Source organism: Meles meles, chromosome 18 (assembly GCF_922984935.1).
Source record: "Meles meles chromosome 18, mMelMel3.1 paternal haplotype, whole genome shotgun sequence".
Lineage (NCBI taxonomy): Eukaryota > Metazoa > Chordata > Mammalia > Carnivora > Mustelidae > Meles > Meles meles.
In genome coordinates this window covers 39298801-39419171 of record NC_060083.1, presented here as the reverse complement: position 1 = coordinate 39419171, position 120371 = coordinate 39298801, and the positions used below count along the sequence as shown (strand labels likewise).

Here is a 120371-nt window from a genome sequence, read left to right as displayed (position 1 = left end):
CAGCAGATACTGGGTGTGACACTGTGAGCCCAATGCTGAATCAGCAGAAAGGGGACCTCAGGGAATTCAGGGACACGGACATGAACCAAATCATCAATTACACCTGGAATGTGCGCTAGGAGGTGTGAACTGGCTATCGTAAGAGCAAGGACCTGGACCCTGACCTAGACTGCGGAGTCCACTGAGGCTGGGGGTGGGTGAGGGTCGCCTGTGTGTCACACCCCAGCAGCGCCAAGATCACGGGAGAGCGCCTAGCCTGCTCTCCCTCATGCCTCTTCAGTCTGAAAGCAGACTGTCCCTAATGCTCATCATCTCTCCAAGTACAGGCCACCAACACTGCTGTGTGTCCAGCTCTGGGCCAGCTCGCTCGCTCCCTCTGCCTTCACACACAGCGCTGTGTCCCCAGGCCCGGGGAGCCCCGCTGTGCCACCGTGACAGCCCCCGGGGGCCGCACTCCCCCGCCTCACAGCTCTGCACACCAGACCCAGATGTTCTCATGCCTCGTCCTCCCAGACACAGCCCCAGACAGCTGCACAGCTGGCCGGCTGGCCTGTGGGACAGAGGGCCTACCGATAGTCCTGGGAAGGAGGGCAAAGAGGGACACCTCAGGCAAACAGAGCCAACTCCCTGAGCCAAAGCACACACCGGTCAGAAGCCTGAGCAAGCAGGCTTTGTGTGTTGGTGTGTGTGTTGGGGGTGGGAGGAGATGTTTAACCCCTTCTGTCCCAGCATGGCCACAAGGAGTCCCCCACGAATTCATCTCTGCCATTCTCTTGCCTCCGGCTAGATGTCCCTACTCCTTAACTGTCCTGGCAGACTCTTGGGGCTGGACAAGGAGAGTCTTTCCTTGCTCTCCAGCAAGCAAGCTCACTCATTCACTCCTGTTTACAGAAACAAAGCACAGTTCTGATCCCCCAAGGAGCCAGGGTCTGGAAGTTCTTTCTGTTGTCTGACCTTGCTCCCACGCCACCGGGGTCACAGCTGTCCATCCGCTACAGCAGCTGCTGGCCGCCCCCCCTCTCATCTCTAATTCCCCTCAGCCTCCAACCAGAGAGCTGGAGATGGGTCCAGGGACAGGAAGACCAGAATCAGCGGGGGCCGGATCTGGAGGAGGCCCCAGGGGCAGCACACCCCAAGGGCGCTGCTTTGATCTGGGGGCAGCACAGCACAGTGGGGGAAACCTGGGCTCCCACTGCAGCCCCCCAGACTGCTGGCGGCGTGTCCCTGGACAGGCGGCCAAGGTCTCTGCTACCATGTCACCGTGACTGCTCCACCAGCCTCCTCCGCAATCCTTCCCACAACAGCAGTGCCTGGCTTTTGCCAGGCAGAGAGATAGCCCAAACCATCTCGAATTCACACTTGTGGGGCCGAGACGGACCCTGATCGTGTAAGCAACCAGCAAACAAGATCATCCCAGACCGTGATAGGTGATAGGAAGGAACTCAGAAGGTGGCGAGCAGAGTTCTGGGTGGATGGGTGGGAGGCAGCATGGGGTGGGCTGGGTGTTTAGAGGCTGTTGACCCCTCTCTCCAAGTCTGTGTCCTGGTGTTCGGACAGAGATTTGCAGGCCAGCAGGCCCCAGGCCCTGTGTCTGAGACTTTCAGGTCCTGAGGGATACCCAGAGAGACACAGGTTACAGGGGCCCAGGGTGAGCAGGGTGACGAGTGAGGCTTGGGAACCGACTTTGGGGTTGGGATGATGGAGTTCCTGTGAGGTCGGGTGTGAGAGGCTCTGAGTGCCAGGCAAGGAGTCGGGATGCTCCTAGGGGCAGTGGGGAGCCATGGAAGGTTTAGGTCCAGAAGAGACTATTTCAGGTGCGGGTCTTGGAAGGACCACTCTGGCTGCAGTAAGAAGAGAATGAAAGGGCTGCTCTCTCCCACCCCAAGGGGGCAGGGGGAACCAGGGAGCCCAGGCAGGGGCCACGTCTGTGTGTTTAGGAGGAATCAGTAACCCCTGGAGACTTCCTGGACTGGCAAGGGGAGCCCCAGAAGCCAGACTGGGACTCAGCTCACACTGTTCCCTTCATCACCTCTCAGTTAGAGTCTGCAGGGTGGGGGTTGTTGGTGCAGACACAGCTTGAACAAGTCGGGGATGAGGATCCTGCGGAGATCCCGGCCGGTGTGGGAGACACACATCACACAAACCACACAGGGAAGGATGATTTAACGCATTTTTTTTTTTTAAAGATTTTATTTATTTGACAGAGAGAGATCACAAGTAGGCAGAGAGGCAGGCAGAGAGAGGGGGGGGAAGCAGACTCCTCGCTGAGCAGAAAGCCCGATATGGGGCTTGATCCTAGGACCCTGAGATCATGACCTGAGCTGAAGGCAGAGGCTTAACCCACTGAGCCACCCAGGTGCCCAGACTTAACGCATTATTAAAGGAAAGTGGGATGGACTGTCTGCTCTAGACCTGGGCTCCTTGAGGGCAGGGGCTGTGTCTCCCCTTCACCCTAGAGATCTCTGAGGTCAGGGCAGTGAGTCTGGAGGCGCCCTACAAGGGGGTCTGCCTCCTGCCAGGGCTGGGGTTGGTCCAGCCATTGGGCACCCATCCACTCCCCACTCCTCCCAAGAGGCCAAGGCACCGAAAAGAGAGGGGAGCAGGTTGTGTCCTGCCATTTCCTGGATGGAGTCTGCGGCTGGCTGGGGTGGCAGGGCCCAAACCCCCACCTACCTCAGGGACACCTCTGGGGTGTGACCAGGCCTGGGGACAGTCAGCTGCCCCCAGAGTCTCCCCCGGGATTCAGCCCTACTGCCCCCTGCCCTCCCCCCTGCTGTAAGCTCACTCAGCTGTTGATTTCAGGCGGGGAGCACGCCATGGGGCACTGGGCTGAGACCACAGGTCCACACTCACTGTCTGGAGCGGCCTGAGGGCAGGAGCAGGGTTGGAAGAAGACGGAGGAGAGTTTGCTAGAACATGGAGGGTCTAGGAACAAGTTCTGGGAGACACGGCCTCTAGCCTCTCCCCTCAATTCCTATGGGCCCAGAAGGCCCTTTCTGTCCTATTGGCCTGCTTTCCCATGCTGCGATGGGCTTAGGAGGGTCACTGCAGTCCCTTCTGGCCCTCCGGTCCCCCCCCCTTTTTTTTTTTTTTTACAAAAGTGACAATACATCTTGGAAAACGTCAAGTTCAGGAAACCTCATGTGAGAGCCCCACGACGCCAAATGAGAGGAAGGGCTCCGGCATAAGAGATCGGAGGCTGATACTGTAAAGAACTTCAGGAAAGGAAGGTATAGTACGGGTCCGCAGACAGGCCCTGTGTCACTGCTTCTCAGGGCGACACCTGGCTGAATAGCAGGAGGGACCTATGGCCAAGGCAACATGGGGGGAGGGGAGGATGCCTCCAGGCAGGACTGGGTCCTGGTCAGCCTGGATTCCCTTCCTGGCATGCCCCTCCCCCACGGCAAGGGTTAGGATTGGGGGGGACCCTCCCACTCTCATCTGGTGGACCATACATGGCTTCCATCTTCAGGGCCCCCAGTGGAAGGGAAGAGAACTGCCCCGGGGAGATAGGACCCAGGAGTCAGATGGCCACAAACCCCAGACTCTGGAGACAGCTGGATCCCCAACTGTGTGTGAACCTGAAGCTGGATGTGGGAGGCCGAGATGGCAGCGGGCCCAGCAGTGAGTGCAGTACAGGGGCCAGGACCCCGTGCCTCTCGCTGCCGCCCACCCCGCTTGTCTCTAGGCATGTACAGGGGTGTAAGGGAAGGGGGATGGGTGGAGGCCCGCTGCAGGCTGTGCACACCTGTGGGCCGACGTCCGGGTACCGTGCTCAGGCCTGGGGGACGGGAGTGCCCCAGTGAATTATTCTAGGTGCTGGAGCAGGCTCCCCACGGAGACTCTGCTGGGCGTCTGGGTGCAGGTGTGTGCACTGTGCATGTTAGGATGTGGGCCCCTGGTGAGGTGGGGAGCCTGGGCCCACTGAACCATGAGGTTGGGCTGACTGGTCTGCATGCCCTCCCGGGCCTGGGGTCCCCTGCACAGAAGGGGGGATGTCAGAGGGCTGTGTGACGCCTCTTCAGCTCCATCTCTCTGTGCTCTAAGCTTCAGAGCAAGCCCCGGGGCCCTGGTCGCCCACCTCCAGGCCTTCTGTCTGCCCTTGATCCCTGTCCTGGCGCCCAGCAACTGTGTCTGACCATCGGATGCCGTCTGGGCCAGCTGTCACTGTGACATCCATTCTCCTCGGAGGGCTGGGAGCGCCCACCCAGCTCCCAAGTCCCCTCCCTCCCACCTTTCCCCCTTCCCCCTTCCCACAGCACTCCCACAGCTGGGCATCAGGCTGGGGGCACCTGGGAGCCTCTCCTGGCCACAGAGTCTCTGGGGTTCTGAGCCTTAATCCCTGAGCTGGGAGAGACCAAGTGACAAAGAGCTCTGCTCCCAGCACCCCCAGAACCCCACTTCCCACTGCCCCTGCCCTAAGGACCCCCTGGGCCTCAGCACAGGCAGGAAACAAATCTGATCATTTGCATATCACTTACATCTGATTTACATGTGCCTCCTGGTTAGTCATTTCTAAGCAACCCGGGCTTCTGATCTCTGGGGAGGCTGAGCCTTCTCTAGGGGCTTCCTTCTCTCCACCCTCTCCCCCCATGCAGAAGCGGCCTAAGGGAGAGTCACACACACACCCATAGCCCCAGTATACCTGACACACGTGAATAAGTGCACAACACACACAACTGAGCTTCACCGAGCGGCCGGGGCCTGCGCTGTGGGCTGGCCGCCAGACCCCCAAATGGACAAGGCTGCCAGGCGTCCTCACGGGAGGCAGCACTCATCAAGCGGCTATTTTTAGGGGTGCCTGGGTGGCTCAGTGGGTTAAGCCTCTGCCTTGGCTCAGTTCATGCATCCCGGTTCTCTGATCAGCAGGGAGCCTGCTTCCCCCTCTCTCTCTGCCTGCCTCTCTGCCTACTTGTGATCTCTCTCTCCCTCTCTGTCTGTCAAATAAATACATAAAATCTTTAAAAAAAAAAAAAGCGACTATCTTTAGTCACTTTCCCACCAGTGAGTCCCCAGGCCATTGCCATCAGGACCCTAGTCCTGCAGCTGGAACCTTGTCCCCCACCCCCACCCCCGCCCCCAAGCTATAGCTCTGCCTGAACTTTCTGGCTTAACGGGGGCTGCCCCTCCCACCCGGCCCATACTTTTGCCCTAGTAACCCTCACCATGGCCTCCTTGGGTGGTTTTGCCTTGGGACCGGAGTCACCCTGCTCCCCACCAAGAACATCTCCCTGCCCTCCTCCACCATAAATATGCCTCTGTGCCTCTGCTCCTGCTGTTCCTTCTCCCCAGATGTGTTTCCCTCCCAACAGCACACGCCCATGCATCTTTTAAGTTCCCCCTCAAATGTCACCTCCTGGGTGAATCAGGCAGAAGTCACCACTCCTCTCCCCACAGCTCCAGAGGCTGAGCAGAGAGGGCTGGAAAGACAGGGTTGGCCTGGGCTTATCTGTATGGGGGCGGTAGAGGGCTTCGGGGCCTGCGATCTTCCATTTGTAAGAAGGGGCTTGCAGACTGCGTGGGGAGCACTTGGGTCTGATTTAAATTTTGCTTATTTTAGGGGGAAGAGCTTGTGTACCAGAGTCAGACAACGCTGCTTCCACCCCCTCTGCTGTGAGCCTTGGGCGAGTGTCCCGGACTCCGGCCTTGGTTTCCTAATCTGTAACATGGGCTCACCACGGGGTATTTTGAGGATCAAACAAGAGCTTGAACATGTAGGGTCTGAATTCTCATTTCATCAAATAGTATAGACTAATTTACCTCCAAAGATTTCTTTTTAAAGATTTTATTTATTTATTTGAGGGGGAGAGAGAGAGAGAGAGAGTCAGAGAGCGAGCATGAGCGTGGGGAGGGGTGGAGGGAGAAGGACAAATGGACTTCCTGCTGACAGCCGGGCTCGATCCCAGGACCCCAGAGATCATGATGGGAGCCAAGGTCAGACACTTAACTGACTGAGTCACCCAGGCACCCCTGGCTCTAAGGATCTCTGCTTACTTCTCTGTCCCACTGGACTGGAAGTTCCTTCCAAGCGAAGGATCTGTCTCTGTCTAAAGAAATGAGGATAAGTGCGCCTGGGTGGCTCAGTGGGTTAAAGCCTCTGCCTTCGGCTCAGGTTGTGATCCCAGGCTCCTGGGATCGAGCCCCACATCGGGCTCTCTGCTCCGCGGGGAGCCTGCTTCCTCCTCTCTCTCTGCCTGCCTCTCTGCCTACTTGTGATTTCTATCTGTCAAATAAATTAAAAAAAGAAAAAAAGAAATGAGGATAATACCAGGACCAGCTTTGTGCCCTTACAGTGACGGTCCAATGAGTTTACCCGGGTACTACTCACTCTCTGCTCTGATGGTTATCACTACATATTCTACCTTGTGTGGCTGAAGATACTGTGACCCCTACTTTACAGGTGGGGAAAGTGAGGCCAAGTGCATAAGGCTGTCCTTGCTCAGATTTGAGGCTTCACCCCGGTGCCCTCCTGTCGCCCCATCGCCGAGACAGTTCCAGGCAAACTGATGGAGCGCCCAGCCCAGGACTTGCCGATACAGCTTCTCCACACACGCCACATCCTTCACTGTGTCTCTAAGGCACACGGGCAGGAGGAGCTCCATCTGGACTCAGGGACCAAGGACAGTGTAGGACGGGAGCTGCCCCTTGGTCTGGTTCCCAGAGCCAGCTGAGGTTCAGCTGCATCCTGAGAACTCCACGTGGAGAGGGGGACACAGGAGAGGGCCTTGGGGTGTGGGGTCTTTGTCCACACTGGCCCAGGGTGCTGATGGGTTAGCTCCTCCCCACACGTTCTTTTGGCCTCCCAGTCCCAAGCCGAGCGCCTGGCAGGAGAGACACTCTCCACTCCACGTGTCATATGGCTGGGGCTCCTCCCGGGAAGTTTGCCCTGGAATGTGTTTTCCTGAAGCCCCACCAGCCAGGCTTCACTCACACCACCGGACTACGACAGACCCTGGACCCACAGCTTAATAGGGGCCCCTGTCCTGCGGGGGAGTGATCCTGGGGACCGCAGAGGGCCAAGGAGGCAGGGTCACGTGGGTTTCCCTTTTGGCAGCTGGGCAACGGCTAAGCCAGAGAGTGATTTCTCTACATCACACATCAAGTCTGGGCTTGCTCTGCCCCCGGAATCAGTGGGAGCCCCCTTTCCTTAACCCACAGGCAGTGGGAGTCCTCCATGTTCTGCTGGGGACGTGGTCTACCTATGTGCCAGCTCGGCTCCAGGGAGAGTAGCAGGGATGGCCAGAATCCCAGGGGGGACAAATGAGGCATCTGAGAGGCCGCACCACTTCCTCTGATCCTGGGACAACGCACGTCCAAGAAGCCCGCTGGGTCTGGTTTGGCAGAGCCAATAAGGCCTTAAATAGGGAAGGAGAAACTTTCCTGGGACAAGATGAAGCGAGACACAGCAGTGAGAGGCCTGCAGCTCAGGGCTGATCCTGCCCACAGATGTAGGGGCTGGGGCCCAGCCAGCTCTGGACTGGAGGGTGTGGGGCGGGGAGACCTCCAGGAAGGGAGAGGAGACGCAGGGATTAGATGCAGGGGCATGGAAGGAATGACTTCTTGAGCCCTTCAGCCTCCAGATCCAGCCTGCCCTCTGCGGCCCAGGCCGAGAGAACCGGAACCCGAGTCCTGTGGACACTGGCGTGATCAGGGGAGCAGAGACAAGGATCCATGGATGGGGAGGCTGTAGATGCCTGGGCACACCCAGGACCTCAGTCTGCAGCGAGGCTCTGGGTTGCACGAAGCTGGCTAGGTGCGGCGGCGCCGCAGCGCCCTCTGTTGGCCAGAGGCGGGAGCTGCCCGTTCCGAGCTCTGCCTTGGGTGGGGGGATCAGGGCTGCTGCCGGCTGGGCCCCATGACGCCAGTTCTCTGAGTCCCAGGAGTCAGCGCCATTGATGACGCCATCCAAGCTGGGAGAACCCTGGTGACTCCTGTGTCAACCCCTATGTTAATGTTGAAAAAAACTGAAGGTAAGAGAGGGGAGATGACTAGCCCCCACAGGGGCTTGGGCCAGGGAGTAGACTCTGGGACTAGCTGTGTCCCAGGGGGTAGTGCTGAGGGATGGCCCCGGATCCCCAAGTCACCCTCACCATGCTCCCCAGCAACCACCCCAAATCAACTCACCTCCAGCTGACTCTAGTCACGCCTCCCAGTTCCTCCTCTGCCTCCCACCCCTTCCACTCAGACCCTCCCTATAACAATTCTAGAAATTTCCATGTCTCCCCCAACCCCTCTTCTGCCACCGTACCCTCCATCCTCTTCAGCTCACCCCAATCCCCAACCTCAGGAGACTCCCTGTGCCCCCGCCTCCAACACACCAAACAATTTCCCACGTGAAGCCTTCAACTTTTTTCTTATGTTTCTCCAGGAAATGAAAGCTTTAATTTATTTCCTTTCTTTTTTTCTATTAACTTTATTGGATTTTCTTTTTAATTAGAAGCCACAGTACTACATGTTCTTTGTAACAGCTTAAATAAACCAGAGGGATCTAGAGAAAACTTTGATAATCTCCTCTCTCCCTTTCCAGCCCCACACCTCTGAGGTCACCAACGTGGTTGAAAGAGTGCTGTCTTTGTTTCTCTAAGGCCATTCGCTCAACAAGTAGGAAGGAGTGAGACCCACCACAGTCCGCTGCCTGCCCTGTGCGAAGCCTGGCCTCCTGGGGCAAATCAGACAGTGATCAGGATGTCCACTGCCCTCTCGGGGCTTTACATTCCAGTGGGGGAGGGGAGGCAACAGAGAGGGAGTGAGGGTCTTCCAAATGATGATGAACTTTCTGGGGGCAATGGCGGCGTGATGCCTGGGGGTGATGGCTTCGGGGACAGGCACCAAGCTGCAGTTAGAAGTGGGTTCTGCTGGAGGAAGGGCTCTCTGAGGAGTACATTACCAGTGGATCCCCACTGGAGGGCGCTGGAGGCCACTGTGAGGGGTTTGAATGTTATTCTAAGGTCACCAGAAAGCCAAGGTCCGCAGGACAGGGTTGCGCAGGGATCAGAGAAAGCTGTCCCTGTTTTCTGGGGAGGGAAAGGGAAATAGCAAAGTGCAACAGCATGGGGGGTTGGACAGGTTTCTTGGGGGGGAACAGTGGTGGGAGACGTGGCAGCTCCATTGCAGGAAAGCTTCAAGAAGGAAATGCTGCCTGAGCTGGGGAAGCCGCCACAGGGAGCAGGTGTTTGCAGAGCATCCGAGAACCGGAGGTCAGGCGGAGCGAGCAGTGTGCATAAAGGCATCAGGCCAGACAAAGCCTAGCGTGTCTGGGGAGCTGTAGGTGGTTCCAAGGCCCCAGCAAGAGGGCGAGGGTAGGGAAGGAAAGGGAGAGAGCCGTTGGCCAGGTAAGCGTACTGGATAGACCGCCCTTCTCTACGCAATGCGTTGGATTACGCCCGACACCTTTTCCATGTCCACGTTCCACCTGTGTTAGCATATACTTCATGCTTGTCTTTAAGTTAGCTATTTCTTTTCCCTAAAATTAAATTCATTTTCTAGGGGCATTTTGTATGACTCCCATAAATGGGAAAACAGTATCCCTTGCTATCAGTAAAGGAAAATAGAAGAAAAGCTGGAAAAGAAACACTTCTGGGGCACCTGGGTGGCTCAGTCATTAAGCGTCTGCCTTCGGCTAGGACCATGATCCCAAGGTCCTGGCATCCAGCCCCGTGTCAGGCTCCCTACTCTGCGGGAAACCTGCTTCTCCCTCTCCCACTCCCCCTGCTTGTGTTCCCTCTCTCACTGTCTCTCCCTCTGTCAAACAAATAAAATCTTAAAAAAAAAAAAAGAAAGAAACACTTCTATCAAAATTAGAAGTGTTCATCTGTGCTATTTAAAAAAGGCATCTCCTAACCAACACAACAAACACCTCACTTCAGGACGCTCTGGAAGCCAGACCACGGGGTTCAAATCCGAAGACTCTTAAGAGTCTTCGCCGTGGGGCGCCTGGGTGGCTCAGTGGGTTAAGCCGCTGCCTTCGGCTCAGGTCATGATCTCAGGGTCCTGGGATTGAGTCCCGCATCGGGCTCTCTGCTCAGCAGGGAGCCTGCTTCCCTCTCTCTCTCTCTCTGCCTGCCTCTCTATCTACCTGTGATCTCTCTCTGTCAAATAAATAAATAAAATCTTTAAAAAAAAAAAGAGTCTTCGCCGTGGATCCTTGAGAAAGTCATTTTGTCTCTCGAATCCTGTTTTCTCTTCTGCCAAATGTGACAGTAAGAGAAACTATCCCTTTGGGTTGTGCGGTTCAATGCGAGAACTTGGATCATGTTTAGGGAGGGTTCTTGGTCTGGCTTGGCTAGTTTGGGGCTACAGCCAAACTTCCAAGGATTTGAAACAGGACAGGTACACCAGCTCGTTAGCATCTGGGAAATCAGTCTCTCTCTGGGTAGGGAAGGGTCAGTGGGGATAGACCATTCCAGGGCTGCCCTGGCCCTGGTGAGCCACGGGGGAGCCATGAAGCCTGCAGCGCAGTGGAGAAAATTCTATTGGATCCTGGGGGGAGAGGCTCAAGGTAAGACTGGCAGGTCTAATGAGTAGGAGGCTGGGGCCCTTCGTGGAGTGGGGAATACCGGAGGCCCCATATCTGCCAGTCAGCACGTGGGGTGTGGTTTTGCACTCCCTGAGCTGGCATCGTCTGTGAAATCCTGGAGGTGGCTGACTTCAGGCCTGGCATTCAAGACTGAGGAGGTTATTATGCCTTTGGGCTGAGGTCAGGCCCTCCTGGCCTGCGAGAGCCAGGAGCAGGCTGGTGCTGAGTTGGCAGGAAGTGGGTGTGGGCAGCTACACCCCCCTGGTTGTCCAGGACAGAACAGGGGTCAGAAAAACATCTCCAGGGGACATCCTTCCTGCTGGCTCTCCAAGTCTGCTGCTGGTCCTTAGGCCTCCACCGCTGCAGACTGAGGCCACTTTCAGGCTGTGGCCGTTCCTAGGCTCTGTCCCCACCCCAGCCCCATGCACTGTCCCCACACCACTCCCACTGAAATCTGGGGGCACCAGAGGGGAACCGTGATGACCCCAAATGATGTGGAGGGAGAAAACTAGGGAAGCCTTCCTCTGAACTCTCTGGTGTCAGGTCAGGCTCCTACCCCAATCCCCCTCACTCCCCCCACCCCGGCCCCATCTCTGATTTAGTTTACATGGAAGACCCCAGAGTCCATCTCTCTAACAGAAACCCAGGCCTATGCTGCCCCCAGGAAGCTCTTCTACATTCTCGATCCTTCTGACAGTGCCTGCACCCCCAACACCGGTCCACCAGCTCCCACCCAAGAGCTTCTCAGCTGGGACTCCTTGCAGGGCGGAGGTCGCGGTTGTCCCTCCCTCTGCCGCCAGGCGTCACCACAGGCCTGGAAATGGAAGGAGCAGCCCGGCATGTCCGGACGCCCTGACGACAACTGGCCGGTGAGGGGCAGATGAGCCCCAGCAGCCGTTTCGGGTGGAGAGTTGGGGGGCGGGAAGCTCCCCGACCTCCGGAAGTGACTGCCACTTGGCGCTCTGGCCCCATTGTCTGTGGGGGTGTCCAGAGGGGCGCGCACCCCTGTATTCCAGCCCGTGTGGCCGGGACTCAGGAGGCAAATCCCGACTAGGGCTGCGGGAGAACGTGCGGGTGCCCTGGGGTGCCCTGCCTCTTCGCCCACCCCGCGCCCCTTCCGTGAAAAGGAAGCGGGAACTTCTCACTGCAGGTGTTATATTGACCCGTTTCGTAAATTCAAAACCCAAGGCTCATTTCCGGGCACCAAGTCATACGAAGCCCCTGTCCCCCTGGCAGTTGAGGCGACCTCCCCCACGGAACTGCCCCTCCCCCGCGCCCCGCGCCCCAGCTCCGGGCGTTTGAAAATCCGTGGCCGAACGAATAACTGAGAGCGCAGGTACCAGCCAGCATTTATTGAGCACTTACTATGCGCCAGACGTTGTCCTCAACAACCTCTTACATGGATAGTGTTACTGTCCCCACGAGGGAACTGAAGCACAGACTGGTGAAGTCATTTGCCCAAACACGAGCGGTCCCAGGGCTGGGACCCCCGCCATCTGGCCGCAGACCGCGGTGCGTAATAAAGCCTCTGAGGAGCACTCGCCATGGGTTGTTTTGAGGGGTCTTAAGCGGGGCCCCGGCGGGCGGGGAGGTGTGCGCACCAGCAGGGCCGGGGTGGGAGGGGTCCGGCCGGGGGGCCCTGCGGGCGGAGGTCCTCGCCTTCCTCGGGAGCTTCAAGTGCCCACCAGGTGGCGCGCTGACCCCACGCGTCTCCGCAGCGCCACGCCACGCCCGCGCAATCTCTCCATCGCCCCCTGCGGGAGCTGGTGTTGACCACAGCGACCCGGGTCCGGCCGACAGGTGGCGGACAGGTGACCTGGTGCCAGGTGTCGGCTCCCTGCCAGGTGTCCTGCAGTTTAGCGGCCCAGCTCGGGCCTTGTTTTCTCCCCCTTGCTCCTCACCTTTGAAGATACTGAGATTTAACAGCAAGGAACATAGCCAGATGCCTTTTTTTTTTTTTAAGTGCTTCTCTGTTTACAAAGCCCTCTCCACTAGCTCAGTTCTGACCAGAGCAGGGGGGCGGTACTATGAGCCCAGTAGAGAGCCAGATGCTCTCACACTCAGCAGTCTCCACCCCACGAGATGGGCACTAGGATCCCCCTTAACAGGGAGGCTGAGGCCCAAAGAAGTGGAGAGATTCACCCAAGATCACCCCAGCAGCCAATCTCAGAGATGTGCCCTGATCCAGCCCTGCTGGATTCCATGTGTTCATCTTCACCCCTATCGGAGAGCACATGTGGGAGCCTTGACAGCAAGGGGAAGGTCCCTTTTGGCTGGTGACATCCTGTGAGAGGCAGGGGCGCAGATGAAATGATGGCTCAAAGCTTGAAGCATGCAGGCTTGGAATGTGAGTGGGCACCTTCCCTCAGAGCTCTCAGGCCAGGGGGTCTCCTACCTGCTTCTCTGGCTCCTTTGCCCCTCCCCTGTCCCCGTGCCCCCCACGCCCCCCCCACTCCTTCCTCCATGACCGTGCCAGGCCGGCCCCTGGCACCCACATTTTAGACACTTGCTCCGCTCTGTTCTGTGCAAGCTCCTCCCAGTCTCACCTCTGATGATGCTCCAGGCTCCCACACTTCCCAGTCTGGTCCCTCTAGGGGGTCCTGCCCTCTTCCCCCAACCAGTCCCTGCCCCTGAGCACCCCATAGCACAGGATACTCCCCCTGTCGAGGATGGGACTTCCTCTCCTCCAGCGAACCTGATCTTAGTCCCGTCCTTCAGACCAGAAAGCGGGGGGTCATCTTTCCCTCCTCAACCCCATGTCCTGAAGTCCAACTCTTCTCCATCGCACCCCTTAAACATCTTTCAAGGCCATCATGTCCATCCCATACCCCTGCCCTACATCAGCTCACCTCCCAGCCTCCAGTTTACCTCCCCCCAAATCTACCCTTCACACTGCTGTCAGAGCGATCTTTCCAGCGACTGTTCTGAGTGCAGATCTGACCCCTGTTTAAAACTCTTTATCAACCCAAACCACCTGAATCACAGGAAGAAACCCAAGACCTTTTTTTTTTTAAAGATTTTATTTATTTATTTGACAGAGAGAGATCACAAGTAGACAGAGAGGCAGGCAGAGAGAGAGAGAGGGAAGCAGGCTCGCTGCTGAGCAGAGAGCCCGATGTGGGACTCGATCCCAGGACCCTGAGATCATGACCTGAGCTGAAGGCAGCGGCTTAACCCACTGAGCCACCCAGGTGCCCCCAAGACCTTTCTTTAACAGGACCCCTAAAGCCCTGGGCCATCCAGCCCCACCGGCCCGGCTGGCTCTCTTCTTCCCTCTCCCCTCCTGGGCTACATTTTGGGGGCGCTGGACTCTTCCTCCTCCCGGGGGTCCCAGCACACCCTGTTCCCTCTGCTGGGAAGCCCCCTCTCCCGCTGTGGGGCAGCCCAGGCCTCCTGGCCGCTGGATCCCAGCTACACCGGCAGCTCTCACAGCCCCCCGGCCCCTCTTGAGCCTCCCACTCGCTCAGAACCTGCTGTCCTGCCCTCACACCGCTTGCCACCGCTTAGAGCTTGTGCCTCTGTGTGCTCAACTGGTTCGTCTCTGCCTCTGTCAGAGCCCAAATTCTGCGTGCCCATAAGGACCGCCGATCACAGCTGTACCCCCACACCCAGCCCAGGGCCCGACATAAAAGTCGAGGCCCAATGCCTATTTGTGGAACAAATCATCCTTTCATCTTGGCCTCTCAGAACCCCACTCCCATTGCTCTCATGTCTGGCCTTTGCAGTTGCTTCCTCTTCCGGAAAGGTTCCTTCCTTCCCCTCCCACCTGGGCCGATCCTCATATCACAGGACCAATTTCTCGGCCAGGAGTCCTTGGCCCCCTCATTTGAATTAGGATTTCCCTCTGGGCTCCCTGAGTCCCCTGTACATAGCGCCCCATGACAACACTGTCACCTTGCAAATGGCCGGGTAAATATGAGCGATTGTTGCCGGCCATGATCTGCGACTGTCTCCCCACCCTGCCCCCAGACCTCTTGGCTCCAGCTGGCTCAGGGGCATCCACTCTCTGCCTTTCAAAGCATCAGGAACCCCATTTCCCATCCATTCGATACGCACTGATCAGGGACAGCCTGTGCTGTTTGCTTTCCGGCAGCAACGGGGGGTGGGCAGGAGGAGGAAAGAGAGGCAGACATGATCCTGCCCTGGGAGAGGCAGAAGCAGGTGCAAACGGAGGAGCTAAGTCAATGCCAGCGGCACCCGGTGTGCTCGCGGAGGCACCAAGGAGGCTGGGGGCCGGGGTGGGGGAGGGCTCTTGCACTGAGTTCTGCCCCTTCACTGAGCAGCTGCCCTCTGCCCCCCCCAGCATGGTAGGGGAGGAGCCATGGGGACATGGAGAGGTTAGCCATGCTGGCCACCCTCCCCTGGGAGCAGCTAGAGGGACCAAGGTGGGGTACAGCTAGCTACCAGAGGGATCTCAGCCCAACCCGGCGGTCACTTTTCTGTCTCTCTGTGGCCGGGCTGCTCGTCCTCCCCTGTTTCCTGACACTCCCCACACACCAGGGTTTATCAGAGTGAAGTTCAGAGGCAACCTTCATTGATGTCACCTGGGATGGGCGGGGGTGGGGGTGCAGGGGCTTATGGTATTGGGCTCCAGGTCTCTTGAAAAGCTCCCTGGGGTGGGATCCTGGAATCTGCATGTGTTGTAAGAACCCCACTCCACTTGGCACACTCAGTTGTGAGAGCCCCACCGCAGCCCTGGCTTCCAGGACCAGCCTGCCTGCCCTCCTTGCCCTGGCGTCCAGTTCCTCGCTGGGGTCCTTTGGGGGCTGCTCTTCCTCTGCCCATCCCTTTAATGCCAGGGTGCCCAGGGCTCCCCCATCCAAGCCCCTCGCTCCCTTTGTATATCCACCCCTCCTTCACCCCAGGCTAGACTTTATGCCGCCCTTGGATGGCCAGCAGTATCCAGATTTGACCTGACCAAAGCTGACCCCATCATCCTTTCCCCAGAACCCACATTCCTCCCCCCACCCCGCCTTTGGTGCTCACCTCAGCAAGCGTCCTGCCTTGTTGCCCACACCAGAAACTTGGGGATCATACTCAACTCCTTTCCTCCTTTCCTCTCTCATCCCAGCAACAACCACCTCCTGATTATTCACCTCCTAAAGATGTTCTTGGCATCCCCCCTCTTTCCCCAGACCCTTACCTCTGTCCCCTAACTGGTTCCTGCCCCTTCCCTCCCTCTAGTCTCTCCTCTTTCCAGTGTGTTCCCCAAAGGCTTTCCAAAATGCAATGTGACTAGAATCACCAGCCCCCTCAAAACCCTTCAAAGGTCCCAGCCCATGACCCAACACATGAGAGCCTCTCGTTCCAGCCTCTTCTCCCCACCTCACTCCTCTCTGTGCTCCAGAGAGAGCTCATGACTTCTGCTTCCAGCCTCCTACCTCTGACCAGTCAGTGCCCTCTGCCAGGAAGGGGCCTTGCTGGGCTGACTCTTCCTCACATCCTCGGCATCACCTCCTCCAGGAGGCCATCCTTGATTCTCCTGGACCCTGCCCGCACTGTACCTGGTGCATCCATAATGCCTGTTACAGGGATCCTGCTGTTCCACTCGCCACACTGAATTATAATCATTGATTTCCATGTCTCAGATGCACACCAGCCAGTGAGAGACTTGAGGGCAGGGAGGGTGGGTGTCCCATTTGTCTGTGTATCCCAGACCCTGGCCTCGAACCTGGCACTGAGGACAGGCTCAGCTAGTGCTCGAGAGATGAATGCAGAGGGGGGAACTCGAAGGAAGTGAGAGCCGGAAATGGCCAAGAGGGCAGGGAGGGCAAGCCTGGCAGGAGGCACAGCCAGAGCAAATGTGTGGGAAGTAGAAAAGCGAGAACTTCCCTTTATTGCACTCCCACGACTGCCTGCCAGCCATTGTGCCTGAGCTTTGTTTGCACATTTTGTCTCTTTTAGTTCTTGCAACAACAGATCAGGAAACTGGCATCAGAGAACCAAAGCAACCTGCCCAAGGTCACACAGCCGAGCCTGGAGAGGAATCCAGGAATTGTCTGGCCTGAAAACCTGTGCTCGTTCCCCTGAGCCACACTGCTCTCCTGGGGCTAGGACCTTCTGGGGATGGACAGGGAGTGGGCCCCACTACGCCTCTGCCTGGCTGAACGCTGGAACCAGCTGCCTACGCTCAGGCGCTCAGGCCGACAGCTTCTCCCTCCCAGCTGGACCGGAGGCTCAGAGGCCAGACCAGGATTTATCTGCTCCTTCTTCCCCTGACTTTGGGGGTCATTGATGGACATGCACACACACACAAACACACAGACCCCATCAGGGAAGGGCTGCTGCATCGTGGTACTGCCCAGGGTGCCTGGGGGAATGTAGGGGGCTCTGTGATGCTGTCTGGGTTCTGCAGAATCTGTCTCCCTCATCGCACTTGGCCCAGGCTGATATTAAGATTCATCTGCATTCCCCGCGCACCCGCCTGGCAGATGGTGGGGGAGGAGGCTGGGTGCGTGCTGGGGGCTGCAGCCAGAGACCAAGCTGGGCCTGGAGGGCCACAGAGCACAGTGCCCACCCGGCATGCTCTCTGGGCCCCGGCCCAAGCTGGGGCCCACTCCAGCTGCTGGGGTACCTCCTCACCCTCCCAGCCTCTAAGGGGTGCTAGGACTTGACCTTTGCTTTTCCTAAGGACTTTAAAGGGGTCCTGGAATTCCAGCAAGGAAATATGGGTTATGAGTGGAATGATGGAGGATGGGATGCACCTTTGGGGATTTCAGATCAGGATCCTACTCTTCCTCCTTGCCCTGGAGGTTGGCAGAGAGGTCAGAGAGGATGAAGGACCCCGTTGGGATAGGAGCACCATGTCCCAGCCTGGTTACCCCCTGAGTTACAGGGAGGGGAAGTAGTGAAGATTGATGGCACAGCTCCCAGGGAGACCTTGCCCGCCTGTCTTCAGCTTCTTGGGAGGCTTACCTCTAACCCCAGCCCCAGAATTCCGACTGGCCCCTAGTGACCTTTTCAGCCCAGGACCCTGGACGAAAGTTTCCTGTCACAATGATTGGACAGGGCGTGCAGGAGTGGGGGTGGTTATCCGAGGCCCTCTGAGTAAAGCAGAAGAGGAAAAAACTGACATTGTGACGAGGGAGTAGAAGCTAGACATCTAGAAGAACTTCCTCAGCACAGAAACAAGTCCTGCAGAAACAAAGTGACTTTCAGCTATGGGGATAGGTTCCTCGTTATTGGCGTTCTTTATCGGCTGTAGGAATGGGTTTGGAAAAAATAACCTTTCCCAAGTCCAGGTCTCCTGGGACTCGGGGAGAACAGCTGATTTCCATTGCCCGCTGCAGAGAAACGGGCGCCTTGCCAGAGGGATGGAAAGGGTAGGGTCCTCATCCCAGGGCCAACATCCTCTCCTCCCCTGGCCGAGAGTTCCTCCGCCCCCGCGTCCTGTCCCCTTCGTCCTAGGTCCCCGGGCTGCGGGCCGGCAGGGGAGGAGTTAACTCCGGAGGTACCGGCTGGGCTCACCGTACCTGCCGCCGCCGCCGCCGCCGCCGCCGCCGCCGCCGGTGGGAGGGACGAGGACGCGGGAGCCGCCTGGGCGCCAGGAGCGCTCCAGTCTGGCAGGGTGCTGCGCCGGGAGCGGGCGGCGGGGCTCCGCGCGGCTAGGGGCTTCCGCCAGGGGGCGCGCCGCGACGGGGCGGGAGGGGCCGTCTGGTCTGGGGAATTAGCGCCAGGGACGGGCGCGCGCGCGGGTCCCCAGCACATCTGGGCGAGAGCGGCGCCGCTGGACCGAGGGGGGCGCCTAGCGCAGATCTGGAGCGGCAGAGGCACCGCGCGGCTGGGGCCCTTCGAGGCGTTTGGGGCGCACATCTGGGACCTCGAGAAGGGGCCGCGCCTCGCACAGCTGGGCCGGGGGAGGGGGGCGGCGGCCGCACAGCTGGACCGGAGGGGGCGGGGTCGGTCCCGGGCGCCCGGCAGAGGGGAGGGCCGCGAACCGCCGGGGACTGGAGCATGGGACGGCGCGCCTGAAGGAGCAGGGGCGAGGCAGGGGCCTGGGAGCCCGGCAGCAACAGAGGAGAGCGAGGGGCCCGAGAGCAAAGGAGGAAAATGCAACTGACTCGCTGCTGCTTCGTGTTCCTAGTGCAGGGAAGCCTCTATCTGGTGAGTGGCCCGCGGGGAGCTGCGCGGAGGGGCGGGGGCCCGGAGGACGGGGGAGAGCCCGGAAACTTTCTCCCTTCCCCACGACATCCCCGGGATGGAGGGGGAAGCCCGGAGGCCGGGGGAGAGGGCGGGTCCGAGGACCGAGACTGGCCCGCAAGGGTTAATAGGGGCGGAGAGAGGGTGCGCGGCTGGCCCACCCACTTGGCCGCCGGCGGCGGGAGGTGCGACCAGCACGAGGGAAAAGGCCAGCAGCGGGGCGCCAAGGGTTCCTCGACCCGGTTCCGGCGCCCCGGGACGCGCGGAAGGGGTATGGGGGTGGGCGGCGGAGCTGACCACCTGCCAGGTCTGGGGCCCTTGGCTCTTCTCTGACCTCAGGGACCCCGAGGGCCCGGGACCTGGGTCCCCCGGCGCGCAGAGCCTGTCCAGGCAGGGGGCGGCCCCCCGCGGCGCCCGCTCTAGCCTTCCCTCCCGCTCCCTCCCTCCCCGCCTGTTGTTTTCCTCTCCTTTCCCGGCTGCGCGCAGCCCGAGCCCCACAGGACCTGGGCAGGCGGCTCCCGCCCCGGGCGCCCGCGGCAGCTGAGCGGAGCGCCCCAGAGCCCGCTCCCCGAGCGCTCGCTCGCCGCGTCTCTGCCGCCCGGGACACCCGGGAGTCCCACCCCGGCCCCCCGGCCCCAGTCCTTCCGTAGGGAAGCCTCGGCCCCACATCAGGACCTGCCCGTTTCCTCAAAACAATAACACCCCCCCCCCCCCGCCACCTCCCCTTTGCCACAGTGTGGAAGCACCCTTTCCTTCTATCCGCACCTGCGGCCCTTCTCCCCACCCTCCAGCCACTGAGCGACGAACCCCCGGGAGCCAAGTAACACGGGGCTGCAGCCTGGGGCCCTCCTGGCTGTCCCTCTGCCCTACCCCTGGGGCCTAGCGGGTAGGGTCATTTGGCACACCTCTGCGGGCATAGCTGAGGCCAGAACGGGGGAGGGGTGGAGGGAGGGGGAGCATGGAGACCCCGGGGTCCCTTTGGAGCCCTCCAGAGGCCAGCCCTCGGGCCTCCCTCATCCTCATCCCAGGGGCCACCCTTGAAACCCAAACACTGCCCAGCTGTGAGCTGGAGCCCCTAGCGCTGGAAAGACAGACACGCAGGGCGAGTACTCTAGAAGCTGAGTAAGCACACTCCCACTGCCGCCCTTAGGAGACCTCTCTACTCCCTGATGCCCTCCTGAGCCACTGGGTGACCGAGCTGGGTTACACTGCCCAGCTGGCCCGCCCCACAGCCCCTCCAGGAGGCCTTCCCAGGTGCTGCCTGTTGCCGTAGCCGATCCGGCATTGGCTGGCCAAGGCTTAGCAGTTTGGCACAAGACTTCCAGTGGGCCTGGGCTTGGGAAGAACCTCCATAAACGACCCTATCTGGTCCGTAAGGCCAGGAGGGAGCCGTGGAATGAAAGGGCTGACCCTGTGTGATTCAGCCTTGTAGGGATGTCACCTTTCAATCCTGGTGTCCTCATCTGTAGAATGGGCATAAGAACTCCTGCCTCGGGGAGCAATAGGGCCCCGGCACGTCCTCATGGGTGATCCCCTGAGTTTTTGACTGTCCATATCTTGGCCTTCCTGGCTGTGGAGTTCACTCTAGGGCTCCTACTAGTCCTCCTGTCCAAACTTAAACTGCATTTGTACATGACTGGAAATGTCACTGCTTTCTTACTCTGTTGTCTGTTGGGTCTCAGCCTCAGAGGACAAAATATCCTAGGGTTTAAGGGTAGCGATGTCTCATCCGACAGAAAAGGACATGCCAAAAAGCAGGGGCTGCGCCTCTCCTGCCAAGCCGGGGTCTCTCCCAGTGTAGGGGTGGAGCTTTCCTATTCAACTCGGGGCTCCTTCAGGGCAGTGGCTATGCTTTCCCATCACCTTGTGAATTTCTCAGAGGCAGGGAATTTCCTCTGTGAAATTGTGACCTTATAACCAACCTCTCCTGTAAGACCGGGGGCACCGGCAGCACAAGGCTACGCCTCTGACAGGTGAGGACTCTCCCAGGATCAGGAGCTGGGCCTCCCCCATCAGACTGGAAACTCCCTAGGGGCAGGGACTATGTCTTCTGGTCTGCTGGAGGGAATTCTTGATCATGCTTCCAGACTTAGAGTAGCCGCCAAAGGCAGGATGGTGGGAGGGACGGGGTGGGGGTGACCTGAATGTCAGCAGGGTTGCTGGGGCCGTGACACAAGGCAGAGTGCACACTCAACCCCTAGCGAAAGTGGGTGATGTGCAGGGGTCCCTCAACCTCAGGTCGGTGGAAGGGACAGGCTGTTGGTGGAGGACAGAGACCAGAACTCCTAGGTCCTCTGGGGACGGGGGTCTCACTCTCCTCCCAACTCCCTCCACAGGTCATCTGTGGCCTGGATGATGGCCCTCCTGGCTCAGAAGACCCTGAGCACGATGACCATGAGAGCCAGCCCCGGCCTCGGATGCCTCGGAAGCGGGGCCACATCTCACCTAAGTCCCGTCCCTTGGCCAACTCCACTCTGCTAGGGCTGCTGGCTCCGCCTGGGGAGGCATGGGGTGTCCTTGGGCAGCCCCCCAACCGCCCAAACCACAGCCCCCCACCTTCGGCCAAGGTGAAGAAAATCTTTGGCTGGGGTGACTTCTACTCCAACATCAAGACCGTGGCCCTGAACCTGCTCGTCACGGGGAAGATCGTGGACCACGGCAACGGGACCTTCAGCGTCCACTTTCGACACAATGCCACCGGCCAAGGCAACATCTCCATCAGCCTCGTGCCCCCCAGTAAAGCTGTAGAATTTCACCAGGAGCAACAGATCTTCATCGAAGCCAAGGCCTCCAAAATCTTCAACTGCCGAATGGAGTGGGAGAAGGTGGAACGGGGCCGCCGGACCTCGCTCTGCACCCACGACCCGGCCAAGACCTGCTCCCGAGACCACGCTCAGAGCTCCGCCACCTGGAGCTGCTCCCAGCCCTTCAAAGTCGTCTGTGTCTACATCGCCTTCTACAGCACAGACTACAGGCTGGTCCAGAAGGTGTGCCCGGATTACAACTACCACAGCGATACTCCCTATTACCCCTCGGGGTGACCCTGGGCAGGCCACAGAGGCCAGGCCAGGGCTGGAAGGACAGGCCTGCCCATGGAGGAGGCCATCTGGCTGGATACTGGGCAGGGAAGGGAAGGGACCTCAGGCAGGGGCGGGGGGTTGGAGAGGAGGAGATATCGAGTGGGGCCAGGCCCAGTCTCCAGTGGTGGCGGGGAAGGAGTCCCAAGCACTGGCCCAGCTTGAGGTTGCGGAGCGACTAGGACATGGGAGCGCTGGAGGAGGAGCGGGTTCTCTGGGCAGCCCCGCGGGGCTTCCCCACTGCACAGCAAGAAGATGCTGGGTCTGGGAGGCTTCTGGGGAAGGCAGACCAGTGTGGCCCCAGTATAGGGCTGGAGAGGAACCCAAAGCCTGGGCTCCCTCCTCGCTGTCCTAAGGAAGAGCAGCAACAAGGAGAGGGGCATTTCATCAGCATGGACACAAGTAGGCCACAAAGGATGGCAGAGATGGGGCAGCCTGTGAGCCAGCTCTGGGAGGGGAGCGGGGCAGGGGGGGCAGGAGGAACTCTCGTGCCCCACGGAGGGGACCCCCCAGCCCCGTAAACCCATGTCCTGGACTGTGTACTGAACTTGGCTTGAGGCTCAAGGGGTGACCCTTGAAGTCTTTTTGATGTCTTGACAAGTAGACCCTCTGTTCCCAGCCAGGCCATCCCTTTCCGAAATTCTCTCTCCTGCCACAGCTGTGTCCTCCCTCACTCCCGCCCCGCCTTGTGCTGACGGGACACCCATCCTTAAGCTGAGACAGAGGGTGATCGTGGTTCTCCCAACACCAAGGCCACAGATGGAAGCCCACCCTTGCGCTGTGTCCCTCTGCCCCCCCGCCCCCTGCCGGCTCCTCTGGGAGTGTCCTTGTCCAGCCCGCCGGCCTGGGGCTCCCCTGGATAGGGTCGGCACCTCCCCCTCTCGGCCCATGGGGCTGGGGGGTGCCAGACTGTCAAGGGCGTGCTGGACCTGTTCCATGGTGTCTGACTGTGGGTGGGGGAGGGGCGGGCGGGGTGTGGAATCACCTGATTGTCAATTTCTGTGTGCCGAGTCTTGTTCTGGAGCCGGGAATAAAGCTTTCCCAAGGCATTGGATTCTGAATTGTCCAGGGAGGGTAAGGGCCTGGGTGTCCCACCAACCAGCCAGCCTCGCTCAGAGGGCAGAGGGATGAGCCCTGGAGACCAGAGCTGGGGGGCTCTGCTGGAGCTGTTGCTCCCTGAGGGCTCAGAGCTTCCCTCTCCAGCCCCCTTTCTGGAGCTGTCGGGAAGGCTGGGCCAACAGCCCCTGGTGCTCCTGGGGGGCGGGGGTGGAGCCGCAAAGCCACTTGGGGAGGAAAAGCTAGTAGGCGGCATGGCCCCTTGTGCTCCTTGTCGTCTCCCTAGGTGGCCATCTGGGTGGGCTCGGGGTGGGGGGCCCCCTGCTCTCGCTCTGTCAGTATTTTGTGCCGTGGCCTTGGATAACTCCATGCTCCTCTCTGGGTCTCTTTTTCCTTCTCTGTGAAATGAGATGCTTGACCAACCCAGAGTTTCTCCCATGGGTGGGGGCATCCAGATCACGGAGAGTGGCGGGTAACACATGCATTTCTGGGCTCCGGGGTTTCCAATCCACTAGGTCCGGGCTGGGGTGTAAGGATGTGCCTTTCTGATGACAACGATGCTCCTGGCCCAGGGACCACAGTCTGAGGACCACTCGTATGGCCTCTCCTGTCCTCTATGGCTCTGGCTCCCTAACATGAACAGACCCCTCTGAGGCTCTCTCCCAACTGTGACTTCCAGCTCCTTCTCCTGGGGAAATCTCCTGGAAGGGCCCTTCCGGGGACTCGGGGTGTCAGGGGTTCAGTCTGATAACGTGCTGGGGCAGGAACAGGCCAGGTTGGGGGGAAATGGGGACAGAAGGAGACTTGCAGTCATTGCCCTGCCCCCGCCGAGAGGAGGGCCTTGGGATGGATGTCTGCCGGTGGCGTCTTGCCTGGGAGTCAGCTGGGCCCTTTGGGGCTCAGTGAGCAGAAGGCTGAGCCCCAAGTACCAAGATCGCAGTACCCCCTATGAGGCCATCCTAGGTCTGCTGGCTTGGGAGGGCAGCACTCAGGTCCCCTGGGCCCCTCCCAGCCGTGCAGCCAGAGCAAGGAACATCCTAGCATGTGGGGAAGGTGGTCCCACCACCCCCAGCCTGCCTCCCCTGCCCACCGGCACTCAGCACGGCCCGGGGCTCCTCTCACTGCAGAGCAGAGCTGGGCAAGGCCTTAGCAGCTATCTTGCTGTAAGAAGTGACCCAGAAAGGGCACGTGACTCAAGCTCACACTCCGGTTCCAGTGTTCCCCTCCACCATGACTCCTGAGGTCACCTCTCCCAAGCGGAGATTTGAGACATTCCCCTCCGTACCCCTCCCCGCGCTGGGCCATGGGGGCAGGTGCTCAGAATTCAGACAGGCCCAGGGGCTCAGGCTCTGTCCCGGGGCTGGGGTGGGGGGGGTCTGCTGGGATCTGGCGGACTCTATCACCTGCGGATGCCTTCCAGACTCGCCTCCTCCCACAGCCGTGTGGGCGCTGGAGGAAGAGAAGCAGGTCAGCGGCCCCGAGCCCTCCTCACCTGGTCTGTGGAACCAGCAGCAGGAAGCGGGGGACCCTCTGCCCCACCCGCTCCGGCTCCTCTTTTGTGGAGAGCCAGATGCTGCGGACAGCTGGAGGGCTGGCCCGCTTGGCACGCAGTCTGCTTGGGCAGGGGGTGCGTTCATTTCAATAACTTCATTTCAGCCTCGCACACAGTCCTCGGTCTCCTCCCTCCTTTCCCGCCTTCCCCGCTAACCTGGCTGCTCCTCTCTGCTAGGATCTTGCTAATAGGTTTTTCTCCTGAGCTGTAATTCTTTTGGAATAGACCTCTGGGCCCTGATACTCTGGCCACCACCAGATACTTCCTATGTCCCCATGGTCCTCATGAAGGTAAGGGGTCTGTCTAACTGTCTCTCATCACAAAGGCACAACCTCTGCTCCCCTTGGTGAGCGACGTCCATGACATCTTCCCAGGGGAGATGGACCCCCAGTCACTACCAGGTGCTCTCTGATCGTCTGATCTTGCCATTCAAACACAGGGGAGCAGACTACTCTGGAATGAACCTGTCTCCTCTCGCAGGAAGCAGCTCTAGGTCCTACTCCCACCCCAGCCCTTTGGCCTCCCCCACCACTGCCCTGCTGTGACAAGGCTTTTGGTCCGGTGGTCCAGTTCCCCCATCGGCTCAACCCCGCTAGGGAGCCACCCCGGGGCAGAGTCCTTTTCTCCTTCATCCGAGGGGAGCAAGGGTCATGGCCCACATCGTCCTAAGAGACTGAGGAACCAGGGTCTGTAACCCCGTGAGGCCAGTCTGTGCCTCCCTCGTCAGACTGACATCTCCCAAGGCAAGAACGGTACTATGGGCACGGGTGAGAGAGCTTGCTCTCAGAACCCCTGGAGGCTGCCTCTGCCCTTCGGCCTTGGGCACAGGTACTGTCTAGGCCTCCGTGTCCCCACCTGTGACGGGGTGAATCTTCCCAGCAGCCTGCGAAGCTAACAAGAGGGAATCCATGGCGGGTCAACGGGCGACAAAGCCGAGTCTTCCTCTGAATGAAGCTTGAGGCAAAAGCAAGTGGTGTCTAGGTCCCTCCTCTCTCCTCCTTCCCCCTCATTTTTCCTCCCTGGGATGAGCAAGCGGGAACTGAGTCACCCCCTTCGCCATCCTTGGCAGGGATGCCGGTGACCTTGCGTGTGGCAGTCTCCTGAGGCGAGGCCCATTGCTCAGAGCTTACGCGAGGTGGTGGGTGGATAGGGAAGGGGGGAGAGGGGGAGTGCGTGGACGTGGAGGCAGCTGAAGGTCAGAGGGTGACCGGGGACCTGGAATGTCAAGTTGGGTAGGTTTGTGGGGGGGGGTATGGGAGACACAGTGAACCAGTCACTCTGGGCTGGGAAGTGACTCAATACCATGGCTGGGAGTGGGAGAGAGAAGTGTTACTTCCGGAGACTCTGAGTCCCGTGGTGCCACAAGGAGAATCGGGGGCTGGGGTGACAGGCAAAGAGAGGACCCAACCGCCCTACCAGGAGGAGGCAAGCTTGAATGCAGGGGGGCCCCTGCCAGTTACACTGAAGTCCCGGAGTAGCAGCTGTCGCCATCCTGAAGGCACGAACGCCGGAGGAGACCCCGCACTCAGGAGGCGGTGGCTGGGCTCTGGTTCCACGGGACCCCTCTTTGCCGTCGGCCTGCCAAGCTCAAAAGCTGACCAGATAACCCAAGCGACAGATGCCTGCTTCAAAGCTCTCCAGTCCATCATCGCGAGGCCCATCTCCCGAACCACGGAGGCTGCCCCCGAATGGACAACACGTGTGCTTGCGGGAACTGGTGTCTGCGTCCCAACTGGCTGGGTGGCTTTGGGCAAAGGACGTCATCTGCCGGACCTCCTCAGGTGGAAACCTAGGGATCTATTTACATTGGAGCACTTCGGGGGAAATGAAACTACCTCCTCAACAAATGTTGCCTCTTCCTCGTCTGTTTTTGGACGCGGGTTATGTCTGCTTCAGCCTTGCTCCTGGTGTAGCTGGGGGCTGGAGGGAGGAGGAGGGAGGAGACCCAGCTTCCCAGCCTGGTTCTGCCCCGTAATGCAGGAGGCAGGGAATTGTTCCATGTTGTCCATTTCCCTTTCTTCCGAAGGAACGGGATCCTCAGGGTTAAGCTGGGCTTCTGCCTGCCTGAGATACATACTACATCTCTCTGCCTCACTTGCGCCTAGATGTGGTCATGTGACTGAGATCTGGCCAGTGACACGTAAGCCAAAGGGCTATTTGGCAACTTCTAGAAAGACAGTTGATAAGACACTTGAAAGACAGTTCTCACTGCCATCTTAGACCATGGGCATGAGAGTCACATCCTGGGAGTGGCAGAGCAATGAGCTGGGGGAAGTCTTGGTTCCCGAACGCCTCGTGAAATAGAAAATGGTGTGGACAGAAACACCATGCCAGCCCTAACCTGCCTCCCCCCTCAGACTTTACTGTGAGAGACAAATCAAATGTCTGTCTTATGTAAGCCGGGGTGCTTTGGGTCTCCATTTCCTACAGTTACATCTATCGCTACCTGCCCCCTTCCCTACCCACCCACCACCTCGCCATCAAACCAGGGGATGGGTTTGAGCGCTGCCCTACTGTGGACCTGGTTCCTCATCTGGAGAGATGAGAGGAGGATGCTCCCGTATCTTGCCACACATCAGAGAGGTTTTCCTAGGCCGGTGGGCAAGAACGAACTTGGGAAAGCTCTGGTCCTCCCCCTGGCTCCCTGACACCGGGGCACACAGCCTCCATTTTCGGAAGGGGAATGAGCTGCTGCAGCATGGCCGGGAGTCCCTGAGGGTTCCGAAGGATTCTCCACCCCATCTGAAAGGCCTCCAGTCCCCAAATTCAACCCCCACACGTCTGAGTCCCCATCCACATTCTGATGTTGGTGACACGCAATCCTCGTTAAGGGCCTGGCTGATCCCAGCCAGATGGGATCCTAATTTAATTAAAACCCTTTAATTACCTGCAACAACACAGCTTTGGAAGTCCGCGGCAGGAGGGGCCCTGTGTTGGGAGGGGAGAGGGCAGGGCAGAGAAATGCCTGCCCTTCCATCACTCCATAAAGGCTTTCGGGATGGTTCTTCACCCTGTGAACACAAACTGCAGGGAACAGACGGTGCAGCCCCTGCCTCTGGCTTGGTCTGCAGCCAAGCCAGGGAGCCGGGCCAAGCAGGCCCCGGGGAGTAGAGTGGCAGGCTCTAGAAACCGATGCTGTCAGGGTTGCTTTGGGGCTGGCGCCGGGATGGCCATAGGGTGCTGAAGCTCAGGTCTGAGCTGCCTGAGACCCTGGCCCTGCCCAGGGCACTCTGGGTAAGAGCAGGCATGCTTCTGATGCCTCTGGACTGGCCCGGCTTCAGAAACAGGGGTACCTCCACATCCGCCAAAGGAACTTGGGCACCGATAAGGTTGCTCACGGTGCTGGGCCTCAGCTGGCTCCTCCCTAGGAAGGCAGAAGGAAGGGACCCCGGCCAGGCCAGAGCCCACCAAGCCTTGGCAGGGGCAGATGCTGAAACCCAGGCTCTGTGAGCCTGGCTAGTCTTAAGCCTTGTGGACATCATACACTAATACCCATCTGTTCTCTCCCTTAGTGCTCATTCATTCAACAAATATTGTTTAATAAAGCCTCTGGAAGTTCCAGCAGGTCTCCACGGTGCCAGGAGATCCAAAAGAGGTTTCCGTCCACACTTGAGCCATGGCCTTCAAGGAAGCGTTTTATCGAGGCCAGCATGATGTCAGTGGTCGGAATGGGAGCAAGAAACCCCAAGGTGAAGGAGAAATGCAAGGGGCAAGATTCAGAGTCACCAGGCCCTGCCACTCCACACCCCAAAGGTTCTCCATCCAAAGCCAAGCTGGGGACACTCTACTTCGCTCTGTTGGACACACTCCCTGGGACCTAGAACTTTCTGCTTCCACCTGTCCCACCCCTCTCCCCTCTTCCTGCGCTCAGCCTTGCCCCGTGCTCCATCCCGTGTCCTCTGCTGCCCCCTGACCCCCACAGCTCTCCCTCTGAAGATCCTGCTCCTATCTCTGACTCAGGCTGTGCCCGCAGGGCTGACAACTTAGGGGCTGTAACCATAGGACACGTGGATTTCCCCTCTAGACTAATGAGACACTGGGCACAGGAGCTGTTGCTCCCTTGGAATGGAGACTCTGTTCCGTGCCACTGGCCCGCTGGCCTGGAGCTCCCCAGAGCCAGAGGCCCCTCCTCCGAGGCCCAAGCTAATGAACTCCCTGCACCCCGATGTCCTGCATACCGAACCTTCCCCGCCCAGGGATGACCACAGCTGGGGAGGGGAAGTGACGACAGGAGGGCAAGTCACTGTCCCCACCTGCCATGCCCGACTGCCTGGCTAGGAGAGAACCCCACCTCTCCACCCACTTGTCCCCGGGATTGTATGTTATCTTCTCTAGAAGGGTCTTCAGGGGCCCAGGTGAGCTCCAAGGGCACAGTGAGGGGCAGGGTCTCGACCTGAGTCACTGAGAGCCATGGGAAAAGCCAGGGCCCTCTGAATCCTGACCCAGTACACACTCTTTCCATTAAAACAGGCCTCCTCACCCCAGATCCCCTTCGCGGCTTAAGGTGGAGCCCAGAGAGCCAGGGCTCCCCTACCTTGAGGTCAAAGCAAGGCCATGCCCCAGCAACGATGTGTTTGAAGAGAGGTGGGTTGACGTCTTAGTTTCACGTGATCGTGACCTGGTCTCACCAGCCTTCCCTGGGCCACAGTTCTTTCTCCACCTGCTCACGTGGTTACTGTAAGGGACAAACCGACTGTGTGAACGGCGGCACCATGTCGGGGGAGGCCCACGGGCATGTAGCACCGCCTGGCCCTCTGCCCACCTGCTGGGGCCCAGGGGTGTTCCAGAGCCTCACAGGAAGGGGCAGAAAGCTGGTTTCTCTTTCTTTTTGAGGTAGGCTGTGTAGGGCAGAGGTTGCGAGCACAGATCCTGAAGCCAGACTGCCACTTCCTAACTGTAGACCTTGCAAGTTACTGAACATCTTTGTGTCTCGATGTCCCCATCTGTAAAATGGGGATGATCTTTACCTGTCAGAGGGCTGTTGTGAACTGGAACGTGTGTAGCCATTGGAACTGTGTTTGGTGCTGAGGCAGCCATCAGGTGAGTTGCTCTGAGGAGACCCACTCTATGGCCACCCCACCCCCACCCCAATTTGGCCAAGCCTGGGAGGGAGAGAGCGAGGGAGAACGGCCATGGACACACGCATTCTTCTCTGCAGGAAGAATGTGCAGGAGAAAACCCCACAGGGGAGGTCAGAAGTCTGTCATGTCTACAAAAGAAGATGCAAACAAAGGAAGCTACTTTTGTTTTCCTCGATTCTGGCTGAGAAACGGGGCCCTTGGTGGCATCACTACTGTTCCTTGGGCCCAGAAGCCCGCATCTGCGCTCTAGAAGCCTGGCGGAGCACTGGGTTTCCTCTGTGTCCCCCCGCCTGGGGCCTCTACTTATAAACGTAACAACAGGCTCAGAGAACGCAGGTGGCCACAGGGTCTTTATTTAGAAGCACAGAATCATAGAGCAGCTAGCCAAGCGTACCGAGGCAGCCTGCCCAGGGCCCCTCCTGCCTTACCTCGCCTTCCCCCCTACCTTGCCTGTCTTCGTCCCCTCCACCCGTCCCCTCCATCTGTCACCTCACCTTCACCCTAGGGATCGGTTTTCTCGTCAGCCTGAAGAGCCCATGGTCCCCTCGTTGCTACCCCTGAGAACTGGGCGTAGGAAGCACGCCCATCTCGGATGCTACCCCCGAGGCTGAGTCCCCCGGAGGACTGGGCCTTGTGTGACCCATTTCTTCCACATTTTGAGAAGGGCCGAGGGCGTGGGGTACACACACCACCTAGCCGGTAGATCTTGACTCACAGACGACCCCGGAACTTTACTGCTCTCGTGGGAGTCTCTCATAGGGGTAGGGACGAGAAGGGAAGAGACACGGGTCAATGGGCAGCATTTACACAAGGCAAGAACTGGGCTGGTTGGGGAAACAGGGCCTGGGTGCAGGATCCAGGAGCAGGGAAGGGTATACAAATGCCCCATTTACCAGTCTTGGCAGCACCAGGCCTGGGCCAGGAGGGGCTGCTTACTCAGGCTCGGCCATCTGCCTCAGCTCAGCGGAGATCAGCACTGGAAGGCTCGGTGTAGGCAGGCTTTTTTATTTTTTTAATGCGGCAGGATCAGGCTCAAGATGTCACTCCAGTGAGCAGGACTGGAGACAGGGGAGAGAAATGTCTAGGAAAACAGGGGAGAAATAAATGGAAGCTTCCATGCTCCAGGAGGAGCGAAGGACAGGGAGTAGAGAAGGAAGGTAAAAGGGAGCCCAAGACGAAACATGGCATGGAGAAGACGGTCTTGACATCATGCCTCTTTCCCCGGCAACTCAGAAGCCAGCAATAGCCGGAGAAACGGGGCTCCTGGGTCCCAAACTTACCACCGCCCCCTTCCCCAGTCCCCAGGCTCTCTTCTCACATCCGCAAGCCCAGGGGCTTCTGCCCCGCCTCCTACCTTCCTCTCTGGAATGCCTAATGTCAAGTGCTGCCCGCTCTCGGAGACTGTGACAGTGGTGATCCTACACGCACTGTCCCAGGTGACTGAAAGATCTGGCGCAGGCGGACGGCTTCCTGAGGCTTCTGTGGACTCCCCCTCCTCCACACACGCCAGCCCCCTAAGAGTCCGGAGCTCGCTCACAGGACACCAGGCTAGCCTCTTGACACAGTTGCTCTCCCACAGGTTAGTCTGCTCCAGAAGATTCCCCCGTGCTCCCAAAGGTGCCCATTTCGGCGTCTCATCGGAGATTTATATTCCATTCCAAGAAATCCTAAAAGCGAACGGACTCCAAAGGCTATTATATGGCGTAGGCTGGAACCAACGCGAATTACATGGTGATAACATTAGCAGTTTACCTTTCTTGTTCAATGGCAGTCACTGGATTAAGGACTTGACATGTATTTTCTCATTAATTTCCCAAGAGAACTCTATACAGGATGCCCATTTTACAGATGAGAAAATTAAGGCCTACGCAGGCAAGTACTTTGGCCGGGACCACGAGTGGTGGCGGGAGTGCAGAGCTCCCAGCAATTCTCAGCCATTGGCCTTATTCCCTACTTAACACCGGAACACATCCAAGTCAGGTGCAACCTTGCTCAACTTCCCATCCTCACCAAATGCGCCTGTGTTTGCAGGACTCTCCTCACACCTAGAGAGGGTGTGTCTCCTCTTCCTCCTTAAGCTTCCCAGCCCCCTGCGTGCTCCGAACCTCAGGGCATGGACCATCCCCTCTCTACTGAAGCCTTCCCATCAGCTTGAACCAAATAGGTTTTGTCCTGTGGGAAAGCCCACCTCGCTCTCATTTCCCTCCTACAGGCACTGCTCGAGTTTCTCCCCTTCACAGCCACACCTGAAGCCCGTGCCTATCCCTCACCTCCTCCCCACTCCTCACCTCCCCCTGCCCTGGGCCCTTCCCTGAATGACCCTGGCTAAGGTCACCAATGACTTCCATGTTGCTAGCTCCAATGGGCATTTTAAATCCTTGCTCTTATTTGACGGCATTGGACACTTTTAACTCTTTCGTATTGGTCCTCTTGAATATGATTTTCCTCCTATCTCTGGCCACTTCTTCGTGACTTATCTTCCTCCAACAGCCTTCAGAGCTAAGGGTTCCTTACAGTTTAGACCGGGGCCCCCTTCTCTCCTCACTCTGTATGCTTCCTTAGATCCAACACACCCAGAGCTTCAGTTCCACCTATAGACCAGTTCTCTCCAGTTTCCACCTCCCCTCTGAGTGCTAGGCTCATACATTCAAGAGCCCCCGTGATGCCTCCCTTGGATTTCTCACGGCATCTCATGATCAGCAAGTCAGATGAAATCAGTGATCGAATTTCCCTCCAGCCTGTTTATCTTCCCATCCGTCTCTTTTTGGGGGTCTCCTTCCTGGTGGCCTCTCTGTCCCTACTCTATCCAACCCATCATCAACTTCTGCCAAATCTGCCCCCTAAATTTCTCTCAAACGGATCTTCTTTTCAGCTGTGCTACAAGTTCTGAAGCAAGTTCTGTGATCTCTGGCCTTCCATCGTCCCCACTGCCGACATTAAGTTTTCTAAACTCTAGCCAGAGATCTTATTAAAATGAAATCTTGTCACCCTCTTCTGCCTACATCTCTCCAATGGTTTCCCACTGTTCTCAATTAAGTGCCTAAATCCTGCATGTGACCTAGGGAGGGGCTCCCAGCTCCCGCGTCTACATCGTTGGTCTGCCGGCCAGCCTGCCAGCCTTCCGGGTTCCTTGAGCGCTCCGAGCTCAGGAATTCACGCCATTTCTTCTGGGCAGAACGTGCCTCCCCCACCTCCCCAGGCTCACAGCCCTTCACCCTTCCGCTCTCACCTCAAAAGCTGCTTTTTAGGGAAGCCTTCTGGATCCCCCACATTAATTCCCTACTCACAGGCCCTCCCAGCGCCCCATACATTTCTTCCAGAGCACTCAGCGTGGACTGACATCCCGTATTTGTGAGATCATCAGGGACATTCTCTCATCATACTCGAAGCTCCATGGAGGCAGGGAGCAGTTAGCGGAACTCCCTGTTACCCCTAAAAGCTAGTGCAGTCCCTGGCACATTGTATATTGAATGTGTCAGTGAATAATTAGCAGAGAAAACCGAAAAGAATTCATTCTGGCAAGGCCACAGCGAGGCCCGGTTCTTAGACTTTGGTCGGAGTGGAAGGCCCTGGGGGTCTCCCAGTGGTATGCTGGCTAAACACTTGCGCTCCTTCGCTTTTCTCCGGATTCAGAGGTCGTGGGGGTAGGGAGGACCCTCGGTGATCACATCCCTGGAATGGCTAGCGATGCCACTGGATCCTGTGGTCAGGGGATATGCCTGTGTTTCCTTAGTGGTTCAGAAAAATACTCCTAGCCCTGATAAGAGATAGAGAGAAAATGTTTCTTTACCCAGGGAGATGAAAATGTGTGATAAGACTATTGGCTTCCGCATCAGTGTCAGTCTAACGCTAGATCTCTTAACGACACGGGTTTGAACTGCGCGGGTCCCCTCACGTGGGCATCTTTTTTGATATGGCGCGGTACTATAAATGCATTTTCTCTTCCTTATGATTTTCCTAATCATAGTCTTTTCTCGAGCTTACTTTATTGTACGAATACAGCATGTAATACGCACACCCGATATGTCCATCAACTGCTTATGTTCTTGGTAAGGTTTCTAGTCGACGGTGGGCTACTCATCATTAAGCTTTGGGCGAGTCAAAGTTATATGCAAATTCTTGACTCCACAGTGGGGGTTGGGGATACCCCTAACTTGTTCAAGGGTCAGCTGTAACTTCCTTTTACCATTAAACTAAGGATAAGGCATTTGCAAGTGCTGTGGGATAACAGGAAATAAGGAGGTGCACAGATGTTGGGAGGACAGATTTGAAACCACACCAGTGGTTCACGCTGGCTCTCTAAAGTCAAACTGTTACATTTTTAGAAAATTTGAGAGCTGGTTGTTAAACAGCCAATTAAAAACTGAATTATATTAATGTACGATGAACAGCAAAGGTAATAAATGCTCCAAATTCATCTCTCCCGAATTCTTTCTCATTCTACCATTGCCTATGTCTGCCAGGTCATCATGGCGGAAATACTAGGCAGTGGGGAGCTGCGTGCTTTCCTACTCTGCGCCCCTGTGACGTCACCTTTGAAGTCTGAACTGGGCCCGGTGGGAGTATTTACACCACGGAAACTGGCAAAGCTACCAATCACGCCGTACATTTTGGGGTACTGAATGTTATTTTTTGGTAGCTCAATGCTGAGCCAAACCACTGGCTCCTTAAAACATTTTAAAGGTCTCTAGTAAATGTGAGGCAAACTTTTACTTGGAAGATGGATAGGTTGAAGAAGTACAGAAACATATGTCTGTCTAAATTTAGGAAATCATTCTCAAAATTGTGTTAAGGCCTGAAGGTGATTGTTTTCTTCTTCAGTTTAAAGCTGTAATTATTCTACATACATTTTATTACAAATATCAGTTACTAAAGTGTAATTTTATGGAACAACCTGTACACCATGACTGCTAGACAAAAATAAACGTGTTGACTAAATTGAGGCATAAGTCCTTAAGAGTGGGCAGGAGAGATTCCTTTTCTCTCTCCCTGCCAAACTTCTGGAAAGTGTAGCTTCTACTCATTCTATATTTACTTACCTTCTCGTCAGTCTTGGCTTCTGCCTTCACCATTTGACAGAAACTGCTCTCAGGTAACCACCGACCTCAGGTAACCACTGACCTCCTTACTGCAAAATTTCTGTTCTTCTCTTCTATTCTCAATGTCATGACCTCTCTGCTTTGTTTCTGAGGGCCACGCCCCTGCCTCCTCCATTAGACTGAATTCGTAAGGCAGAAATCCCACCCTCCACCCCAACCCTACCCCACCATGATGTTTGGTCCCTTCTGGATGCTCTGCCATTGTTTGCTGAATCACCAGCCCAAGTTTAATCCCTGTGACCTTGAACATGTCTTCTCCCTCGGCTGGATGTCTATTTGCTCAGATATCAAAAGAAGGTGAACTGTGTGGGGTGCCCTTCTTTCCCTTTGGCTTGTCAAGAGCTCATCTTAAAGGGTCTTGAGAAAGCTACAACTCTCCCCATTCCAGTGGAGCCTTACGAGCAGGTGTGTGTCCACTCCACTGCCAGGCAAACTCTTGGATTTTCATTTTCTCTTTGGGCCTTGGGCCTAAGCCCCAAAGCTATTCCTTTGCCTTCTGTTGCTTCTGAGCTCAGAGCCAGGTTGAGTGACCTTGAGGAAGTTACGTTATCACCTTCCCAAGCTGTACGATTGGGATGAATGGGAACCGTGCAAGACAAGCTGGCAAGTGTTCAGAACTCCTGCGAGATCTGTAAACTGCGGGTCCTGATGCTATATTCCTTACTTGAGTTACGCGTATTTTATCTTCATAATATTTCCCCCCCCGGAGTTGATCCCCTTCAACTCTTTAATCATTTCTGTTGCTTGCGCTGAATTCCCTCAAGTCTAAAATTCTTTTTTTTCCTAGAGCTGCAGGAATCAGAACCAAACAGTATTCCAGATGCCACTTTCCACTCCAGCATTATGGGATTTACAGAGGGGGGAGCGATCATCTTGCTAATGGCTTAGCGGCATAAAGATCCCATCAGTCAACAACATTCAAGTTTCTGCTCTCATCTGGAGGTCAAAGCTTCTGGTTCTCCCAGCTCATTATCCCAGATACTGATCGTCCTACATTTGCTTTCTTGCTCGTTGCCTCCGTGAGGCGTCCACCTATTGGGTCAAAGGCCCCAATGTGGTACGGTCACCTCCGAAATTAAAAGGGGGAAAACACAGCCACCCTGTGCATGCACGTACGTAAAGAGCAGCCAGACGCTCCTCACCTGAATGTTAGATTAGTCAGCAAGCCATTAGAAATGAATCTAAATGATGTAGGGCAGAGTTCAGTGAAAAGTCATGAGATAAAGGAAACACACCGGGCCCAGGCTGATTAAAAAGATAATTGGTTGTGGAAAATAAGGTTGGGCTCCAGCCAAGAGTTTGTCTTTGACGAAGATAAACGGAAGGATCCGGTGCAGTCAGGTTGGGGGATTCAGCTGCTGTTCTTTTCTAGGAGTTGAGGAGCCAGAACAAAGCAACAGTCAGTTTCAAAGTGCAACGCCACGCCCCCTGTTTGTAGTTCGGCTCATAAACATACAAGCTGTTTCCTTTCATCTGCACAGGCTCACAAAATACGGAGAACCCACAATAGGTTTAAACCAGATTTATAATGGATGCGCAGAATGGGGAAGCCAGAGATCTTCTGGCGTAAGAAAGGATCTTGACGTTCTTGTGTTCTTGGCTAGAACTAAAAAAAAAGAAGATTCTCTTCTAAAGTTCGCAAGCCCAGCAGAGTAGCCGGTGAGAAGCCGCTCTTATCTGAACTGTTAAATCCCATAAAGGAGTAGGAGATGCCTAATGGCAACACAGAAAGGGCTCATCTCCACATGAGCAATGGGAAAATTTTCCAAGGATGACCAGATACGGGGGCCAACAACGTGGTGGGGGGTGCTAGAGACCAAAGCCAGATCATCTATTTGGACCTCAAACCGTAACTCTAAAGGTTCTGTGAAACTACTCGCCTGAAATATTGTTTTGATAAATAAGCTATATCCTTGTGGAATTGAAATCTCCAACTGTTCCACTGGCGCGGACATCTCTGCAGTGACAGCACATGCCCCAGATTGTGGAGTTAACTTGAATTAAATTTCAGATGTGGGGGGAGCTGAGGGAGGGAGTGGTGGCAGTGGGAGGTTTATGAACAGTATGCTGGGGCTCTGATGTTGTCATAACCAGATGGCTTCAACTGTATCATTTAAACAAACACGTCCACAAATAATGTAATAATGACAGGAGAAGCATCGAGCAGTTTCACCTGTACCTGAAATCCTAACAGCTTTGTACCCACACTGGAGATCCCCAAAATATTGGAAAATCCCCAGAGACCCTCCTCCTGATGAAGCTTGGTACCAGGACTGCTCCCCTCCCGAGGGCCTAGGCCCTGAAACCACCAGCCCCCAATGCACAGCTTTCTATGAATGAGGAGGAAAGCAAACCTGAAGGCAGGCTGATCCTCCTGGCCCCCTGAAAGAACAGGACAGCAGACGGATCTCTCTAGAGCTTTGCTTTCTAGAGCTTTCTCCCATAAGAAGGAAACTTTACCTCCGATTTTGGACCAAAACTTTTCAGAAATGGAACCTCCTTCCGCTACTTACGTAATCTTCTCAGGGTACTGTATATCAGGAGAACTGTCACTCGACAGTTGTGGGATCTGACTCATGTCACTTTGACTGCTTTGGGTTTCCACTTCTCTTCACTATAGAATGGGAAGGTGCTGTCTGTCACTTGGTTGTTGGGAAGTTTAAATGAAATACTGTTTGTGAAGGTTCGGTGAAAAACGAGAAGAGCTGAGCGAATGAGGCAATGCAGTGGCCCGGGAGGCCACAAGGGCAGAGGAGACTGTGTGCATGCTGGAACCCTGGACCAGTGTGCTGACCTGGAGAGCCAGGACGAGGTGGCACAGGACGGCAGCCACGATGTGGAACACCGGACACTTCCTCCCGGATGTGAGCTGTGGGAGGAAACTGACAAGTGCAATGGGATGGTTTCTAATAAGCGCATCCTGTGTGTGCCCGTGTCGACGGTTGACCACAGCTGGTCATTCTAGGACCTTGCGCAAGATGAATGAAAACTGGAAAATCTGCCAAGGCCAAAGTCACTGGAGAGAAATGGGAGATGGAATACGTTGAGTCTCCATCTAAGGTCAAATGTACACACCTTGGCCACATAGCCACTGCATTTTCCGGTGTGTCCCACTGTCCTGTCCTGTCCAACACTGCCGTGGAAAGGCAGAGGAGCCCCGGAGTGCCCCTGTGAGCCCACGAGGTATTTAGACATTAACTTTTCTGGAAACACATCAAGTCAGTGACAGAACCAGTCAGAGATAATGATTTCCCTTTATTTAATCTCCACATTCATGTCCCCTTGATCTTTTTATAGTTAGCTAGGAGAAGGGAGGTTGGGAGTTAGGTGTTAGAACACGTAGAGGGTAGAAGAGCCCACCCCCATTACTTGCCTTGGCAGAGGCAGGAGCCTGATCTCTCATTAGAATGTGGCCTGTGAGATACTCAAGGAGGACAAGACACTGGTAGACGCTGGGAGCTCCAAGAGGCAGCCCGGGGTGAGGGAGACGCAGTAAATCCCCATGGGTAGACATTTCTCATAGAATCTCTGCAAGCTGAAGGCTCAAACCAGGTCTCTGAAATCCCTTATGGAACTCAGACCCAAAAAGACAGCCAAGTGAGTGAAACAAAAGACCAGAAATACCACACAGTACAAAATAGTAATTATTTATATTTTCAAAAAGAAAACAATTAACATTTGGAAGTTCTCCCCTATAGGAAAGGGGTGAGTTGGAAGGAACAGGACTGGCTCCTACGCAGGCGGCAAGTCAGGTATGAACAGCTGAGCAATCTGGACTGGGATTTTTGTCACACAGCATTAATAATAAAATTTCCTTTTCTTTTCTCTTCTTTTTGTTCTGTTTTTGTTTTGCATTTTATTTTCTTAGAAAAGGGGGGGAGGGAGGAGAAATAAAATCAGAGAAAAATGCCAAAAAACATTTTCCACAATATCTAAAAACAGAGAACCAGAGTTCTTGTCAAGACAGTATGAATTCTGGATGCATTATTTTTTCCAGTTTTCAACACCGATAAAGATTTTTTGCAAAAGCCACCACATCAGAACACGCATCTTCCAGCTCAAATAACCTCCTTCCCCTCTCGCCTTCACTTGTCAATTCTCATAAAAGGATAAAAGGATGTATTCTGTTCTTGCAAACAATAAGTGCTAACAAGAGAGCTCTTCTGATACTTGTATGGTGGTGAGGAGTTGTCACAAATATCCAAGTTTTAGCACAGCTGGATGGACTAAAATTTCTCTCAACATAAATACTACTGGAATCCACAAATTGATTTTTGAGAAATTCTGCAAAAATCCTTTCTTCTTTCCTTTCCTTTTCCCTTCTCTTATAACTAAATGTCCTTTTTTTTTTTTTTTTTTTCCTTTTTGCTCCAGGCACCTGACGATCTGTTCTGCTCAGTCAGATGCAGACAGGTTTCTCCGAAGTACCACCGCTGGGACGTCCTCCGGGCCGGCGCCTAAACTGAATCCCCACAGTACCAAAGTCGGCCAGGCCAAAGGGAACACAGTGACGCAGCAACAGGGTTTTCATTAGGTTGAACAGCCCCAGGTCCCGGGCCCTTCCCACCCCCCGCTTCCCCCAAGTATTTAGTGCTGTTTTGAAAGTCTGGGGGCCGCGATGCAGTCTTCTGCCCCCACGACAGAGTAAGAGCTCCACAGATTGCGCTGTCTACCTGGTGGTCAGTGGCAGCAACGGTGGCTGCTGCTTCAGGAAAACACTCGGAGTCTTACGACAGGCAGGATCTTAGGACTGCTTCAGGCGCTTGCGTGGGGGTCCCAGAAAAGGGCACTGTGCTGAAGCCAGAGAGCGGTAGGCCTCAGCCACCAAGTGGGGATGCGACACCACCATTGACTTCCACCCGGAGGTCTCCAAGACATCCGAAGCATGACTAGGAGAGATGTGGAGAGATGGATTACCAAAGGTGCGAGGGAGGGCTGGGGTCCACGGCCCCCGGGGTAGTCTAACCTCCCAGAGTTCGCTGTAAAGAGTGCCAAACACTCGGGCAGAACCCTTCGCAGACAGAGCCCGTCACACAACGTGCAGACAGCTGCCCAGGCCGGGGCTGCTGCAGCTCGGAGAGCCTGGATTCGGAGCTCCCACCCTCTCAAATACAAAAGGCGAAATGTTCCTCAGGCCCTTCTCTCCATCACCGATGCTCTTCACATTCACTGGTGATGCTATGACAGAGAGAGAGCAAGGGCTCTCTTGTCCGGCAGCTCTGAGCTTCCATCTGGCTCTGCCATCATTCTGGTCCCCGACCACAGACCAGATCATGGCCACGGCTCTATTCGATCAGCCGGAGGGGACCATACCACCCCCTACCGAATGTTAACACCTGAAGAGCACCACGCGAGTGTCCAGCACGGAGCGAGCCGTCACTAGAAGGAACATATGGGAGTCTCTTCCCACCTGCCTTTGCTGCAATTGGTAAACTCCTTCAAAACAACCTTACAAACAACCTTACATCGAGGAAGTTGATTCCTCTTTGGGGGCATTTTCTGTCTTGAATAATGTTCACTCATCTACTTGGCAACCTTTTAAACCAGCCTCAGCCCAGAACTGCTGCTGTGAGGGCTTTTTAAGGCCTGCTTCTCCCCTTTGGGTTTTTCCCAACTTCTGTTCTCCACCAGGCAAGGGAGGAGAACATGCCCCACTGAGAATTACTGCAGAGAGTAGTATGGCCAGGTCATCTGTCATTTAGGATGACAAGACAAATCTGCTGGAAGGAACACTTCCTTTCCAAGCAGTATTTAACAGCCTTGACAACTGGTTATCCCTTCTCTTTTCCCCATTCCACAATCAGCTGTCAGACACGTTTTACTAACTTATACAAAACCCACCTCTGTTCTCCCGGAGACCTACATGTCCTCTACTAAGCCCAGGAATGGGAAGTGAAGGTGCTGCCATTCGGGGCACCCCACCTTTCCAGGCCAGCCCCTCATCACTTCATTGCTTCCCATCACCGCCAGAAGGAAAGCACCTCGCTCACCAATCGGGTTAGCCCCACAAGACAGAGCGAAACCATCTCCCGTCCAGTCAAGCTGAAGGGAAAGATGAAAACCCTCTACTTACTACAAGGGGCTAACGAAGCCATGTGCCTGTTTTACTCCCTAATTCAAAGTCCCTCTCCTTTCTCTTGCTAACCCGGCTCTCCTGAAAGGACAGCTTTGAAGGTGCCGACTCACTAGTTGATGAAATCCACTGCCTGAGTTTTCAACTGATCGGCGCTGTGGAGGTCAGCCAGGATGAGAATCTCTGCGGCGTTCTCCACGGAGAGGTTACTGCAGAGGGCGTCCTCGCACATGACCTTCAAGCGCTCCAGGGCGTACTGGAAGACACAAGCACTGCTGTGGTCAGGGCGGGGGTGCCTCTGGGCTGCGGCCACTGCAGCTGTGCTCCTCAGCGCGACCGTCGCGGAACGGGACTCCCGAGCAGAACTGCACAGCCCGTGACAAGGCTACTGAGCTACTGCAGTGATAAGGCACAAGCATGTCCCAAGGCTGAAAAGAAGACTGCTAAAATAACGTGCATGGCTGCCACTCAAGTTCTAAAATCCACTTGCTGGGAAAATGGCCATTAGGGAGTACACCCACATCCTCAAGGTCACCCTGCCCCAAGAGGGACTCGAGTGTTTCCTGGACCACCACCACCCACCCTCCCTTACGATGAGGCATAACCCGGCTTCAAGGCAACGGGACATGACCTTTTACATTCCTGCCCTCCTTTCAGAGCCAAACGGGGGGTGTGGGGGAGGAAGCACAGTCCTTTCTACTTAAGCAATGTCACCAGCCCGGCAGGTATGCCAACTGGCCCATCGGGCTGTGAAAAGGAGCCCCGGGGTGACTTTCACCAGCATCTCTGCCACTAGCTGGTCCTGAATGAGGGTCAACCAAAGGTCTCCTTTTCAAGAGAAAGGGATAAATGGAGTCCTCTTTCCTGGGGTTGAGGTTAAGATTCTCAGGGTAGGAACAAAGCAGCAGAGACCCTGGATCCAGTTTTGATCTTAAAACTTCCTATTTTCCAAGTAAAGGGTATAAATGTTCTAGAAATGAAGGTCTGGGTTAACACTGGGCATATCCGATCTAGCAGATTTGTTTTGATGCCACTGTAGTACATGGTCTCAAATATGAGATTATGAACTTACTGAGGAACTTCAGGAGTGAGGAGGAGAAGGAAGGTATAAAAGGAGTCACAAAATAAAACATCATTAATCAGTTCATAGGAGAACGCTCTGCTTTAAGGGTATCCACAGTCTCCGTACTGGTCCCACCTTCAGGACCTCAGAACGCAATGACACAATAACTACTTCAGGCTGAATCATGGCAATCAAACCAAGACAATTTTATTTTTATGAATTCTGGGTGAGGAGGCATGTCTGGGGGCACTGTGATCTCCTGCAGCAAAAAGAGAGTTTTATTGGTTTTGGTGCAGCTTTAATTTTTTACATTTGAGTAACTAGAAAACAGTTTCCATGGAAAACAGGAATGACACTAGACAAGCAAGAAATGAGGTTGCCGTTTTTGTTTTAAAAGGCTGGAAAAGGCTGAATACATGTTCGGTCTTTATACAGTGCTGCACAGAACATTCCTCTCACCCTTTCTCGATACATTCTTTTAAAAGGATTTTTACTGTGAATAGTTCTGATCCCTACTGCATAATTAGACAAAAGTAGCCATTCTTGTCCCTTGGGAGACAAAGTTTTTTTTCTTAATTATGCTTCTGAAAAACCTGCCTAATGGCTGTACTTACTCAGGAGATTGAAATTGTGTCTCCCAGGCCTGGCCGACGTGTTTTGTTTTGTTTTTGGTCTAATTACACGTGTCCCCAGGAGACTGGAAAAGCCCAGAAGAAGCTGTTTCAGCCTCTTGGGTAAATTTGAGATGTTTAGATCCTTCCATGAAAGATTTCTTATTCTGTTTTCCTGAAGCTCACAATGAGGTGTAAAGGTAAAAATGTTTTCAAGTAAGCTTGGAGCAAAGACTGTCTGCTAGGAAATTCTGAATGGAATTTGAAAATGTACCCTTCACTCACTTCTCATTCATAAATTTAAAGCACTGCTGCGATTCGACTACTTTATCTTTTAAAACTGTAAGTTCGCACACTATACTGAAGACACCAGCCACAGAATGCAAATTCAGGCCGACCCCCATGCTCTGCGTACTGATGGGGGCCACCCAGTATGTTCTCTGGCTGAGGAGCAGGAATGGAAACCCAGGAATGACACAGATGTCAAACCCTGGCTCTGAGAATATATACAGTTGAGCCTCAGTATTTCTGTCTGAAAAGTGGGCTTTCTGACCCTACTCCTCCCTACAGGAGGTAGACAATGAGGGGGCTAAGTACCTGGCATGTATAAACTTCACTGAAAATCAGAAGGCAGACGAGGCAGGATCATTATAAACGCGTGTTTACAAAAATCTGTGTCTTCTAGTTCTCCAGAGCTCACAGCAGATAGTTCCTTACTGCCCCCACTGAAAGCAAGACTCCTGTGGTCAGCACAGAGCCAGACTGGGAGCACAGGGAATGTTCACACTGCCTAACTGGATTCATAAAATCTTGAAAGGATATAGCTACTCCTCAATCCTTTCAAACCCAATCAATGAGGATTTACGTGCCTTGTCCTCTACAAACACTCCAAAAAGCTGACCAATAAATACAAAACTCCACTGTCAAAGCATGTACTTCCTCTGTCCTCGAGGTGCAGAGAAAGGTGGAAGGAGACTCTTCTCACGGGGAAATCCTGGGAAGGCCCTAGTGGCCTCAGGTCTGAGCCAGCTCTGCCCCGAATGGGTGCCGGAGCATCATACGGTAGGAAGAGGAGCAACACTTCCAGCAGGGAATGGTCCTTTACATGGGGTCTGCTGCTGGCCAGGTATAAACCCTTTTAAGAAACTTCCATAGGAAAAAGAGTTTGTGCTTCCTCAGACCACAGGGCCTTGGAGGACAGGAGGACAGGTCTTTCTGACCTATCTGCATAAAGAGAGTGAGTTTCCCCAGGTGTGTTTTTGGGGACACTAATTCCCAGAAGTGATTCTTGAGGAAAAGGATTTCAGGGTTGATTAAGCTAGAGAAATGCAGTCTATCATGTTTTTTAGAAAACTCACAGTGTACATTAACATACTAAAAAGATTCTGAGAAATCTTGCAGTTAAGACAGCCAACACACAAGAACCCCAATTTGACTCAGTGTTTCATTAACATTTCCCTCCAAACTTCTTTTGGGAATCATTGGCCTACTGTTTTTGATCCTTCCTCTGTTTCCGTGATCCTAAGGTCCATACTTTAATTTTCACACTTCAACGTTTCTCATATCGAAATGAAATGATCAACACATGCATTTACTGCAGTACTATTTCTTCGTTCCAAGAGCTACCACTTATCTTGTAATTCTGACTGTGGTATATTTCAATAGCTCCTTAGGTAAAAGTGAAAATGCTAACCACAACACTGGGTAAAAGACTATTCTCTTATTGACAAAGTTTAAAATAAAAGTTTATGCACTCGGGGCGTCTGGGTGGCTCAGTGGGTTAAAGCCTCTGCCTTTAGCTCAGGTCATGGTCCCAGGGTCCTGGGAACAAGCCCCGCATCGGGCTCTCTGCTCCGTGGGGAGCCTGCTTCCTCCCCTCTCTCTGCCTGCGTCTCTGCCTAGTTGTGATTTCTGTCAAATAAATAAAATATTAAAAAAAAAAAAGTTTATGCACTCAAGGGGAGGCGGGTGGGGGGAAGGGTGAAACAGGTGATGGAGATCAAGGAGTGCACTTGTCCCATCAGGAGCCACAGGATGTATGGGATTGTTCAATCACCATATTGTATACATGAAACTACTATAACACTATAGGTTAATTAACTAGAAGAAAAAGTTTAAAAAAATAAAATCTCTCACTATTTAGAAAGAAAAAGTTGATAAACTCAAGAACACTTTGTAAATTATAAAGTCAAATGTTAGTATTATCTGAATCTTTAATATCCCTGTGCTTACATGTGAGATGGGGAAGAGAAGGGAGGTGAACATCAAACTTACCCTTCTTTTCTGTAATTAGGGTGACCACAGAAGTTACTTTGACAGCAGGACACTTTGGAAAATAAAAACGGTGGTGCTATCAATTACTGCAACCCAGGACTGCCCTGGGCACACGGAGATACACGCTCGTCTTACCTACTGTGTAACACAGAGGCCCAGTCATGAAACTCACAAGGTCACAAACACTCCTCCTCTTGGGATTCCTTTTCTAGTCTTATCTCACCTTGTCAGCAGCTGCCAACAAATCATCAGCCATTTTGTCGAGGTTCGGAGCCTTCCCCGTGTAAATGAAGCACATCATTTCCTTAAAAACTTCAGGCTCCACATCATTGATTTCAACCCGATTCTATGCCAGAAAAACTGAAAATGAGAAACATTCCAACAGAACAAAATCCCTAAACAATTTTCATGATTTTAAGCTCTGGTGAGGGAAAGGCTTGTTACCATCTAAAAGCTGACATGGATGAGAATTCTCTCTGGGCCTATTTCATTAGAACAGCCTTTGCTCCCATCATATGCACCACCTTTATCTTCTCAAATGCAAGAGCAAGGCAACTGGTTCTTTGATTTTTGGGTGTTTCTTCGCCTGAGTAGAAACACACGTCTGGGTGGCTCAGTGGGTTAAAGCCTCTGCCTTTCGCTCGGGTCATGATCCCAGGGTCCTGGGATCGAGCCCCGCATCGGGCTCTCTGCTTGGCGGGGAGCCTGCTTCCTCCTCTCTCTCTCTCTCTCTGCCTGCCTCTCTGCCTACTTGTGATCTCTATCTGTCAAATAAATAAATAAAAAAAAAATCTTAAAAAAAAAAAAAAAAAAAAAAGAAACACACGTCTAAGAACCTCACACAAAACTCGATGATCTACCTGGGATGGAGTGAGTCTGTTTTACCTAGAATGCTTCCGGACCAGCTCTCCCTGCTCTCAGAAAGTGTTCAGAGAATGGTACTCCATTTTAATAACGCGACTGGAAAACACATCTGGTGTGAAACTGGGAAATCATCTGCATCTAGTCACCTAGCTAAAAAGACAGACCTTCATTCTGTCACATACCTTTTTGCTCTCCTCCATTTCATGTTCAAACATGGCACTAAAAACTGGAGACCGAGCTACAAAGTGAAAGGGAAACAGAGATAGATCAGGTTATCACACTGAAACCTCTTGGTTCTTCTGTTATGAAGAGGAGATCACCTTCTTTCTTGTCCTTTTGCTACAAGAAAGGGTCTTAGCCTCAAATTACATTGGAATAATAAAATCCCTCTCTTCTTACATTACATCAAGAAGTGAATAATATGACAGAGGGGAAAAAAGAAATCAGTACTTTCAAAATAATTTCTCAGGAGCTCCATTCCAACCATTCATATTGGAACGAAATTACTCAGACTGGAGGACAATGACCTCCTCTGGGCAGATTTGGGGATTCAAACGGAAGGTCCTTCATGGTCTAAGCAAGGCGTCCTAACACCCCAATTTTTGCCTAGAACAATGATACCAAATTCTCCAGTTCTAGGGACCAAACGGCAAGGAGGCCAAGAACAGGGCTCAGTGCACCATTAACTAGAGGAAGTACGTGCTTGTTGACAACGGGTGCTCTGTTCCTTCAGGCCACGCATTCGCAATAGAGATAACACCCCAAAGAGGCCAAAAAAAAATAAAATAAAATAAAAATCTAAGGTATGACAACCATCTGTGGTCCTTCAAAGCTCAACCCTTCCTGACAAAAACTTATTCCTTAGTATTTAATGTCTCCCATTAGGAATAATTTGATTTTTTTCCTCGGAGGACTGGGGATAATGAAAAAAGGTTGAGAAATGGTGTTCTAAGCCCACTGTGGTCTAATGAACACAGAAAAATAAGTCAACTTGATTTCAACCATGAAAGTAATAAAAGGCCTAAAACCCTCAAACTTTATCATGTTGTCGAATAAATCAGAAGTTTTGATGAAGGCAGAGACTACCAAATTTCTACCTGAGAGAGGAGCACCAGATGGAATATGTAGCAGGACTCTGAGCTGCCAGGTCACCTGAACTTGGGGCTATAGTTGATGTCAGAAAGGATTAATTCTGGATCTGTCATTTTCTAACCACATTATCTTGGGCAAATCACTTACCCCTCTGAGACTCAATATTTTAAAATATTCCAAAGGGACATTAATTCTCACTGCTTTTAGTTCAGGAGGCTTATCAGCTATAAGGTACTAAAGTAAGTATATCACAAAAGCCGAAGAGTAAAAGGGCTGGTGGTTTTTTAAAAAGGGAAGGGTCCAAAGCAGCAGTATGCTCAGAGGATCTGCAGTGGCTAGACACAAAATGCTGCTATGAGAATAAATAAAACCACCCCAGGGAAATAAGCAGAGGAAAAGAGAACTGAGGCAGGCCCTCAGGGACACCAGTGTTGACAGGGACGTGTGAAGAAGAGGAGGCCGCACATCAGAAGTAGCCAGAGCATCAGAGAGAAGCAGAAGAAAGACGTCAAATAACATACGAACTAAGGAATCCCTCAAATTTAGGAATTAGCAGGTCAGAGAACTTTGGAAAACTGCTTTCGTGGCATGGAGGTGAACTGAGGATAAGTGGGAGGAAAGAAGCAGAGACAGTAAATGTGCTAACTCAAGAAACTTAGCTCTATTTAAAGAGAAGTGGAGAGAGAGGGAGAGAGACAGAGACAGAGAAAATGAATATGAATGAATAACTAGAGGGAGACGGCTGAGCCAGTTTCCAGGCTAAGGGTAAACAGACAATCGGAGAAAGAGAGATGGTGGAGATACCAGACAACAAGGGTATAACTGGCAGAGTAAGGACTCTGGGAAGGCGGCATGCGATATGAAACAGAAGGCCGAAGAGACAGTCCGCTCTGGACACAAGGAAGAACACCTCCTCCACAGAGAATGCAGGGAAAATGCACGTAAGGCGACAGGCAAGAGTGGAGGGAGAAGGGCCTCAATTTTCTCTCAGAAGTAGTCACAAGCAACTCTTTCAGGAGTCCAGACATTGACTGGTAACCAGTCTGAAGTACCTATTGTTAAGGAAAAAGAAAGAGTGCTAACTATGTGTCTGTAGAAGAGTTCTTGGCCGTGCCAAGAGCCGAGCTGCTTGTGGAGACACTAACCTAAGAGTAGATGACTTCCTTTGGCAATAGACAGTAACACCTAGTTGAGAGCAGGAACAGGAAGACAGTTAGATTGAGCCAGACTGAGGTTTTGCCAGGTGTGTATTTTAGAATGATAGAGCTGAGAGTCTTGGTAAAAAAAATTGTTGCCTCAAAGTTCATGCAATTTCCTCTTATGTCTTACGGTCTGAACAGAAGTCTGTGGCTGACTGCTATGCCTTCCTGGGAAGTAAAGTCAGTTCTGCCTTATCAGCTCCCACTCTTCGTCAGTCTTTCTGGTCTTAAGGACAATGGCCTTGAGCAAGACCTAATCCTCCACGTCACTAGCAAATTCTCATTCTTCTGGTATGTCTGTACTGAAGGCTAACACTCCAGGGCTGGGGCAATTAGCTAGATGGTGGTTTAGTCCCAAGTCCAGAATCTTCTCCACTACATCTTAAGCCCCTGTCTAGGGGCTAACACCTCCTCTTAACCGGTGTTTTGACATCTACCCTCTAGGTGCGAAGGCATTCAATATACATCATCTACTGCTTGACAATGGTGGCCTAAGTGCCCTAGAGAAAGGAAAAACAGAAACTCCACTTCTATGAAGAGTAGGCTTTTTGGTTATGACAACTAATGTCCTCACCATAAAAAAATATATATTTAGCTTTACTTTTCTGTGCACCAGTTTGAAGAGTTGATGTTATTCAAAAGGTGATGATGCAGCCACCATTTTTCCTTGTTTCACCAAAGCCAAAGCTTCTCATGAATAAAGACCAACCTGCCAAGATAGCTTTGTGAGCCTGGAACTCCTGGCCGGCAACGCACAGACAGCAGTCCGTGAACCGGGAGTTCTCCCACAGTCCTCCCAGCTCATCGGCCAGCCGGCACTCAGGGACCTTCACCATATTCATGGTGTTCTGGCCGGAAATGTTGACGGAATCTTGCACCACGCTCACCTGTGAAAGACAAGGAAACACAGCCCAAAGGTTTTGTTACCAAGAGTTTTCTTTCCAGCAGGAGAAGAGATGACTTTTACCTCAGTGCTGTAGTACATTCAGATACAAACGTTAGTCATGTTCTCTTGAAACCACCTCCACAAATCAAGGCTTTATCCTGCGGATCAAGTAATTTCCAATCTGCCACAATCATACTTATTCTACACCATCCTAGGATGAGAGGCAAAAGCCCCACAAATCTCCTTCTCCTCCAAATGCTAATAAACTTTGCCTCCCCTGCCTTGAAAACATGGACAAAACAGGGGTGGTGGTGAGGGGGGAGATAAGCACACTGACCTAAGCACACATTAAACCTCAAGTGTTTACTTTATTCTGCCTTAAGCAAAAGGTTAAATACAAAGAATTTCTATGGAGGGGCACCTGGGTGGCTCAGTCAGTTAAGCAGCTGCCTTCGGCTCAGGTCATGATCCCAGGGTTCTGGGATCGAGTCCCGCATCGGGGATCCCTGCTCAGTAGGGAGTCTGCTCCTCCCTCTACCCTTCCCCCCTGCTTGTGATCTCTCTGTCACTCTCTCTCAAATAAATAAAATCTTTAAAACAAACAACGAATTCCTATGGAAAGTACCATTTAAAATTCTCTAAAAGAAAAAATTTCTGATAAGCCTAAAAGCACTTCACTTATTTTAGTTAGGTCTAGAACATGAAAATAAAATGCAGCTTCTCTTGGGCTTGGTAAATAATTAGCATCTCCTCACAGATGTTAGTCTAATGAACAGAACTGGGCTTGGAAGATCTTCCCCAGCAGTGATAACTTGGTGGGTATCCCACACCACTGACACCCTTCCTCAGTCCCTTGTGACAGTGACCTACAAGAGGCCTGGCTCCAGCCCCATGTGTACTTCTAGCCCTGGAACAGAGTGACAACCACAGATTTACAGAGGGAACCAACTTGCCCCCATGACTTCAACAGCAACACACTTTAACTAGTTCAATTAACTGTTCAGCCTAGGTAAAAACCAAGATGGGTCAGTGAAACTCAGATAAACTTGTTAGGATGCCAAGTACAAGGATTTATAAATAACGTAGCATTCTAAAATAAATGGAAATTACCAAACTGAAGGTAAGGCCCAGCAGATCAGTCTTCTGCCTAATAACCACTGCTATGCTTTACCTTGTCCATCATATGAGGTTAAAATTGCTAATACCAAAGCAGAATTCACAAACCTTGAGAATCAGCTCCTTACTCTTGCTCTACTGCTACAAGGTAGATGGGAAAGACAGCCTAGGAATACCCTAAATGACCCAAATTTCTCTCAACCTTCAAGATGCAAGTCATCCCTTAAATGCAGTCATAAACCCAGAGGCAAAACGAATGCCCTGCCATCCAAATGACCCGTAGTCTCTTTTCTGAAGGAGTGAGATATTTACTATCAGGTCAAGAAATGTATTCATTTGTTTCAAACTAACCATTATGATCCTGTGCAGTGAAGCAGCCAAGTTAATCAATTATGAATGTATTTAACATCAGGAGCACATTTATCAGAGCCAGATTATAACATTATTTTAATAGCTCAGGACCCAGCACAAACTACCCCACAGAGATTTTCTCTTGTCCTATGTTAAGATCTCTAATTTGGTCCAGCCACTTTCTCATACTAACACCAGAAGTAGAAGTTTCCAGTCTCCAGTTATAGCCTCAAAATACTGATTTTTTTTAAAAAGGGGGGGCAGGAAAAGGAAAAGACCAATTAAATCCACTTCCTCACAGGAAAAGGCAGGAATCTCTTGGGATGGCCAGTCGAGGGGATGGAGGATGCTTCTGGCACTGGGTTCCTAAGCTTAAATTAAACCAGGTTGATAGGAGCCCAGAGTCATTAACACTTGATGGCAATTTACTGGATGGGGTAAAATGAACTGGCAAGAACTAAGCCGAATGTCAAGCTATGGTTACCAGTGGACCCTCTGCTGGTTAGATGCACGCTTGGTAATGAGTGGAGCCCAAAGACTGTGATTCGTCTCACTGGGGCAATTCCTCTCTCCAGACACAGACAGGAACACAGCAGGAAGGAGAATGTACCTTTACTGTCTGAGCCAGACTTGTTCTGTAGATATATGGATGCCTGGAGTCTCCAGAGCGCTGAATGTCTGGCACCTCTTACCAACATTAAATACGCTTAATTAAAAATAAATTTTAAATGGCATTCACAAATGAGTCTTCAGAGCCCAAACTTTTAACTTAGGAAGGGATTGTTTTCCTCTGCAAATGATGATGCTAAAATGAGACCATTTTGAGAAAAACTAAAGATTTTTTTTAATGCCTATAAAGTTGACTATGGAGACTCATTCAGAATTGCAGCTGTGAAGATGACGTGACTGTGACATTTATGTCGTCTTATAAATGACTACATGGAAATGTCTCAGGAAGGCTGTATAACCCTCTACATTTTGAGTCGTAAACGGGCCTCACTTTTAAAGTCAATTCCTTGTCTTAAAAAAGAAAATTTCATAAAAGACTAAAGAGTGTGCCAATTCTTATACATTTTATCTAAACATAAAAAGTCAAAGTAAGACCAATGGAAATACATTTTTTAACTTCTACATAATTAAAACAATCAAGGAAAAAATAGACTCTGCATAGAGATGGCTTATAGCAGCAGCATTACTTTTAATCAAAAGACTGGCCACAATCTAAAAGTCCACCAACAAAAGAATGAATCAACAAACTGTTATACATTCACACAACACACTATCACATAGCACTAAAAATGAAAGCACTAGAGTTACACCCATCATTATAAATACATTCTGAAACCATTTTTATAAAGCGCAAAAAAACAAGCAAATCTAAACTAGTACATTGTTCAGGCACACACACTAGTCAACAAGAGAATGATTGCATACAATTTCGGACAGCTACTTATAATCATTCCCTGAGTGGGGGGACAACAGGTCTAAGGGAGAGTGAAGAAATATATCCAGGTTAGTTCCAAGTTATTGGTGATGCTGCTGGGTTGGGTGCTGGGTTTATTACAGTATGTTTATAACCCAAATAACATTACATATTAAAATCACCATTTTCATAGGTCAAGACTAACCAAATATTAGCCTTGTCATTAGTTCAATTAATATATCCAAATAACCTCCCCAAAAAGAAGAGACTCACATATTCCAAATTTGGCAAACAGGCTATGAAAGGACATTCTATGTTTGAGAAGAAAAGGGATATTTTAAGAGTCAACTAGTGTCTGCATGGTCCATATTTGGTATTTCATACTTCATACGATATTTCATGTTTCAACTTTAACTGCAACATCACAAACGGACACTGGAATCTTCCACCTGTCAAAGGTACGTACAGTGAAGGTGGAATATCTGTCCCTTTCTTGTTAGTAGCTATTTGTTTTCAGTATAAACAAACAGGGAAGGGCCAATAGAAGCTGAAACATTTCATGCAGATTTTCTGTGAGACGAACTATTAAAGAGAAAATTAAAGGTGTAAAGCCTTCCTGATTTTTTCATTACCAAAGTAAATACTCTCTGTTAGGAAAACTTGCTAGAGCCCACATTTCCCTGGAGGAATGGCATGCAGCTCCACTTAGCCCTGCATGGCAGTCCAGAGGTGGAAAATGCAGAGCTGACATGGCCTGACACTAATTTGTGGTACAATGTTAGAAAAAATTACCTGACCTCCCTAGGCGCTGCTTCTCTCCCAGTAAAATGAAATGAAGATAATAGAACTAATCCAGCTCAAAGGATTGTGATAAGAGACAATTCAGGGAATGCTTTGAAAGTGCTTCTAAATATGTTAACTAAGCCATATCTACTTGGAAGAATGGGTACATTTCCTCATGGACAAAAACATCACTGAGAACTGAAGGTGAACCCAGTGTGGCACATTATAAACAGGACCACCCATTCAGCATTTGGACAGTATGCAATCTAATTTCATTCAAATGTTCATTAACAGTAATACCACTGAAATACAGCCCAAACACAGACATGTGATTTTTAGTCTTTCACCTTAGGATTCCTTCCTGTGGTCTCTAGGAACAGCCAAAAGAATCCACAGAACAACTGTTCTTTTTTTTTTTTTTTTATCGTGATGCAATAAACTTATTTACAAATAATCTGCCAGCAGATAGGATGGAAGTGCCCAGGCCAAAGACTGAGTGAGGAGCGGAGCAGTGGAGGGCACATAACCTAAATTTGTATGTGGACATCGACTTCATGAAAGCCTCTGAATAATAATATAAAAAAATACTAGCTCAACCAGTAATATATAAAATAAAATATGAACTAAAATACTTGTTTATAAATAATCCACTGGCAGAAGGCAGCAACAGGTCAAAAGGACAGAATGTGCAGAAAAGAATGATCTAGCTTTGGAAAGCACTAAGAACTTAGATGAGCTGTAGACATTTTTAAAACCCACACATTCAACACACCCCCCCACGCAACCGTCTTGCAATGCTGAATGCTACTAAGTCCACAGAGAGCCTTGGAACAGAAACGAGTCTCACTAGGCACAAGCCCAAGTATGAGAAGCAACACTCAGCACCTGTGGCCAACAGAGAAGTGTGAGAGGAACAGATGGCACACCTGGTTCGATGGTAAGAAACCGATGGCATCAGCAGAACTCAGCAGACGCTTCCCTGTTCAACATCTCCTCATTTCCAAAGTGTCATCTCACTTCCCTTCTAAGTCAGTAAGACAAATCTAAACTTAACCACAGGATTTCTCCTCAGAGAATTTCATATGGGGAAGCGAAGGGAGAGAATTTCGTATGGGGAAGCGGAGCCTTGGACTTAACCACAGGATGAGAGACTGCCAAGTGAGGGCAGACCGATCGGTTTCCAAATCAAGAATGTCAGTGCAGGGGTTGGAGCAGCTGGAGTGGATCTGCGGGGATGGGGTGGAAGGGGGATCATGGGAGAAAAGGCTGGACCCACTGCGGACTGGAAAATGCGGCAATACAGGGGAACACTTTGCCTAAAACACCAGAGGCAATATTTAAAGGAGAGTTTTCTTTCTTGAGAACAGTTCAAAGACTGGCTTCCATTTCTAGCAGAAATCAGAATTCTCCACTATTTCTAAATCTTTCTGAAATACCAGTCTCTAAAGTAGTGAAGATTAAATTGATGGTCTGAAGTTTCCATCAAACCTCACACGAAACTACCTAATTGTTCTCATTTCTTCACTTGGGCGGCTGGGCTTGATCTAGTAGGACTTATATGGAATTCAAAACTCAAGTTCACAGACAAAAACAACTGTGACACTTTAATATATTTATAGAGATGCCATCAGTCTAGTATTTCCTTCTTTTACTTCACAACAAAAAAGAAGACATAGCTATTATGCAACTGTTTTACATATTCAGTGTAGTACTTTAATAAACTCTGCATCCAGACTTGTCTAACCCCCAGCAACTACTCTGCAGAAGTACTCAACGAGCTGTGACTGGGGAGAGAAGCCGACTACTGCTGGCCAGGCCTTTTCCGAGAAAGGGCAAGATCCCTAAGGGACACCGTTCTCTGCTGCACAGGTGGCATAAGCCTTTGGAAGTGTCATTAACTCACAGCTTGAGCCCATTATTTGGCAGAACACGCCGGTAGTTAGGGAACTTGCTCGCACCCTCCCCATGAACACACAGTGGTCACTTGCAAGTGGTGCGGCTCAGGAAGTGGTTCTCGACCACACCAAGTATAGGGAACACAAAGATCCCATCGTACTGGAGGTTTTATTCATTTATTATGCTGAAAGCTTATGAGTATTTGTAAATATACTGATAGCAGCATGAAGTGACTGATTAGTACATATATGCCCACTAAAGAAACCACTTTCCAACTCACTCTGACTTTGGAAATACTTCAAGGATTCTCATGTAAACCCAGACAGACTCTTAGGTCACTGGTGAGAGAGAAACTCTCCTGGCTGACGACAGATAACCCTGCTAGCTAACCACGAATTAGAGAGCTTTATCTACCCTTCACTCCAGAAAAAAACAGTTCTTGCCATCATTTCACAATTACTCCAGCAAGACAAACCGGATATACCCAACTCCTAAGACAAGTCATCTAGCGGAGCACAACAGGAAAGTGATCTGAGGTCAGACCCAAGTGGACCTCACACTTCAGAAGTCAGAAAGTTTAAGGGACAAATTCACACACCGAGCTGCTGGCATTCTCCTCAGCTTTCAGCACCAGTCTGTCCACAGGTGAAAACACCCCCAATGAGAAAGCCAGAATCCTGACCCAAGCAAGTCCAGAATTGCTCATACCAAGATAGTGCACAATCTTTGTTTTTAAGCACAGTAACAACAAGCAGAAAGGTGACGTGCCCAACAAGCCTGAAATTGTGATGCAGTTTCAGTCACAGAAACCACATTTGTGGAGCACCACTCCACTCGGGGAGTTTTCTCCCTCTCCATCCCTGACACGACGTAATGAAGTCTACAGACACCCATTAGGTCTGGGAACTACGACTCTCAGCGTGGGGTAAAGGACTCACCTCACAGAAGAGGGTAAGCTTGTCATCAGGGAGAAGCCCGTTAGCCTCATCCAAGAGAAAATCTCTACGGATGAATTTTTTGAATCCCCAGTCTTTGCCTTGCACAAACCTATATGCCCGTTGACTCTCTGGAGTGGGGAAAAAAAAATAAAAGTCATGTTTAGATTTACTCAAAACAAAAAAACAAAAAAACAAAAAACCAGATCAAATCCATCACTTGTCTGCGCATGAAGTTGTTTGATGTGCAAATAAAGAGTCGAATGAAGACGAGAACATTTACCCATAGCTTTGGTTTCCTCTCCCTTGGCATTCAGGATGGAGAATTTGAATTTTGCCCGAACTTCACTCTTTGGACAGCTGACCAGTAACAGGTAAAGTGACAGATAATCTTTGCTTTCTTCATCTAGCCCTTTTGGGTTTACTCGCAAACACCTGCCCGAAAGAGGGAAAATTAAAAAAATATGTTGGAAGCATCCACGTTTATAGGCTTTCTGAAGTGACAGGAAAAACAGAACATCTATTTCTCAAGAAAGGAAGATGTTAAGAAAACCAGTCCGGGCCCCACAGCAGGAGATTCAGATTCAGCAGAATGACTACTCAGGAACCACTTTTTGAGAGCAACCGAGTCACCTTTCAAAGAGTAAACAACAAAAGTAAAGGGGCATTCTAGAATCTACAACACATCCCTTACACCTCTGCCTCTTTCCTCATAATCTTGTAAATCACCTTTTTCTCTCCCTAAAATATTTTAAAACTGAGCCTACTTCCACTGTGTTCTAATCCTCAATCTCAGGAAAGGCAGCCCCCCTTCTTTTGTCAGGACTATAATGAAACTATGCAAAACAAAATGTTGGGGGCACATGGGTGGCTCAGTTGTTTAAGTGCCCGACTCTTGATTTCAGCTCAGGTCATGATCTCAGGGTTGTGAGACAGAGCCTTGCATCAGGCACTGGGCGTGGAGCTTGCTTAAGATTCTCCCTTTCCCTCTGCCTCCCCTCCCCCTGCCCTTAAAAAAGTGTCATTGAGCTCTCCATTATCACCTTGAGAGCGAAAAAAAATTCCGGAGAAAAATGTGAATAGTAAATCATCTTTTAGAGGTATTTTATCAATCTGGCAATAATATCCTAAGACTGCTATAAAGAAGGCAGCATGGAGGAAGCACAGACCAAAGTAAACTCCCATTACACAGAGTAGAGCTCAAGCTCGGCTTCCAAATGGAGTCAGAGATGACAATCTGTTGCCAACGAATCAAGACAAATTTCAGACAGATTTAATAGGTTCAATTGAGTTAAGTTGCAAATGTCATTAGTTGAACTGCATGTGGTTCACACTACTTCTACCACATATAATACACAGGCCATATGTATCCTTACACCTTGCCAGTGTTACAGCACCTCTCTCAAACAGGTGGCCCAAACCAGTGCCCCTCCAGGCAGTGCATATGCCGTATACACTGTGCTCAAGATGTGAATTTAAATACAATGTCCAAGTAGGGTGCCTGGGTGGCTCAGTCAGTTTAAGAGTCTGACTCTTGATTTCAGCTCAGGTCATGATCTCCGGGTCATGAGACAGAGCCCCACACTGGACTCTGTGCTGGACATGGAGTCTCTCTCTCCCCGCTGAGATTCCCTCTGCCCCTAGCCCATGCTTGCTCATGCTCTCCTCTCTTAAATACATACATACATACATACATACAGTGCCTAAAAATAAAGCATTCTCTCAGCACCTAGGAATATACTGCTTAATGCACACAGCCAACAAATACTAAAGAGAGTGGTTTAACTCTTCAGTAGGTTATTAGAGATCAAAACTGGGTGCTTGACACACACGTGTTCCGGTCCTGGCAGCAAACCTATGGTTGTATCCCTAATTGCCAGCGCCTCTTCAAGGAATGCATGGTTTGGATGGGACCGACCCCGACTCTCAGATCATATTCCCCTTGCTCTAGAGATTAACGAGGGAACCCAAACCTAAGCCAGTCAGTACATGTAGGACATATTCTTGGCCACAGAGTTAATTCAGAGAAAGTTCAAAGAGTTCTGTTGGGTGGTAGTAGGTTATACCCATTGCTATTGCCTGTCATCCTTTAACCACAAGGGAAACTGACTTGAGATGGCCAACAGTGTGGAGAACAGAGAGATGGGGTCCTTAATCTCACCACTGGGCTGCTGGCTCAAACTACCTTCAAAACCACCCTACACCCTGGGCATTCCGGTTACTTAAGCAAATAAATCTCCTTCATTGTTTTAAAAGCAGGCAATTTAAAGTTGAGATTTTCATGCTAAAATCTAAATTTCTCGCTTTTCTTAAAAAGTCAGCAAATATGACAACGGTCAGCCTTTATCCACATCCAGCCACAGAGAGCTGGAGCTGAGCAGCCACCACCCCTTTTAGAAGGTCACTCAACACTCACACCGTGTATGAACATTATTTACAACACTGGCCCTCTTTACTCACCTATATTATCCCACAGCCATCTGAGTTTGCTGATCCCTGACATTACTCACTGAATTAATTCAACAAATATACAATGAGGGCGCCTGGGTGGCTCAGTTGGTTAAGTGGCCAACTCTTGATTTCGGCTCAGGTCATGATCTCAGGGTCCAGGGATTGAGAACTGGGTCAGGCTCTGTGCTCAGTGAGGCATCTGCCTGAGGATTCTCCCTCTCCCTCTGCTCATGTTCTCTTTTTCTTTCTCAAATAAATAAGTCTTTAAAAATACATTTTTACAATGAACACCTATCATGTGTCAGGCACTGTTCTAGGCACTAGAGAGTATGTGAAGAACATAACAATGTCTCTGCCTTCGAAGATCTTACGTTCTAGTCAAAACAGGTAACTTTTAGAAAAACTTTAACAGCTAGAGATAGTCTTCCTCACCATTTCAGTTTATCATTGGCTCCTGATGAAAAGGTTGAACTTTTAATGACTTCACCCATTTCCTCCCGGCAAAAGCTAAAGTTATTGATGGTCCACATGTAGGAGAATTTCACTACCTTGATCTGTTGACAGAAAACCAAGAAATTAAATAGGAAGTGGGCAACCTGGAAAACAGGCTGCAGATCAAATAATCATTTCCCTTCCTCCCTCCATCTGCATGAGTCCCATAGGAAGATAGCTTTGTCTGGCCAGCACAGCGGCTCAGCTTTTTCTGTCCCTCACTCACATTTTAAGAAATCTCACAGTGACCAACTGCTTTCATAACATTTCTCCACTTCTGAGAAACACTGGGTGGAAAGTGAGAAAAGCATGGACAGGGGTGGGCAAGCAGATAATAAAGCTGTACCTAAAACAAGCCTCTGCTCAGAGCAGTGTTTGACAATTGCTGATGACACTGCTTGGGGCTGCAAACCTCAAACCTGGTTTCCTGTGAGTTGCCCAAAGAGGAACATATTTCCATCAAGGAGGCTGTGAGTGGATCTAGTTTCAAAGATTCCCCCTGCTTTCAACCTCCAGTGAAAAACCACTGGCCTAGTACATTCAGATGCCATGTGGAAAACCAAGGAATGGAAAGCTGACAAGTACTTTATCCGCTCTTTGACGGTTATGTCCTAGAGAAAGCAGGAAACCTAATGAAGAAAAGAAATCTTATTCCCTTCATTCACCAAAATCCTCCCAAGATACATGATTTACAGGGTGATAACATGAACTTACCTGTGTGTAGCACCAGCTCTCAGCTACAGGGCCACTCGACATTTCTGCCGGAGGTGGAGGACTTGGAACCCTTGACATCGCCAGTTTGAAGGTTAAACAAGATCTCCAAAGTCAGGGGACAAAGATTTCTGTTCTCTCTTCACCCTGGTTGACCCAAGAGGCATGAAGATTTTATTAGATTAATGGTATACTATCCTATTTCCGTTTGACCTTGCAGATTGGAAACTGTGTCTCCTGCCTGGAATGCGCTACCTTATCACTCAAATGGCTCTAGCGTTCAGTGTTAACCTTGAGAAGACCACCTAATCGGAAGCAGCCTCCTGCTCACAATTCTATCACCCTGTTTACGTCCTCTGCTCAATTCCTTTTTTTTTTTTTTTAAGATTTTATTTATTTATTTGACAGAGAGAGAGAGAGAGACAGTGAGAGAGGGAACACAAGCAACGGGAATGAGATAAGGAGAAGGAGCCTTCCCTCTGAGCAGAAGGCTGATGCAGGGCTCGATCCCAGGACCCTGGGGATCAGGACCCAAGCCGAAGGCAGATGCTTAACGACTGAGCCACCCAGGCGCCCCCCAATTCCTAATATTATCTTACCAAATGAATCTCCTCAAAGGGCAGATAAAGCACATCCATGAAAAGGCTGCCAAAGAGGATACAGCACAGTGAACAACATATACAACTCTGTCACTGGCTCCTTTCTCTGGGGGTACAAACAGTCCACTCCTAAAAGGAGATGACCTTGTTACCTCTCCAACTACTGTCTCATCTCCTACACTGCAGTGCAAACTTCTTAAGAGCAGTCTTCTATTCTTCAACTCAGTGCTGGCTGCTCTTCTGAAGGGCAGCATTCCCCCCTTTCTTAGATGTGTTCCTTTCTCTGCAGCATTAGAGATCTCCTTGCTTACATACTCTATCACTACCCAATTTCCCAGATTCCTCTCCTTGATCGGTTTTCTGATCATTCCTCCATCTCTCTTACTGGAGTCTCTTTCTCCAGGGTCGCTTCCACGGTTTAATCTTCCATCATTTTCTCAATCTACATTCTCTCATTTTATCCACCCCCAGTGTCAGAGTTTTGCTTTCACACAAATGACTCCCAAATCTTTCTGTGACCTGTCTCATAAGCCTCAGGCCACCTTTAAATAACTACTGTACATCTCAAGAGGGTGTCCCAGCAGTATATCAAATCCAAGTCCAACTCCTCCCCTCCAAGGCCTTTCTAAACACAAAGCCATTCAAAACACTGGTAAATCTGCTTACAATTTTTAAGTACCATAAACAAAGCCAAAAAATAATCTGGGAAAAAAAAAGGGGCTTACAATGCATGATGAAGGGATAATTTATGAATTGATATGTAAGTTTTCTATAAAATTCATAAGAAAGGATAATTTATGAATTGATATGTAAGTTTTCTACAAAATTCATAGGAAAAAGGCCAACTACTCTGTAAAAATATTGTTCACACAAAAGGAAATAAAATAGCTCTTAAAGTCTTACACCTTTCAGACCAGCAAGAAAAAAAATCAACCACACCATGTGTGGGGACATGGGGACTCTCCTACACTGCTGGCGAGACTGTAAACTAGGATGTGTATTTTGGGCAGGAACTTCCTGTACGCGGTGTGTCCACACACACCCCAAGACTTGGTAATTCTGCTTTTACTGTACATGCACTAGTGCAGGGGTTTCTCAAACATCAGTGCGCATCTGAATCACCTGCTGGCCACCATCCCCCAAATTTTTGATTCAGAGATTTGAGCTAGGCCCACAAATTTGTACTTCTAACAAGTTCTCAAGTGATCTTGATGTTTAGGCCCCGGCACCTCATTTTAAGAACCACTGCCCTAGAGAAACCCTGCACGTGGGCAAAAGAAGAAGAGAAGGCTGAGAAGGCTGCTCAGTGTGGCACCGCTTGTAACAGTGAAAAACTAGAAACAAACCAAAAATCCATTAGGAGGGAAACAGAAAACTAAATTGGGTTATTTCCATTATAATGGAAAACTATATTTCAGGATTTACAATTAATGAGCTAGATCGGCAGCACCATGGAGATGAGATCAAACACAACGCTAGTGAAAAAAAGCAAATTTTGTAATGTCATGTGTAGTACGTTACTTATGCAAATTTAAGATTTATATATTATTTACAGATATAATATATACATTCAATAGAAGTAACAAAACACACTGATCCACAATGGGAGAGCAGGGGAGAAGAATGAGGCCAGGATAAGGATATAAGACATCTCAAGTTGCTCTCTCCTGTTTCTTTTTCAAAGAAAATGAGGATGATCTGAAGCAAATATGGAAATACCTATACGTCTGTTAGTTTAAGATGACTGCCTCTTGAGTATATACCATTTTTCCTACTGTTCTGCTTTATTTTAAAAAATATACTGTATTGTAAGAATAGTGCAAGGACGTATTCTATTACCTCAAACACTGGTTTACAATATCCAAGGGAGAAATTTCTTTCCTGAACACCTGGTTTGTTTTCAGCTGTGCATAGACAATATGGATAAAACTGATCATGTGGTCCTTTGCCTGGCTACTAGGAAGCCATGAGACATAAATGTAAGCCATCTCTTGAAACTCTAGGATCACATGCTTATTCTACAATAGCTTTATTATTTTCTTTTTTCTACTTTTATTTATTCATTTCTTTTAGAGAGAGCGACCAGGGGGAGGACCAGGAGAGGGATAAGCAGACTCCTTGCTAAGGGCAGAGCCGGATGCAGGGCTTGATCCCACAACCCTGAGATCATGACCTGAGTCAAAATCAAGAGATGGATGCTGGGGGCGCCTGGCTGACTCAGTGGGTTAAGCCTCTGCCTTTGGCTCGGGTCATGATCTCGGGTCCTGGGATCAAGCCCCACATCAGGCTCTCTGCTGAGAGGGGAGCCTGTTTCCTCCTCTCTCTCTGCCTGCCTCTCTGCCTACTTGTGATCTCTGTCTGTCAAATAAATAAAATCTTGAAAAAAAAAAAGTTGGATGCTTAACCGACTGAGCCATCCAGGTGCTCAGTTATTCACGTTGCTATATATAATTATATATTCATTTTGCAATATATATACATATATAGCAAAGTGTTATTCACTCAGCTGTTTACTCTTTTATATGTTACATACTTCTGGCAACTGCCTCAAATCCTTTGTAGAAAGAGAACAGCAAAAATCACTCAACTTACACACACTCGCTGGCCACTTAAGTAATAGGCATGAAAGGGGATTAACAGGATACAGCTGTATCCCCACAGAGTAATACCCTTGGTATTACCGGAGTCCCCACTGGTTTTAAACACTATCCTACAGACATTTACAACTAAAGCATCCCATGTAATCACAGATGGGAGTTAACAGTTTTATACACATGACATGCTATTTCACTTAGGCTAGCAAACTAAGCAACAGAATGGCATTTGGGGCTCCCTGGTTTGTGTAATTCATGATTCCATGATATACTCAAGAAACGAATTGCTACACTTGATCACCTGGGATGAAGGTATGCTTCCATTTGATGGAAAACACAGTCTCAAGAACTGTTTGTCTAGTAATGAGTAAATGCACCTTAGGCAGTTTTACAAATCCCACCTACCATTACTGCCAGTAGGAGCCAGAATGAAATTTCAAAATTCCCACTTAAAACTATCTTTTGGGCAGATTGACAATGAAGATGTGAATTTTACACATTAGTTAAGAGCATAAAATTTGGCTCTGGAGGTGTGTGGTACAGCTCTACACTGAGGGATCATAAAATGCTAACTTAAGTTTATTTTGAAGTTTTAAAAAAATACTTCAAATTTATCTAACAATTAATTTAAGGATTCTCTAAGCCTAAGAAAAAGACAAATTTAAAAAAGTTTATTTTAATGGCTTAATTGTTGTTACTGAACGATGGTCCATTATTAAAACAAGAAAAAAAATACTACTTTGGTCTTGGTCATTTTTTTCTATCTTTTTTGCTTCTCATTTATTTTGTAGCCAAGTCTTTTTGGTTTTTCTTTTCTTTTTTAATAATATCACTTTTATTCCAATTTTAAAGAATGTCTAACCCAGCAGCTAGTAGCCCTGGAAGATGTGCCTTAGACTCTGAGGAGCTCTAACCACACAACCTGCTGAGAGGGAAACTGACTAGGATAGCACAAGTCTAATTAATTTCACTCCTAGCTGGCACCATGGGCAAAGTGTTCATCAGCAAAGTAGCCTGTGTTACATGAACTCTAGCTCTTCATGACAATTGCTCAGGTGCCCAGCAGAAAAACAATTTCAGAAAAGGGGAGGTCTATTTGAGGGTCATGGTTTGAGAGCCTTTCTAGGAGACAACCAGGACCAAAATATAGTATCCCTGGCTTTTAAACAAGTTAGGACAAGACCAAGTTGTCTAGTGAGAAATTTCTTTTCCAAAGCTTAGCAAACTTCCCAGTATGCTGACAACTCTGAGGCTGAACATGTCTGTTACATATCACCATTTATTTTCCTGTTCACTAAATCCTGACCCATGCAGCGACACTTCTTCTGAGCCACAACAAAAAATATACTTTAAAATATCTGTCAACTGTAAAACTGGTCAAATTCCAATGAAGGTAGTATCAAGTTAGCAACCAATAGCAATCACTATCAGAATGTGTCTTAGCAGGTACTAGGAGTTCATAAAGTTGCTAATTATTTTTGCCAAGAGACTCCAGTCAAATAATATAGTATGATTTCTAACTAGAACATTCAACTCTGGAGAGTAGACAAAAATAAAAAAGAAAATATTTTAATGCTGTCATGATGCATATGCATGATACTTTCAATCAAACCTATACAGTGTACTTCTTTTCTGCCTTCTTTTATACCTATCAACACTTCTGTTGCCGTCAGTAGACTTGAAGCTCTTTAAAAGGAACTTGCAACTCTTCTTTGTGTCCCCTTATCACCTAGCACAGCCTGCCTAAACAAGGCATTCAGCAAAAATACTTTGATGACTGAAACACTTACCCAGTTGCATTCTAGTTCATTAACTTTTCTGCTTGTTTCTCTCACATATCTCTAAAAGAGCCCTTTGAACAGTGCTGAGTATATTAGATTTGCAATGTAATGAGAATCATTAATTTGTTCTTTTGGATGAGTTACACAGAAAGCCAAAAACTCCTAGGCTGGCACTCTCAAGTACCAGCCTTGGTAAAACTAAGGTTCTCATCCAGTACCAACTGTATCTTCATTCTACAAGGGGAAAGAGACCGGATAAAATTTCTTTCATTTTGAAAACATGAATCAGTAATTTGAACTAAACTCTTATGTAATCAGGATTCTTTGAGAACAGAAGATGAATTCCCTTTACAATGGAGAGAAACGTCCCAATAGTTTGACCTGCAATATATGCACAGGTAGGCTAGAACACTCTCTGAAAAGTGTTACAAAGACAGCTTCTACAGTTCTTTTTTATCTTTCTTCTATTCCCCATAAGCATTCCTCCATCTTCAATCTAATCCAGTCATCCAGAAAAGGGGAAAAAAAAAGAACATCAACAACAAACACAGGCATATCACATACACGGTATCTGTAAGTTAGCCATACAGGTCCATTGGTCTTAAAAGTACACGAATAAAAAAAAAATAATGGTAATGACAGGAAGGAGATAATATGAGACTGAACCATGAAACTGTTTTGTCAGCCAAAACTAGTCAAACTTCGGCAATTTCATATGGTTCAACATAATACATAAACATGCACAAGCTAGATGGCTGGGAACAGAGCTTTTTAAAAGAATGGTTTATTAGGGACTTTTTAAAAGCCTATTATGTTTTTTTCTTTTGGTTTAAAGCCTTGTACAGTTTCCAAGTAAGGAAAAATCCCAATGTCATACTATTTTAAACCTGAGAGATGTTGCATTTTCCCAAACAGAAGATGCCAAAATGATTGTTGACCCAAAATAAATAAATAAATCACAAAACTACGGGAAGAGTTGTATATATTAATTTTGGAGAAACTAATGTGACCTCAAAGTAATGTTTGTATTTCTCCTCTTAGTGTCCTCAATAATATACAGCCTGTGAGGTAATAACGTCTCATTACCCTAAGGACAGATTATTACAGGTCATACTGACTTCCTCTGTTGCAAGGTTTGAATGACTTTTGAAAATCTGTCATAGGTAAACTTACTGCAATTCAATCTAGTCTAACAAAATACTAAATGTACCTTTTTTTTTTTTCTTTTTAATTCACAGACACTTCTTTTAAAATGAAACTAAGGGCATCAAGAGAGACCTTAATAAACAAAGAAACGACTGGGGTTTCTCTTATATCCCTTATCAGGTTCATGCTTTATAGAATTTACAACTTAAAGACGACCGCTTTTGTCTTTATTGAGATATAACTGACATACAACACTGTATTTGTTTCTGTTTTTTTTAATTCTTTAACAAAAGGATTTCGTATTAAGGGAATCTAAAGATCAAGAAGGAAAAATCAACAGCCTAATGGAAAAATGGGCAAAGAACAGCCATGGTTTGCAGAAATGTAAATACCAGTGGCTCTGAAATATATGAAAACATGTTCAACTCTCATTCATAATAAGATAAATGCAAATTAAACCACACACTGATTCACCCAGTGAATTGGCAAAGATCAAAATGTTTGATAACACTTGCTCAGGGTAAGGAGAACATTTCTGATTAGAGTATAAATTGTTACATTCTGCATGAAGGGAAATGTATATCAGGATGAGTAAGAAATGCGCATACCCTTTGATCTAGCAATTTCACTTCTAGAAATTTACCTTACTGATATATTTAATATGACAAATATAAAAGCTTTTTCACTGTGGTATTATTTGTAATCACGAAAGAATGGAAAAAAACCTGAAAGTCCAACAAGGGTTTGATTAAATGAATTATGATACAAATAGACAATATAATAAAAATCTGTTAAAAATGGGGAGATTCTTTGTATCTAAAGAGGAAAAAATATTATTTATTTTAACATATACATAATATTATCTGTGAAGTTATATAAGACCCCAGGGACACCGGTTACTTCCAAGGAAGGAAACCAGGGTACTTGGGTAGGAAGGAACTTTCCATTGTATTTCCCTTTTGTACTATGTGAATATATAAATCTTTTCAAATAAAATTTTTAAAAAATTTTAAAGCCATTAGCAGGCTTTACAATTAATTTTTCTAACTGATGTGATGGCTTATAAATCAGAGCCTTATGGAAGACAAGATAGGAATTCTCCGTTGGTTTCCATTGCTATCTGAGTAAAATCTACCTCTGTCATGACTGCCAAAACCTCAGTCTATGTCCCTGACCTCATCTAACACTTACCCTTCACAGTCCCTATGCTTTAGTCACTCAGGCCTTTAATTCTACTTAGAGAGCACACCAGGCTCTTTCCTGAGCCTGGAAAGCTCTTTCTGCCTTCAGATCTTTTCATAGCTGGCTCCTTGTCATTTAAGTGTTCTATAAAGTATAGTATCTTCAGAGAGGCCTTCCCTGACTCCCCACTTCCAGCCTGCCCCTCTCATTACATTATCCTATTTTATTTTCTTCATTATCACTACCTGAAATGATCGTTTCAAGTTTCTTACTTGTCTAATGTCTCCCCCCCGCCCCCAAGAAGTTAAGCTCAGAGAACAGCATCCCCCATACCTAACATGGTATTATAACAGGTACTCAGTAAATATTTGTTCAATGAAATTATTGTTGAATAACTAGACCACTGACTTTGGGGTTCATATTTTTCCTTAATGAGCTCCAGTTAAAAGGTTAAAGTTTGGGAGTTGCTGAGTGAATAACAGGTACAGGAATCCAGGCACACTTTTAAAACAATACAACGTTTTCAAAAAGAAAAGTATCAGTTCATCTCACTCCAATTTTAAATAACTCATTCAGTATGTTCCAAAACTATACTCTCCTTCGATTAAAAAAAATTCCAAGAAAACTTAGGAGATAAGATAAACCTATACAGCTAAATGGGGAGTTCTAAATCCGTAAGACAACAGCGAAGAAAGTACATTTTCCAGAATAGGGCAATCCTGGTCATAGAAAGTACCACTACAATAGTTGTCAGGAATTCAGGCTAGACCTTCCGAGTTCTTTCAAGTTGAAGCTTATATAATAAAATTCCAATATATTGATAAAACTGAGGCAGATCCTTTGCATCTTTACTTAGATCTGACCTTAAATTTTTGTATCTGACATGGTTTGATTCCCTTAAAATTGACATGAAGAGAAAACACACTTAACATTAAATATATACACACGTAAACATGTCCATGTATAAATACAGAGAGACCGACATATCCCTGAAACATGCCTAGACACACAACTGAGTTTTTTCTAGACCAGGCTAATATGTAGAACATATTTTCTGCCATAGCCAAATATTTATCTAGTTAAGAGTTGAATTATTCTTGCAACTATTGTTATTTAAGGAAAACTCAGAAACAGGTAGACTAGTATGTATGCAGGTCAGTACCTTTAAGATTCCCCAGTTGACAACTATCTTAGGCAAGCATAGACACTGAAATGATTGTCAGGATTAGATATAATTTCATTACATAAAAAGGTTACTTGACCTTCTTCTCCTCAATCTAAGTGTTATAAGATGGAGATTTACAGAAAGAGCCTGGCTAGTAAGGCTCATTCAAAGCCAAGATGAAGACGAACAAGAAGGTACAGGAAAGAATCTCAAGTCATGGAAAGCAGTAGGATAACCAAAACAACACTGGCTCCCAAACCTTAGTGTGTGCTGGCTGTTTCCAGCCTTACTGCCCTTCTCCACGGGTTATAAATAACTGCAAAGTGTCCTTGTCCCCAAGGAGACCTTTGCAGCCAGCTCAAAGGTTAAAATATGGAATAATTCTCACTTTGGATGAAACTTCCAGTTACCAGAAAAATGAAAGAGCAAAAAAAAAAAAAAATTTATTGCCAATTTAAGTTAAAGGCTGGGGAATCATTTCCCTCTCCCTAAAAACTATCAATTCTATAAAAGCTGTTACACAGACATATTAGCATAGTTCACTACCCCAAAAATATATCCAGGGAGAATGCAATGCATGCTCTGTTCCAAAAGCAAAGGTCTGTCCTGGAAATGGGCAGATGCCACTCAACAGTCCTGTAGGATAGCATCTTTTCAGACCTTAAAGAAGGACTTTTTGAATTGTTTTGCTTTTTAATTTAGGTAAAAATGACTGAATTAAATGCATCTGTGTAACCACATCTTGTCTCCACCTGGATGAGGGATCCAGCACAACCAATCATGGCTACAGCAAGCATAGGTTTCACAAACTCTGGGCTAATACGATCAGGTGATGTGTTGCTGTTAATTACTGAACTCCTGCTAGAAAACAAAACAAAACTCCTCCATCTGCTTTAAAAAAAAAAAAAAAAAAAAAGGCAGGGCTCATTAGATTAAGCTTTTCCACACATCACTTTCAAAATCCATCATCTGGGAGATGTCTGTAATGGAAGGACAGGAATCCAAATCAGTAAACAAATCTGATTATAAAGGGGCTATTTCACTTCCAAGTGGATCTCGTTCCAAAGGAAAACACCTTTAGAAATGAAGTTAAATAGGCAGAACCAAATAATCAGCAACTTCTCTCTTTTCACAAATTATAATAATGTGTTGATTCCACTGATGACTTGGACAAAAATCTCTAGGGCCACAAAGAGCAAACTTAGGAAAGATGAAGATTTTAACACATCCCACGTGTTATCAAAGATTTCTCCTCTAGGTTGAGAAAATTCATTCTAAAACAAGAGCTAGAACAGAATTTTAAAAAAGAAGGAGGAGGAGGAAGAGGGGAAAAAACCTTATGGCTAAGAAGATATGTTTATTATATAATTATATTCTCAAAGCTGTTTCGAGAGTTGGGAGGTTACAGTTTTTCACCCTCTCCCTTCAACTACTAACTACGAAGAACCTTATAAAACTCCAACAGTAAACACATGAAAGGCTTGGCCCTAATACAATTTAAGTGTGTCCAATCTGCAAGGAATTCAAAAACAGAAGACTCATTTCATGAAACAAATTGGCAGAGGTTGCATAACCCCACCAGGTCCTCTGGCCTTTCTAGAAGCCAAATTCAACAATGCTGTTCTCTTCGGCCATCTATACTTTAGTCGAGCCATTTAAAAATATTTATTAACACAATTTGGCTACAGAAAGAGCTCAAGGAATACACAGCAAAGATCATCTAAACTGGTCTTAGGGTAAACTATGTGCACTAAGTTCATTAACTTCAAAGCTGAAAAGACCCATTTACTCCAGAAGATTTGGTATACTACAAAGGCAACCAATTTCTCTTCAGTATTAACTACTACTGTCTAGCATTACAGAATGTGGTATTCTCTGGAGATACTGTTCTTTATAAGAGACACTTAGGCCTCCCTTCAACTATGAAAGAGAGATCGAAGTGTATTTTTCTTTAATCCTTTATCTGTAGTCTTACCAGAAAAAAATCTGCTGACTGTTCACATGAGCCATGTCCATGCTCCTTACTTTGAAACATCCGCAGAAAATAAATTCCCTCTTCTTCTAAAGTTATTAAAAATAAGCCAATTTTGATGTTAATGTTAAGGTTCTAACTAAGCTAAATGGAACAAAGGGCAGGCAGGAAGTTCTGTTTTTAAATGTTCATTCCAAAATTCATGACACAAGGAAAAAGTAAAACCACACAGGCAGACAAAACAGGGGAAAGTTAGACAGAACGTCTGTCTTAACAGAGAATCCTGGCTCCCAACAATTTGTGTCAGATTTTTAAAAAACTAAAATGCAGTAATACCTATTTTACCCAATAAAACTCTGTAAAAACATACATAAACATTTGAGGCATGAATCTCATAGGATAAAGTAACATTTTTAAGATGCTGGCCTGAATGGCAGAAACATTTTTTTTAAGTTACCCATACAGAGATGAGCTCTACATTCATACACAAACGCAATCTGCTCAGAATCAAATGCCTTGAACAGAGTAAAATGAAGCCCATGACTTGCTTTATTTCCTTTTATAAACTGTAATTCCTCATTTCCCTGACGATCTTTTCTCTAGGGAGAAAAATCACCTTACTCTAAGGTGTCTATGTCATGCATTAGCAACCACTGATTGCAACCGTAAATCCCAACTTTTCTCCCTTCCGCCATTGGTGTAAAGCCTTTTATTATATGCTGCAGTCACCACAGATCTGAACGAATAGCTATGGTTAACTCCAGGAAAGAATATTTAGAATAAAACTTCTTTTGAAGTCACATGTGAAAAATGTTTAACATCATTTGTAATGCCCATTATTTAAAAAAACCCCAAACCTTACATGTTTACCTTCCATGACTTCCAACTTTACATACCGTTTGCACTGAAATGAAACTCAAGATGTGCATTTTTTAAAGTCATGGTAAATATTTCTATGCATTTCATTCTGCTTTTTTCCTCATGATCTTAAACTATGTTTAAAATAAAACTATGTAAAAACTCACCAAGTCAAGTCAGTAGGAAGATTCTAATTTGTCTGGTCTAACAGGAAACCTCTGTTGGAAATAGAGACGATGAATCAGACTTACCCAGATTCTGAATCTCATACAAGTCTTTACTCATTTTGGCTACTCTGAAAGGGAAAACCTTACAAAAGCAGGTAATACGTTTGCTAGGATTTCCTAGTCAAAATTACCATTCTTGTATTTTATCACTAGTTTTGGATATTCTATTTTTTCAGTCATCTCTCAAAAAGATTATACTTAGATATGATAAAGTCCAAAAAATCCAAGCTAATTCCTTTAATCAACCGGCCTATGAAGGCAGCAAAAACGAAACAAATGGATTGCTTCGTATCAACACTTACAAGAGGGGGTCATCATCACATTTGCCAGTTACCTAACAGACTGTTGAAAGAATTATTTTGTTTTATATAAAATGTCCTTTGTAAAAAGTGCTCGGTGGGTCAGTTACACTAAAGCAAGATACACTTAAGCAAAGCAATGTATTCTATGATTTTAATGAACAGCTACCACAGAGAGGTTCCTGGTGAAGACTGAGATGTCTTGGCTAAACACCACCACCACCCTAATTATCTACCATAGCCTACAAAGTTACTCAAAACAGAAACAGGGATAAGAGTGGTTGCCAGGCTTCCGGAAGCCTAATATAAGCAGAAAATTCTAGCACTCTCTTCCCTTGTGAGGGAAAACGAAGTACTGTATACACACTGGGTGATTCCATAAAAATAGAATCTCTTCTTGAAAATCTAAACACTAACTTTTACTGGTACACCTACAAATAAGCTTCTCTTATTTTCATAAATCAGTCTAGTAACTATCAATAATGGAAGGAGCCCTCACCAAAAACTGTCCTCTACTACTGATGCTAAAACAGGCCAGTCTTGATCAGAAGATTTAAGAGTAGCAAGAATCAGGGTGAATTCATTTAACGAATATTTACTCAACACCAACTGTGCAAGATACAGTGGTTAAGAAGAAGAAGAAGAAGAAGATGAAGACAGACACAGTTCTTGACCCTCTGAGGGTAGACAGACAGATATCTCTAAAGACTCGGTAAGAATTCCTAGGTGGAAGATGCCAACCAACCGTAAGAAATACAAATGCTGAATGTTGGTGAATCTTAAAACAGAAACCAATACCTTTAGTTCCTTAGTCTCCCTCTCTCTCTCTCTCTCTCTTTTTCAAGTGTTAAGGCCTGTTTCCAGCCTTACTGCCCTTCTCCACGGGTTATAAATAAGGCTTTGGTTTTTCAATTTGCTACAGTGAACATTTTCAGGCCCAATGGATTGGCAAAATGGGAGGAGTCTGACAATACTGATGAGGATTGAATGGAACAGGGACAGCTCTCACACTGTAGGTAGGAGGGCAAATTAATATGACTACTTTTGAAAAACAGTTTATTATCTAATAAAACTAAAGATCCAGCAATTCCACTCCCAAAAACAGCCCAGAGAAATTCCTACACATCCATCAGCACACATAAATAAGAATGTTCATAGCAGCATTGTTCTTAACAGCCAAAAACATCAACAGTAGAATGGATACATAAATTACGGCACATTCATATAGGAAGCTAGATGGCAGTGAAATTAAACCACTGTTCCTCATAACAACATGGATGAAACTTACAAACATACTGTTAGGTTCTAAAAGAAAACACAGAAGAACACATATTGTATTATTCTATTTATATAAAATTCCCCAAAACAGACAAAACTAAATTATAATGGTTTGTAAGGAATTCTAGGTGGTAAAATCATACAGAAAATGATTATCATAAATGTCAGATTCTCTACAAGAGTATGGGTTATGATCTAAAAGAAATACGCAATGTAACAAGCTTCTGGGTGCTGTCAATGATATATTTCTAGGTCTAATTGGTAGTTATATAGTACTTGCTTTTTATAATTCATCTTTAAACTATACAGTTATGTTTTATGTATTTTTTGTTTATATTTTATAATAAAAATATTCAAGACATACATTAAAATAGAGTAGCTACATATGTATATACACACATACACACATATATATGTATCTATCCTCCTACATCTAAGCATATACCCTTGTTTATTTTTTTTCCCCAGGCAATTCATAAGGAGAAATCAGTAATAAAGCAAGGCCACCTAGGAATGAACACCTACAGACAGACTTTCCTATCATACCTTCTTTCTTTAAATTTAAATGAAATACCTAAGATCTGTATTTCAGGGAAATTTACAGTACCGACACAAATGTTTAAATCTACGTATGGCTACTCACCAGAAGCCATTAGTTAAAATCCAAATTATTATAAAAAATAATCCAAAGGTTCTAAAAGCAAAGCCAGGATACCGTATTTTTTAGTATTGCCTTTTTGAGTTTAATCGCAGCCTCTGATAGAACCTCCAGTGACTTCCCATCTCACTTGGAGTAAAAGCCAAAATCCTTGTAATGGCTGAAAAAAGCCTGCACAATAGGATCATTACCTCTCTGGCCTCCCCTCCAATTATGTTTTCCTGAGCTCGCTGTGTTCCAGTCAAACTGCCCGTCTTTGCTGTTGTTCCTGATACAGAACAGACCCATTCCTGCCTCAGGGCTTTGTACTTGTCTTTTTCTCTACCTGGGTAACTCTTCCCCTAGATACTCTCCTGGCACACTCCCTCACCATTGTTGGGTCTTTCTGTAATAGTCACCATCTCTGTGAGGCCTTCCCTGACACGCTTAAAAATGTCACCCTCCCTCCAAGGCCACAATCCTATTCCTCTTTCATTACTTCATTTTTTTCTCTAGCACATAAAATCATCTACCCTACTGTGTCTGGAACGCCTGAAAGGCAGATGCCTGTCTGCTTGTCCCCAGACTGTGTTGGGCACAAGGGAAGCCAGAAATAAACATTTATTCAATAAATGGCTGAGATAATCTCTTTTTCTTTTGGATTTCCATTGTTGAAAGGTTAGACAGTTACTCCATACATTTAAAAAAAAAAAAGTGGGGCACCTGGGTGGCACAGTGGGTCAAAGCCTCTGCCTTCGGCCCAGGCCATGATCCCAGGGTCCTGGGATCGAGCCCCACATGGCATCGGGCTCCCTGCTCAGCAGGGAGCCTGCTCCCTCTTCTCTCTGCCTGCCTCTCTGCCTACTTGTGATCTCTGTCTCTCAAATAAATAAATAAAGTCTAAAAAAAAAAAAATAGTTTCCCCTCTATGTCAAAGTTATTAACAAAGTTTGTTTTACTAACAAGTTTCAGGTTTATTAGCATTAGTAAGTCATGGATAAGGTAAGGCTATAAAGAGCTGATGCAAACTAAGCTGCATCTTCCCACTACCAAGTGTGTAGTCCCTATGCTAGTGATAACAATCCTGGGAAACTCCTGGGAGGCCAGAACTCTCTTCCAGCACACTGGTGCAGCTGTGTACTGGTTCACCCATTATGGGAGCTTTCTGACAAGATGGAACATGAAGACTGACTGCTTCCTTTACTTAGGCCTTTTAAGTTTTCCCTTTTTTATTTTTTAAGGAGAATTTCAGACCAATATCCCTGATGAATATGGATGCCAAGATTCTCAACAAGATCCTAGCTAACAGGATCCAACAGTACATTAAAAAGATTATCCACCATGACCAGGTGGATTTATTCATGGGATGCAAAAGTGGTTCAACATTCACAAATCAATCAGTGTAGCAGAACAAATCAATAGGAGAAGAGAGAAGAACCACATGGTCCTCTCAACTGATGCAGAAAAAGCATTTGACAAGATACAGTATCCGTTCCTGATTAAAATGATTCAAAGTACAGGGATAGAGGGAACATTCTTCAACTTCATAAAATCTATGTAAAACATAAAAACCCACAGCGAATATCATCCTCAATGGGGAAAAGCTGATAGCTTTCCCTTTGAGATCAGGAACACAATAAGGATGTCCACTCTCACCACTGTTGTTCAACATAGTACTAGAAGTCCTAGCAACAGCAATCAGACAACAAAAAGAAATAAAAGGTATTCAAGCTGGAAAAGAAGAAGTCAAACTCTCTCTCTCTTCGCAGATGACATGACACTTTATATGAAAAACCCAAATGACTCCACCCCCAAACTACTAGAACTCATATAGCAATTCAGAAACGCCACAGGATAGAAAATCAGTGTACAGAAATCAGTTGTTTGTTTATACGCTAATAATAAAAATACAGAAAGGGAAATGAGAGAATCGATTCCATTTACTATATCACCAAGAACCATAAGATATCTGGGAATAAACCTAACCAAAGAGGTAAAGGATCTGTACCCGAGGAACTACCGAACACTCATGAAAGAAATTGAAGAAGACACAAAAAGATGGACGAGCATTCCATGCTCATGGATCGGAAGAATAAACATTGTTAAAATGTCTGTACTGCCTAGAGCAATCTATATTTCCAATGCCATACGATCAAAATTCCACCGGCATTTTTCAAAAAGCTGGAACAAACAATCCTAAAATTTGTATGGAACCAGAAGAGACCCCGAATTGCTAAGGAAATGTTGAAAAAGAAAAACAAAACTGGGGGCATCATGTTGCCTGATTTCAAGCTTTATTACAAAGATGAGGTCACCAAGACAGCATGGTACTGGCACAGAAACAGACCCACAGACCAGTGGAACAGAGTAGAGAGCCCAGATATAGACCCTCAACTCTTATGGTCAAATAATCTTCAACAAAGCAGGAACAAATATACAGTGGAAAAAAGACAGTCTCTTCAGTAAATAGTGCTGGGAAAATTGGACAGCTATGTATAGAGGAATGAAACTCGACCATTCTCTTATACCATATACAAAGATAAACTCAAAATGGATAAAAGACCTCAATGTGAGGGAGGAATCTATCAAAATCCTAGAGGAGAACACAGGCAGTAACCTCTTCGACATTGGCCACAGCAACTTCTTTCACGACATGTCTCCAAATGCAAAGGAAACAAAAGTGAAAATGAACTTTTAGGACTTCATCAAGACCATTTTTTTTTTAAAGATTTTATTCAGCAGAGAGGCAGGCAGAGAGAGAGGGGGAAGCATGCTCCCTGCTGAGCAGAGAGCCCCATGCGGGCCTTGATCTCAGGATCCTGAGATCATGACCTGAGCCAAAGGCAGAGGCTTAACCCAATAGGCCACCCAGGTGCCCCAGGACCACTGTTTTTTTTAAAATGAGGTTTTATTTTTATTTTTTTAATTAATTTATTTATTTTTTCAGCGTAACAGTATTCATTGTTTTTGCACAACACCCAGTGCTCCATGCAATACGTGCCCTCCCTATTACCCACCACCTGGTTCCCCCAACCTCCCACCCCCGCCCCTTCAAAACCCTCAGGTTGTTTTTCAGAGTCCAGAGTCTCTTATGGTTCACCAAAATGAGGTTTTATTTTAACAGAAAGAAAAAAAAGGTGTTTTTAAAAAGATTTATGTAAACCAAAGATAATTTCAAGAAGAAAGTTCTTTATATTTTTACTCCCACAGAAGCAGAAGGCTTCTCTTACGTATCCCGATGAAATAGCCCAAGAAGGTGACTACAGAGAAAGAGACTATAGAGAAAAAAAATGATTTCTGAATTAGGTAGCAAAAATTGTTAGAGCAGTTTCCAGAGTGAAAGGGAAAACAAAACTCCTTACTTATTCTAGAGGAAGATTTAAAGTAGGAACATTTCTCTCCAACATAAGTTGCGGGACTGATGTGATAAAGAGCAGGAAAAGAACTCCATTCAAACTTAGGACAGTGCATACGGGCAATAATTCGCTAAACAAAGCTGCCTATCAAGTGACATGACGGTCCGAGCATACAGACAGAGCTTATACTTCTGATGAACACTCTGCTCAAGTTAAAACTGGAGTGAACTTAGATCCAAAGGTTCCTTTCCAGCCACAGTACTTGTGACCTGAACTATATCCTAAGATGGGAATAAATGTGTATGAAAATACACAGGCATCTAATATTCCATAGTTATACTTATTACTAAGGCTTCGACATTAAGGTCTTATCAACTGTTAAAAAAACACTTCACACGTAAATTCTTACCAAATTCTTTTTTTTTTTTTTTTTTTAAGATTTTATTTACTTATTTGACAGATAGAGATCACAAGTAGGGAGCGAGGCAGGCAGAGAGAGAGAGAGAGGAGGAAGCAGGCTCCCTGCCAAGCAGAGAGCCCGATGCGGGGCTCGATCCCAGGACCCTGGGATCATGACCTGAGCGAAAGGCAGAGGCTTTAACCCACTGAGCCACCCAGGCGCCCCGAATTCTTACCAAATTCTTAAAGTCAGTTCACATACCTATGAGGTGAAAATATCATGAATATATATTCGTACAGGAGGTGGCGGCCCAAATTAGTTGTTAAGAAAGGAAGTCCTCCTCAAACACTTGCAGCAGGCAGAGTGTATTATTAGAGAAGAGTAACAGTTTTCATGTGTAACACCTCAGCATTCCAAGCGCTCAAAGCTCTGAATAGCATCCACGTTTAAAGAGGAAAAGACATGGAGCATAAAAATTAAAAATATACGGAACCTGGCAATAATGAAGAAAGTAGAGTGGATCAAAGAGTCCAGACAAAAAAATTATAAATGACCCTTCAAAACCCTCAGGTTGTTTTGAAGGGTCAGGGGTGGGAGGTTGGGGCAACCTGAGGGTTTTGAAGGGTCAGGGGTGGGAGGTTGGGGGAACAGGTGGTGGGTAATGGGGAGGGCACGTTTTGCATGGAGCACTGGGTGTTGTGCAAAAAGAATGAATACTGTTACGCTGAAAAAATAAATAAAATGGAAAAAAAAATTATAAATGAAAACTACTGACCACTGAAACATATGGTCCCTGAACAAAATTTGTCAGTAATAATTCTAATATAAGGTGAAGGTTTATATGTTTAATGCTTTAATTGGGTTAAGAATGCTCCAAGAAACTCATAACTATCAGCTATGTCTGAGTCATGCTGAATTTAGAAGGTAACACAAGAATTCCCTGAACTGGACTGAGGTCAGTGAATAGTCCTACACTTAGTGGGTGGGAAGCATCCTAGGAGTTAGAAAGTAGTAAGAAAGGAAGGGAGAAAAGGAAGAGGTGAGGAGTAACTGACATTTATGAAAAACAGCTACTGGATATGAGACAATAAAAATACAGAATGTTGAAATGCAAAAGTTGCCAAATTTATCAGATTCCAAAAAGAATCCACAGGAAAAGAAAATTTTAGAACCTCTGACCCTAATAAAAGAAGTTGGCATTCCAAGTTATGAAAGGGTTTCCTCATCCCTCCCTCATCCCCCAAATGAAGATGTAAATACCAAAGTGATGGGCCAAGTGGCAGAATTCAGGTAAGATACTTAGGGGGAAAAAAAAATCGAACCAGGGAAGGAGCAAGAACAACTGTCACAATAATGAGGAGGAAGAGGAGGGCAGGGAAAGCATTAGGGATCCACATGAGGTGGTGTTCACCGCAGTTCTGTCTTGTAACAGCAAATAAACAGAAACGATTTAAAGATCTATCAAAGGGGGCGCCTGGGTGGCTCAGTGGATTAAGCCGCTCCCTTCAGCTCAGGTCATGGTCTCAGGGTCCTGGGATCGAGCCCCGCATCGGGCTCTCTGCTCCGCAGGGAGCCTGCTTCCCTTCCTCTCTCTCTGCCTGCCTCTCTGCCTACTTGTGATCTCTCTGTCAAATGAATAAATAAAAAAAAAAAAAATCTTAAAAAAAAAAAAAAGATCTATCAAAGGGTTTGGAAAAACTGAAATATTCACAGTGATATAAAAATTAAACAGCTAAAAAGAGGGACCTAGATTTATATGCATCCAGATGGAAAGACCTTGAAAAACAATAAAGAAAAAAACCCTCAAATGACTGTTACAGAATTTACATATTCACACACATTCTCTCTCACAAAAACACGCTCACACACTGCACTGCAAGGATGCACACTAAATTCAGGGTAAACACTGTCTCTGGGGAGTGAGGGTGGGAAAAAGAACCAAGAAAGTAAATAAAGAGGGACTTCAGCTAGAGAGGTTTATCACAATCTCTCCATTTTTTGTTTGCCTTAAAAAAAAAAAAGTTTCAAAAACAATGAATTCAGAAGGAAAAGTAAATTAGAAATGATTTTTTAAAATCAACATCAGAGACATACTTTAAACAGACAATAATATAGTCTGACTCAAACCAAAAAAAGCCAATGAATTCAGACCCGTATCTTCTTAATGAAAAAACTAGTTCTTTTTGGTAAAATGCTCTTCCCTGTTGACTGGAATCACATAGCACTGGGCTTACTTAAGCAGAGGGAGGAAGAGGCTGATTTCGTATACCTCAGCAAGAAAACACATTTTATTTCATTATTTTTATTTATTTAATTTTGAGAGGTAGAGAAGCATTTTTTAAAAGGGGGGGTTGGGGGGTCAGAGGAGCAGAGAGACAGGGAGAGAGAAAGTGCTAGGCGTGGAGTCCCACATGGGGCTCAGTCTCATGACCCTGAGATCATGACCTGAGCCAAAAATCAATAGTCAGACGCCTAACAGACTGAGCCACCCAGGCACCCCCAAGAAAGCACATTTTACATACAAATAATACTCACAGTAATCCAGTCTGTCTTCAGAGACTTAAATCCTTATAAAGGAACCAAGTTTCCATAGAGGACCTTCTCTTTCCTCTCCACCATCCTATCTTCTAACCTCTGAAGACCTGTCCTCCATCCTACTGTAATTTTATTCATTGCCCTCATAGGACTAATCCCACCTTCTTTAATCACCTTAATTTTTAGTGCCTGAACTCAAAGACAGGTTTTTTAAAAGAGAACTTGAGACTTCTGGAAATGATTTATGCTTTTTTGCCTTTTTCAATTGTGTTTTTTCTTCTTTCTTTGCTTTTTGTCATTCCCAACCTTTTTTTTTTTCCTCTTCCATTCTCTTGCTGACCAACGGTTGCTTTCAACTGCCAGCAAGCCTCTGGCATATTTATACTTTTCACTTCTTAACCAAACAAATCCCATGCCATAGCCCAGAGGTTAACTAAAGGGGAGAAAACTTAAAGTCAAAAATACTATCCATATTTTGCTGCCTTTCATTTTGGCATAAAGACCAGGAATACAGTTCCAACTACCAAATAAGACAGCAAAATCAAACTTCCTTTTTTATATTTTATCATCTTTATAGGATTGAAATGTATCTGGGGCTGTCTGTTTCACAAGACACTTTGGTTAAGAACTGTAAGACCACTAAGAATAGGTCTGTACAGTTAGGTATGACAACCTAGTGAAACCACAGCCTCAAGATTGACAACAGAGGTACAACCCACGCACTACTCCCCCATCCTCCTGGTCTTCGTTAAAAGGACTTCTGAGGTCATCCTGTGTTAAATGTTTTAAGCTATATAACCATTTCCTCACAAACATCAGTCACTGCCTCAGTCTCCAAAGTACGGCATTCATGATCTTATTTGGGATTTTTAACAGCTCTGTGAGGCATGTGGAGCAAGTATTTTACAAATAAGGAAAGAGAAGCTCGGGGGTCATGGTCACATGGCTATGAAAGGATCTAAATTCAGAACTCAATTCTTTGAGTTTTCCTAATCCAAAACTTTATCATTCCTATGACTGATTCTTAGATCAGGTATGGTCTTTTATTCAATATGCAGGAAATGGAAAAATATCTGATAGAAGATATATTTATATACTCTAGCTTTCAATTCCCATTTCATTTTCAAGAGGCAACTCTGGTGAAAAGTATGATCTTCTTCTAACCAATTCTGAGCACCATTACTAAGTGAGACCTGAGCTAATCATTGACAGGCTCACGCCTACTTTCAAGGCTGGACCCTGGGAAAAAATCATATGTTCTAATACTGTAAGAAAGACTTTCCATAGTTTAGCACCTAATCATCAATTTTTTAAAATAAAATGTCTAGTGTTCTAACATGCCAGAGCAATTTTCTAGCCTGAGTTTCCAAGAAACCAGCATCTTTCCCTCAAGATCTCTCTCTCTATTGCCATAAGCTCACAGAATTAAAAAGCACAATTTCTATCATTCCTTAATATTGATTTGAGATATATATACCATGACTAAAATACTAAATAGCACCATGCCCCACCCAATTGCTCAAGCCAAAAACCCTCTTTTCCTAGGGTTCCCATCTATCATCAAGGCCTTGTCAGCACTCTTGCTTCCTAACACATTCCACATTAATCCACTTCTATGTCGTTTCCTCTCACCTTAACAGGTTTCTAATTGATCTCTATTATTACAAAGGATACTGGAAACAAACCAGGAAATACACCTACCACTGGCAACCTCCAATCTAGCTTTCCAGTGTTACCTAACGTGACTGTTCAAATTCAGTCAACTGTCAGACTATCCAATTCCACTCCTCAGTCCACAGTCACAACAGAACTAACGTGGCTATACAGACTGGATTCCTTCCTAAGGAAGTGGGATTACAAAGATAAATGTGCCACTCTTTGTTCTTGGCCCTCCAGAACCCTTTTTCCTTTTCAATTCAACCAAACCTTTACTGATTACAATTGCACAGACATGATTTGACTCTGATCCTCAAGATTTTTTTTTTTTTTTTAAGATTTTATTTATTTGGCCCCGCATCGGGCTCTCTGCTCAGTGGGGAGTCTGCTTCCCTTCCTCTCTGCCTATTTGTGATCTCTGTCTGTCAAATAAATAAATAAAATCTTTAAAAAAAAAAAAGATTTTATTTGAGTGAGAGAGAGAGAGCGTGCTCATGAGTTAGAGAGAGAGAGAGAGAGAGAGAGAACGAATGGGGGAACAGGAGAGGGAGAAGCTGACACCCCGCTTAGCAGGGGGCCTGATGCAGGACTTGATCCTAAGACCCAGGAGTATGACCTGAGCCGATGGCAGACCCTTAACTGACTAAGCCACCCAAGTACCCCCCAACAACTAATCATAACATTAATAAATGTTTTTATATTGCTGGAGCCAAAGGGTCAACCAACCATAAAAAATATTCATTGAATATCTCCAGTCCCATGTTGAACTATCAGCCTTAACACTACCAATTTTTTTGCTTGATTTTGCTTTTTTTAAAAAGACTTATTTATTTTAGAAAGTGCAAGTGCAAGCGGGGCTGGAGGGGCAGAGGGAGAGGGAAAGAGAGAATCTCCAAAAGACTCCCCATTGAGCGCAGAACCCTACACAGGGCTCATTCCCATGACCCTGAGATCACAACCTAGCTGCAAGCTGACATCAAGAGTTGGACGTTTAAGTGACTGAGCCATCAGGCGCCCCTACTTGGTTGGTTTGACTAAAGAGAAAATGTTTCTGGCCTGAAGAGCCAGGAAAAGACTCAACTTATAGTTAAAAGAAGAATTGCTCATATTTTCAGGAACTGAAAGCTTCTCCTCAATATGTAAGTTTTCTTCCTTTAAAAAATTTTCCTACTATCTTTTACAGTATACTTTGCCTTTAAATAGCAAGCCCTTTTGAAGTCACAAAAATTATTTCTCCAACTATTCAACCCCTGGATACCAAATGGAAAGAAAATCCAGTAAAATCAATTTCAGAAATCTAGAAGAGTCAGCGAGGTATTCAAATCAAACAGGGAAGCTTTGGACTCTGAACACAAATTCATTCAAATAATAAAACTTACAGAACTCATAAATAAATTCACTTTTAAGGGACTGGGCTTCAAAGCTACAAACCGTGGGCAAAAGTTACCACTACCAGTTATCTTTACTGCCTGAGGTAGTTCCTTTAAGAACTATCTTACAAAGGTCAACTTTTATTGGGTCTTCCAAAATCAATTCTTCACAATGAGAAATGGGCATCAGTTAGATAAATAGAATAAGAATAGAACAAGTCAATATATTCATAAGCTTCTGCTGTCCTTGGGACCCCAACTCTAGTGCAGGCTTTGCAGATGCTTTCCTAAATCAGACTTTTCTCAGCCTTCAATTGAGGATGACTGTCCAAGGTCTCTTTCAGAGCACAAGTCTATGCCCCTCTGGAAATAATGTTAAAATTGCATCTGCCTTGGGGTGCCTGGGTGGTTCAGGCAGTTGAGTGTCCGACTCTTGGACGCTTGGTTTCGGCTCAGGTCATGATCTCATGGGTCAAGGGACCAAGCTCACGTCAGGTTCTGCCCTCAGTGGGGAGTCTGTTTAAGGATTCTTTCCCCCTGCACCCCCTCCACTCACACACACTCTCCCTCTTTCAAATAAATAAATCTTAAAAAAAAAATGTATCTGCCGCTCTTCATACATGCTTTCTAAAAACTAAAAGCAATATATATACAGTACAAATAATTCAAAAGTGATAGGAAGCTATAAATGAAAAGTAAAAGCTTTCTTCCAGACACCCAGATCCCTCTTCTAAAGCCTAAAGACAACCACCGATTTGCAGCTTCAGAAACAAACCCCAAAAATGCACACCAAAAAAAGGGCATGCACTGGCAAACACACATGCGTGTGTGTGTATGTATATTCATTCATTCCCTGGAGGCACACATAGACCTATCCTTTCTAAAGGTTGTAAAGAATTCCATGTGCCCTGATGTGTGGTTTCCAGGCATTTGCTACGGCAAAGAGCCCAGCAAACAGGTGTATCTGAACATACATGCAAAAAAGTCCAAGAGAGCCTGTACATTGTTATTTTGATAGATAATGTCAATTGCCCTACAAATGTTATATTTATATATATTCCCTGAATGACTATCAGATTTCTTGCACCTTTGAGCATAGACCCACTTGACAGATAGTCATCCAGGATGGCCAGAGAAAGAAAAACAAACAAAATGAACCAGGGAGACTTAGACCAAAAAAAAAAAAAAAAAAAGTCAGAATTATCTTTTATGAATTAAGTGGACAAACTTCAACCAAAAATATAGCAAACATGATACGTGGTACTTGTTTGTTTAGAAGATATAAGTGCTGCTGCTCCCCTGAGATGTTTTGTTTTTTTTTTTTGTTTTTTTTTTAAAGATTTTATTTATTTATTTGACAGAGAGGGATCACAAGTAGGCAGAGAGGCAGGCAGAGAGAGAGAGAGGAGGAAGCAGGCTCCCTGCTGAGCAGAGAGCCCGACGCGGGGCTCGATCCCAAGACCCTGAGATCATGACCTGAGCCGAAGGCAGCGGCTCAACCCACTGAGCCACCCAGGTGCCCCTCCCCTGAGATGTTTGTGGAGAAAGACATTGACAGGAAAATAAATTTCAGGTAGGAAGCAAAAGGAGCGTAGGTAAGCAACTTATACTGCAGAGTCTACGTGAATCCCAGGAACACATAGTTTTTAGATCAGAATGTGGATTTAATAACATGTACTGCTAAATTCCTTCACACATAACCTGGCTATTTTCATCCAGGGAGGTTTATCAACACAGAAGTCAATTTAGTTCCTTATCTTTGTCACTGGCAACAGATCCCGAAGAGTCCAGCAATTTATCCCCAAATTAAATGGGATAGTATATGATTCCAGAGGTGATAAAACTGTTAATGAAGCACATAGGAAGCAACTCTTTATGTATTTTTAAAGTGTTATCCACTTCGACAATTATCTTAGTTTAACAGGACGTATTCACAAAGGACCATGTAAACATCAGGTGACTCTCAAAGTGTTTGTGTGTGTATACGTGTGTGTACGGGGGTAGCACATGAGTTTCTAAGAACAAAATAAATATATTCAAAAGATCTTCTTTTACTTTCCTATAATTTAATATCAGTATTACATCTTCACTGGCAGTATGCTATCATATTTTGGAGGAAAAACAAAAAATATGTTAGGGTTACACTAATATGTAAAACAAAACAAGGGGCCTGGGTGGCTCAGTGGGTTAAGCCTCTGCCTTCGGCTCAGGTCATGATCTCAGGGTCCTGGGATCGAGCCCCACATCGGGTTCTCTGCTCAGCAGAGAGCCTGCTTCCCCTTCTCTCTCTGCCTGCCTACTGTGATCTCTCTCTCTGTGTCAAATAAATAAATAAAATCTTTAAAACAAAACAAAAAACCAACCTTTTTTAACTTTAGTATCAGGGAAATGCAGTATATCTAATGCAGTATGTTTTGTTTTCAGCAGGAGCTCCCTCTAATTTTGTAAGAACACTGGGAAAATACAATTTAGGAACACCTACTATGAGATTATTCCCAACACATTTTTCCTCTCCTCACCCAAGTAAACCAACCACACTCAATACTAAATCTCTCCAGAAAACTGCCCCCTGTTTCTTATATTGTCAGGGGATCACTAAAAAAGACACACACAAAGCCTCACAATCTTAAGCATCAATCGGAAGCCCTCAGAATCAAGGCCAACCTTACACACACCTACACACAAAACTAACCAAGCCCAGCACATCCTACACTGAGAGACAGAAGCATTTCTTTCAAAATGAGAGTGGGGGGAAAAAAAGGAGGGTGGTTTTCTCAGCCCTTGCTCTGACTATACCACAAATGATCAATGGGGCCCAACTGCAGACACTGGACTCAGAACAGATAGTTCTGGGTATCCAATGAGGCATCAACTGGGAAAGGAAGGGGGAGTTGAACTAAATGGGAGGCAAAGTCAAACAGAAAGAGTACCTGGCAAGGGTCCTATGATATTATCAAAAAATCACTTGAGAGGGCCACAAATTCTGCCGCTAATGAAGAAGCCCTTACCTGTAAGGTTTATAATTTGGGTAGGCCCTTTAAGACTGCAGCTGTAGAAAAATCAAAATCTTCTAAGAGCTGGCAAATTCTACCTAATGGAGTTCGATGTTCCAGCTACCAGCCTGAAGTCCACAGCTTAATAGGTAAAAATTCTAGATTAAGAGTTTTCAAATAAAAATTATAAACCAAACAAAAACAAATATTCTATTCACATAATTAAAGAAGCAGACCTCAGAATGGGACAAAATAATTACGTCCTTCACTGCAATCTACTGTTTCCAAGACACGTAAGAATCTGTTTCTTGGATTTGAGATTGGTATTAAGTGGCAATGAATCAAGGACAGAAAAACAAATGACTACTTGAAACTAATCCAAAAATCAAATCCAAAAACATTCAATTTAATACTGAGCTTGCACATACTGTCAAGAACAAACTAAAGCAGTATTTGGGTTGAGTTGCTATGTTGAATGGCAGACTACTATGACCTAAAAGAAAGCAGTGGCTTATGATTGGCTACAGACAGTCTGGGAAACCAAGTACGTATTTATTGGTTACTGCCCATCCTTGCCACAAAAGTGTATCCAATCAGATCACAAAATACAAATAACTTCCAAAAGTAAGTAGTTTGAATTTTTTTCCATTGTATCGGTTTTGAATGAATATGTCCTCTACACAAGGCACAGAAGCCAAGGCACAGTCCTTTGGGGAAAGGGAGGTATCATAGTTTTCTACTGTTGTGTAATAAATTGCGAAAATCTGACGTCTGATGTCCTTGAGACTTCCACATAATTTACAATTAACTCAATCACTTCTGTAAGTATCTCACGTCTATAAACTGACTTTTCACAAGTGATGTTAATTTAGCTAATTCAAAACATCTTCCCAGTTGGCAATAAACATGATACTGTTATCCTAATTCTTCATTCTAGAATGAAATTATGACCTCTACTTCAATCTCTTTAATACTTGGAGATGAAAAATTATTCAAAAAGAAAAAATTGTTTAATTATTTAAAAAAGTACTATAGATATTTACAGTGAAATCATTCACAATTTGTAGGGAGGGAGGGTAGGGGAAGACTGGTGTCAGCACAGAGCTCACTATGCAGTTTGTAGACTCTTCAGATCTTTTCTTGCCTCTCTGCCTTCAAGTAGTGATAAGTAAGAGAAGAGATAAATTTAAATCCACCCATTTTAGTACTTGTGAGCTTGGTTAAGGAACTGGAGACTAAGTTTAGAAAAATTTGTTAAAATGAGGTTTTGGCATTATAAAAAGCTTTAACCAGATCCTATTAAAAGGATCCAAACGGGGACACCTGGGTGGCTCAATTGGTTAAGCATCTGCCTTCAGCTCAGGTCATGATCCCAAGGTCCCGGGATCAAGTTCTGCATCAGGCTCCTTGCTCAGCGAGGAGGCTGATTCTCCCTCTGCCTGCTGCTCTCCATTTTTGCGTGCACTCTCTCTCTGACAAATAAATAAACAAAATCTTAAAAAAGGGGGGGGGGGGTCCAAACTCTGGATGTACTTTTTTTTCACAGTTTTTATATGCAATAAAATTAACATTTTTGTGTACACTCTTGTGAATTTTAACAAAACTCACGTGTAAGACCACTGCAATCAAAATACAAAACAGTTTTTATGTAAATTTTAAGACAACCATAAATAAAAGAATTACTTAAAGCACTTACTTCAAAAGACAAGATTTCTACCAAGTCAAAAGCAGACAAAACAAGACCTAAAAATTTAAACAAGGATTTACTGAAAATAGAGGAATACTGGCCCCTGTCCACTTTTGCTTTTGCCTTCTAGCCAATCCCAAATTACTACAATTGTCCCCATTTTGTTAATTCCCACAGCTTCAGTCACCATGTACATGCCTATCTCTTCTCTATTGCAAACCAGCTTCCTGCTACTAGGCATCAAGTGCCTATCTCACAGGCATCTTAAACTCAGCAGGTCCAAAATGGAAGCCTATCCTCCCCGCAAAACCTGATTGTCTTGTGTGATCCTACCTATCACCCAAGTGCTCAAACCAGATATATTGGAGTTAGCCGTAACTCCCCACTGTCTCACTACCTGCACCTCCACTTCCCATCCCCAAATGTAGTCTTGTCAATTTTACCTCAGAAATATATTTCAAAATCATCTGTTTCTCTTGAGCCCCACAACCAACAGCTTAATTCATTCAGGACATTATTAGACTGCAGTGTTACCTTAATTAGTACAACACTTTCTTGCTTCATTCCTGCAGAGTGAGCTAGTGCTTGGCCCATCTTTGCACAAAGTCTTTCCTCTATCCAGAAAGCCCATCTTTTCCCTTTGTAAACAACTAATCTCTCCAAGTCAAATTTAAATGCGTCCTCCTCCCCATTTTCAATGTGTAAATCTCTTGCTGTAATTACCTGCCTTTCTCACTAGACTCTGAGTCCCAAGAGGGCAGCACTCAACTGTGATATTCACCTTGGCAAGCCTGGTGTCTAGGCAGTGCCCAGCAAATAGTAGGTGCTTAATAAGTGAAAAAGGAATAAGTGACTGTGTCATAATCCAGATAAAATGGTCTCAAGGATTTTTACTTCCCTTTGCTAAGATTCTACGCTAAACAAGTGACCTTACAAGCTGCATGATCTCACAAGCTGCATGATCTCAGGCAAGTTATTAAAAAAAAAAAAAAAAAACCCTCTGTGCCTCAGACTCCTCACCTGTAAAATACAGGTAAGAATACTTCCTTCATAAGGTTATTATAATGATCAAATGACTTATATATATGTAAAATGCTTAGAGCAGGGCCTGGAACACAGTAAGTCCTCAGTAAACATTAGCTATTGTTAGCTTTTGCTAATAATACCCTGACACTAGAAGGGGAATGGACTGAGCAGACATACATTTTCTATGTACGTTAGACCACCCTTTGGTGAAAATTAGTAAAATGGCATTCCTGGGAAACTCAGTCAGTTCAGCATTGGGACTCTCGATTTCGGCTCTGGTCATGATCTCAGGGTCCTGAGATCCAGCCCCATGTTGGGCTCTGTGCTGGGTGGGAATAGAGCCTACTTAAGATTCTCTTTCTCCCTCTGCACGTCACAACCCCCCCATAAATAAATGAATGAATGAATAAATAAATAAATAAACAGATATAGATAGATAGATAAAATCGCGTGTTGGTTTATCTGTCTGCCCCTTGTGAATTTGTGTAGCACTTTTCCCTGAGGCCAATCAACTCTGGTGACACTGAAGAAACAGTTCACTTGCAAAACTTTAGAATGTATCCTGAATCCTGAAGGCCCCATCCCATCCAAAGCATCCTGAGAGGGCTTGTCAGAAGAGCTAGTTGGTCACCTTAGGACATCTTACCTCGGTTCTCTCTAAAATACAACATTCTGGTCAAAGGCAGTACAGTTCAGTGAAAAGAATACGATGCTAGGTGAGAGACACTTTAAAGTACGCCACTGATTAGCTGCGAACCTGACTGTGCGCTTCAGGAAGTTTTTATTTTAATTCCACTGAATTTAGCCCACAGCGTTCTATTAGTTTCAAGTGTACAACATAGTGATTCAACACTTCCACACAACACCCTGTGATAATTGTGCACTTTAGAGTCTGAGTTACAAAAAGTACTAGTCAGTTCTTAATTATCCATACAAAAGGAGGTAAAAAGTGGCATAAGTAATTCAAAACAGAGAGTAAAAAACAAATCTTTAACATTTTACTTTGGAATGTATTATGTAATTTTCCTATAGATTGATATCCAAAATTGTATCTGGGCTAACCTAATAGTAAAATGTATTTACACAGCATGGCCATACATTAAAGTCATCATGGGAATGAATTCAAAATAAGAGGAGGAGGCCAGCATGAAATAAATTCCTATGGATAATAATAGGAAGATCATTTAAAACTGACTATTATTATATAATAATTCCTCTCAACCTCACAGCATCCTCTTAAGGCTCAATCTTAGCCATAAAATTCTTTCAAATGAAAATCTCTAAATTTTACAAGACCAGTGCTCTAACCCCTGAGCTATGGAGCCTTCACCCGAAAATCTCTAAATTTTAGTCATTCAGAAATAAAAGGTGAGAACAACTGAGTTCCCACAGGTGAATCATTCTAGAACTGGGGAGCCAGGAGACAATCATCCAACTGAAGATTTTTGCTCTCACAGATGTGGGGGTGCATGTGAGGAGCTAGAAGCGGATATCAGCCTAGCTGCAGGCCAATCTGTCGTAAAATCCAGGTATTCTCTTAAGGTTCCATATCAACCTCAGCACCAGAAAGTATTTCAGCGACCACCCTATCTAAACTCTGTGATTCTATAGAAGAAACTGAGATCCACAGAAGTTACAACACGTCTGTGAAACCACATAATAAATATTTAAGTGCTGGGAAGTTCACCTCTTTATTTATTTATGATATAATTGACATAGAACATTGTATTAGCTTTAGGTGCATAATGATTTAATATATGTGTAATACTACAAAATGATCACCACAATGAGGTTAGTTAATGTGCATTATGACACACGTTACAAAATTTTTTTTTCCTTGGGATGAGAACTTTCAAGATCTATATAAAGTTCATTATTTAAATAATACACTTACATAAATAAATAACATTCTCCTATACTTCTTGTAAGAAAGAGACTTTAATGCATTCAGTTTAAATTGGGCCACATCTATGTATCTGCTCTATCTTCCAGTTCTATACTGAACAACTTTAGATGTGCTAAGAATAAAAACAGTCCTCTGGAATATAACTGAACTCCCATACAAGCCTCTCCACTACACCACCACACGAAGCCTTCTTGCCAATTAGTCTGTCGGTTAGGCTGTAAGCCTGTGTGTCAGCTCATACACACAGTCATGTGCCTTCCTCAAATCTGGTCATACGATTCTGAAAGCCAGGAATATTCTCCTACCTCTTATTTGAATATTACCCTTCTGGATCCAGGTCAAGTTCTACCTTGCCTTGAAGCCCTTCCTGATCACCCCAGCTCCCTCTGAATTCCTATCATACTTATTGTTACTTTCTTGGCAGTTAACCAAAGTTACTTAGAATCCCTTACCTGATAATTAACATAGGATGCCCAGTACTGTAATTCTGTGTATGTCTCTCCCTACCCCCAAATTCTCTTTAGGCAGGTCTAGTGAGACCTAAGAATAGGTACTTAAGAAACAAAACACCTTATCAGATGGAAAGGGGGAAATGGCTGACAGAATAATAGATTCTTTCCTTTATTAAAATGTTCTTTAATGCTGCTTAAATATCTTTGCAACTATAAAAACATCTGAAGAATAATTGGGAAAAAATGGAACACTGCAGACCCTTTAACACAGAAATCCCATTTCCATTTCCAGAATCCAGCCTAACGAATCAATCTGATCAGTGTATAAATATTTATGTATTAGGATGCTCATCAGAGCACAATTTACAAGCAAAAACTGGAGAAAAAGGAAGTTCATTTGTAGGGAATTGACCAAATAATGATGCATTCGTACAACAAAACTCTGTAGAGGAATTCTATGTAGTTATTTTAAAAGATTATTTTTAGTGGCATGTGATGTTTTAAGTTTTTCTTTTTTTCTTTTTTTTGTTTTTCTATTATTTTAAAATCAGAAAAAGGGAATCTTTTCATTCTGAATAAAAATACAGCATAGATTTTGCAATCACATACATCTTGTTTTAAGGACTACATAGTGCGTTACTCACATTTACTGCTGTCACCACCACTTAAGGAGTGATGCACCAGCTTGTGAAGAGAAGTAGTCCCTAACAAGTCACCAGGGTCAACACGCAGTTCATTTCCCTGCTGTCTCCATGTTGCTTCTTCAAGCCAAAAGTTTCTGAAATAATTTACCAGCAGCTTTCAAAAAGGAAACTTCTCACCTACGCAGAGGACATTTCCCTAAGTGGTGACAGGAGGGCTATGAGTCAGGTTATCACCAAGTTGAGTTATATTCCAAAGGTCGACCATCACCTCCACCACCACTCCATCATCAGACCACCAACTTGGAGGGAGACTATCCCTGACTGAGCCTTTCCAGGCAACAGATTGGAGTCCTGGGGAGCACTAAGACCAACACGGTCTTCGGTGTCTTTGTGTGGACAGAACTGCAACAGTCTGTGGCTCCCGTCGCCATTCTACTTCAGATTCTCATCCACGCTCTCTACCGAAGCAAGGATCTCTTGGAATATTCTCTACTCCCCAGATACCAACTTCTGAAGTTGTTTTCTCCGAACTCCTATCCCCTCTTCCAAGGGGAAAAGAAGAGTCAAGATGAAAAAGTGCAAAAACTCTGAAGGAAGACTTAGCTGGATATATTGGAAAAATAAAAAGAAAGCCAGGGCAGCTTGATCATGGTAAACAAAGGAAAATACCATACACGAAACAGGCAGGAACCACATCACAGAGGACCTAACAGATTATGATAGAGACTCTGGATGTTTATTTTCATAAAGTTTGCCGCTCCCATGGTGAATCAATTTTATATAAATGAGACCTAGATCTATCCTTCAAACCTCATCTGCTCTTCGAAAACCCAGTGCAATAGATTCAACTGCCTGCCTGCCAGGCAGCCTCTCCTAAATGTCAATACATGCAAAGCCAAACACTATCTTTTTTTCCAAAGCAGCTCCTCCTGACTATTTCATATCTGCTAACAGACCGATCATTCACCCAGGCTTCCTATCTCAAAGCTGTGTTGCATTCCTGGCCTACTGTCTGCCCCCACTCCTTACAGGCTCCCTGGGGCCTCAAGTCTCCAACTTACTCTCTTTTCTCTAGTCCCACCGCCACGATCCCCGTTCACACTAGCACCAATCCCTGTGCAGTTTGCTGGAACAGGCGAACCAGTTTCCACACCTCCAGCTCTTTCCATCAAATCTATCCTACGTGATGTCATTTAGATGCTTTGAAGACCATCACAAGCACATGATATACAAATTTATTACCTCAAGTTCTGACTTCACTTCAAGCCCCACTCATGGATCTGCCTACTTAACGTATTTATACTTAGCCACGTTCGCATCTCAAATTTAACATGTCTAAAATTGAACTCCTGATTTCTGATCTTCCCTCCAAATCCCACACCTCCCCCTCCCATTCTTATCTCCCCCTCCCATCTCCGTAAGCGGCACCTCTCCACATCCAACTGCTTGAGCCAGAAAGCCGGGAGTCAGTCTTGACACTCCTCTTCCTCAACCCCCACATCTAATCTATAATTAAATGGATTCTTTCTTTAACACACTTCTCAAATCCATCTCCTTTTCTCCACTGCCTCTGCCACTGAGTCCCACCTGCAAAGATTCTTAATTCCAGTGGCATGAGGGGCAGCCCAGGCACCGGGATTTGTAAAAGCTCCTCGGGTAATGTCAACACGCAGCTCTGGGCGAGAACCACCGCTCTGCAGGTTCTGGACCACTAGCCTCTCTGAACCCACTGTGGCTAATTTCCCCCTTGCTCCCTCAACTCCAGCCATGCTGGCCTCCCTCCTTGTCCTTGAACATCACTCATGGCGTTTGCCTTTGCTCTGGTTCACTCCTTCAGTGAACTCAAATACCACCTTTTTAGTGCTTTAGGGAGACTTTCCATGGCTATTCCACTTAAAACTGTGGAATCCACATCTACCCCAACACACCCTGTTTCTTGGACTTTATTTTCCTCCTTGGGACATACCAACTTCAAAGTTATCATATAATTTATTTATCTTATTTACTGCCTGAATATGCACTTCATGAGAGCTGGGATTTTTGTCTCTTTTGTTCCTTATATATCCCCAGTACCTAAAACAGCATCTGGCCCAAGAGAGGCACTCAGTTAGTATTTAACTTCCCCAGCAAGGCCTTCCCAGATTCCTCCAACTAAACTGAAGCATCCCATTATTCCCCAAAGGAATTTATTCCTTTCCTTCATTAATAATTTGTCATTACATTTGTGTTTATTTGTTGATGCTCCTTTCCTAGACTGGAAATTCCATAAAAATAGGGATTTTCTATTTGGTTCGCTATTATAGACACTGTTTTTCATGCTTAAGTGGCACAGAGTAACTATTTTAAAAAAACAGCCAACAAATGAATTAATGAATGAAGTTGAATACATTTTCTGAAAGCACACGTTAATCGTGTTACTTTTCCAATCAAAATCTCTCAAAGTCTCTCCATCACTTACCACATTAAAGCCTAACTGTCTGGTCTTGATAAAAGACCTTCCATGATCAGGGCCAATTTCTTTCCTATCTAATCTCCTATTCTCTCAGGCATCTTTTGCTTCAGCTACACTGCACTGTTCATTATTTCCAGTACACACCCTATACTAACAAACACCCCATTTCCCCACCTCCACATTTTTACTCATGACATTCCTTCTGCCTGAATTCCCTTCCCATCTCTGCCAATCAAAATTCCAGCCTTCAAAATAGCTATCCTTCAAACCCCAGCTCAAAGATAACCTTCAGAAAGACAGTCCTGACTCCCACCCCAACTTCCCCAACTAAACGATCCCCTTCCTCTTATAAACACCAAAATATGTAATAGCGGTTTAATTCTCCACTCATTTCACCACATACCCCTTCCTCACCTTTCACAAAACCTTCCATTTGTAGTTACTCAGATATTTCTTGAAATGAAGTCAGTTAATACCACTCCTATCTCTGTCATAAAGCATATTTAAATGGGGATAGGAGGTGGGGGGACAGCGGTTCTCTTTAGCAAGACCTTTAATAACCAAAAGATATTAAGGCTGGAACAGCAGATTCCCAGCCTTAACCTCCCCTTCTCTGGCTTTTCTACAAAGACAAGATCTTCCCAAATCTTGGATCTCAAATTTTTTAATGTATTCAACTGCTTGAAAAAAATGTTAAGCTGCATGTGCTACTACCAGGACAGAAATCCCATAAAATATATTAAAACAGGTTATCTTAAGATTATTACATACTTGAAAGAGTATTTGACTGAAAACTCTGGATACCTTAAACTCTGCTGTTTGAAAATGATCATGACTAGGAAAACATTTCTGTTCAACAAGAAATCTGAAACTTTTAAAGTATTCCATTCGTTTCCATACCACGTTAAAAAGATGGTGAAGAACAGTAGTAGCAATGCAGTAAAATCCTACCACGAAACACTTGTATTTCAAGTAATAGGCCTTTGTTTCCCCACCCACACCCTCTCATAAGGCTGTGGTTCCCAAAATGTAGTCCATGGATCCCTGGAGGTCCGTCTCAAGGAGTCCATAAAGTTGAAACTATTTTCATAATACTAAGAAATCTTCTGCCTTTTTCACTACACTGACATTTGCGCTAGTGGTACAAAATCAACAATGGGTAAAACTACTGGTGCTTTAGCATAAATCAAGGTAATGGCATCAAACTGTATTAAAGTCCGGTGTCCTTCACTATCATATCCTGGTGATTTTTTTAAGTCAGTTTCACCTAGGAATGTTTTTGATGAAGCAATATATTTTCTTGATAAAACTGAAGCTTTTAATCAAAAATTAGAATTCTGAAAACCTTGTAGCTGCCTGACAGATTCCCAGTACTTACATTTTCCTGATGAGATGAGTGATGATATTAACTAATGTGATTTGTTGCAGGTTTTTTTTTTTTTTTTGGAAAGTAGTCTCCATGTCCAGCATGGAGTCCAATTCAGGGCTTGAATCATGACCCTGAGGTCAACACTTGAGCTGAGATCAAGAATCAGTCTTAACTGACTGAGCTACCTGGGAGCCCCTAATGTGTTTTTTTAATATTGCATTATGAAATGTGCCATTTGCAAAATTTGCTTAACTCAATGAACCAGTATTTCCCAAACACCAAATGCATGTTATCAAATCACGAATGGGTAAAAAACCCATTCAAAGTGCAAGACAGACAAATGGATTTGAATGTAACAGTAATATCAATGATTTCAGTTCTCACACTGCAACTTAACTTTAGTCAAGTTTTGGTGTAGTATCAGAGAAGAATACGCACAACTGTCTGAAAATACTCCTCCCTTTTCCAACTACATATCCCTTATGGTTATACTTTCTTCAAATACTTCAATCAAAACTATCAATCACATCAGACTGAATCCACGAGTATATATGAAAATCCATCTTCTCTTAAGCCAGATATTTAGGAGATTTGCAAAATTGTAAAACAAAAAAAAAAAAAAAAAGCCATATTCCCCTAAGTTTTTGAAAAGTTATTTTTCATAAAGGTATTATGTTAAGACGAGAAAGGTTTTTTTAGGTAATTATTTATTTATTTTGGAGAGACAGAGAGTGAAAGAGTGCATGCTCGCAAGTGGGCGGAAGCTGAGGGAGAGAATCTCGGGCAGACTCCCTGCTGGGTGCAGAGCTCGAAGGGAAGCTCCATCCCATGACCTGAGATCATGACCTGAGCCGAAACCAAGAGTTGCATGCTTAACCAACTTAGCCACCAAGGTACTCCTAGGTAACTTTTTTAAACTGTTTTTTTTTTTTTAAAGATTTTTTTATTTATTTGACAGACAGAGATCACAAGTAGGCAGAGAGGCAGGCAGAGAGGGGGAAGCAGACTCCCCGCTGAGCAGAGAGCCCGATGTGGGGCTCGATTCCAGGACCCTGGGATCATGACCTGAGCCAAAGGCAGAGGCCTTAACCCACTGAGCCACCCAGGCGCTCCTTAAGCTTTTTTACTTTAATTTCTAGTTTGGTAAATATCAATAGATATAAACCACATAAACAAAAGCTCTTATGGTCCTCAATAATTTTTAAAAGTAAAGAGCCATGAGACAAGAAAGTTTGAGAACCACTGCTCTAAGAGAATCTGTCTCTGATTCCAGCCACCGCGAAGATTGCTGTTTGTAGCAAATCTTCCTTTCCCTATCCTCAACCAGAGTTGAACCTAGGGCAGACATCTGGTCCAGGGAAAATCATGCCTTAGACTGGCCAAATCAGATATCATTCGGGAATCTGAATTAAGACCCATGGATACTGAGGGCTATTTATGGCAGAACACTAGAGTCCATGAAGTCTTACTGCTGACGTTCTTGGAACTGTTTTGATTCCAGCCCTTTCTAAGGTCTTGTTGTTCAGCTTCTCCTTGGATTCTACTACAACTATTTCTTTTGGAAAAATCTTTTATATGTTACTTTAAATAGGTTTCTTTTCCTTATGACCAAGAAAGTCTTAACACCACAGAACTTCAATACTGTTACCATGAGTGTTTTATTCCATGTCCTTATCTGAGACACCATATTATAACAAAAGTTCTCCTTCATTTGAGGATCATATCCCCATATAAAATGAAAATCACTCCAACAAAACTAAAATCTGAATGGAAATTAGAGCCTTATTCAGAACAAGAGACAAGCTTAACAGTCAGCTGTTAGATTAAAGGAGGCCTGTTGTTTTTTGTTTTGTTTTGTTCTGGAGAAGGTCATTATATATCATGTCAATACATTTTAGACAGCAAATGGCCTTCATTAAAATATACTAGACTGACACAGTTTTCAGGGAGGCTGATGAACAGAAAAAGAACAAAGTAGAGACCTGCCCAACTACATATGAACAATTATAAAGCTAAGATAATTAAGGCAGTGTCGTACCAGTAGGAGACAGGCAAACAGACCAACATTACAGAACAGGGAGCAAAGAAACATGTAAATGGCATTATGAAGTCGTAAGGGGCAGACATGACCGTTTGGTACATGACGCTGGGGAATATAAGACATAACTGTTACCTCAGTATAGGGGAAGATTTCTTCATTAAGACACAAAAACACACATGATAATGGAAAAATGTAATAAATTTGACTCTGTTAAAGTTTAAAACTTAGTGTCAAATAAAAGATAAAGTTAGGGGCGCCTGGGTGGCCCATTGCATTAAGCCTCTGTCTTCAGCTCAGGTCATAATCTCAGGGTCCTGGGATCGAGCCCTGCACGGTGGGAAGCCTGCTTCTCCCTCTCTCTCTGCCTGCCTCTCTGTCTACTTGTGATCTCTCTCTGTCAAATAAATAAAATCTTAAAAAAAAAAAAAAGATAGAGTTTAAAAAAATGTTTAATACACCCTTAGGCTGGCTACTATCAAAAAAACCTCCAGAAAATAATAAGAGTTGGTGAGGACATAGAGCAGCTAGAGCCCCCGTGCACTGCTGGTACAAATGTAAAATGATGCAGCCGTTACATCCAACAGTATGGCAGTTCCTCAAAGAAATTAAAAATAGAAATACCATATGATTCAGCAATTCCACTTCTGGGTATAGATCCAGAAGAACTGAAAGCAGGATCTCAAAGAGCTAGCCAAGCACCCATGCTCAGAGCGGCAGGATTCACAGTGGCCAAAAGGCGAAGCGATGCAAGTGAACACCAATGGACAGATGAACAAATAAAATGGGGTGCATGCGCACAGCGGAATATTATTTAGTCTTTAAAAGGAAGGAAATTCTGACACGTGCTAGAACACAGATGAACCTCAAACACAGGATGCTATGGGATATAAGCCAGATGAAAAAGGACAAAAACCACAAGACTCCACTCATATTAAGTAACTAAAGTAATCAAAACAAGAAAAACGGAAAACAGTACCTGTTTCTACACACCAACAACTGTGTAAACCTTGAATTAAGGAGCTGAATGATTACATACATTTTTCTTACAGACGGACAGACGAGATATGCTGGAGAAAAGAATTAGAGGCTTTTCAGAGAACTACTGCACATGCCCTTCTCTAATGTAGCGAGTGCCTCAGTAGGAAGATTTGGGCCAAGAGCTTCTTAGAAACAAACAGTCAAGAAGAAAGGTCTTCACAGTCAAGTAAGGGTTACTGTCTGAATGTTTAACTCCCACTCTGAGGTCTGCTCCCAGCTCTCCCCAAGCGGCATGACCAGCTTTGCCACACAGAGCAGCTAGGTAACTCCTGCCAATTCTATTAAAATGTGACTACAGTCGTAAGAATGAAGGCCCAGGCATTTCCCGGAGAGATTAAACTTCAGAATCTTTTTTCCTATAATGGGAGCTTGTCAAAAACAAAAGAAGCTATTGGATCTTAGTGGCAAATGTGTCAGCATAGCCTTTCAGAGTGATTCACCAGGCCTGCAAACAAACACACAAAAAAACCAGGTATGCTTCCCTGAATATACAACCAGAATTTAATATGGAGCCAGTACTGTCCTGAAACCAGGTTGAGAATAACCTCATCAAGCCTGGAAGTAAATACGACAAGATAGTAAAAAAATAAAAATAAACAGAATTTTAGATACATATTACAATACTGTTATTATCAGGCCTCGAGTAACTTGAAATCAGTAAGATTACTCAAAACACCACTACACAGGGGCACCTGGGTGGCTCAGTGGGTTAAAGCCTCTGCCTTCGGATCAGGTCATGATCCCAGGGTCCTGGGATCGAGCCCTGCATCAGGCTCTCTGCGTAGCAGGGAGCCTGCTTCCTCCTCTCTCTCTGCCTGCCTCTCTGCCTACTTGTGATCTCTGTGAAGTAAATAAATAAAAATCTTTAAATAAAAATTAAAACAAAACAAAACAAACAAAAAAAAACACCACTACATGGTAAGAGTCTAACAAAACATTTTCTACTAAGGCAGGAATTAGTCCAAGCCCTAAAACCAGCTTTAGAATGCAGTTCTACTGCACCTTTTGTTTGTATTAACCTTCATTAGTGTGATGGATTTTAAGAAAACACAGTAGATGTACCAACATTTCTCCTGAGTCTACAGTACATGACAGAAATCCACAGGATTCAGCACTATTCCAGACCCTGAGTTAAGACAGCTAGATATCAGAGTTCATGGCCTACCTGAAAAATTTCTCTAATTAAGAACAATTTGTCTCATTCCTTTTTTTTACGATGAAAATCTAGTGATAATGAAAAAAAAATGCTATCACAGCATAATTTTATGTAACGCTCTAATTGTATGGACAACTGTGTAGAAACGAGGAAAAGGGAGGAAAGAAACACACACTTATGCACGAACACACTAAGATGCTTTTACAGAACACTCAAACCCTACGTCTCCAAGAAAGCTCATAAACACAATTTTCATCTCTAAATTCCATTTTGTGTACCTTTCATCTTGTAAAAAAAGCCAGGCTGCTCATGAGAGAAGAAATTCCCAGTCTCTTCTACAGCTAACCTTACGCTGGGGAGGTGGGGGGAAGCAATGCTGTCTTCAGAGGTACTACCTGTCTTTCACAAAGAGTATTCAAAAGAAGGAATCTGTGAGGTCTAAGATCCAGAATCCAACAATGTCAGTGGCACAGAGGTGAGTCAAACACTAGGTGCATTGTGTTAGAATAAAGGCACCTTCAGTTTTTAGATGTTGGCTCCAGAAGTTCCACGATGAGCAACATAATAAAAGGGAAGATGCGATATACATATAAATCCTACATATGTGTGTAAATACACAGACGTGTATGTATCTCTCTCTCTCTCTCTCTCACACACACACACACACAAACATACAGATGGTTCCACAACTAGAACAGGAAAAACACAAAGTGAGGCAGGAACTGCTTGTACCAGAGGGCAAGGAAGCACTCATACATCAAGCTTAAAAGGTCTGCACATGCCACATCTGGAATATTTTGGGCTTCAAAAAATGTCTATAATTGTTGGTAATATGTAGAATAAATTAAGGTCCTGAATCTACAATGATACTAAAACAAAGAAAGTGAGAAAAAGAAACAATTCATTTGCCACCATTAGAAGTGATTATTACACCATCCACTTACTCAGGAAATCGTTAAACGGAAAATTAAGAATTTATCTAACTTTTGACAGAAATTATAATTATTCCTAACTGATAAGGGAAATCTTTACAGAAGACTAAAGGCTAATCAATGTAAAAGGGACAGCAGAATTGGAAAATCAGCACTTTGCAACAACCAAAGAAACATCTGGTTCAGACAAGGATCCCAATCACTAGGTGACAGACTGTTGGAGAAGTGGAATAGCATAGTTCCAAAGTGTCACCACTCTACAGATTACTTACTAACTACAAAGGGAAAAAAATGTCTCCACTGGAGATTTGGTATATATCATTTTAAACAAATGATCAAACAAACATCATTAATAATGGGATATTATGACATTATTTCTCTTACTGTGACCCAGTGGGAGGTGCAGAGCAGCACCTATGAAGAATTCTTACCAAAAGTATTTAATCTGAATCTAATCAGACCATAGACTTAAATGTCAATTTATAGGACATACAAGCATAAAGGAACCAATTAAATGAAACTGTGAAGAAACAATCAGAAAATTCTAGAAGTGACATATTCAGTAAGACAAATGGCTTGGTCTCTTCATAAAGGCAATTTCTTGTGGCTTCTAAATAAACTGCTCTAAATTTAAAGAATTAAAAAAGATACATGTCTGAAGAAAAAGCTGAACATTAACTGGATATCAGATAGTTTTAGGAAATTACTGCTAATTGCCTTAACTAAGACAATGTAGTCTAAGAACAATTAAGCAAAACAATCTCTTTTAAAAGATGCATCTAAAGTATTTAAAGTATGAAAGTATTAAGATGTCACGATGTCTCCAATATAAAAATTTACGCATTATATATATAAACACAAGTGCACATATATACGTAAAAAATACAGCAAAATGTAAACCATGGAATCTAAGGGATAAGTGGTATAAAGGTGATGACTGTACTATTCTTTGAATTTTTCTGTATGTTTAAAATTTTTTACATAAACAGTTGTAAAAGGTGGGGGTGGGGAAGGGCTCAAAATGCACTTCCTCCAGGAAGGCCTCCGAAAGGAACTCTCCTCTAAACCTTATCACTCTCTTACAAAATTCTCTCAACATGGAACACAGAGTATTGCGTTCCCATTCTAAGTATTCACTTACTATTTCACATATGCAGTAGATCTGGTTTTCTAACAAGACAGTGAGCTCCTTCAGGCCCAGGCATTTTTAAGTTATTTAGGAGACTTTTAAAAAGTACTAGTACCAATATCTTATGAAAGCACTCAGTAAAGCACCTCTAACTAACTGGGTTAGCTTTTTCAGCTCCTCAACAGAATGGCAGTTTGCTTGTACAAACAACTTTGAGTCAAAGTTATCAAAAGGAGATCCTAAAACATTGCTTATGGGCTTACAGAATTTTGCAGAGAAACTAGCATCTAGGAGTTAAAGGAAGCGTAAGTTTTACATGTCTTCTGAGGAGGGTCATGGATTTGCTGTGTTATCCAGACCTGTGACTTCATTCTCACAACATTATTCTTTAGTGGAACACTATCTTCCCCCACCACTCCCATCTGCAAACAGACAATATTTATCCACAACTCTTGGGTATAATGAAGCTTAATGAGCTATATAATGAACTTAAAATCTTAGATAAAAGACTGTACAAAGATTAAAAAAACATCTTGATAATACAGTGCTGGTGAGGAAAAAGGCAGACTCACACAACTCCTGGCAGGGATATAAATTCGTACAACCTCTACCGCAAGCAATACAGCAGTATCTAACAACATTAAAAATGCATACATCCTCTGATCCCGCACTTCTGCTCGGAATTTACCCAAAAGATACCCATGTACCTAAAAAGCGCATACAAGGAATTAGTTGTAGCGCTGGAAAAAACCTAAGTATCCAATGATAAGAGCTGACTGAATGATGGTACATCTGTACAAGGCAGTATCTGTCATCTTTCAAAAAGGAAGAGGTTTTCTATGACTATGGAATGATGGCCAAGATTTACTAAGTGACAAAAGCAAAGTGCAGAATAATGGCTATAGTATCTTACCATTTGTGTAAAACAGTAAATAAAAACAAAACCTTAAAAGTTGTATATGCTTATAAAAGCACTATCTCTGGAGGGTAAACAAGATCAGGGTAACAACAGTTTACTTTGTGGAGGGTTTAGGAGGGTTTAACTAGATGGATGAAAAAGGACAGAGAAGGAGATTTTTCTCTTCCTGTGTACCTTTTGAATTTTGTTTTATGTGTGTTACCCATCTTAGTTTTAAAAATATTTATTTATTTTAGAGAGAGAGAGAGAGCGCACAAGGTGGGGGGAGAGAGTCTTCAGCAGACTCTGAATTGAGTGCAGGGTCCAATGCGGGACTTGATCTCAGAACCCTGAGACAACTGACCTAAGTCAAAACCAAGAGTGGGAAGCTTAACCAACTGCGCCACCCAGGCGTCCCACGTGTTACCCATTTTAAAGAGCCTTTTTAAACATGGCTTTGCACCAATACAAATTAATGATACTCCTCCTAATCCTAAAAGCAATCATGCCTTCACACCGTAACAATTTCTGAATAAGGCTTCAGTAAATTCAACCAGATGAAACGCTCCCAGATAAAAACAAAGCACCACAGATGACAGAAATCTCCTGAGAAATGGCTACTTATTTCTTTCAAGATTTTTACCAGAACCTGATGCAAGTCTGGACACAGGCAACACTGAACATCTTCCAGTTCACTAACCACTATGAAGAGCTCTACCAGAAGTCACCAAAGCGCCGACACCAACCATCCCCGCCCTAAGTGTGGAGCTGTCCCAATAACTTAATACTCCTCAGTCTTCACACAAGGAAAACAAGATAAGTCGCCAGCTCTTTCCAGGAAACGGGATGATATATGCCCCCCCAAATTGTGCTGCTTCTGTGCCATCTCTTGGGTCCCACTATAACCATGGCAACAGAAAACAGCACAAAAGACAGCTGAAACATGCAAAGGCCAGGGTTAAAAGGGGAAGTGAAAAAAAAATATATATATATATACTTTAAGGCCCCAAAACATAAGGTCCTACAGTTAAGAATGGCAGCCAAAAAAGCCTTGCTAGAATACCAAAGAACACAAAGGGAAGAAAATAGAAAATAAAATATCACCTATCCCCAGTTATCCAGATAGGAAACCGGTTTGTCAAAGATAACTGAAAAACAAACAAAAAGCTGCCCCCGCCCCCAACAATTCAGTTATTCATTTCATTGCTATTCAGTAAACCTTCTGCCTGTAAGAATTTATCATTTCCTCACCCTGTTCTGATGTCAGAGGGAAGAAGCATCCAAGTATCCAAGAGTGGTCATAAAGCAGCAAATTAAGGACCATGAAAAATCTGCCAGCTGAAAACCGATGTCCTTGATCACTGATATAATACTGTACTTTAGAGTTCCTTATTTTATACTGCTCTTCATTATTTGCAAATGAGCAAGAAACATCACTCCCACTGCTTAAAGTTAAAAACTCCACGGGGTAAGTTATCCCCCACTAGTAGTTTCAGATTGCTTTTGTTTTCGTGTGATATTCACAGAGCATCAATAATGTACAGCTAAAACGAAAGTGCTAAGGAAGTTTTGTTTTGTTTTGTTTTGTTTTTAAAGGAAGATCTTTTACAAAAAAAGAGGCAAATAGGTCACACAAAGTAGGAGGGCTAGAGAGGAGAGAACCCTGATGTCTTGATTTACAGTTATTGCCCTAAGCCTTACACTGTGTTCTCTATCTCTACCTTATCTAGTTCTACAAAGGTAGTTAAGAATTTTACTAAAAAGGTAGTCCTTACTTTCTTTTTTGTGGCCCTTAGTCCTCCTTAGAAAAGCCACCAAAATCCCCTGCCAGAATAACTGAATGGGTTGGGGCACCTACTCCTAAGTTTAGGGGATGCTTGTATTAAAAGTACAGCATGACTGTGGTTGGAAATAAAAGTAATCCTGGAACTAGAAGTTGCAGTGACAGTTTCAAAAGAAGGGTCAGCATGGGGCACGTTGGCTCTGGAAGGCGTTAGTAGCCTGGGAGCCTCTAGGGCAACATCAGATGTAAATTCTGCTTTGTCAGTAGGTCCGTCAAATAATTTAAACGCTCCCTTTAGGACAGGAGCAACAGGCGCACTATCTGGCAGCCCACTGTCTGCGAAGAAGGCGGGCGCGTGGTCAAGGGGCTCTTTATCCCGCAGGTCCCTGCAACACAGCGATGCGCATGCGCCCCGGGGGCAGCGAACAAGCACCCCTAGCTCTTTCACACTCGCGCATGCGCAGTCGCCCATCTCGCCGCAGGCGACAGCTCACTATTTGGCAAGGGGGATGGGGCTGGGAAAATGATGGGGGGGCTGAAGGCAGGGGGCGCATTTGTGTCTCCTGAATGCTTGGGATTGGGGAAGGAACGGTTGATTAGGCTCTGGCATTCCCAGGCCACGTAACCCAGGATGTGGGATATGGAACAGAGAAGAGTATGTGAGTGGCGGGGGGGGGGGGCGGGGGGAGTTGGGGGTCAGTCACCTCTTAAGGGAGGCGCCCCCCCCACACTCCCACAGGACAACCCTCTCCCTTGACTCTCCTCCCCCCACTCACCTGAGAACGGCGGCGACAGCTGCTGGTCCCCGTCCCCCTGCGCTCGCTTCATACTGTCCGCAACATCCGGGACCTGCGGGACCGCCGATACACAAATACACACACACTCGGAGCGCGCACACTCACACACACACACACACACCGACACACACCGGCCGGGGCGTCATGGCGTCAGCACGTAGACGCAGCGAGCGCGTACCCGCCGGGCCCCACCCCGCGCGGCCTCCGCTTCTCCCCTCCCTGAGTTCTCCTGCCCCTCCTCCCTCTTCCTCAAGGCTCTGCCTACCTCCCTTACTGCGCGTGCGTCCCGCCGGCTCCACTGGGCCGGGGGATTTGAGGGGAAGGAGGGGCTTGACTAGAAAGAGGCGGGAACACGGAGGGGGCTGCACGCCCGGCGTGGCAGGCTATGCGGAGGTGCGAGGCCCAAAAAGAGGCCTACCAAGGGTGGGAGAGGGGGGCTTAGGGGAGTCGGGGTGGGCAACGTAACAATAAGAGCATTGAACAATAGCAGTTTATATTTGCAAGAAGTGTATGGATTACCGACACCGTTAAGTCGCATTCCCTCACTTTTTCTGAAAGCTTTGTGTCAGTAAACTATTTTTTGGACTTTATGATAATTCTAAAGACTTTTAAGTCACCTAGATTTTGGCATTTGAAAACAAAACCAAGGACCATCCTCTTGGGGGAAGGCAGGCTTGTGGGTGGGCTTAACTGAAAGGGACTTTATTCAGTGACAACTTGTTGTCTTGGACATCCAGGTCCCCAGCTGGCCTCACATCCCGGCTCCCAAGGGCCATCAGTGACTCCTGGGTTGAGTAAAAGAAAAAAAGCCTCCAGCATCTTGGCCCTTGGAGGGGAAAAAAAAAAAAGTCATCCCCATGTTAGAGTGATAATGTCAGTGGTAGGATATTTGTTTTTGTTTTTTTTTTTTAAGATTTTATTTATTTATTTGACAGACAGAGATCACAAATAGGCAGAGAGGCAGGCAGAGAGGGAGGGGAAAGCAGGCTCCCCGCTGAGCAGAGCCCCATGCAGGGCTCTATCCCAGGACCCTGGGATCATGACCTGAGCTACCCAGGGCCCCTGATGGGATATTTGTTATTGCTATGATCCTTTCCTTTAGCTTAAACTTTCAAAAATTGTTCCTACAGGATCAAGCCAAATAATCCAGAGCAGGTTTTGTCTCTTTTCCATACTGAGATAGTATCATTATACAGATACATGCACTCAAATGTTGGAGGCATTGGACCCCAAAGAGCAGCCAAGTGAACCTGCGGGTCATGGGGTGATGAAGGGTGGGTCCTGCCTTGGGAACAGCTTCCGGAAGCTTTGCTGCCGTGGGACTGTCTCCAGGAGACTGTGCTCACTTGTCTCCTGCCACATGCGTCCTGGCGCCAGGTGGCCGGTGAATCTGTTCATTAGGGAAGGCTGAGAGCCCATGAGCAAAGCCACAGGGGTTTGGAAAGAAACCCCTGACAGAGCCAGGCTGCCTTCCACTTTCAAGTACACGAGCATGCCCTACAATCCCATAATTTAGAATGTCCTAGGAAAGCCCTCCAAACTCCTAGAGCTTGCTCCAACTGTATTTCAGGCAACATGATCAAGAAATGGAGATCCTAACTTCCACCATGATGTGAGTGCTGGGCCTACCTTGATTAAAACAAAAAGAGCTTTTGTCACCTAGTAGGCTGATGCTTGAAACTTTCCAGTGAGGTTCCGCTCATCCTCATCCTCAGTAAACATTCATTCCTTTAGCTGAAGCCAGCAAGGTTTTTGGTTCTTGTGAAAATTCAGAGTGCCCCGTGGGTAACCAGGTAACCCAGTTCAAGTAATCGACTCCTGGTGTCACTGAGGCTGTTTAGTTCCTGTTCTCTTCACTTCAGGGTTCACAGGTTGGCAAGGAAGAAAGAAAAAGGATACCCCTTGGAGGGAGGAGTGTAGAGGAGGGGAAGGGGTGCAGAAAAAGGAAACTGGAGGCAGGAACAGCATAGTTTAGCCACCTCACACTTGGGGCTAATCAATCTGGTGTAGTCAGATTGTGCCTGGCACCCGGGAAGGGACTCCTCAGGGCTAGTGAGTCTGTGCTAGCAGCTTGTCCACGCCGGCCCTGAACCTCCAGAGATCTGGAACGACATGAGTCCTACCCCATCTGTAGCCTGGTGCAATGAGGCTCCCGTTCTGCTGTGGGGACCATCCCGCCCACCCGAGATGTGATCCACCAGCCTTTGTACAAAGGGCTTTGATTTGGTGTGGATCTGATTAAATGCCTGTAGATGTCCTTGGAAACACTGTGTGGAAGAATTTTAAACAGCTTCTCCTTTTTAATATGCACTTCCTCTTCGGTTTTAATTATTTTGTTCCTACATTTTCCCTTTCAATTTACTAAAATCTAGAAATGTAATTAGAGCAGAGGCTGGGCTCAGAGAAAGCTGCCAGGATTTCTACAGCATGATTAAATATACGAGGCATCCCTTTAGTGTGGGACTGAAAAATAGGATTCTCATTTTTATCTTTCCCTTATCTAGGAAAGCATCAGCCCCACATACAGATACGGATTTATTGAAAATGAAGCACTAATTAAAAACTCACCCAGCCTCTTTGCAAGGTTTGTTGGGGTGGGGGGGAGTGTGGTTACTTCATTATTTCCTCCATTTACTGTTTTGTTGTTGTAACTGCCGACAAGCAAGAAGGCCCCCACCCTTCAAAATAAAATTCTTTTTTTCTCTTGAGGGACTTAATGAGGGTTTTATCTATGCAACAACAATCAAGCTTACAATGGCACCAATTCAATTCACTGCTCCTGTGGTGGTAGGAAACGTGCCGAACTGCGTTTTCTTAATTCCAAAACACAAATGACAAAGTATTCATCGGCCAGCGTGAGCCAGGTCTGGGCAAGGGCTCTGTCTCAAAAGACCGCAAGACATCTGGTCTTTATGCTGCCAATGAAGATCTTCGACTGCATGGTACAGTCCAGTAAGCGAAGGCGTGATTTCCCTTGAAGCTGTAGGGGAGGTGGGGGCAGGCAGGGCTGAACAGAAGAGGAGTCCAGGATCCCATCCAGTTGTAAGCACAGTAGCAAGATATCGTCCTCTCCTCTCTCTCAGTTGGCCAGGCAATGAACCCCAGCCCCAGGGCCTGCCATGGTGGAGCCCTGCAGGGACATCAGAGATGTGTATGCAGGAAGGAATATTCTCAGTGGGGAGGCCTGGTCCTGTGCTCTGGAGGTTCTTAGTCTAAAAAAACAGAGACAGGTGACATACTCCGGGACACAATTGTAAAACCATATGCAAGGAAGCATACCAACAAGATCACGTTGACGAGGTGGTGCTGAGGCCACAAAGGGGTTATTGGAAAATTGGCAGTGGAGAACTATCGATCAATTGATTAAATTTCATAGCAAGGTAGCTATGGCTTAATGAATCAATTCTAGCTTCCTTGTCAGGAGACCCAAGTTCAACACGAACGCTTATTAAAATATAAACTTGGACAAAACCTCTGTGAGCCTCAGTTTTCCACCTGAACAATGGAGAAAATAATGTCCACCCTATCATATTGTTGTGTGGGTCAACTGAGATGATATTTGAATGCATCAGAGTCCCTGGCACAGAGCAGAACCTGCTTATTTAGGGTGTGTTACTGAATGTGGGTTTAGGGGTAAGTGTTCATAGAGCTGCTAGTCTCCAAGCCCTGCTTTCATCTGTACACCATGCTCCGTCCTTTTCTCGAATTCGTTCAAGTTCTTTGGGAAGCAGGAAATCAAAGAAACTGCACAAGCATCTCAGCCAGAACATGGCCACTTGCTAGCTGGGGTCCATGGACAAGACTTGGAGTCTGTTTCCTCACAGATGGGTCAGGCTCTCTGGTCGCGAGAACCGCACCCAAACTGGAATTTACTGAAGAAATACCTCTGGCCTCCAGAACTGACAGGACCTCAAGAATCAGATTCCAGAAACCTGGCTGAAAATCAAAGGTTCATGGAGGAAGACCAGCCTTCTTCAGCAGGACACTGGCCAGGAGGTCCCACTGCTGGGCATTGCTACAGAGTGCCACTGCCAGACACGTGGCTTCCACTGCTACCGAGGCAAAAGATGTCTAAACTTCTTCCATCTTTGTGCCTCGTGCTGCAAACCCCAAACGCAGGCAGCAGCACCAAGTTGACCTGTCTTGGTCAACGTTCTGGACCGTGAACGCCATGCTCTATGGTACCCATGGTGAAATGTTTAGCACTCCTTCTTCCTGATGTTATCCACAGCAGAGGGCTCGCAGAGCAGATGCCAGAGACTAGTTCTCGCATCTTATCTGCGACGTGGGGGAATCCATCATGGGGTAATAAGTGGCGTCAAATGACGCGATGTTTGTTCACAAGGGCTTGGCATTCGAAAGGCATTAGGATACTTTACTTCCTTCTTTAAGAACACGAAAGGATTATAATGGTGTGGTTATCTGAGGATTTGACCCATGTGCTGGCAGATAAATTGAAGTTCTGAGTTTGTTTTTAATCCGGAAAAATGTTGCTGGCAAACCTGATGCCTGAGGAGTGGAGCACCAGGCAAAGAAGCAGCTGCGGGAAAGAGCAGGGAGGAAACGGCAACTTTGAGTCCTAATGTTCCTCTGATTTGTGCCTTGGACTGGCAACACTGTCGACTCGTGCATCTTTAACTGGGTCTAAAAATACCTTGAAGTCATCGCTTCCAAATAAGTTTTAGAGGGCTGATAGTCATTTTCAACAAAGAATGTATTAGCAAATGGAGATTATATACTGTTATGAATTATTTTCAGTGGGGTTTTGGGGGTCCTATTCTGAATGGGATTGATCCACCACCTGTTGGCATTTGCCCTAAAATAACATATACCTAAATGTAGATCATTAGGTTAGCAAAAACACATTTTTTTCCTCTGCCTCAACTCAAGTAGAAATTACTTTGGATTTTATAATTTTAGATTATTCTTGCCATGGCTCTCCTTTATCAAGGTGAATTGATTTCAACTGGAAGTTTACTCTGTTAGAATCCTATTTTTTAAAAAAAGAATTTAATCTAAAATTCAATTATAGAAGGTCTGTGCCACCATGAACAGTCAACGAGCACTTACTGAATGCTCCCTGGGTACAGAGCTTTACCAATGTAACTACAGGAGAAGTCGAAAGAAATAGAAATACTTCCCTCATTCAGATAGGGTTTTCAGTTTAGAATTTAAAGAAATCCAAAACTGGAAGGAACCATAAAGATTCGTCAACCCAGTGGTTTTCGAATGGCCCTTGCTTCTCAAGCTCTGACCTTCTGAAGATTTGCTTCAGGGGCTCCAAGAAAAGGGGTAGAGGGACCAGTGAGGCTGGGAAAGGTCAAGTCAAGCCAGCCAGGTTCTCTTTCCACTCAGTCAAGCCAGGAATCAGGCATCATCCTTCAACTCCTTTTCCCCCCTGACACCTCACATCTGATCTATCAGAAGTTCCCAGAAGCTCTCGTTTCAAAGTATCCCTTGAATCCATCCACTTCTTTTGATCTTCCCAATTCCATTTAAGTCCTAGCCACCATGCTCTTTTGCCTGCAACAGTGAGGGGATTCTAAATAGTGTCCCTAGTATTTGACTTGTCTCTCCATCCATTATTCACTCAGCAAACTGGACAATCTAATTAAAACTTAAGTCAGATTATGCTGCACCCCTGCTCAAAACCTTTGAATGCTTCTCATGGCACCAAGAATAAAATCCAAACTTTGTACCCCCTGCCTACGAGAGTCTTGGGTTCAACCACATCTCGTGTCCCTTTTTCCTTGTCTTCAGCCATGCCAGCCATGTGTCAATTCTTGGAACCGGTAAAGCCCATCGAGATGGTTCCCTCCATAGATGTTTTCAGTTACTGTTCCCTCTGTATGGAACACTTCCACCCTACCTTCTCACATGGTTCGTTCTTTCAGGTCTCCGTTTAATTTCATATCCACAGAAAGCCTCCTCTGACCACCTATGCTATCCCAGACAAGGACCTTCCGTTATCTTCGATCGTGGTACTCTGTTTACTTCCCTCACATTACTAACAACAATTTTTAATTTTTGGAGTATTTACTATCGGTTTACTATCGGTCTCGCTTAATCAACTGTCAGTTCCATAGCAGTCTGTTCCGCTCTCCAGAAAGTCCTAGCATTGGGCACTGTGTGGACATGTGGACAGCCGGCACTTTGTACACACTGAACAAACCAAGGAGGGAACGAATGAATGACAGAGAGGCCTGGTCTTGTCTGGAATGTGAGGGAAGACTTGAGTACAGGTTGGAAGCCTACCTAGAAGGTCAGTGGGCTAGGGATGTGGAGAAGGAGAATGAGGAAGGAAAACACCCCAGAAACACGGAGATCCTCAGGCCAGGGGGAGCGTGGAGACTCTGCAAAACTCAAGGGAAATGAGTAGCGGGAGACAGAGAGCAAGTGGGGGAATGGGGAGCGCTGTGGGAGGTGGGGCAGAAGGGTTAGGCAGAGCCAGCAAGCCTCTTTCCTCTAGGACCCAAACCCCAGGGTCCAGAACATGGAGGAAGGAATTCCTGAAGGGACGTCAGGGCACTCTTGGCAGGAGAAGGATGACCCTTTGTCCTGGTTTTCCTTCTGCTTCTCCAGCTGCTCTTTCTCAGTCTCCTTTGGGGCTCTGCCTTTGGCCATCCTTTTTATATCCATTTTCCTTGGATTCTATTCGGTTCCTCTCCTCCTCACACTGCCCTCACTTGCCTCGAGATGGCTCATTCACTTTCATGGCTCCACGACCACCCGTCTGCTAAAGAATATTCCAAATCCATCTTGAGCCAGATCTTTCTTGAGCCTCCCACTTGACACACCCAGCCAGCCTGGTTGACACACCTGAGAGCCTCAGGTGAATGTCACGCAGGCACCTCAGAGCAGATCTAAAACATGCTTCTCTTCCAGGTTTCTCTGTCCCACCAAGCAGCTGAGTCTGGAAACTGGGAACGACCCCCAATTCCTCCAGCCCACTTCGGACACACCTCCATGTTCTGACGATTCCGTCCCTCAGTTATGGCCCGGCTCTGCCTCCTTCCTTCCGTCTTCACGGACACTTCCCCAAGTCTTCCCTGAATGATGGCCACCTCCTCACTGGCCTCCCAGCCTCTGATCTTCCCCTTCCAGTTCATTCTCTGCTCTGCAGCCGAGTCAGCCTCCTTATGCCAATCCAGTGGACTTACTTCTTTGCAGGCAACCCTTCCGCGGGTGCCCATGACCCTCAAGATAAAGTCCAAACTCCTTAATAGGGCAAAAGGCTTTTTACCAGGGACTGCGCCTTTGCCTCCAGGGGGCTCTTCTACCCTCCCCACCCTCCCTAGCAATACCGATTACCATCACACACAGAGCTACTTTCAATTCCTGCGAGTAAACCAAGTTCTCTCTTTTTGCTCGGGCTGTTACTTCTTACCAGAACAGTCCTCCCCACACCTTTCCCTGCCCCCACCCCCACCTTCGCCTGCCCAATTCTCTGCTGCTTCTCCAGGCTTTGATTTTATCCATCTGTTCCTCCAGGCAGCTGTGCTAGTAAGACCCCCTACCAAACCCTGAGCTGGGTCTCCCCGCTGTTCCCCTCCCTGCACTTTCCCCCTAAGTCATACTCACCCAGGCCCCATCTGAGTCCCTCACCAGGTGGAAAGCTCCATGGGGGTGGGATTTCTTTTTCTTTTCCTCTATGTCATTTCTAGCATCAAGCTGTGTTTCTAGCACATAGTAAGTATTCAGGTAAAAGCTTGTGGGAAGCATAAACAGAAGAATAAGTGATATAAACATTCCTCTAAGGACCTTGGTTCCTGAGGTTTCAGGCACAGAAGCCTCCAGCAGCTTCCTCTTCCTGCCTCCACTGTTTGGCCACGGGCCGGTCAGCAGGCTGGTCTTCGGCACTCTGAGCACCCACTCAGAGGCTCTTTGACTCACACCCTCTGCTTGGGAGCCCAGCCTTCCCTTAAAAGGCCACCTTATCGGAAAGTGCCTGAGATGGCATTTATGAGCTCTATTTTTAATCTCTGTTGGAAAAGTCTCAAAGTTAATTCCCAAGCCAAAGACATTTAAACTCAGGAACGTGGATGAGCAAGGAAGCATCTATGTGACGCCTTGGAGTCACAGCTTCGTTTTCTGTGGCAAAGGCCTCCCATCTTCCCTGTCGATGGGCCCTTGCTTTTAAGGGCTGGTTCACTGACTCTAACGAATGTGGGGGAAAGCTAGATCCTGCAGCACTTAATGCTCTGGGAAATGGCGTCCTCTTCCCGAAGATTCTCTTCTGGGGCCCTTGGAGTAGAAGGCAGTACGGATTGCCAAACGTCTCCCAGTTCATTCCAAGCAGTTTTCCACCCCCATCCCCAAATGGAAATGAATCGTGGGTGACAGCATTGGCAGCAGTGGGGCGGCTGGAGGAGAGGGCTCCCCACGAGCCTGGCCAGAGAGATAATTGGATAGAGGCTACAGAATGAGGAAAGTAACCCAGCAGGGCTGGCGAGCAAGTAGAAGGTCTGTGCCAGGGAAAGGATTTGCCATCAGAACCGCAGGGAGAGAGAGAGAGACAGAGAGAGGGAAAGAGAGACAGAAGGTAAGAGTATGGACAGAGGAAAATGACAGCAAAGGATCCAGAGAGGGAGCGCAGGGTGGAGGGAAGCAGAGGAGGAAGGAATCAGGTAGTTCATGGCAAGGGTCAGGAGAGAGGGTGCATGAATCTCCCTTTAACCCAAGTAGGGTAATCTGGGGAAGAGGATGTTGGAGAGTCAGAGAGATGGTCAGTCACACTGCCTTGACCCCCACAGGAGATTAGAAATGAGAGCCAGGGGAACATATCAAAGGATGTTCTCATTCCCAAATGCAAAGTACTGAAATAGCCATCATCCCTGCCACCGGAAACGTAGAAAAGCTAGATTTCATTAAAGGGTGCTAGAACCCAGAGGAGTCCGGCCACTGTTGAGTCCCCTTCCCCTTTCCCTTAGCAAAAGCCTAAATGATTCAGGGTCCGTGCCCCCCCCTTCCCCACTTTCCTGGCTGCTGGAACACAGCCCAGGAGCACAGCCCCCCTCCCACCCCCGCCCTGCGCCTCTGGCTTCTCTGGGACGGGGACCAGACTTAAAGGTTGGAGTCTTGGCTGAGTCAGCACCGCCTGTGGGAGACATTGCTTCCTGGAAGTCTTGCTTCAAAGCTTCTGGCTGACCAAGTGCTGGTAGGGGACAAGAAGTGCCCTGCCTGGGAGCTAGGGGTGGCTCTGGCTTTCCAGAGACCTCTCACCAGAAAGAGAGTTGTGGGACAGAAATTTCCCTAGTCCAGCTTCCAGAGTGAATCCTACGCACTTTAGCCTGCCCCGACACACTCTCTACTCTCGGATTCAGAAAATGGCATTTTCCAGACCTCACAAGAGCTTTCGGGGCCAAGATGGAGGCTCTGATTCCTGAATGATCTAGTCACTTCTCCTGAAAATTAGACAAAATGTACTTTCTAAGCCTCAGATGTCTATCTTCCAAAGGTACGTTCTTATTCATCAGGGCAGTAAGAATGCATATGAGATGCTCTGTGTGGGCACAAGGCAGACTCCTCTCTTGATGAAAAAAAAAAAAAAAAGGACAGCATGCCATTCGCGGAAATCAGCAGGCTGCTCCAGGGGTCAAACTCCTGCTCTGTTTCTGAGGGGCTGCAACGGGGAGTCTAAGTGCCCCCCCCCACTGCCTCCGTCCTTCTCTTTAACTCTCGTGTTTTGACTCCCCAGTGCCTGGCAAAGGGTCATTTTGATTATCTCGCTCTGCTCAAGCTAGCCCCCCGCAACTGCTTGCTATGCAGTGGGCACTCTAGAGGGGAGGCGGTGGGTGGCAGCAGCTGCCAGACACCTTCCCATGAGGATGTATCAGTTGGTACCAAAAGCCTATATAAGCTCTTTCTGATCTCTGTGCCAGCGACTACAGGTCCTGGAAGGAAGCCAGGAGTCCACGGCGAGCCCTGCCTTCTTCTCCTCCCTCCCATCCGCCAAGAATAGGGAGGGAGGGCTTGGGAGCCCACCAAGAAAGGAGCTGATGGTTCTTAGACACATTTTCCAGCTGTCACACCTGCTAGCATGGGAACACATTCACACACACAGGCACTCTCGGCAATAAACTGTCTCAGGCTTCCTTGGTCCCATCTGTCCCATGCCCAGAGCAGAAGTAATAAGAACTTCCATCAACAACCTGTTGTTCGCCCACTTGTGTCCCTCCTCCCTCCCTCCCTTAGGTCCTTCCACGAGCATTGATTGATGTGTGGCACCTACCGTGAGCCAGTCACTGTGTTAGGGGAGAAAGACACAAGGACGTGGTCCCCGAGGGAGAAAATTATCCATAAATATTAATCAGGGGCAAGGCAGTAACATAGTGTTGCCATAGGGTAGGGGGTGAACTAGTGGCCCTGGGCCAAATCGACCCTATCGGCGTGTTTCGTTTAGGGGGCAAAGAATTTTTAAAATTGGGAGAGTTCACATAAAAATCGGTATTTACATCTTTTTTTTCTCTTTTTTTGACATGATAGATTTGGCAACAATGGGGAAGAGATGGTAAGCCACTGTCCCCTTTGGACAGAACACAGAGTCTCAGTTAGTCACAGCCACACCCCTCCACCTCTGCACCGCAGCCCTCTTCCCTATTAACTCCAACTGGCCGGCTTCATTCGTTCAGGCTTCCTGAAACAATTGTGCACAGGTGTTAGAATTCGGGACCCTTCAAATGAAAAGCTATCAGAGGACCAGAGGAGGGAACCATCAACTCCGCTGGAAGGGGTCAGATTGGTTAACCCCAGAAAGAATTTTTTTTTAAAGATTTTATTTATTTATTTTCCACTGAGCCACCCAGGCACCCCACCCCAGAACCAATTTTAAGTGTCATGTTGATTTGATAACTTGCTGATTGTTCTTCCCCTCCTCACCCCGATCTTTGGTGCACAAGGGAGGGGCCATGGTTGGCCGCCTTGTGCACAGTATCTCTGCGCGACGCCGAGTGCCTGGTACCCGGCTTGTCTCAGAACATGCTGGTGCGACGTGTTGAATGAATGGAGACGCTGGAAGCACCAGGTGGGAAAGGGAATTCCAAGCAGAGGGAACTGTGGGCACAAAGGCATGGCAGTAAATAGTGTACAGGGAAACTGCAAATAGTTCGCGGTGAATGGGGATGCTGGAAGTGTGAGGTGGGTGGGATCACAGAGGGTAGAAGCAGCAGGAGTTGAAGCAGGGGAAAACAGTCTAGTGGGATCCAGAAGCCCTTTTATGCCGCGCTCTGATGGTAACCATGGACCCTTCGAAGAAATTTAAGGAGTGAGGTAACAGGAGCAGATCTTGTTTCAGAGATAAGTCTGGCAAGGTGTGAGGTGGGGAGAACGGAGCTCGGGAGGGAAGGCAGGAGCACCAAATAGAATTCCATTCAATGCCCCACTTTCTCTTTCCAGGGCCCCGGAAGCGCCACTGGGGATCTATTTTAAGAAAATGGTGCCCCCTGCCGACGAGGTCTAGGCTTGCACCTCCCCGGGGCCAAAGGGGACTTCTACGACGTTTGGCCCTGAGCAAAAAGTACCTGCAGGCTCTCCACGCAGGATGGCAGGGGTGATGTATCTGAGAGGAAAAGAAAGGCCGGTGAAAACATGTGTAATAATGACTAATGCCACAGCCTTGTCAGATAAATACGCAACACTGGCTAAACTTGAAATTCAGATACACAACACATAAAAGTATGCCTCAAATATGGCACACATAATTTGTGATATAAGAATTTAAGTATGTCAGGGGCACCTAAGTGGCTCAGTGGGTTAAAGCCTCTACCTTCAGCTCAGGTCATGATCCCAGGGTTCTGGGATCAAGCCCCGCATCAGACTCTCTGCTCAGCGGGGAGCCTGCTTCCCTTCTTCTCTCTCTCTGCCTGCCTCTCTGCCTACTTGTGATCTCCGTCTGTCAAATAAATAAATAAATAATCTTTTTTAAAAAAAGAATATAAGTATGTCACAAGTATTAGATGATACATACTTATACTAAAAAAAAAAATGTGTTGTTTATCTGCAATTCACATTTAGCTGGGTATCCTGTTTTTTTATTTGCTGAATGGGACAGTCCCAGATAAAGTGTGTGGAGGGGCCAGGAGAAAACCAGAAATGACCTTGAATGGATCACTCTAGCTCTGCAACCTCACCCCCACCCCTCCTCTAAGCACAGCTGGGGATGGTGCTTTCTCACATTTTGTAGTGGTGCCCAGTTATATCGCTGCATTTGGGAAATGGCTTTGGATTAAATGGGCCCCAGGATGATGGCGGATACTGTGTATGAACCCCTTTGAGAATCTGGAGAGCTGTGGACTCTTCACCGAAAAATGAACCGACCAGCTTGACATATGTACGAGCACTTGTACCATCATGAACACACAGACACTTTTATTTTTTCATGCACAGACACTTTTTCTTAAAATTTCAGGGAGTTCCAAGCCTTCACATAAGAGTGACACATTCCTTCCAGGGCTGTGGTCTCAATGTGGCAGTTCTAGACCCTGAGTAGGAGGAGATGGTGTCCAGTCAGAACCTAAGCGGAAACGTGGCGGTTCTGCTAGCTCTGGCCACCCACATACCACGACAAGACACAGAAGTGGGCAGCAAGAAACACTCAGTCCCTCCCCTTCATAAATGCCATGAACCTCTTTTCTCTTCCGCTTCTCCCAGAAAGAACAGAGAATCAGGCCTCTTTGAAAAGAAAACCCACCAGCCCTTGTGGACTCATGCCTCAGCCCAGCGGAAGGCACTGAGTGAAATCACTCCCTAGTCCAAGACCATCTTTGTTCCCCTTCCCGCCCTTCTTGCCATGACAGGCATAGGCTGCTGGTTCTAAGGACTACGTCTGTCAGAAATTGCCTTTAATCAGTAGGTGAAAACCTTCCAGAGTTAATTCTGAGCTCTGAGCTTGGTGATCAAAGCCATGGCCAGAACATTTTGGGAGCAGATCTTGGAGCAGGGTGTTCCAAGCCTCCAAGTTTCCCTCCTACAGCAGTTACTAGAAGGTTCTCTGATCCCCACAGCCTGCTCTCCTAACCCTACAGAGGAAGGCAGAAGTGGCCCAGGTCAGGGGGATGTTGCTTTTAGACTCTCCGAATGTTCTAAATGATGTAAAATCTCGCTGCGGGTTGCTTCCATCTTTGTCAGCACGTTTGTGTGACGTTCCAGGGTCGGTGGACTGCATTGTGGGGTACAGCCCCGAAACGGACCACGTTGTATTGTGTGAAAAATCGTAAGGATATATCCTACAATGTATTATCATAGAAGAATATTTTATGTTGAACATTTTCTGTAACTAAAAAATTATTTCATCTACACCATGGTATGATTTCCAACTATAATTTCTTTGGAAGAAGGGTCCTTATCTTGGAGCGCTTCCTAAAATTTTTAGAGTTAAATGGCTTGTTGTAAGCCATATTGGTGATAGATTTTTTTTGTTTTAATGTCCTTATTTAAAAAAAAAAAAAAAGTAGAAAACCAACCCCCCATATCATTTAGAAATTCTACTGGACCAAGAAATCCAAATGGCTGGGAACCAGTGGCTTAGCTCTCTGACCTCGGACATGTGGGAAGTGAAGACTCACTTTCGGGCCCTGCCTTCCCACAGCCATGAGACTGATGCACTCCGGCGGGTTTTGGGCTCCCTATCCCAAATGCGGGGAGACTTGTCCTGGCCTAAGTTCTCCCCAGGAGGGTTGCTAGGACAAATTCTCAGGAACTAAAGAGCTCTGGGAAAGGAATTCAATAAATATGTGAGATTGTGGCTCCTGAAGACAGCTGGTGTGTTTTCAGTGGGAAGAGTTGAATGATCCCACAGAGACCCAGGATAATTTCTCTGCCACGACATCTGGAGAAAGTGACCAGCACCACCACTCATAAAATGTGCAAACTGTTCCACTGACAAGCAGGATCAGACAGCACAGGCAATAGGCCTCCTGAGGAGCTCTGCCTCTCCCCCCTCTGAGGGCACAGCTCCAAGATGCCACTAGGACTCAGGGAACCGTGCGTTCTAGTTCATCTCGTAAGCACATACCCAGGGACCTTCCGCAGGTCAGCCAGCCTTCCATTTTTCTAAGGAACAGAGGGGCTTGCTCGGTCCTCTTTGCAAGGGTGTCACAGGGCTGTGGGAAAACACATCGTCTGTTCTTAAATGCCTCATCTGAAAGATGGTCCACAGGGAATGTTTAATTCCTGTCCCTTTAAAAACAACGTAGACTCTTTCTTTCTTTTAATGTTTAATTCTGGAAGAGCTTCCCTCCCCCCCGTTTTCACCCCAAATCACAATGGTGGGGCACTGCCCTCACGTGAGATGGACAGACCACTTTTCCACAAGCCTGAGCACCAACAACTGAGGAGACTGACCTTAAAGTTTGGCCAAAATAGGTGTCAGGTATAGTACACCCCAAACTAAAAATACAGTGTTTGGGGAAACTGGTGCGCTGGCTCCCCAGCATGCCCCCTCCACCCCGCCCTTCTACACATAGCTGAGAATTAACTACAGATGAAAAGTCTTTTGATCTTGACAAACCTGAGGCATCGGGCCGCCCAGGGTTAGCGATCAACACCACTTTTGTTGGAACTTGCCTGGTATTTCACATTTATCAGCCCTTATGCCCTGACAGAGCGCCGCTGACTCCGGTTCAAATCTGGCACACTGGGCTCCCATGATCCCGTAGGTAAGTGCATCACCAAGCGCACCGAGCGAGGCAACAGCTCACGCCACGTCTTCACCTACTCCCCTTTGGGCTGAACGACAGCCTCAGGGCACAGCCACTGCTCCCACTCGACCCGACTGAAGGCAGGAGCAAGCGGGGAGGCTGGACAGTTGAAAATCCCGCTTCCCACTTGGCTCTGCTTCCTCCACCTTTCATCTTCCCACACACGGCAGCTCAAGCCTCGCCTTGCCCAGACACTTGGTTGTTAGCTCTGTGCGTCTGAGATGCAATGGTTTGTTTACCCGTCTCTCTACTAGACTGTGAACCTCCCCAGAGGGTAAGCCCTGGTCCTACTCAGCTTTGAACTCCTAACAAGTTCATGGTGCGCAGCACACAGGAGTGATGGGTTAGATGGATGCTGAGTAGATACACCAGCAGCGGGCTCTTGGCACATGGTAGGTAGGACGCACTTGCTCTAGTAGCAGGTGTGAGCCACGCTGGGCTGTGGAAGATTCTGTCTTGCTCTTCGTGCCTAGCATGAAGCGTCTGTGAGACAGCTAGTTGGGAAGGGTGGAGACTGGAGGTGGAAGGAATTGGTCCGATGGTCAGGACAGCAGGCCTGTAGGTCCCTGGCACTGACCACACGCTCTGACCACCTATCCAAGCCATAGAAGACAGCTTGGAAGAACTATCAATCCAGAAGGGAAGGGGCTAATTGATACAAGCTTTGGGATGGAAAAAAAAAAAAAAAACAAAGAAGAGAAAGGGAGTGGAGAAGGAAGGAAGTTCAGTCAGATGTACTTAAAATCTCTTCTCTCAAGGAGCTCAAAATGAGAGGGGGCCTTTGGGGGCAGAGCTGCAGAGACACCAGCGCCCCTAGAGAGCGACAGGAGCTCAAGTGAGGCTGGCTTGAAAGGCTGGGGAGGGGTGGCAAGGCAGCCGCTCAGGAAGGAGGCTGGGCTCCCAGCTGGAGAGCCACGGGGCTGGGGCTGTGGAACAGATGGAGTGAAAGTTGCAGCTGGTGGAAATGCACTTTCATGTGTAAAGTTTGGTCCGTGGAGGATTGCGATTTCCAGCTCTGAAGGCGGCCGTGGGCAGGTGGCTCTGCTCCATGCTCCGCCTTCTCCCCCCACTGCCACCCAGGAAACCTGATGGGGGCTGTATGCCAGCACCCAGCCACCAAGCCTTCCACCAGCATCCCTTTCAACAGGCAGAAGTTGGCATGGGGACATGCTGGCAGGGCCACGACAGCAGAGGACTGCAACGCTTTAGCAACTGAAGGGAACAGGGGAATAGGATTAATCCAGCCTCCCCAGGAGACCAGGTGGACCGAGAACAGATTCAGGAGACAGGAGGGAGGGAATCGACCTTCCCAGGCCGTTCATGATATATACATCGGGTCTCCACTCCCGGTGGAGCACAGACCACACTGGGTCTGCACTCCAGGCTTGTTTGAGCTCTGGCTGAAGAGGAGGCCATGGGGAAATGTGAAACACAGCAGGCTCTGAGACACTGGGCTCATTTCCACCCCCGCCCCCAACGTCAAGGGAGGTTTCCTGAGGAAAGACTGTATCGGGAGTTTTTAAGGAAATATTTGCCCACCAGAGCTTGAAGAGATAAAGTGATTTTGACATTCTCTG

At 46.9% G+C, this 120371-nt stretch overlaps 2 protein-coding genes across 3 annotated transcripts; one reads left to right on the top strand and one right to left on the bottom strand.

Moving 5' to 3' along the window:
* The first annotated feature begins 18182 nt into the window (after window positions 1-18182).
* Window positions 18183-22755, top strand: NXPH3 (neurexophilin 3). The gene is made up of 2 exons (XM_045983874.1): window positions 18183-18619; window positions 20992-22755. Exons 1-2 carry the CDS (start codon window positions 18566-18568, stop codon window positions 21694-21696), a joined length of 759 nt encoding a protein of 252 aa, XP_045839830.1. The 5' UTR covers window positions 18183-18565; the 3' UTR covers window positions 21697-22755.
* A 15396-nt stretch (window positions 22756-38151) lies between these two features.
* On the bottom strand, window positions 38152-104241 carry LOC123929699 (speckle type BTB/POZ protein). Of its 2 annotated transcripts, XM_045985676.1 has the most exons (11): window positions 104078-104241; window positions 70205-70255; window positions 58744-58887; window positions 57970-58091; window positions 55370-55521; window positions 55090-55217; window positions 48406-48583; window positions 45588-45643; window positions 44765-44887; window positions 40707-40849; window positions 38152-39409 (listed from the first exon to the last, which is right to left on the bottom strand). In XM_045985676.1, exons 3-11 carry the CDS (start codon window positions 58819-58821, stop codon window positions 39265-39267), a joined length of 1125 nt encoding a protein of 374 aa, XP_045841632.1. In that variant the 5' UTR covers window positions 58822-58887; window positions 70205-70255; window positions 104078-104241; the 3' UTR covers window positions 38152-39264. The 2 variants fall into 2 exon arrangements, with proteins under 2 accessions (XP_045841632.1, XP_045841633.1); XM_045985677.1 differs by lacking the exon at window positions 70205-70255.
* Between the last annotated feature and the right edge of the window lie 16130 nt (window positions 104242-120371).

Coding starts and splice junctions, on each gene's coding strand:
- LOC123929699 (XM_045985676.1), bottom strand. CDS start 58,821: ATGTCAAGGGTTCCAAGTCCTCCACCTCCGGCAGAAATGTCGAGTGGC. Junction 45,644..48,405: donor TCACAAAGCTATCTTGGCAG/GTTGGTCTTTAT, acceptor TTCACTTTGTAG/CTCGGTCTCCAGTTTTTAGT. Junction 39,410..40,706: donor GCAGTGGATTTCATCAACTA/GTGAGTCGGCAC, acceptor CATCTCTCCTAG/TCATGCTTCGGATGTCTTGG.
- NXPH3 (XM_045983874.1), top strand. CDS start 18,566: ATGCAACTGACTCGCTGCTGCTTCGTGTTCCTAGTGCAGGGAAGCCTC. Junction 18,620..20,991: donor TGCAGGGAAGCCTCTATCTG/GTGAGTGGCCCG, acceptor CTCCCTCCACAG/GTCATCTGTGGCCTGGATGA.